We start from the raw sequence: 138,664 nt of genomic DNA on the forward strand, positions 1-138,664 counted from the left end.
AGGGGAAGCGGAGCCGGGCTGAGCCGAGCTGGGTCCACTTCTAGTTTGTCGAAGCACTCTTTAAAAAGAATGCTGACTGACGCTCCTGTATCCACAAACACCCTGTGGATCAGTTTGTTTGCCACTCCGGCTTGGATGACAATGGCGTCTTGGTGAGGAGAGATGGCCGGGACGGGATCAGCATCCGAGAACGTAATCACTTCGTCCTGCTTCAGCCTTTTATGCGTTGGCTCCTCTCGATTAGAGCCTCTGCGCTCTGACTTCAGGGACGACTTGGTCTTCCCGGCAGGGAGAGCGTCAATAGTCAGGATTACTCCATCATATTGCGGCTCGTCATCGTCTTCGGGATCCGGCTGCTTTTTCGGATCCTGAGGGGCGCAGTTCGCTCCTCTCTGCTTCTTATTCTTCTTTGACTGCTTGCTTTGGTATTTTTTCAATGTCCCTGCCCTCACAAGAACATCGATACCTGCAGCCAAGTTTCTGCACTCCTCGGTATCGTGACCGTGGTCTTGATGGTAGGAGCAGTAGTTATCCTGGGGTCGGCGCGCGGCTGATTTCGTCATCCGCTTTGGCTTTTCGAACAGGTCAGAGTGCAGTTCGAAAATTTCCGCTCTCGGCTTGTTCAGCGGTACGAACTGAGCGGACGGCTTCTCGGGATTGAGACGGGGTCCCAATCTGTCTTGCACCGGAGTCCTTTGAATCCTTTCAAAAGGAGTTCGGCGAGGATGTCCCTGATCGCCAAAAGGAGTTCGGCGAGGATGTCCCTGATCGCTATGATCGGGCTTCCTCCTGTCTCCTCGGGACGATGAGCTGTCTAACGACCGTTTGCGACGGTCTGCCTCATCGGCCCGGGAGTACTGGTCCGCAATGTCCCACATTTCCTGAGCTGTCTGCGGACCGCACTCAACGAGCTTCCTGTAGAGAGCTCCGGGCAGGATTCCATTTTGGAATGCCGAGATGACAAGCAGATCGTTGAGATCGTCTACTTGCAAGCATTCCTTGTGGAATCTTGTCATAAAGTCGCTGATTTTTTCGTCGCGACCTTGACGAATGGAAAGCAGCTGAGCCGAAGTGATTCGGGCTTCCGCTTTCTGAAAGAACCTCCTGTGGAAGGCATCCATTAGATCTCGGTAAGATCTGATGCTGCCCTGGGGGAGGCTATCGAACCACCTTCTCGCGTTCCCGATGAGCAGCTCGGGAAACAGCTTGCACATGTGGACCTCGTTGAGACCCTGGTTCGCCATGTTATATTGATAGCGCCCCAAGAAATCGTGAGGGTCCACGAGCCCGTCGTAAGTCATCGACGGAGTTCGGTAGTTCTGTGGTAGGGGAGTTCGGGTGATGTCGTCCGAGAACGGAGTCTTCAGTGCTCCGTACACGGCGAATCCGATATCTCGTCGGTATGGAGGAGATTGAGTTCTCCTGTGATTCCGGTACCGAGGAGGAACAGGAATATGTCGGGGTTGAGGATTCTTCTTCCTGGAAGACACGGCACTACTACTGCGGTAGTGACTTTCATGTCTGGATGAGGAAGGAGAATCCTCCGTTTTCGTCTTCGGCTCTTGGCTCTTTTGCAGGAAGGCTAAGAACTCATCCTGCTTCTCAGCCAAGAACAGCTTGACAGCCTCATTCAAATCAGGCTGCTGGGAAGACTCAGTGGGACGATTTTTGGAGCGGCCTGTTCCTTCGCCATGAGAACTGGTGGTGGATTTATCCCTAGGCTGTTTTCCAGACCTATGGGATGGATTGGCTTCCTCCTGGTTCTCACGGGCAGGAATGCGGGTACTCTGCGATCTGGTATGCATTTTTTGGGTGGAAAAAAAGGATCAAAAATTCGCTTTATCACAAATTTTGTTCTCGGGTTCCCACAGACGGCGCCAGTGATGGATCCGCGAATTTCTGATGTTAGCAAATGCTGGTAGAGAATGAAAATGCAGACACAAAGAATTTACGTGGTTCGATTTACTGAAGTAAATCTACGTCCACGGGAAGAAGGGAGGGCAAGATTGTATTGCTTGATCTGGGATTACAGCTTACAACACAGACTTGCTATATGGTATTTTATCTCTAGAGAGCTTAACCCTTTTCTATCTGATCTAAGTTCTATTTATACATTGAACCAAGATCGTGGCTTGCATCACCACTAAGTCGTGGATGTCGTGTAGGTCATGGCCTAAGATCGTGGATGTAGTGTAGGTCATGGCCTACGATCGTGGCCTGAATTGACACCACGTGGTAGTGGGTGTGTTGGAAGTTGTGGAAATCCAGTATGGGTCCAATAACTCCTTGTTCGGTCGAATGCTGAGACCGAACTGCTTTGGTTGCCGATCTGAGAGTAGAGCTTGATGCCGACCTGAGAGCAGAGCTTGATTGGTTGGCTTTTACCGAGCTGTAGGCTGAGGCCGAACTCCTTATTCGGTCGAATACTGAGACCGAACTGCTTTGGTAGCCGATCTGAGAGTAGAGCTTGATGCCGACCTGAGAGCAGGAGCCAACCGAGCTGTAGGCTGAACTCTTTGGTAATGCCGAACTCATACTCTTCCTTGGGCTTTGGGCTGATGGGCCGTCATTGCTGTTGGGCTTATTTAGTACGCACCCCATCAGAATACTACTACAAAAATAGGGAATTATGTCAGCGGAGAGCCGTAGCTTTGCAGAGGGGGCAGAAATTCTGGCCACGGCAGAGCCACCTCCCTATGCAGTCCCCGTGAAACTCGTGGCGGCAATGCAGAGTTGCAACGAGTCCACGATACAGAGGCTCGAGACATACGCAGCAGTTATCCGTTTCTTCTCCATCGTCATCTTCTTCATCATCATCAACACAACAACGTGTCTTAAATTGAGAGAGAATGTCTTCATCTACGACGTAAGTGTGATCATCATTGTCGCTCCCTAACATCCTCTCCAATTCAACCAGAGTTTCTTCTGTTATCCTCTGCATTTCAACGTCACTTTCTTCGATTAGCTCTTCAAAAGTGTAGCGTAGGATACTTGTTTCCATCGCCATGAGAGAGTTTAGAGTTTAGTGATATGAGAAGTAAAGAGTTGGGTTTTTGGCTTTATATAAGGCGAGGGGGAAAGTTTCGATATGTATGTTTGGAGAAGGAAAGTTTCCATATTATAAAAAATAAACAAGCAAAGTTTCCATATCATAAAATGGAGAGAGTTTGACCGTTATTTATAAGTGTTTGATTTCAGAAAAAGAAATATGGGCTGAAATATATTACTCTATTTATTCAAATTCGAAAATTGTTATAAATTAGAAATCATTTTTACAAAACCATACTATATTAAAAGAGTAATTTTTTAAAATATTAGTAGTAATTTTTCTATAAATTTGGAAATTTATAATGAACTTTGATCAAGTTCCTAATATCACACCAATTTCTAAATTATTAATGTTTGCTCTTTAGATATTTATTGTTATTGAATACATGGAGTATAGGGCTTTGCTTTCGTTGCTACCTACGGTAGGATTATTAATGTTTACTCTATATATTAAATATAGGAATTGTAAGTACATATTCTAAAATTGTTTCTCTACACCACGACATGTTTTGTCTCATTTCTTAATTTAAATACTACATCGGATTATGTACACAATAAACTAATAGGAGCCCTGCCCACCACCATCATTTTGAGCCATCTTCCCATGCTTCAACATAAAGTACGAAAAAATCATAGCCAAATTCTTAAATTATACCCTAATTAAGTAGTATTAATTAATGTTTCTTATTGTAATTGAGATTAATTAAATCGAAGGTGGCGGACCAGAGTTTCGGCAAATTGCATCCCAATTTCTCATCTCAATTTACACCAATTAGCCAAAATATATTTATTCAACTTTAGTAAGGCAAAGGATTATGGTTTCTTCTTAGAGAAAAAGAACACTGTTTTCAATTTTCTCATTCTGGATAAGAGAATATTATACAAAACAATATTGTTGGACCAAGGAATTCTTTAAGTGAATGATTTTATGTTGATAAAGCCTAAAGTTGCAGCCCAAATTGAAGAATATAAGCCCACTTTTAAGTGAAATTTTTCATTGGATTATGTGATTTGCTTGCAGTGATGAGTGAGTCTAGGGACGGTAGGCTTGAATCTTGATCCATAGTAGACTATAACATCTCTAAAATTAATATTGCTGGCATCCAAAATTTTTACCAATATTGAGAATTTATATAATTAATAATATATTAATTTAGAGATGTTTTAACATACATACATAAATTATCTTAAAATTTTTGAGATAGTATAATTTTCTTATAATATGCACATTATATAGTTATTGAATTTATATATTATGATTCTTTTACAATGTAAATAGTATGTGATGACAAATAAATTAAATGTGTATTTGTTTGTAAATTTTTGAACTTTTGTTAAATTTTAATTTTGCTTATCAACTTTAAAGTCTGTATGTAAATTATGAAACTATTAACTTATTTTTATTTTATAACCGATCAAGATTTCAATGACAACGTGCTTCGTACCTTATTTTTGTGGTGTTATCGAGCATCAATTAAAATGATGTCACGTTATAAGTAGCAAACTAACATCCCATTAAACAAAATTAAATCTGTCTCATTGTTTTTTGATACTCTATATGTCCCGTCTAATGTGAAACACTTTAAATGGGTTGGATGGATTATATCAAATGAAATTATTTAACTAATTAACTTGGTATAATGTGACGTCGTTTTGTTGCCTACAATGTGATATCGTTTTGGTCGACGTCCGATAGTGCAACGTAAGTAAGTCATTATGCTAATTGATTGCAAATTCAGGAAAAATAGTAATTTGGTTGTAAATCAAAACAAATCAATAGTTCGGCAATTTACAAGCAAATTTTAAACCCGGTGTTCAAATCATAATTTGACGAAATTTAGATATTCTAAAACAAATTATACCCTAAATTAAACATAAATTGTAAGTATCATTCAAAGAATGCATACTCATATATAGTCATGTTAATTGAAGTTTGAATAGTCTCATTCATTATTTTTCGTAGTCAAAGTAAAAGAATGGTTTATTCACTTACAAATCTATGTACATTATGTAGTCATTGTATTGTTTCTAAACCATACACAGCAATGGTTTCTCACCTAACAATTATTCAAAAATCAACCATGACCAAATAAAATTAATGTTATGTGAAGATAAGAGAGATCAACCCAAACCCAATTGCACTTAGAAAGGCTTGTCAGAATGAGTTGAAAGTTTCAATCTTAAAGTTAGTTAGATAAGAATGCCAATCACTCTAGCAATCAATGGAGAATCAATTTTCTAGATACTATCAATATGACATTTTCAGCTTGGACAACAAATGTTCAACTAGAGAAGCAATAAATTACTTATAACAATGCAATCATGATCACCACTAGTCTGCATTATCAAAATAAAATGGATATAAATCGCTTGCTAGAATTTTTAGGTAAAAAGTTGTTATGAAATGTTATGAAGTTAATATTTAAGGAGAATTAAGCAGTGGCTGATGCATTCAAAATCCTATGAAATCGATGATGATTTAATAGGTTTTCAATCGGTCACTCGAAAAGAAGCATTGCAGTTACAACTCATCATAACCTTTTCTTGCAATATGAGACACTACCAAAAAAAAATAATAAAAAAAAATTAAGAACACAAAAATTGAAATGCAATTATTTGCATTAGAAATTTTGAAAAAATAATACTAATAATTTAAGACGCAAAAAGCGGTTTTAATTAAGGACAAATTAACTTAAATTTTTGCTATTTTTAGGACGCTTCCATTTGCGTCCTCTAATTTTAGTTGGGACACTGATGACGCTTTTGAAGCGGTGGTGATATATTTAAAAATATAAATTAATGTCTTTAATTGCATTAAAGATGTCTTTTAACGATATTTTTGTTGTAGTGAGAAGACAATGACATACCTCTTAAATATCAATGTAAATTTGATATTAATGAAAAAATAACTAAAATATAGATTATATGATGTGAGAACTGAGAAGCAGTGTAAGTGAAGAATTCCTAAAAAATTATTTTTTTCACAAATGAATTAATTTGAGTGTTAGAAATTCAAGTTTTGAATCCCAATTCAATGGAGGATGCAAGGAGAGAGGGTGGAAGAACCCCTTTTTTTTATAAATTAAAGGTTCAAATTAAAAGATGTGAGCAAGGGTTTAACAACAACGTCCTAAGAAAAGTACAAACCAACCAAGACCAACGAAAAAGCCGAGTATCAACGCTAAACTAAAAGCAAAAATAGGAATACAACCACGCCCAAAGCTCACACCACAAACAACTAACCACCAAACAAGCAAGACTAACAAAGCTTTACAACAAAACGAGGGCACAACAAAACTCTTTAGTGGTCTTTTATTATAATCTTAGCCTTATGCTTGCTGTCATTCCATCTTCTAACCCGGCTCAACTCCTCATATATTTGCTCCGGTACAAATAGAAACTCTGTAAACCATCCTTTAGCCCACAAACTTAACCTCCAAGGGGGTGGAAGAAGAGTAAATAGAGCGAACGAAGGTGGAGGCGGCGATGGGGCGGACCGGTTCACAGCCGAAGGGACAGAGGGCTCTAAACGAGGTGCATGCGTATTATATTAGTACAGTGTATAATTATATCTGTTTAGTATAATCAAAATTCAAATATTTTTATGATATCAAGTTGTAGTAAATTCAATATTAAATGCTTTAATATTTAATTTCATACTAGTATCAAGTTTAATTCATGAGCGATCAAAGTGGAAATGTGCTTTAATTAAAATTTGTGGTTTATATTAAGAATTTTCAGCTGAATGATCAGTTACAACTTACAAACTTACATTAGTCTGATCGTAATTCGAGTACACTATATTGACGTAAAACTTTCTACCTCCTCCCTTCAATTGTTTATTTGGTAGCACAATAGAATGGTGGATATATTTAATATGAAAACTGACCATTATCCTTGTCAAAACTGTGGACAAAAACCGACAGAAGCTTCGTCGAAATTTACAAAGATAGAGAATTGCCATCAATCCGTTGAAATCCAAAATGGTACTACTATAATTTTTGAATATTCTGTAACAGAAAGAAAACGGATAGTTTCTTTAATAAATTAATTAAAATATTTGGATTGTTTTGCCACATCACATCCACTAATCTTTTTCCCCAAGTTAAGTTTCCGGTGATTAAAAATCTATTGAAAATTATACGAATATAAAAATGAAAGAAAAATATAAATATATAGTACTTATCAAACACCTTCTAATTAAGAGTTAATTATTCTCACTGGACCAATAACAAAGTTCACACTGTTATACTTGTTTACTTTTTATGTAAAAAAATTATCTATGCTGCCACTCGTGAAAGCTTATTATTAATTATAGTTTTCCTCATCTTATTTTCTGAAAAATTGGTTATAAAAACTCTAATTTCATTGAGTAGTAATTAATTACTCCATCTGAAAGCTTTTAAACCAACACGTGTACCAATTAGTAAAAAACAACGGTTTATTGGTAAAATAATTAAGTTTATGAAATTAATAACGGCGTTATATTTATCGTGAAAGTCGAAATTCAACGCTATGAATTGAAGCTAAAACCGCGTTCTCTTTCTTCTTCTCCACCCAAACAAAATTTCTCTCACTTCACACACCGCAAAAAGGGAAGAAAATTCTCAATTCTCCTCTGCACCTATTCTCCATCCAATCACCGCGAAGCCCGTTGTTCTCACTCTAATTTCTTGCCGATTTAATCATCATCCTCTTTTGAGGGCGCCGATTACCTCGGCTCTTGCTCTCCGGCAAAGAACCCCCTTTTCTGCTGCAATTTTTATTCGGTGAAATCAGAGGCGCTGTTTTGATTCGATTCCTCGAGCTTCGATTCTGAAAAGTTTTATTTTTTTTAGCTTTTCTGTTCTTCAATTTGCATGCTTTGATTTTATGGCCAATCACGAATCCTATTAGGGTTTGTGTGGTGTTTCTGGAATTCGGGGTAGTTTTAGGTTCCTGCATTTGGGTATAGTTTTTTTGTGTGAAGGTGAACGCCATGTGTATGATCAATTATTAATTATTTTATTCTTTAAGGTTTGGTAGTGTAGTTTCTTGTAGGGTTTGGGGATTCTGAGGTGAGCTTCAGAAGAATACAGAAAAATGTCTTCAGCAGGATTGGTTTCCATTGTCCCAGTTCGTGAGGAGAGTATGACATTTTTACCTCCTGAACATAGTCAAGAGTCGATTTTGCTATTTGTGGCAATGCCAGGCTCCAAGGTCCCAATACGGGTTTTGGAGTCCGATTCGATTGAATCTGTGAAGGTCCGAATCCAGTCCTGTAAAGGGATTTTCCGCAGGAACCAAAAGTTGGTCTGTGGTGGTAAAGAATTGGCTCGGAGCAAATCCCTCGTGCGGGACTATGGTTTGAGTGATGGGAACGTTGTGCATTTGCTCCTTCGCCTCAAGGACCTTCAGGTTATTAAAGTCAGGACGTGTTGTGGGAAAGAGTTCGAGTTTCAGGTGGAAAAGTGCCGGGATGTTGGCTATGTCAAGCGTCAGATTGCGGAAAGAGAATCGGAGCTCATTGAGGATCATGAGGTGTTGCTGAATGGCAAGCCGATTGAGGATCAGAGGTTGATAAATGACATCTCTAAGGACGATACAGATGCTGTGATACATTTGTTTGTAAAGAAATCTGCCAAAATTAGGGGGTCTCCAGTGGGGAAGAACTTTGAGTTGTCAATTGTTGCACGACAGCAGAATGATGTGGTTAGTGAACGTAAGGCCAATCACTATGTGCCAAGGAAGGCCCCTGAAAGAGTATCTGTATTGGAGCCTGTAATTATCAACCCAAAGACTGAGTTGCCTCTGGAGATTAGCCAAATGATAGATTCTACTAGGACAGGATTGGAGCAAGGTAATTATCCAATCAGGTCTGTGGAGGGCACAGGAGGTGCATATTTTATGCTTGATCCATCAGGTACTAGATATCTATCTGTTTTTAAGCCAGCAGATGAGGAGCCTTTGGCTGAGAATAACCCTCGAGGGCTACCCTTATCGGAGGATGGAGAAGGGCTGAAGAAGGGAACAAGAGTTGGGGAGGGGGCACTGAGGGAGTGTGCTGTCTTTTTACTTGATCATCCAAAGAGTGGTAACCGTTCTTTCTCTGGTGAGATTAGGGGCTTCGCTGGTGTTCCGCCTACTGTATATGTGAAATGCCTGCACGAAGGTTTTAATCATCCTGGTGGCGTTTCTGTCAAGACTGGTTCGCTGCAAATGTTCATGGAGAACAATGGAAGTTGTGAAGACATGGGGCCGGGTGCATTCCCGGTAGACGAAGTTCATAAGATTGCAGTGTTGGATATGAGGATGGCCAATGCAGATAGACATGCTGGAAACATATTAGTAAGCAAAGGTGAAGATGGTCAAACTGTCCTCATCCCGATTGATCATGGATATTGCTTGCCATATACAGTAAGTCTCATCTACCTTCCTATTACCATTTTTATACACTGCTGTGACTTGTTTTCATCAACTATAAATTCATGCTGTATGTGGAGTATTATACTACAATGTTGTATATTGTGATTCTGTTAAAATGTCATAATATTTTGTGTTTCATGCTTTTAATCTGGTTGGGATATTATGGGGTAAAATTCATAACCACAGCATGTTTGTGCTAGAAATATGTCGCACTTGTATTGAGAGAGTTTCATTTCATCATGATATGTTGATAAATGCAAAACTGATTAGTTTGCCATTCAATCCTATCAATCACACACTCTGATCTCTCTTTCATCATTGTAGTTTCAAGATTGCACGTTCGATTGGCTGTACTGGCCTCAAGCTCGCCAGCCTTTCGGACTGGACACCCTTGAATATATAAGGTCGATGGATGCAGAGAAGGACATTGCCTTGCTCAAGTTCTATGGATGGGAGCTACCGAATGAATGTGCTCGTGTACTACGCATCTCCACTATGCTTCTGAAGAAAGGTGCGGAAAAAGGGCTCACCCCATTTGACATAGGCAACATGATGTGCAGAGAAACAGTGAGGAAGATCTCTGTCATTGAAGAGATCGTGGAAGAAGCTCTCGATTCTGTCCTCCCCGGATCGAGTGAAGGTACCTTCCTCGACTGTGTTTCGAGCATCGTGGATCGCCGCCTTGAGGAATACAAATAACCCTCGTCCACTAGGAAAGTTCGGTACATATGCACACTATGTTGGTTGTGAATGTCAATTCCTTGAAATTCCCAAGTCAGGGCTACTCTTTACCTGATTATTTTATTACTTCTCCATTCGTTCCAGTATTCACTGGATCCTGTTTTAAGGGCTTTTGTAATTTGGGGATTCTTTTGCCCTTGAAGCATAATGAATAAGAATCTCTTTTTTACCATTCATCTCTTTGAGCTTTTCACAAAGGATTTCGATACAAACACTTACTCTAGCCGTTCTGCTATAGGCAAGACATCTCTTTTTGAGCGTGAGATTTAAGAAATTGATAGTATTTAAAAAGTTAAAACTGGAGATATTAAAGTATGAATTATGATAGAGAAAAATTAATTTTGAGCGTGAGATTTAAGAAATTGATAGTATTTAAAAAGTTAAAACTGGAGATATTAAAGTATGAATTATGATAGAGAAAAATTAAGAAAATAAAGTAAGTGAGAAAATAGTTTTATTATTTTTTGTTATAAAGAAGAATGATTCGCTTATGGAGGGTCATCTAAAAAAAGTGAGAAGCTTATGGAAGGTCATTTCAAAAAGAATAATGAAAGTGAGTCTCGTTTATAGTGGGACGAAGGGATAGTATTTATTATAAATAGGGAAAATTGGTAGATAAATTGTAAAGGAAAGTTTTCTGATTATGTTATGTCCCGTGTGGTGTAACTCATTATCACGAATTTTAATAAATATAAAGAAAGATAAAGTAAAAAAAGTGAAATGGGCTATTTTAACAGTAACCATATGAAAATGGCAAAGATCCTTATAATAACACATCTATCTTAATTTAATTAATTTTAATACATCTAATTGTTTGTGTGTTATTATATGGATAAATTATCATTAAAAAAATAATATTATTATATTAGTACATTACTTTACTCAAAATATTTGTGTATTATTATATGGATTAATAATTGAATCTGAAATCAAGGCTGTGCATAATTTGATAGGATTATTGGTATACGACTACTGGATAGGGCCCAAAAGTAAAAAATGTTTACCGAATTCATAAGAGCATCTCCAGTAAGACTGGACGTCAAATAGCTCTCACATAGCCTTCACACTGCCACATCATCAGCACTACAATTCTCCTGCCACATCAGCTTGCCACATCAACTGGACATCAAATAGCCCTCACATAGCCTTCACACTACATATCCACATCACTAATAACAATTATATAATTTAATTTACAATCGTATCAACATACGGAATTTAATTTACGAGACAAATACATTTAAATTGAATAATACTATTAAAATTTCAAAAAGTACAATAATTTAAAAAAAATACATTTAAAAAAATTACATAACTTTACATAAAAACTAACGCCTTGCAATCCTCCGCGCCCACAACTCTTCAACTAAATCATTTTGGAGTCTAATATGAGCCTCCGTCTGACGCATGTCGGCATGTGCTTGGAGGAGGGCTTCTTCATCGTGAGGTACCCCACCTCGTACGTTGGCGGTGGCGACGCCGTGGCTTGGACCGACCTCATTATCGTCGTTGGCCCAATCAGTCAGTTGTACACCTTCATCTTCGACAATCATGTTGTGCATGATAATACAGGCGTACAGTATATCAGCAATGCAGTCGACAATCCACAAACGCGTTGGTCCCTTAACTGCAGCCCATCGAGCCTGAAGCACACCAAATGTGCGCTCCACGTCCTTTCGCGCCGACTCCTGCCGCGTCGCAAAGTAGGCCTTCTTCGCATCTGATGCGCACCGGATCGTTCAAAGCGCGTATATATAGTGTTTTCAAAAGAAAAAAATAATAATAAAATCTGACGCCGGTTTGACGCCGATCCGGGACCCACAATGGCGCCGTGAGGATCAGCGTCGGAACCGGCGTCATCGCGCGAATTGGCATGGCCACGCCGATTTCGCCGACGCCGGTTCCAATGGTTCGGCGTCAGAACCGGCGTCGGCGAAAAATCGGCGTCGCGATTTTGACGCCGGCATTGGAGATGCTCTAAAGTCGAACCACCTCTAGAGGGACATTTGCGTAAATTCCTCCTTAGTTTTTAAAATCTTTCCGTCACTATGCTTAGAGTCAGAGTAAAAATAACTACAAGCATACGTAGAATATTTAACAGAAAAATATTTTGGCCAGAGTCTTTTTCCTAGTGGCAAGTAGTTTAGACATTATTGTATAAGGTATTGTATAAGTATTGAGTGAATTGAAAACTATGTAGTCTATTTTTAAAAAAAAATTAAACTTAAATTGTACATATAATGATTGAGCTTGAGGCGTATATATATTAACAAAATCAAAATGTCCATACATAATTTGCTATTTTAGTCAATTCTTCAAATTATTCAATTAGTTACTATTTTCGTATATTGTTGCAATTTGTTGGCTTATATTACCAATTTGATCAAAATCAAGTAACAATTACACGTAACATATAGTATATTACTACTACTTTATATGCATATGTTGACTTACCAACCGAGTAGTTATACCCGAGGTCAAAGGTTGCAAATTTTTATAACACAATGATACGATCTTTTTAATTTTGTATTCATAAAAAACACGCATGCAGTCACGCACAATTGGGCTTAATTCCCAAATAAATAGAAATATCAATGTTCTCACAATAATCCGCCTCAAATAAGCTAAACTTACTATTTATATGTAATAGTATCAATTTTTCAAGCCAGACCCCAAACTTCCAATTTGACAACAAATTTAGGTCAAACATATAGTCTCATCATTTATTTTATTATATACAATTTCACATATTTTTAAATTATAATATTTATAAAATAAAATAAAAACTAAAAATTACATAATCCTAATTAAAAAACTACGTAATCACTTGTGATCTACGTAGGTGATCCATGCCTACAATTATAGTTGCCTGAGTCTTGTATAACACCATTTTCTGAACCGCACCTTAAGTTCGACCAAATAAAATGCTACGTTTTTTAGTCCTGTAAAATACCATTCTCTGAAACGCACCTTAAATTTGACCTAATAAAGTGTCACATTTGAGTGCTTTAATAGTAACATAATAACGCAAAAAATATAGGCAAATAATATGTAGTAGTACAACATAAAGGCGTAAAAATGAATAAATATTTTTTTAATAGTTCATTCATCCATAATGAATAATTTTTTGTTTTTATTATTTTCCATTCATGAATATTAGTCCTTTTAAATTTATGGTAAATTTCTCTTAATATAGTAGACCATATTCTCTATTAAAAATAATTTATTCTTTTTCTTTCTATCTTTATTCAAACTTTATAAATTTTTATATTGAAAATTGCACTGTGCACTACTAAGGGATCGGTCGATTATCATTTTATTCGTAAATTAAAGGTCATATATCCTATTTTGTGTTGGGTTATTTTTTTTAAAAAAACCGGCTTCCGTTTTCACGATACCAAGAATACATGTATTTTATGATTATTCATATTCCGCTACTACGTCTAATTTAATAAGCAATAATTCACTTTGATTTACTTTTTATTATATCTCATTATTGTTTTGTCTAACAAATCAAGCACCTCCTAAAACTCAAAATGTGTGGTTCAGTTGCTATAATTCATTATCATACTATTATCTATTTAAGATGAAGTTGTGAGATTATTTTAGTTGTATGCAATGAGTGTAAGTTATATGATTCAATCTTATTAATCATACATATTAAATTATAAATCATGAAATATAATTTTTTTAATTGAACGAATTGAAAACATATTTTATAAATTTTATAATCCACAATTATATTGGTTGTCATGATTTCCGGCATTCAGAAAAACCTAAACGAGTTTCAGGATCAGGATTTTAAGGTTTTAACAGTCCTCGCTTTCATAATTTGATTGAATTTCTTTTTAACGTATCTATTTTGCATCTATATAAGTGTGGAGAGAGAGAGAGAGAGAAGCTGTAACAAATTAGTTTTTGCTTATTTCAGCATCCTCTCCCGACGCTGGTACCCTTCCTTTCTCTCTCTTCAACTTGTAAATTGCCTGACTGTTACCATTTATATTACTTTATCTTCTTCTATTGCTTGATTCGTATCTTATTTTTCCTGAGAAAGGAGGACCAGCTCGCTGGTCGATTTTATTCGGAATTATCGGTAAATTATTTTTCTCTCTGTCTATTCACTTTAATTCATATCGAAGATGGGGTTACGTTGTGAATTCATTTTTTTTTATAAAATCGTTTCTGCTTATTGATTATGATTGTTTTTCGATTGGAATTCGAACAAATTACTGAAGGGTGAGGATTTTCTGATTCGATGTGATCTAGGTTTTTTTTGGGGATTTATCAAATTCGAGGTGAATCAGATCGGTTTGGTTAGGTCGAAGGATTGTTCGCGCTTTGGGGAACTTGATAGCTTATCATAGTTTGGGACTTAATTGATATTGTTGTGATTTGATTCGCCTCTTTTGTTGAGTTATTGTAGAAATTAAATGGGATCGATCTTCTGGATTGTTTTATTTGGTGATTTGATGTAAATTCATGGACTGGGAATTCTTAAAACAGTGATCTTTCTGTTTGATTAACTGATTTATGCTTTCGTATATAGAAATTTGGATTTGTATGTATTAGCTTATAAGATAAAGACATGAAGTGTGGGTTCTGGATGTTAATACCTCAATTATGTTTATTTTGGTATATGCGATGTTATATGATTCAATTTTGAATCATACTATCATTTAACAGTGGGTGCCTGAACAGATGGCTAGGGGAGGCAAGGTTAGTTACAAACGCAACCCGAGAAACAAAGCCCGATTGGAGAAACAAGGTTCAGATGAGTCTGATGAAGATTATAGGGTGGACGAAGATGAAGAGATTCATTTGTCTGAAGATGACTATTGTTCTTCTCTTGCCGAGGATGAATCGGATGGGAGTTTTGGGAAATCTGATGATGAGGAAGAAGAGTGGATAGAAAAGAAGGATAAGACTAAAAAGACTGCCATGCCAAGAAGGCAAAAAAAGTTTCAGACAAGAAAGAAAAATATGGTTGTGAAGTCTAGAAAGAAACAGGTAACCGACAGTGAAGAGGAAGAGGAATATGACGATTATTGTGTTTCTGGGTTGAGGCAACAAAACAAAAATAAAGTCTCTCATGAAGAAGAGGATTACGATGATGATAGTGAAGTTTTTTGTCGACAAGATGAGGATGTCTTTGTTGATGAGAACCCAAGAAAGAAATCCCGAGTTTCTAAAACTGAGATACATGAGGATCCTAAAGAAAAAGATAAACTTGCATTTACCGAAGAAGAAGATGATGATGATGATGATGATGATGAAGATTATAATGAGTCTGATGATACTGAGGATGAGGAATGTACTCCAGGTGAGGTTTTGAAAAGTAACAGTAGGAAGCCAGTAAGAAAACGAGTTTTAAGGCCAAAAAATAGGTCTAAGCTTTCAAAGGAATTCAAAGATGAAAAACACGCTTCAAAAAAAAGGAAAACAATAAAGAAGTGGGTTTGGGGCAGGAGGAAGAAAGCAACTGTAACTGTGAATTCTGACTCTGATTTTGTGAGCTCAGAATCATCTGATTATGAATACACGATATCAGAAGAAGAGAGAGAGCAGATTAAAGAAGGTACTCGGTTCTGTAAAAGGTTGAAAACTGATTTAAGAGGCTCTGGTTCTTTGAAAATGATGGAAGAGGAAAAGTTAGGGTCTTTAAAGGGAAAGTGCCCAGGAAGGAAGGGTAAACAAAAGGTGGTGGATTTGAACATTGAGATCGGGAAGCAAGTTTGTGGGATTTGTTTATCTGAAGAGGGTAAAAGAACAGTCAAAGGAGTTTTAAATTGTTGCAGTCACTACTTTTGTTTTGCTTGCATCATGGAGTGGTCGAAAGTTGAATCTCGGTGCCCTCTCTGCAAGCAAAGGTTCACAACCATCAGTAGAACTGCACGAACGGATGGTGGGCATGATCTAAGGGATGCAGTTTTTCCAGTTCCTGAGCGTGATCAGGTATCAGGATAAACATTTATAAATTTATATGATCAAGAAACAATATCTTCTTCCTATCTCTTAGATACTCTTTATCTTATTCTTAATAAACATTGTCAGGTTTATCAGCCATCTGAAGAAGAGCTTAGGGGCTATCTTGATCCATACGAAAATGTTCTTTGTACCGAGTGTTTACACGGTGGGGATGATGCGTTTATGCTGCTTTGCGACCTCTGCGACTCACCTGCACATACTTACTGTGTTGGTCTCGGGCGTGAGGTACCAGATGGAAATTGGTACTGTGATGGCTGTAGACCAACAGTCCTTGCTTCCTCAAATGCCCAAGGTCTGAATTCTACTCCTGATCATGGACCAATTAACAATTTATCAGTTGGCTCATCACCTGGTTGTGCTGTCCGTGAAACTTTCGATCTCAATGAGGCATATGTACCTGACACCCCATTGAGTCAAGTAAGTGGACACTCTCAATCACCAAGATATTCAGTTGGGCATCTTCAAACCACTTCGCCTGCCTCTGGGTCTGGGGCATTCACTTTGCATGACAGACGACGCATACAGCGAGTGATACACCGATTTATTAATAGCAGAAGTCAACAGTCTGAAGGGAATAATGCTGCGGCCTCGGCCTCAGCCTCAGCCTCAGCAATCAACCTTTTTGGTTCGCCAGTCGGTCATGGAGTCATAGCTACTCAAAACCCGATTATGCCAAGGATGGCTCCACAAAATATCTTTCGTGGACGACTGGCTGACTATACCACGTCTTCATTGTACAATAGGGATGCATTTTCTCCAAGATTGAGCAATTTGAGGGGCAATGTACTTCAAAGTCTACCTTCTACGTCGAACATTCACCCCTTTGGTGGACTATCACAAAGTGAATATGCTGGGATTAGTGCAAGAATAAGCGGGGATTTGGTTCAGCAGCAACTGCACCCTTGCAGTGCCACATCAAACACTGGGGCTAATGCTAGCACATCGCCGTTTCAATTTACAGAGGTGAGCACTGTGCCATTCTTTTTAGTTGAAAACAAGGGTTATGATGACTCCAAAACATTTTAAGAACATAACGTGTTATTCCAGAAGCACACCATATAGCTTAAACACAATGGTTTTACTCATCCCAATCGATGTTTTTCTACAGCTGTATACCTACCGTCTGTTTTTGAATGTATTATGTCGAGTTTGCAAAGAGTGTAGAAGCTTTACCTACTCTTCCAAAATTGCTTTATGCAGAAAATTCTTGCCTAGATTTGATATTTAAATTCTCTTAGACTTTAACCACTCTACAGTGCTAGGGTATATTCTCAGCTCGCACCATTAAGTCATAACTTGAACCTTTTTGTATTGAACATGAGTAATATTCCATTGGAATATTTACCGCACATACACATTTTTTAGTGAGGGGCAAACAATCAGAGAAAATGCAGACACGTTGGATTAAAGGTAGATCCTTATCTTGGTCTCATTGCTCTTTCAGGACTCGTCTCAAAATTCTTAGATGGGTGACTTGGCCTCCCTTATTAGTAGGGATTTACTTGATTTTGTCCACACAATATTTACTGTGACTCAGGTAGAATAGATTGTTGCTCACATTTGTAATTTGTATATGTATCCAAGAACAGGCCTTTGTACACTCCGCTATTCATTGACTTGTATTTTTTCAAGCAGTTTTCTGAATTTGATCAACATTTGAATTGAATGATATTTGCCCCTAATCCTATTTTGGTTTTGCCTTAATTATAATAATTCAACACAGTAATGTTTTATGGATAAAAACTCTAAAAAGTACTCCTTATTTTATAAATTATTAGTATTGACCTAAAACTGCCACAATAAATCTTAATTATGGGTTGCCATCTTTTACTAATAAGTCTGACCCTCGTAAAAACAAAAGCAAAATCAATAATAATGCAAATCATCATATAATAATGCGAGAAGTACATCATCTCCTTTACCAAAGCATGAACCAGAAACCACAAGAAAAATACATGATAAATCTTCAAGACCTACAACCTAACCTCTACATAACATGGTATTACATTTATTGCTACAAACTTATTTCACTTTCCATTTTCCATTTTCCATTTTCCATTTTCCATGCCAATGCATTTATGGTCGCCACAAATTGGCGGCCCTGTCTTCCAGCCAACTCCAACACAACTGCAGTCGCCTATGACTTAGGAATTATCATCGAACATCACCGACAGCAGCAGCCCTTGGACGAAGTCGCTTCTCTTCGTTTTCTCCTCCTGATCTTTGACTGACATTGGAGGTTTTCTGCATAACAGTAGAGATTAAGAACCACACAGACTCGAACATGCAACAAGACAAAGACGCAGTGATTTCCCAAGCCCAAAAGCGGTTTGTAGAAAAGCAAGACTATGTTTGAAATTTAAGGGCATATAAACAAACACAAAAGAGCAGTCTCGGGGAATCCAAGTCCTTGTTTTTGTTCATCTTTTTCATGAAACTCAATCTTTTACTTCTCGCTTTCCATGTTCCTGACAGGTTATAGTAAAACGTGAACCCTGCCTCTCAATGTATGACTCATGTCCTTGAACTTTTCAATATAAGTTTAATCCAATGGTCATTTTGGTCCATAGAAATATATGTTACTGCCACTAATCCGGCACCTCTTAGATTCCAGAACAGCTCCAGCCCATAGAATCTCCAGTACTGAAAGGCCTAACTTCATTAGTTTTGTCAGAATTTGCTTGTTGCTAATTAGGTTGTTCTGGTTCCTGATATTTTCACCCACTAGGTTCCTGCATTGAGTACGTACTAGGTATAGATTAAGTAATCTATGGAAATCTAATTGCTTGACCCTCTGAGACCCTCCCTCCCTCCAAGCCCCCATATGTACAATTTATCTTAATAAATTATCAGTTAGCAACAGAATGGAGGCAGCAACAGGGAATAAAGAAAAAGTAGAGGTTAGCTTATCAAACAACGGGAAACAGTTTCTTTTCACAGTTCTAGTTCATGATCTCCAAAACAACTAATACAATGTAAACATTAAGTCATTCTTTAGGTTTCTACAAAACCTCATAAACACTTGAAAGATCCAGAGGGGCCTCAAAATTATAAATAGTGCATCATACAAACTCATATGCTTAACAGGAAGACCCTACAGGGCTTTCATATTATCATACACACTCAATAATCTAGGCTTATAGGCCTAAAGCACCTGAGAAAATATTATCATCTAAGGATGAAATTGAAAACCATGATCTGACATTATTTTTAGTAAGAAATCCATCAAGAATATTTATATATTCAATCATAGAGATAGATGACTTCAAAAAAAGCATCTGAATCATATTCAAAACTAATCATAACCTTCCCAGAATTCTAGTTTTGCAGTAATATTTAAACAGGTCCATTCTATAGGTAATCAGATTTTCTTGCAAATTCTCAGTCACGGGCCAAAAATGCACATATTGATGAGTGTTACTTTAATCCTTCTTTTGGGTCCACATACTTAGCAACAAAATACTAATGCGATGCAAGTATCAGAAACAAGGGTATAGCCCTATAGGGGATCTTTTGCAATGCTAACCAGAGCAAACACTGCTATGACTTAAAAACAACTAACCTCTCCGAAGTGCTTTCAGTTGTGCTTTTCTTGGCTGTTGTCGTCTCAGCTGAAGAGTGTGATGGCACACTTTCATAATCTTCAACCATTGGCAAAATAAATGAGGACAAAAGCGGGTCAGGGGCTGCATTGCTTGAAGAAACTATGCAGGAAGATCCTCCAAAAAGGGACTGCAAGTTCCCTTCTCTTAGCTCTCGCCTCAACAAAGAAAGAGTAGAATGTGAACCAGATTTTCGGGATTTTCTTTTGCGCTGCATGTAATATATAGTCAAGGAATTCAAAGTCGTTGGACACTTAAGGAATATAGCATGCAATCATATCTGTTATAGGAAGAAATAAAACAGCCATTTGACTATTTTAGCAATAACATCTGCACAATGCTACTTTTATAGTATTACTTAAAAATCCAATTTTATGTCTTGCAGCATTAATGTCTCTTATAAAACGCATGCCTGATTATTAAGAATAAGGAAGGAGATTAGTAGATGTTGGACTAATAAACTGCAAGTAATGGCTTCACAAGATAATAAAATAATTGAAAATGATAACTATTCTGAGAAGGATATCTTAAAAATATTCCCGTGTTGCAGTGTTATATGAGCTACCATATCAACACCTACCCTCATCGTACAAATTGGACATACCTGCAAGAATAGAGTTCGCATTAATAATTTTTCTAACAGTGAAGAGAAAATGTGAATAGACATCATGAATATGCTTTGAAACAAAGAACCTACTAGTATACCAAACTCCTAAGAGAATATAATCAATGATAAATTCTTACTAGTTATAACCAGGAATTAGATCCGTCACAAGGACATAATTAGTGATGTGGAAAGAACTGAAAAGTTGTATATATAATCTCCTAAGCCATCTGGAGGATACTAAGTCCTGCCAAGATTACTGAATTCAAAATTCACTCATCCCACCAAATGCTATCCCAAAAGACATGTAGAGTATCAGTTTAAATACGTATAATATTGGTGTTCGCTAAAAAACGAATCAAATCATAAGAAAGTCATCAATGAACAGCTTAGCAAGTCTCAGGAGTTCTTGCAGAGAGGAACCACGCTATAGCAGACACGAAATAGATCTTCCGAATAACAAGGCCTTTTTCGAATAATGCCTAAGTTTTATCCGTAACTATACAATGATATGATTGGACTCACCCCATTCTTGGCTTCTATAGGATGCTCATCATCAATGTGGCAGCAGAGTCCTACAATATCAAAATAGTCCGAACAGAAAGGGCATGGATATTCCTCTCTTATATCATCATCCATGTCAATCTCCTCAAAGCCCATGAGCATTTCTGCATCAAAGCCATCCCATTTCAATCCTATAGATAATACAAAAGCAACCAGAAACCCCAAGAGTTAAATGCAGATGTGAGATTTTTAGCAAGTCATAAAAAAATCCACTTTACAAACACACACATAAATAAAACCATTCATCATTCAGCTTTAAATCGAAAACCCAAAGTAACTCATTCCTTGACAAATGCGACACCCACACATAAAACAAACACAGTTAGCATACGCATCTACAGTCAGATTCATAGCACCAACCTCAAATGAAATCTTTGGAGAAATTACAACAATTCAACAAACCCTACATTAAAAACGAAATCTTGGAAATGAAAATCACCCCCACCAACAATGATGAGGCCCATCACAATGCAAAATATGTAACCAAGACTACATCATGTCATGTCAGCATCTAACAAGAACCCCAGATGAAGATAATAAATTGTAAAGTTTTTTTTAAGAAGAAAAGCAAAAGGCAAACAAGACATGAAGGATTTACCAGATCGAGATTGAAGAGCAGATTGATAGCGCTTGGAGGCAGAAGACAAACGAGTAGCCCAAGAATTAGCATCCATGGCTTCTTTAATTTCTTATCAACCCCAAATTTCAAAAATTCTTTTTTGCAAATCCCGAGCTGTCTTCTTCTCAAGAGCCTGTGAAAGCAATCAAGGCTGCCCCTGATGAAATTATTGCCCAGAGAATTCCTTAATTTGTGAATTATTTTAGAGGAGTTGGGAGAGATGATGATGATGATGATGATGATGATGGAAGAGAGAGAAATGGATGAGAGTGGGTTGCCTTTGGATGGTGATATGAAAATCCACCAAAAGGGAGCCGAGAGTTGTCTTCCACACACCTTTTATATTCTTCTTTTTTCTATTTTTATTTTGTTTTGCGTCCTGACAGCTTGTCGTTGTCTGAATATAATTACTCTGAAATCGATGATCAGTTTTTGAGCATTACTTTGGACAGTGTTTGGGTGTAAATTAATGCCGATTACATCCTGCTTTGCCAAATGTCAACCGATCAAACATCTTTGCTTTAAAATTATTTACTTTTTCTTTCTAAAAATGATTTATATCCAGTTGTTTGATTTGATTAATTTAGTTAGAGCATTCACAATGGTTATAGCCCATCAATAGCCCAGCTATAGCCTAGCCACAAATTCCTCCTGCCACATCATCAATACTAAAAATCATCCTGTCACATCAGAAATAGCTCAGCCATAGCCTAGCCATATCATAAATAGCCCAGCCACATCAATAGCCACATCACTAATAACACAATATACGGAATTTAATTTACGAGACATATACGGGAAACATTAATAATACTATTTTAATTTTTTAAAAAAATTACAATAAATTAAAAAAAGTACAAAAATTTTAAAAAGTACATTAATAAAAAAAATTACATAATCGCAAAAAGTACATTACTTAAAAAAAATCACTCGCCGGCTCCCTCGCCTTCGTCGTCGCCACAGCCACCGCCGTCGCCACGGGTACATGTTGTAGTACCCGGGCATCTGATTCCATCCGCCTCCAACGGGGATTGGGGGAGTTTGAGAACCGCTCGTCCCTGAACTAGGCTCGTTGTTCAGATCCATTTCTCGGTGTTGATCTTGTACAGAAATTAAGATAGAGAGTACTCGAAAATTAAAAATAAAAAATAAAAAATCCGCTGGGCTATGCGCTGAGCGATCCGGGCGCTGCAATGGAGCCGAGCGGATCGCCCAGCGCATAGCCCAGCGGATTTTGACCGCCTAGCGCTAGGCGAAATTGATTTTCAGAAAACCGCTCGGCGGTTTTCGGCTCCTCCGATGGTTCGCCTAGCGACCGCCTAGCGCCGGCGCTCGGCTAGGCGGTGCGCTAGGCGCCATTGTGGATGCTCTTAAGACTTTAGAGTTTTCAATTAATATTACCCACCGTTTGTATAGATTGTTAACTTGCAGTTACGATTCAAATTATAACATTAGAGCATCCCCATCCGTGCTCTTGTCAACGAGCATGGATGTGGGCCCGAACCTACTTTTATTACTTTTTTACTCCTTGCTCTTAGGCAAGAGCACAACACCTACATCTGTGCTCTTCCGCAAGGACAAGCTTCAGGGTCCCACCATTCTATTATTCAATTTAAATAAAAACATTTCCACAAAATTGAAATGCATTAAAAACACCAAGAATAATATTACAAATTACAAAAAAAAATAAAAATTACATAATTAAAATTCTAAAAATTAAAAATTACATAATTAAACACCTAAAAAATAAAAATTACATAATTAAAATCTTAAAAAATAAAAATTACATAATTAACGGCTAAAATACCCCTGTGGAAGACTATTCATCCGGCTCTACCCCCAATGTTCTTTGGAGACCCCGTATCATTGCCACATGCGATCGAAGTTGCTCAGGGCTCATATTTGACCTATCAGCCAAATTGAGTTGGGCCAAAACCCCCCACAACGAGTTGGTGGGGGGTTGAGGTGGCATAAAGAGAGCGGGGACGGGAGCGGGGGCGGATGGAGTCACGGCGCGACAGCGATTGGCCGTCGACTTCTTCCTTCCTTGCGGCCGACGTTGGGAACTACGCTGGCCTGCGTCGGGGCTACCCAAGTTAGCTCCGGCGAACTGGGTAGACACCTCATCGGAGCCGGCGTCGGATAGGGATACCGACCTCGACCGTTTGCCGGAGGAGCTAGAGGATGATGCTACGCCTCCCCTATACTTTGGATGCCCACGCGCCTCCTGCCAAACATTGAGATACTTGAACGGTTTGTAGTGTTGGGATTGGTAGGTCGTCAACGCGGCACTGATGATGTCGACCTCGCTTCGGCCGCTCCCCGCCGACCGCTCTTCCTGGAGGTAATACCCCTGGAACTTTTGGATTTCTTCGTTTGCTCTGTATATGGCATTGCGCACCATACTCTCGTTGCGCTCGATTATTCCATCCGACCGATTTTCATTGTACCGGCGACAGATGCGCCACCAAAAATGGTCCCCCGGATTGGTTCGTGCCAATCTCCGGATCTTCGGAGATAGACAAAAACTCTTTGAATAATTGCTCCATCTCCCCCGGAGTGTACGGGGTGCGGACACCACGAGGAGGAAGAATAGGAGTTTGAGTGCCGCTGCTCCCTTCCGCTCTAAATACGGGTGGTTCGGGTGCCCACCCGTATTGCCCATCGGGGGCATCTTGGTCGTCGACCGGGTAAGGCCGGTAGCCACCCGTAGCTTGCGAACTTTGGGTTTGAGGATGGGCCGAAAATTCCATTTCCGGACTAGGAAATGGTTGTGAACCGAACCATTCGTGGTTCCAACCGTGGGAGCCGAAGCCGAACATTTTTTTGTTAAGAGTGAAAGAAAGATTGAGAATTGTAAGAATGGAAATGAGAGAATTTAGATGAGAATTGTGTAGTGTGGTGTGAAATTTTTTGTGTGGAAGTGGGGGTATTTATAGATGAAAATGTGTATTTTTGGGGAAAAATTTGAAAAATAAATTAAAAGTGGGGAGAAAACGGATATCATTTTTAATTAAAATCTGGTTTTAAAAAAAAATTCCAACGGATTTGCCGTTGGCCAATCAGGAGTCGCCATGTCAGCTGCTCGCTGGCACGGACGCGCTCTTAGCTAAGAGCAGCGCCGCCCCAGCGGCAAGAGCGCAGCGGCGAGCAGCGTTCGGCCGTGCCGCTGACACGGACGGACGGACACCGTCCTTCTACCGCTGCGGATGCTCTTAACAGGCTTATTTTATCGTTTTCTTTCTAAATTTTAAATTGTGATTTGAATATAAACATAAACAATAACAGAATATGTAAATTAAATTAAGGCTAGATGGGTAATGATAAGAAAGAGAACTTGCAATTATATTAATTTGATTTATTAGGGAGAATATTTACAAACTAAATAAACACTAAAACTAAAAGTCACAAACTTACAATTTATGATTTACATGTATGCATGGAGTAGTACTTATTTTACAATTAAGAAAAAAAAAATAAAAATGAAACAAAATGGTTTAAGTTCAACTTAAATTTTGAACTTAGTCATGTGTCATCTTATCTTAATCAAGGGTTTTTAGTCATTTATCACTTAATTTTGTTTGATCGTCTAAAATACGCACATACATCTCAATAGTTACTCTTACTCTGTTATTTCGACTTTTACTAATTAAATCTTCAAAATCAATAATTTAATGTTTGGACATGATACGGAATATGCACAGACAGATTTACATAAATAGTTACCTGATAAGATATCCATTGAGATAGGATGAATATATAAATTAAAAGAGGATAAAATATTACCAGTATTTTATTTCGTTAGCTTAGGTTTAATCCTAATTAACAATATATACGCTCATCATCATCATCATCATCATCATCATCATCATCATCATCATCATCATCATCATCATCATCATCATCATCATCATCAATCTATCTACATTACATTAATGGGGCGGCGTGATTTCTTCACAAATTTACAATCAGATATTACGATCGACATCCTCTCTCGACTCCCTCTCGAAAGTATTTCAATCAGCAAATGCGTTTGCAAATCATGGCTCACTCTTCTCAATTCCAACGATTTCAAAGTAAAAACCCCACCCGCCCTAGTTTGCTTGAAGTCGGTGGGGACAAACCAAACTCAGTGCACGATTTTTGAAATTTTAGACGAAGAAGAAGAAGAAGCCGATTTGGATAGCCACGAGTTTCACTACATTACGCGCACAGATTTCGATACCCCTCACACAATCAAAGCTAATGGATTGCTTCTTCTATACCCACACGCAGATGATCCTGAAATTTCTGTTTACATATGCAATCCGATCACTCGTGAATATATCAGCCTCTGCCCTCCTGAGGGATATAATTGCTTGTCGTGTTTTCAATTTTGTGCGAGCAGAGTAAGTAGACAATATAAGGTGGTCTATCTCGGTCTAACCCTTGAATCCGACTCTTTTCAAGTATACACCCTCGGAATAGGAATATGGAGGCCCATTGAAACCGGCGTTGCTTCTGGTTTCAGATTCAATTCCGATGAACATGTTGTATGCAATGGCAACCTCCATTGGATAGTAGATGGTTTGGATCAACCCTCCATTCGAATTTGTGGGTTTGATGCTGAAACAGAACGTTTTAGCATCTTCTCCGCCCCTCCAACTCTTCCTATGGATGGAGTTGTGGAATTGAATGTCAAGTTGACTGCTTTTAGGGACTGCCTGTGTATTTGTTACGCACAAAATTACTCTGAAATTGTCATTTGGTTGATGAAAGAATACCATGTTGAGGAATCTTGGACCATAGAATACAAGTTGAGTATTACTTTTGATGTGGATTGGTGGGTTAATATGTCTGTTTATCCTATCAAAGTTTTCAGAGATGGCGACGTTATGATGTTAATGAACAGACATCAACTCATCTACTACTTTAACAAGACGAGAACCAGTCAACAAGTAGGTATGTTTAGTGATGATGCGAGTGCAAGGTATTACTTTACCTTTGCCATGATTTTCACTCCTAGCCTTTTCTCACTAAGAGTTTCATATTTGAGAATGTGATCTCCTTCTAACTAATGCTAGTTTACATTTTGTGTTTTGTTGTTATCTGATTGTGTACGTGCAGAAGGTTCTTTATTGAGTAGTTTTTGGGGTTGCCTTTATTGTGTCGCCTCCCCCACACTATCTGCTAGACCTAGCTAGTATTATACATATATATGTGTATATATTAGCTAATTCTCTCTGTAATCTTTTGTGTGTATTGAAGATTTTTATTATATCTATTCTAATTTATCCTTATCATGTGGCAATGTTGTATGTATCTTGGAGTTTTCTCTCTATTAATAGAAATGACTTATATTTATAATAAGAAAAAAAATCCCAAGTAAAAATTGTAAATTCGCAATTCATGATTAAATAATCATATGGAGATTCTGATTAAATTGACTTTTTGCCCACAGTTTTGATTTAATGCTTCTTATTTGTATATTAATTTATATCTTATCTACAATACACAATTAAATACTTAAACTCAGATACTTTTTAAAATTAATTCATGTGTTCTAAGTGCAAAACTAGTAATTTAAACCAAAAATGACTACTTGTTTCTATAATTAGTTTTACAAAATAGTAGGAGTAACTATTGTTACGATCGTCGACTGCAACATTAGTTTGATATTGTCCGCTTTGGGTCAAGCCCGCACGGATTTATTTTTGGGAAACTCCGCGGACAAGCCCGCACAGATTTGTTTTTGGGTCACTCCCAAAAGGGCTCAAACTAATTGGGGTTGGACAGGAATTATATACACCTTCCAACTTCCCTCACCTATCCGATGTTGGATGGGTTTGTACCCCAACAAACCTCCCCTCAAACCGAGACCACATCAGAAACGCAGTCGACACAAACCTGGGTCGTTCCAGCCCTAGCCCCGGGGTCATCCTGGGCCCAGACTCTAACCCGAGTCTTGGGGTTGGACATGAATTATATACACCTTCCAACTTCCCCCACTCATCCGATGTGGGATGGGTTTGTACCCCCAACAAACCTCCCCTCAAACCAAGACCACATCGGGAACGCAGTCGATACAAACATGGGTCGTTCCAGCCCTGGCCCCTGGGTCATCCTGGGCCCAGACTCTATCTAACCCGAGTCTTTCAAGCCCGACCCAAAGCCACCTTGGCTTTGATACCACTTGTTAGGATCATCGACTGCAACATAAGTTTGATATTGTGCGCTTTGGGTCAAGCCCGCACGGATTTGTTTTGGGTCACTCCCAAAAGGCCTCAAACTAATTAGGGTTGGACGAGAATTATGTACACCTTCCAACTTCCCTCACTCATCCGATATGGGATGAGTTTGTACCCCAACGACTATTTAGATATTAACCCTTAGAAACAAAATGAATGCACCTAATTTTTAACCTTTCGCAATAAGAGTTAGTGATGCCATTTTAACAGGAATATATAGGCGATTGGTCTTTCAGTTCAGTAATATCGTTGAATACATTACCGAATCAAAACTGAAAAAATTAGGCGGTGTGTTGTTGAAGTAAAGTTTGCTCGTTTGCATGGAAGAAAGGATGAAGAGTTCGCATGCATGAAAGTAATGATGTATGAGACAAAATATCTCCATCATAGCTGGTAGGGGTGTCGAAACGGGTAGCGGGTAATGGGTAATCCCGAACCCGACCTGTTACCTATCGGGTATCGGGTACCCGTTACCCAACGGAATCGGGAAACGGGGCGGGGTCGGGTATAATAATTTTGGGTTTTGCGTGTATCGGGTATCCCGATACCCGACCGGGTAATCCCGATAGTCCAGAAAATACCCGATATACATATTGATATTTTATAAATTTTTATTTTTTATTTTAATACTTGCTCTTCATGATGTAATTTTTTAGAGATTTTAATATTTTAAAAATCATAATGTAATTTTTTATTAGTAATATATTATAAAATGTATTTTTTAAGTTTTGAAGAATGATTGGTGAAACCGTGTGAAACTTTTATTACTTTAGACTTTTGGTTGAAGTTATTTACTTATTTTATATTTAGACTTTTGATTAAAGTAAGACATTGTTGCTTACTTTGTTAATTGTTTTCATATTTAGATTTTTAAATGGTAATTTGGAGTTTTGATTTTTTGGCATTGTAATTGAATTTTGATTACATATTTACTTTGCAGGTGGTATTTGTGCAGCTCATATGATTATTTAAAGTAGATATTTCAAAGATTACATGGCTTGATCTCAATTCTCAATAAAATTAAATAATAATAAAAAGTTTCAAGTGAGACTATTACATTATTCAAGTAGTATTTTTTTTAAAAAGCATCTAAAATATACAAATAATATTTTAATAAAGAAGATTTCAAAAAAAATATTTCTGGTCGGGTTCCCCCGGTGTCGGGTGCGGGATACCCGACTCGGGTATCGGGTAATACCCGACTAAAGCGGGACGGGTATTGGGACTAACTTTTCGGCCAAAATCGGGTGCGGGTACCCGCGGGTACCCGTTTCGACACCCCTATTAGCTGGTGACAGCTGGATCCTCATCAGCTCCACGTTAGCAGAAGAATGAACACGTGGATAGTTAGTTACTAGCAGTTGGAAAAGTTTGTTACAAGCTCTTTTTTAACTTTGTATAAATAGTAGTTTGTAGCTTGTATCAGAGGTGATTTTGTGTGATAAATAAAATTCAGTTTTCTCCACATTTTGTGTGATAAGTTTGATTTTATCATCTTTAACATGGTATCAGTGAAAAATTCAATTCCGTTGTGTTTCTTCTGATCTTCTTCTTCTTCTCCAATGGCAACAGCTCGTCGCGGCGTTGGTCCTCAGATCCAACCACCGACTGAAGACTTCTCCAGCCCCTACTATCTCCATCCAAGTGATAATCCCGGTCTTCAATTGGTGTCTCAACCTCTCACTGGCTCCAATTACATCAATTGGAGCCGATCGATGTCCACTGCTCTTTTAGCTAAGAATAAAATTCTTTTTGTCAATGGAGTTTTACTGAAGCCTACTGAGGATGATCTGCTATATGCGGCGTGGATTAGATCCACAAGTGACAGAACAGTTCAAAGAATTTCTGGCAAAACACTTCAAGTTCAAAGACTTAGGAGCACCTAAATATTTCCTTGGAGTTGAGATTGCTAGGAGCAAGAAGGGAATACAAATTTCTCAAAGAAAATATGCTATGGATCTTGTCAACGATGCTGGACTCCTAGGCTGCAAACCTTCATCAACACCAATGGATTCCACAAAGAAACTTCAGTTGGATTCTGGAACTTTAATGGAGGATCCATCAAAGTACAGGAGGTTGATTGGAAGACTCTTGTACTTGTGCATTACTAGACCTGACATAACGTATGCAGTGCATAAATTGAGTCAATTTGTCTCAAAACCGTGTGTGGATCATTGGAATGCAGCTGAAAAGGTGCTGAGATACTTGAAGAAAACCCCAGGTCATGGACTTTTCTACTCAAGCAGTAGTAAACCTACAATAAGTATCTTCTCAGATGCAGATTGGGCAGCATACCCCGACACAAGAAAATCCATGACTGGTTATTGCTTATTCTTGGGAAACTCTCTGATTTCATGGAAGGCTAAGAAACAAAATACAATATCCAGATCTTCTGCGGAGGCTGAGTACCGAGCCATGGCTCAAGCTACTTGTGAGGTTGTATGGGCCAAAGCTTTGCTTGAAGATTTTGGTGTAAAGACAGAGAAAACGGTCCCTTTATATTGTGACAATCAATCGGCGATTCACATATGTTCTAACCCGGCCTTCCATGATAGAACAAAGCATATAGAGATCGATTGCCACACGGTTAGAGAAAGATATATGCAAGGGATTATCAAACCGTTGCACATCAAGAATAACTTGCAAATTGTTGATATTTTGACCAAGCCATTGGGAGAAACGGCCTTCCAATCCATACTTGACTAGATGAACTTCACAAGTCTATATAGTCCATCTTGAGGGGGCATGTTGAAGTAAAGTTTGCTCGTTTGCATGGAAGAAAGGATGAAGAGTTCGCATGCATGAAAGTGATGATGTATGAGGCAAAATATCTCCATCTTAGCTGGTGACAGCTGGATCCTCATCAGCTCCACGTTAGCAGAAGAATGAACACGTGGATAGTTAGTTACTAGCCGTTGGAAAAGTTTGTTACAAGCTCTTTTTTAACTTTGTATAAATACTAGTTCGTAGCTTGTATCAGAGGTGATTTTGTGTGATAAATAAAATTCAGTTTTCTCCACATTTTGTGTGATAGAGTTTGATTTTATCATCTTCGTGTTTTTGACATAAAATAAAATTGTGAACTGATTAATCTTCCAATTTCAGCTTTAAATATAATTTCTTTGAGTAACCATCGTCGCTTCTCTTCTCTCAATACCAACACCAAATAACATAATTTATGTTCATTACTAAATTCACAAAATTCTATCTAAAATTTAATGGATTCCCAAAATAAAATGACAATTCTAATTACGACGATGTTATTATTCAGTTGATATTGACAATTGACCGTGGTATGCTTATATCAATTGACCGTGGTATGCTTATCACATAGTAGTAGATTGTATATATTGAGAGTGTTGGAAGAATTTTCCTCTAGCATGGAGATGTGCATTAGTGGGGATGCAAGTGCATACATTGGATGTTGATTCTCAAAGTCGTTGTTGGCCGGCGTTTATGAATCCGACATGCCTACTTTTGTATGAGAGGGTTGAATGATGATATCAACGTCTTGAATCAATCAAATTTTTTCAATGAAATATGCACTAACAGCGTACGACTATGGAATTCACGACTAAATGCTGGAGATACAATATGAGATACTACTTGGTAGATGAAATCTATCTACAGTGATCGGTGTTTACGAAATGATTATGTGCTTGAGTGACGGAAGAGATGCAATTTGTTAATAAGAATATTTACAATTTCAAGTACAAGATAAATAAACTTTTAAGTTCTAATAATCTAATCTAACTTATACAGATTAAAAAAGTAACAAACTTACTTTCTCCGTTCCACTCAAGATGTCCACCATTTCATTTTAGTTTGTCTCATTCAAGATGTACACATTCTATATTTGAAAATAAATCTCTCTCTCCTAACTACATTTTTCTCTCTTCTTACTCCACCTAACAACTACTCTTAAATCCAGGGTCACTCAAAAATGTGGACAACTTGAGTGGGACGGAGGGAGTATAATTTATAATTTTCAAATTTATTACTATCTAATCTTTACTAAGTTGAGTCGTATTCCTTTTTGAAATGTCCCAACTAAGTTGAGTTATTTTGCATAACTCATACTCATTCAAAACTTGAATAATTAAAGAAGCAATTGCTTGTGCGGTGTGTGGGGAAGGAAATTGTCTAAAACCAATCAAACGTTTATTTGCCCCTTCATAGAAGATGTTGTATACCTCTGCTTCGCACATTCGGTTGTTAGGGCATGAATCGAGCAATCCCTTGAATCGTGACCAATACTGACTCAACGCCTCATCATAATCTTGTCGGCATGCCAGAATCTCCTTCTTGATGGCATTCGTTTTGTTCGATTACAAACTGGACTCGTTTATCCAATCAGAAACACCATGTCGGGCGTTTTTGTCGAGAATCGTGTTTTTTGTCCAGAAAGTTCGTGCGGGCGGCCATCGGGCACGGTCTAGCGAGCTATTGTTTCTTTCGGTGTTGATGTCTGATTTTACAAGTATTCTGTTTCTTAGGTCTAGCATTTAAATTTCGTGCCTAGGTCTAGTGGTACCGAGAGATGCTGATAAAGTATCCATTCTAAGAAGGAGAAATAGCGAAAAAAATAACTATAAATTTAAAATGATCAAATATAACCATTATTACTATTTTATTCCGTAATTCTGAACAATCTTAGGTCTTAATCCTAATTAACAAAATATACGCGCCGTTGCGCTTCTTCTTCTTCTCATCCCAAATCTGTCTAAATCAATGGGGCACAATTTCTTCACAAATTTACCATCAGAAATTACGACCGACATCCTCTCACGACTCCCTCTCCGGAGCATTTCAATCAGCAAATGCGTTTGCAAATCATGGCTCAATTTGCTAAAGTCCAACGATTTCGAATTAAAATCCCCACCCGCCCTAGTTTTTTTGAAATCGGTGGAGACGGAGCCAACTCGGTGCACGATTTTCGAAATCGAAGACGAAGAAGAAGCCGATTTGGAGAGCCACGATCTTCACTACATTCCGCTCCCGGATCTCAATACCCCTCAAGGAAGCAGCGGAATGGCAGGCATCGCTGCTAATGGATTGCTTTTACTATCTTCAAACGTATGTGATCCTGAAATTCCTGTTTACATATGCAATCCGATCACTCGTGAATATATCGTGCTCTGCCCTCCTAAGGAATGCCAAAATGTGTTAGGTTTTGAATTTTGTGTGAGCAAAATAAGTGGGCAATATAAGGTGGTTTGTATCAGTAAGACCCTTGAAATCGACTACGACTCTTTTCATGTATACACCCTCGGAACCGGAATATGGAGGCCTATTGAAACCTGGGCTGCTTCTTGTTACAATACCTATTTTGATGGTTACAGATACTATTTTGATGGACACCTTGAATGTAATGGCATAATGCATTGGACTTTAGATGATTTGGTTAAACCCTGCTTTCGGATTTTTGGTTTTGATATTGAAACAGAATGTTTTAGCATCTTCTCTGCCCCTTCAGCTCTTCCTCCAGGTGGAGTTGTGCAGTTGAAAATCCATTTGACTATTTTTAGGGACTGCTTGTGTATTTGTTACACACACGACTATGAAATTGTCATTTGGTTGATGAAGGAATACCGAGTCGAAGAATCTTGGACCATAAAGTACAAGTTTAGCACTATTGATTTTGATATTGATTTTAACGTGGATTGGGTTGGCTTGTCAGTTTTGCCTATAAAAGTTTTCAAAGATGGAGACGTTTTGATGTTGATAGACGAAGAACAACTCATCTACTATTCCAACAAGACAAGAACCACTCAAAAAGTAGGTGTGTTTAATGATACAGATGAAGAATATTACTTTACATCTACCATGATTTTCACTCCTAGTTTTTTCTCACTCAAGAGTTTCAATTTCGAGAATGTGATGTCGTTCTAAATCATAATATTATTCTACATATTTGTGTTTTGTTGCTATCGTGTTTGTGTAGACGGCTTTTTTATTGAGTGGCTTTTGGGGTTCGCCTTATTGTTTCGGCCCCACACATACTTATACTTCATATGTCCTATTAAAACTGAAATATTTTCTCTTTTGAGTTGTCTCATTAAGAATGAAACATTTCTTAAAATGATCATCTATACTTTTTCATTTCTCTCTATAATTTTGTATATATATCATCTGATGCTCTCTATAAATTTGTATTCGTGTTGAAGGTTTTCTTTTTTGTTATATCTTGTTCTAGTTTGTCCTTATCATATCGCACTGTTATATTATCATCAAGTTTATCTCTATTAATGGAAATAGACTTATTTTTATAGGAAACAAAATTCCTAATTTATTTTAAGTAAAAATTTTAAATTCGCAATTCATGACTAAACAATCATATGCATATTTTGTTTTAAATTGACTTTCTACCCACAATTTTGATTTAATGCTTGATGTGTATAAAGTGCAGACTAGGAGTAATTTAAATGACTACTTATTTCTCTAATTATTTTTACGAAATAACTATTTGGATATATTAACCCTTCTTAATAAAGTCAAAATGAATACTCTTTCCATGATTTTTACTCTTAAGCCTTTTTCACTCAAGAGTTTGGGATTAAGAACGTGATCTCATTCTATTTTTGTTAGTAAACCACACGTTCAATTAAATCATTTTACTTATATTTTATTATAATATTAATGCTGATTTATAAAAGCAAGACACATAAACCATTAACTTACTCCCTCTATCCCACCCCCTCTATCCCACCATAAGTGAGTCGCTTTCTTTAAGTAGTCATTATGGGAAAGATATTCAATAGTTAAAGTGGAAATAAATTAAAGTAAGAGATACTCCCTCCGTCCCGCTTAAGATGACATGTTTTCCTTTTTAGTTTGTCCCAACTAAGACATTTCCTTTTTTAGAAACTTTCTCTCTCCAATTAATACACCCAACAACTTTTTTTCACTCCTATTAAAATGTTCATCTTACTTTCTCTCTCTATTCTAATACTTTCATCTATCTTTCCTCTCTTCAATTAAACACTTTAACCAATAACTCATAAAATCCGTACCTGCCAAGGAATGTATCATCTTAGCCGAGACAGAGGAAGTACTACTGAAATTCTAACTTAAATTTTGAACTTAGAGGTTCAAACCAAAAAAATGTCGGTTAATTAGTGTTTTAGTTAGAAGTCAGTCAATTTCAATCGAATTTGCAGTTTTCCCCTTGCTCTAAACTCTTTTGAAACTAGGTCGAATCGACCGACTGTTCCAAATCGGCGATTAACTGCCGCTAACAGTTCTAATTATGCTCGACCTAGAATCAATCATTGCAATTGATATGCCAATTTGATTTAACCATAACACTACAAAAAAACAACGAATTTACCGACGGAAATTTTTATCGATAAAAAAATTAGCTACGGATTATGGACATTCCATCGGTAATCCGTCAAATTCGTTGGTAATCGGTAATCCAACTTTTTTGTAGTGCGAAGGTCTGGTTCCATATTGGAATCAATGATTTTGGATACGATTAAAATCACACATCCCTATATGTACCCATTTAGAGGATCCACAATGGAAGATGTCCCGCCGGACGTCGAACCGGCGTGTCGGACATCCGCGTGGGACGTCCGCCATTAGGCGAGGGAGGGGCGAACGCGGACGTTGGCTGCGGACACCGCACATCCGTGGCTTTCCGGGACGTCCGTCGTGACGTTCGCCATTGCGTTGCCACAACGGACGTCCCGGCGGATGTCCCGATTTTTTTTTTGGATGTCCGTCGGATGCCTGTCATTGTGCAGTGGGATGCTCTTATAACGTGGCAGTGCAGTGGGAGGTCCTTATGACATGGCAGAAGGAGTTTTTTGGAAGTCCACCGGGACATCCGTACCATTGCGGATGCTCTTAAGAGTTTTGGGTATAAATTCATGTGTCCTCTTGTCTTATTAAAAGGGGTTTTTTGGTCATTTAAAACTCAATATTTGTCTGACCTTCTAAAATATCGTACATTCAATAGTTACTATAGTAAGTTATTTCAACCTTTAATACTCAAATCTTCAAAATCAATTATTTAATGTTTGCAAATGCTGCTTTCATATGGAATAGATTGTGCACAAAAATTCCACATCAACAATAACCAAGATATCCACTCTATATATTAATAACGATTAAAAATTAGTAGCTAGACAAGCTAGTAATTCAAAATGCCCAAATATAGCCGTTGAACTATCTAAGGTATAATCAACAAAATATACGTGCCGCTGTTACTTCTTCTTCATCAGTGTGTTTGAGCGGTGATTCATCCCAAATCTATCAATGGGGCGGCGTGATTTCTTCAAAAAATTACCATCAGAAATTACGACCGACTCCCTCTCCGACGCATTTCATTCAGCAAATGCGTTTGCAAATTATGGCTCAATCTCCTCAATTCCGATGATTTCAAAATCAAAGCCCAACCCGCCCTAGTTTGCTTGAAGATGAAGAAGAAGCCGATTTGGAGAACCACGATCTTCACTACATCCCGCTCACGGCCTTCAATACCCCTCAAAGAAGCACAAAAATGGCAGGCATCGCTGCTAATGGATTGCTTTTTCTATACTCAAACAGAGGTGATCCTGTTTACATATGCAATCCCATCACTCGTGAATATATCGTACTCTACCGTCCTAAGGAATACGAATATTTAAAATTTGAATTTTGTGTGAGCAAAATATGTGGACAGTACAAGGTGGTGTGTATCTGTACACCCTTGATACCTTCTCTTTTCAAGTATACATCCTTGATGTTGGAACAGGAATATGGAGGCCCATTGACACGCGCTGCTGGACATGCCTTTTGTAATGGCAACCTCCATTGGGAAGTAGAGGATTTGGTTGCACCCTACTTTCGGATTTGTGGTTTTGATGTTGAAACATAATGTTTTACCATCTTCTCTGCTCCTCCATCTCTTCCTGTGGATGAACCTGTGGAGTTAACTGTTTTGAGAGACTGTTTGTGTCTTTCTTATACACACGATTATGATGTTGTCATGATCTGGATGACGAAGGAATACCAAGTTGAGGAATCTTGGACCATAGAGTACAAGATGAGTACTATTGCTCTTGGTTTTGATGAGTGGAATCACTTATCTTTTCGTCCTATCAAAGTTTTTAAAGATGGAGACATTTTGATGTTGATGGAAGGCGATCAACTTATCTACTACTCCAACAAGACAAGAACCACTCAAAAAATAGATTTGTTTAAAGATACAGCTATTGTCGAGTATTACTTTACCTCTGCCCTTATTTTCACTCCTAGCCTTTTCTCACTTTAAGGGTTTCGAATTCGAGAATGTGATCTCGTTCTAAATCCTAATGTTAGTCTACATTTGTGTTTTATCGCCTTATGGTTATGTTCGAGTACAAGGCTTCTTTATTGAGCGGTTTTCATGGTTGGCTTAGTGTGAGTATGTGTATTTTATATCATCAGATGCTCTTTATAATTTTGTATTTGTGTTAAAGATTTTTATTTTCTCGCACTGTTATAGTATATCATGGAGTTCTATCTATTAATGGAAATAGACTTATTTTTATAGGAAAAAAATCCTAATTGATATTTTTTAAGTAAAAAATGTAAATTTGCAATTCATGACTAAACAATCGTATGCATATTTTTATTTTGAATTGACATTCTACCCACATTTCTGATGTAATGCTTCTAAATTAATTATGTTTTATCTACAATTCACAACTAAAACCCTACTCGTGACTTAATTTTTTAAAAATTAATTCATGTAAATTAAGGGCAAGCTAGTAATTTAAACCAAAAATGACTACTTATATTTCTATAATTATTTTTAGAAAATAACTATTTGGATATAATAACCATTCTTGATAAAGTAAAAATTAATACACTTGCCTTTTAAAACATTTAACATTTCACCATATTTAACTGGAATTGGTGGTTCAGCCCAAATCTGACCGCTTGACCTTTTTACGATTCAGCAACATTGAAAATAGTTTCAGGAAAATCGAAATTGAAAAAATTAGACGGTCTGCTTTCGATTCCATACAACAAAATCTCCCTTTTGGGCTCACAGTTGCTCCAACTCACCACCACACAGCCTGATGTGACTAAACATTAACATCGTCAATCCTGAAACTAACCACTAGACAATAAAATCTAAATATTGGGGAATTTGTTGATTTTGGACCAAAATGTAAACCACCTAGAGCCTTTAGTGTTGGACTATAGCTGGTTTTGGATGACTCAAAGCAGCAGCCCATCTTCAAAGCTTCAAGCTTGGCAGGTAAAGCAGTTAATAATTTGGCTGGAGGGATTTAGTCGGTTGAGTCAGTTTTGTGAGCTGATTCAGTTGAAGCTGAGGAGTAAGCCATACACATTATTCAAGATTCCTCAAGACAAGTTGAGTTTCCTAATTGTCACGACCACAGCTCCCTAGTCAAAGAAAGTGTAGCTTTACCGCGACTAAAACATACTGAAACTGTCTCAACTCATCATAAGATGCTTAAATCAAAAGAAACATTGTCTGAAGTGTGTTGAGGGTACAAATCATGCTGGATCAGAGTAGTTATGAGAAATTGTCTTTGTTAAATGAATGTTCTGAATTTGCGCAACGGAAGAGTACCAAGACAGATGTAGTATGTATGAAGACACACTACACCCGCTACCTTCCTACTTATTTAGTCTTCTGTCCCAACACCTCCTCGGCTTCGACAACGAACAACCTGCACATTAAGAAAAACAATATGCAGGGCTGAGTACTTGATGCACTCAGTGGGCTTATGCCGAAAACTGTTTTCTTTTAGTTGTCAGCCAAGCTGAGTGAACGCGGGGTTTTACTGAAAATCTATCCCGGTCACTAAAATCTGTTATTTCTTTCTGAAAATAGACTGCAGTCTCTTAAACTTCTGATGATATGCCATATCAGCTGCGTGAATCGGGAATGTGGCCACATTCCACGACCACTGGGCCGGCCAACCTGGCGCTAGCTCACGACCCACGGACCGGCCAACCTAGCGCTAGCTCACGGTCCCTATGTGTACACTAGTCCGAGTAGGATTTACTGACCTACTGGGACCCGAATTCGATTTAACTGGGTTGGCATAGCCAACAGATAGGCAATCATAAAACAAAACATGGCATGACAACTCATTCAATAATCATATTTTCACATAAAGCATGCTTTAAAAGAAAGAAGAGAAAGAAAGCACACCTCAATTGCTTAAACTCTTGCAAAACGGGTGCTTTTCCTTTCCTGAGATTACGCGTCGAGAGACGACGTTCCTTTACAAAATTTAATATACTTAAATTAGGCTTTAAACAATTACTTGTCTTGCATGTATGCATGCCTAAGCGTGTGCTCTTTCATTTTATCTCTTTCTTTCAAAATTTAGAGATCTAAATTCTTCAATTAAATCGGTGATTTAATTTATTGTGAATCTGGCCGATCTGTCCGGGCATAATAAATTTCCGGATTATTTTACTAAGTATTTTGAAATACTTACTTGGCTAATAAAAGTTCTCATCTAAGTATTTACTGAATACCATGTCAACACGGCTTAATGAATTTCTTTTCTTCCGTGGCTTAGGGAAAACAAATTCTATGGACTAAATTCTGTTATGGCCGGTAGTCCACATCATTAAACGTGGTCCGAAAGTTTAATTTAGGAGTCCTTAAATTTTCCTGGCCCAGCTTAATAAAATGCAGCGGCCCAATCTAAATCCCTTCTTCTTTTCTCCTTTCTTTTTCCCTCTGCAGGCCCAACAGAAAAAAAATAAAGGAACTAGCCCATTGAAGAATAGTGGACTTGGCCCAATGGGGAATATATTCCCTCTCCATCGTCTGCCCCCTCCTTTTCTCTCTTCTTTTCCTAAATTCAATTTCACCAAACACCCCTATCCCCTCTCTTCTCCACAAATCGGCGGTGTCTCTCTCTTTTCCTCACGGCGAAAGCGCCGCTCCCGACGGGTTGCCGGAGATCCGTCGGAAATTACTCCCTCCTCAGTCTAGTTTCTCCTTTCTTCCTCACCGCTACGGTCAAGAAAGGAGAACCAGCGGCGTCTGCGCTCTACTCCGTTCCTCGGCGAAACCACCATCGACGGCTCGTCCTCAACCGGTTATCTCTGCCGGTAGCTCTTTCTCCGTCGATTTCCCTACTTCTCGAAGCTATCACTTCGGGAAGAAAACGAAAGGCGTCTCTTTTTCTTCCGTGAGTAGCCGTTCTTGGTAATGCACATACTTCGTCCGGCCCTCCTTCTACGTCGCACGAGGAAGCTCCGGGTCGCCGTAGTAGTCACACCATCAGCCTCGCGCCGGTGCTCGCTCTCTGCCGGGCAGTGCTGCCGCCGCAGCTGCTCTTGGGCCGCCACCGCCCTAGGAGCTTCCGCGTCTGCCTTCGCAGCCTTGCCGTCGCCGGTGGCCTCCGGGGCAGTTTCTTGTCCCTAAAGCTAAGTCTTTCTTACTTAGCTAATTTATGACCTCTTTTAGACGATTTAGCATTAGGCAGGTTATGGTGATTCGATTCTTGTTCTTGAGCATCTATGTTCCTAGGTTCTCATGTTCTAGCTATTTGCTTGTTCTATATGATGAAATGGTAAACAAAACGAGCTGGGACTGAGTGAGGTTACCTTCAACTCCCAACGCTTTGCTGTTTCTCCACTGCTAGCCTTGATCTCCCTCACTCGGCTCCTCTTCCTCCTTGGCTTCGATCCCTCTCTGCCTTGGTCCTTCTCACCCTTTACTTCACTATCTTGTGATCGATCTTTTTGTGCTGAGGGAAAGGAGAGGCTGAGGCCTTACTTATACTTGTGGCCTAACTGAAAGCCTGAAAAAGGCTGATCTCTGGCTAAAGAGGGTCGCTTTGCAGAGTGTATCTCTGAATTATTGGCTTCTTTCCCAACTGTTTCTGGTGTTTCTTGGTGGTGTCTTGTGAGATGAATGAGCATAGTGCTCCTTGCTGTGTTATGATTTTAACACTGAATTTCTGGTGTACAAACTCCTGCATTCCTTGCTCCACCTTTAACTGAATTTGGCTCTATCTGGGGTCTAGTACTTGGTGAATTAATGGCTGTTGTCTCTTATTGCAGGTGCACACAGGAGATAGCTTTTGTGGTTGATATCCATGACCATATCAGGTGTGAAAGGGGTGGTACAGGCTGTTATCTGCAGCCTCGCAGTACAGCGATTGGAGGGGAACTTGGCTGGCTGATCTTGCCCTTCTCGGCCCAACCTTCACTCACTTTTCTAAAAGGTACTGTCTCTCTTTCCCCTTTCAATACATGATGTTAGTTTGCATTCTATTCCATACATTTAACTCTCCTTTTTTGTGGTTTCTGGCAGGGGTTGCGGCTGGCCAACGAGGCTGTCTTTCCTCGTGGTCTCGCCCTCACGGCTCGTTTAAAAATCTGGGGCCGAGATGGCCCGATGACGAAGGCCAAAGTAGTTGTTAGGGATTTCTAGATGTAATGGTGTAGCTCGACTTTTATTTTTTTGTCGTCAAAGAATGAAATTCTTTTGTTTGAGATTCTGAAAAAAATTATAATTGTACCCTTTTTCAAGAAATAAAAATACTCATTCATACTTTAATTAAAGTTCTAGTATTTTATTTCGTAACTCCCGAGAATCTAAGTCTCGGCTATTACATTCTACCCCCCTTAACAAAAATTTCGTCCCGAAATTTTGTCTCGGTTAGGCAAAAAGCTGCGGGTACTTTTCTTTCATATGGTCCTCGAGCTCCCACGTCGCCTCCTCGCGTCCGTGGTGCTTCCATAGGACTTTCACTGTTACGATATTTTTATTTCTCAACTCTTTAACTTTTCTGTCCAGAATTGCTTCTGGCTTTTCTTCATAGCTCAAATCTGGTTCTAACACCATTTCTTCTTGGTGCACTATGTGTTTGGGGTCAAACACATACTTTCTCAACTGTGATACATGAAACACATTGTGAACATTCCCGAAGCTTGGCGGGAGCGCTAATCTGTACGCCACAGGGCCGACTATTTCTTGGATCTCGTAAGGTCCGATAAAACGCGGTTTCAGCTTGCCCTTGACGCCGAATCTGGTTATCCCTTTCGATGGGGATACTTTCAGAAAGACCTTGTCTTCTGCTTTGAACTGTAAATCCGTTCTGCGAGCATCTGCATAGGATTTCTGTCTATCTTGAGCTTCTTTGATTCTCCCTCGGATTTGTCAGACAATTTCTATCATTTCCTCTACCGAGTCTGGTCCGAGAATCCTTCTCTCACCAACTTCATCCCAGTAGAGTGGTGATCTACACTTTCTCCCATATAGTGCCTCATATGGGGCCATATCAATAGTTGCCTGGTGACTGTTGTTGTAGGCGAACTCTATAAGTGGAAGTACTGACTCCCAGCTTACTCCACGGTCGAGCACTACGGCTCTTAACATATCTTCTAATGTCTGAATCGTCCTTTCGGACTGTCCGTCTGTCTGTGGATGGAATGCTGTGCTGAAATTCAGCTGAGTGCCTATCTCTCGCTGTAGGCTTATCCAAAATCTAGAAGTAAATTTTGAATCTCGATCTGAGGTGATCGTTACTGGTACACCATGTAGGCGCACAATCTCTTGCACATAAATCTGTGCCAACTTGTCAGATCCGTATGTGATACGAATTGGTATGACGTGAGCACTTTTGGTGAGTCGATCTATAATCACCCAGATGGCAGTGTTTCCTTGCTGTGATTTTGGCAATCCTATCACAAAATCCATTGCTATATGCTCCCATTTCCATTCTGGAATCTCGAGAGGCTGTAACTTTCCATAGGGTCGTTGATGTAACGCCTTCACTTGCTGGCAAGCCAGGCATCTTTCTACAAACGATGCTATGCTTTTCTTCATGCCATCCCACCAAAATTGCTTCTTCAAGTCCTGATACATCTTTGTACTCCCAGGATGGGCAGTGTAGGGTGTCTCATGAGCTTCACTCATGACCTCGTTCCTAAGTGCCTCCTCTTAAGGTACGCATAGTCTCCCTTTGAAAGTGAGAGCATTATCCGCCTCTTCGCGGTAACAATCCCCTTTTCCGGTCCTCACTCTGAGACGAACCTTTTCTAGGGCTTCATCGTATCTCTGGGCGTCAATGATTCTAGCTCTTAAATCTGGTTCTAAGATCAAGGTGGATGTTCTGCTGTCCACTGTCTCCGGGGTTCTCACTATCTCCAGTCGCTTCTTGGCGAATTCCCGGATAAGCTCTTCCTCTAGGGTGAGGAAAGTAGCCACTTGAGGCGCAGTCTTTCTGCTCAAGGCATCTGCTACCACATTGGCTTTGCCTGGGTGGTAATTTATACCACAGTCGTAGTCTTTGACTAGTTCCAGCCATCTGCGCTGTCTCATATTCAGGTCCTTCTGCTCGAAGAAGTATTTGAGACTCTTATGATCTGTGAAGATCTCACATCGAACTCCATAGAGGTGATGTCCCCAAATCTTCAAAGCGTGTACCACTTCTGCTAGTTCCAGGTCGTGCGTCGGGTAGTTCAACTCGTGCGGCCTCAACTGGCGTGACGCATATGCTATCACCTTGCCTTTCTGCATCAGCACGCACCCGAGTCCGACCTTCGATGCATCTATATACACCACATAGTTGACTCCCGCTTCTGGCACAGCTAGAACTGGCGCTGTGGTCAACTTTTCCTTTAGCAACTGGAAGCTTGCTTCACATTCTGGGGTCCAATTGACTTTAACTCCTTTCTTGAGCTGTTGAGTCATCGGCCTCGCTATTTTAGAAAACCCCTCAATGAACCTTCGGTAGCATCATGCCAGTCCTAGGAAACTCCGAATTTCATTAGGCGTCGCTGGTGACTGCCAACGTTGCTCGGCTTCAACTTTAGCAGGGTCTACTCGGATCCCTTCTGCTGTCACTAAGTGTCCAAGAAAGTTCACTTTGTTAAGCCAGAACTCACACTTGCTAAACTTAGCATAGAACTTCTCGGCTCTTAACGTCTCTAACGTAGTTCTCAAGCGCTCCTCGTGTTTCTTCTCGTTCCTTGAGTACATGAGCACGTCGTCTTTAAAAGCTAGGACGACCTTGTCCAAATATGGGCGGAACACGCGGTTCATTAGGTTCATGAACACGGCTGGGGCGTTTGTAAGCCCAAAAAGGCATTACAGTAAACTCGTAATGGTCATATCTGGTGCAAAGTGCAGTCTTAGGTATACCGTCTTGTCGAACTCCCAGCTAGTGATAACCCGATCTCAAGCCCATCTTCGAGAATACGCTGGCTCCTCGCAGCTGGTCGAAGAGGTCGTTGATTCTCGGTAGAGGTACTTGTTCTTGAGGGTTAACTTATTTAGCTCTCGATAGTCGATACACATTCGCAAAGTCCCATCCTTCTTCTTCATGAAGAGTACTGATGCGCCCAAAAACGATACACTAGGTCTGATGAAACCCAGGTCTACTTATTCTTGTAACTGGATCTTAAGTTCTTCTTATTTCTTGAGCGCCATTCTATATGGTGACTGAGATAATATGACTGATTCAAGTCATTCCTTTAGTAATTCATTTCGTCTGGGTGATGAAGCTATTTCTAATCTTAGATTTCATCGCCAGGTATTGAGTTCTCTAACGCTTGCATCGATCGTAAAGGTAGTCATTGAGCTGCCATAATGATCTCGTAACCTCTCGCTCAGTTGAGGTAGTCTACTTTTACCGCTTTCAAGGTGCTTTTGAGCTTACTGCGACTCTTTCGTCATGATTTAGTACAGACTTGTTCTACTCGCGTCAATCCTTGAATATTAGTTTAGTGCATGTGGAGGTGTTGGCTTCTTTCTCCCAACGCTACTGTCTCCATGCCCTTTTTGGTTCGACTGAGCGATTCATGGTGAAATAATCTAGCATGACTTTCCAAAGTGATCTAGATCTCGTGTCCAGATTAACACAAAACTCTATCGACAGCTCCTTTCTGAGCTGCTTAATTGAGACGTGGCATATCGTAGAATAATTCGTCGCATTTTATTGCCAACGTTTGCCCTTGCTCTATATTATAGGGATCTAAATCCTGTTCCCTTGCGATAACTTCTTTTAAAAGGAAAAATTCAATTTCTCCCTTCATAGTAGGGACGGTGAGGGTAGCAGTGCTATCACGCGTTCCTCTTCCCGAATGTCTCTCCAGCTTTAGCTTTTTTTTCCTGGCCACCTCTTAGACGAATCCCTTTTGCTGATGGGATTTGTTCCGTCAAACACAAACTACGAATACACTCGTACTTTCTCCATGGCTTTCATTATATGCCCATGATTGAGTCTTTGTTCTTGTGGCTTACTTATCTTACTCGGAGTAAGCATTTTGATCGTTCAAACTACCATATAGGTCTTTTACGTCTTCGGACATCATTTAATCCACAAATATTCCTTGATATTTCTCTACTCAAGGCTAGTTGCTTCTCTATACAACAAAATATTCGATCTTCCACCTGCTGGTCACAAGCGGTACGTAGATTCGAAGTATTTAACGCTTTGCTGTCGGTTATGCGACGCTTCTGGTTGGTGCATCATTTCCTGCACGTGTCTCCATGGGGACGTATTTATTATGCGTATCTGAAAGAAACTGAGACCATGCCTTTTTCTGCTAGCCTCGTATCAATAACTCAATGATTAATCTAATAGTCTTAACTTGGATTATTATTCACACAAGAGAGTATGACTGAAAATCTGAAGGGCTCCTGAATACCCAACTGGACAAGAATAACATCCCTTGTTCAACTTTTATGAATTTTCGTCGATAATCGACCTTGAAGGTAAGTACTGAGTTCATTCAAAGAACTACGTAGCTCAACTGGTTTCCAGGTAAACTCATAGAAGCTGAGGCTCACCCCTGGTGGGAGCTAGAAATAATCATGAGATGGGTCATGAAAACTGGATGGAAATGAATTAACTGTAAATTCCCATAGTAAGCTGCAAAATAGGACAATACAGTTGTCCAATTAAACTGAAAGGATCTGAGCATCAAGGACAGTGGTTCAAACATGTCATCGCCTAAGATGATCAACCACGAAAATTTATAAACGTAGGCGATTGCAATGAAGGAACATTGATCATGTTTCAAAGGCATCTTGATATCAAAATCACATCAATGATTTCATAGGTTCATTAAGGCAACGCACTGAAATGAACTATTCAGAAAAATCAGCTAGGGCAAGCTCATTAGGGAAAGGTGCAATATGCTTGCCTTAACTTCGAGCTGCAGAAAAATTCCGAGACTAGGAATAATACATGTACTGGAATCGAGGTCAAAAAATTTCACCTTTGTAGGATCTCAAAATAGGGAGGTAAAAAGTTCCAGCACCACATGAAATTCCCTGAGGAGAATGTTTAACTGTCTTGATCACTCTGGGGATCACAACGTAAGCATCGTAAGAATGAAATTTCATTGCATAGGTCCAAGAAATCGAGATATAAATCTCCAATATTGTGGCTCAAAGGAGGCAACAACAAATAACGATGCCTGGAACATAAGAGTATCCCAAATTTGGGAACTGAAACTGAGTCACCGCTTTCCTGAAGAGAATGAAAGTGGCGTACTACTTGCAGAACGTGAGTCAATCAAAGGTCTTAATAGCCGACAGGACATCGTTGTCCCGGAGGTTCAAAGAATGTCTGAGGAATACGCTCAATCCGAAGATCATAGATATGAACAACTGTAGAATTTAGGGTTTACGACTGGAGCTTAAACAGTCAAAACTTTACTCTTTATGTACGATGAGTCAAAAGGACTGCAGTCCATAAGCTGGAAATGAGTCAAACCTCGCACAGAAAAAGGAACACTGACATGGTACTTGCGAGTCAAAACTAGAGTCTGAATAGACGAGGGTATCGTCCTTGGAAGGACTCTTAGAAGGGATTTCATTGGGAATCCAAGTAAGTACTATTGATTATAATCATTGGTTCTAGTTATGTGACACTCCCTTGTTTTTCTTGTGGAGCTCGCACATGATAAACGCGTTCTGGGAAACCATACATTCCAAGATGGGGTTCCTCGTGCTGTTAAACTGATAACCGCAGCTGGAGGTCATACTTTCATATCGTTCTCGATAACTTAGAACGCTGATTCTGGTAAAACATTACATTCTCCATCGTGCTTCGTAGCACGCTATAAGTATCGCTTCTGGATCACGTAGCCACTTGGGCTTGTTACGCCACATTAGATCACTTTACTAGATCGCGGGTACGATCTCTTTCCGTGTAGGGATGCATCTCCCGAACAGGCTGGAAAGTAAACTATTTTCGTTATAACTTGGTCTTTGTAAAGACATTGGGAACTTCTTGGTTCATCGTCTAGTATACATATATATATGTAAACTATCTGTGTGCTTAAAAGAATGGACTTCCTTTAATTGCTGTCTATAAGTAGTACAATAGTACTTTTTGGCTCGTCTTTTCTTTCTCATAATTCCTTGGAATTTGAAGCTTGCCCAAACTGATGGGTTTTAGTTGGTCTCGTCGCCCTGGAAGGCGGTAACAAATTCTCGTTCTGCTAGTACTTGATTCTGCATATCTCACCTAAGGTACTTTTCTAAAGCACTCTAGGTTCACATACATAGTCCCCATGACATCTATACATTCACGTCAAGCTCTTTAAACATAAATCACAGATACATTGAGCATATCTCATGCAAAGTATCAGCTAGCACGTTGCGTCTTGCAAACTTTTCAAATAAACATTTTCGTTCCCATTTAGGGCTATGAAATTTTTTTTTCTTTTTCTGAAAACTTAGAAAATTTCATTTTCCTTCTCAAAATGGAAAAATATTTTCTTTCTTTAAAATTCTCTTTTCTGGACGAGCGGGCGTCGACCCCTGTTTCTGGTGCAGTTGATCGTGTCGAGTTGAGGTGTTGGGATCTTGTACTGATCATTCTGTTCACTTCCTAGCCTAGTGCTACTGTTCTGGACTGAGGCTTAGAAGGAAGGTTCTTGGGTCAGAGCGAAAGAAAAGTGCTCTGATACTACTCTGTCACGACCACAGCTCCCTAGTCAAAGAAAGTGTAGCTTTACCGCGACTAAAACATACTGAAACTGTCTCAACTCATCATAAGATGCTTAAATCAAAAGAAACATTGTCTGAAGTGTGTTGAGGGTACAAATCATGCTGGATCAGAGTAGTTATGAGAAATTGTCTTTGTTAAATGAATGTTCTGAATTTGCGCAACGGAAGAGTACCAAGACAGATGTAGTATGTATGAAGACACACTACACCCGCTACCTTCCTACTTATTTAGTCTTCTGTCCCAACACCTCCTCGGCTTCGACAACGAACAACCTGCACATTAAGAAAAACAATATGCAGGGCTGAGTACTTGATGCACTCAGTGGGCTTATGCCGAAAACTGTTTTCTTTTAGTTGTCAGCCAAGCTGAGTGAACGCGGGGTTTTACTGAAAATCTATCCCGGTCACTAAAATCTGTTATTTCTTTCTGAAAATAGACTGCAGTCTCTTAAACTTCTGATGATATGCCATATCAGCTGCGTGAATCGGGAATGTGGCCACATTCCACGACCACTGGGCCGGCCAACCTGGCGCTAGCTCACGACCCACGGACCGGCCAACCTAGCGCTAGCTCACGGTCCCTATGTGTACACTAGTCCGAGTAGGATTTACTGACCTACTGGGACCCGAATTCGATTTAACTGGGTTGGCATAGCCAACAGATAGGCAATCATAAAACAAAACATGGCATGACAACTCATTCAATAATCATATTTTCACATAAAGCATGCTTTAAAAGAAAGAAGAGAAAGAAAGCCCACCTCAATTGCTTAAACTCTTGCAAAACGGGTGCTTTTCCTTTCCTGAGATTACGCGTCGAGAGACGACGTTCCTTTACAAAATTTAATATACTTAAATTAGGCTTTAAACAATTACTTGTCTTGCATGTATGCATGCCTAAGCGTGTGCTCTTTCATTTTATCTCTTTCTTTCAAAATTTAGAGATCTAAATTCTTCAATTAAATCGGTGATTTAATTTATTGTGAATCTGGCCGATCTGTCCGGGCATAATAAATTTCCGGATTATTTTACTAAGTATTTTGAAATACTTACTTGGCTAATAAAAGTTCTCATCTAAGTATTTACTGAATACCATGTCAACACGGCTTAATGAATTTCTTTTCTTCCGTGGCTTAGGGAAAACAAATTCTATGGACTAAATTCTGTTATGGCCGGTAGTCCACATCATTAAACGTGGTCCGAAAGTTTAATTTAGGAGTCCTTAAATTTTCCTGGCCCAGCTTAATAAAATGCAGCGGCCCAATCTAAATCCCTTCTTCTTTTCTCCTTTCTTTTTCCCTCTGCAGGCCCAACAGAAAAAAAATAAAGGAACTAGCCCATTGAAGAATAGTGGACTTGGCCCAATGGGGAATATATTCCCTCTCCATCGTCTGCCCCCTCCTTTTCTCTCTTCTTTTCCTAAATTCAATTTCACCAAACACCCCTATCCCCTCTCTTCTCCACAAATCGGCGGTGTCTCTCTCTTTTCCTCACGGCGAAAGCGCCGCTCCCGACGGGTTGCCGGAGATCCGTCGGAAATTACTCCCTCCTCAGTCTAGTTTCTCCTTTCTTCCTCACCGCTACGGTCAAGAAAGGAGAACCAGCGGCGTCTGCGCTCTACTCCGTTCCTCGGCGAAACCACCATCGACGGCTCGTCCTCAACCGGTTATCTCTGCCGGTAGCTCTTTCTCCGTCGATTTCCCTACTTCTCGAAGCTATCACTTCGGGAAGAAAACGAAAGGCGTCTCTTTTTCTTCCGTGAGTAGCCGTTCTTGGTAATGCACATACTTCGTCCGGCCCTCCTTCTACGTCGCACGAGGAAGCTCCGGGTCGCCGTAGTAGTCACACCATCAGCCTCGCGCCGGTGCTCGCTCTCTGCCGGGCAGTGCTGCCGCCGCAGCTGCTCTTGGGCCGCCACCGCCCTAGGAGCTTCCGCGTCTGCCTTCGCAGCCTTGCCGTCGCCGGTGGCCTCCGGGGCAGTTTCTTGTCCCTAAAGCTAAGTCTTTCTTACTTAGCTAATTTATGACCTCTTTTAGACGATTTAGCATTAGGCAGGTTATGGTGATTCGATTCTTGTTCTTGAGCATCTATGTTCCTAGGTTCTCATGTTCTAGCTATTTGCTTGTTCTATATGATGAAATGGTAAACAAAACGAGCTGGGACTGAGTGAGGTTACCTTCAACTCCCAACGCTTTGCTGTTTCTCCACTGCTAGCCTTGATCTCCCTCACTCGGCTCCTCTTCCTCCTTGGCTTCGATCCCTCTCTGCCTTGGTCCTTCTCACCCTTTACTTCACTATCTTGTGATCGATCTTTTTGTGCTGAGGGAAAGGAGAGGCTGAGGCCTTACTTATACTTGTGGCCTAACTGAAAGCCTGAAAAAGGCTGATCTCTGGCTAAAGAGGGTCGCTTTGCAGAGTGTATCTCTGAATTATTGGCTTCTTTCCCAACTGTTTCTGGTGTTTCTTGGTGGTGTCTTGTGAGATGAATGAGCATAGTGCTCCTTGCTGTGTTATGATTTTAACACTGAATTTCTGGTGTACAAACTCCTGCATTCCTTGCTCCACCTTTAACTGAATTTGGCTCTATCTGGGGTCTAGTACTTGGTGAATTAATGGCTGTTGTCTCTTATTGCAGGTGCACACAGGAGATAGCTTTTGTGGTTGATATCCATGACCATATCAGGTGTGAAAGGGGTGGTACAGGCTGTTATCTGCAGCCTCGCAGTACAGCGATTGGAGGGGAACTTGGCTGGCTGATCTTGCCCTTCTCGGCCCAACCTTCACTCACTTTTCTAAAAGGTACTGTCTCTCTTTCCCCTTTCAATACATGATGTTAGTTTGCATTCTATTCCATACATTTAACTCTCCTTTTTTGTGGTTTCTGGCAGGGGTTGCGGCTGGCCAACGAGGCTGTCTTTCCTCGTGGTCTCGCCCTCACGGCTCGTTTAAAAATCTGGGGCCGAGATGGCCCGATGACGAAGGCCAAAGTAGTTGTTAGGGATTTCTAGATGTAATGGTGTAGCTCGACTTTTATTTTTTTGTCGTCAAAGAATGAAATTCTTTTGTTTGAGATTCTGAAAAAAATTATAATTGTACCCTTTTTCAAGAAATAAAAATACTCATTCATACTTTAATTAAAGTTCTAGTATTTTATTTCGTAACTCCCGAGAATCTAAGTCTCGGCTATTACATTCTACCCCCCTTAACAAAAATTTCGTCCCGAAATTTTGTCTCGGTTAGGCAAAAAGCTGCGGGTACTTTTCTTTCATATGGTCCTCGAGCTCCCACGTCGCCTCCTCGCGTCCGTGGTGCTTCCATAGGACTTTCACTGTTACGATATTTTTATTTCTCAACTCTTTAACTTTTCTGTCCAGAATTGCTTCTGGCTTTTCTTCATAGCTCAAATCTGGTTCTAACACCATTTCTTCTTGGTGCACTATGTGTTTGGGGTCAAACACATACTTTCTCAACTGTGATACATGAAACACATTGTGAACATTCCCGAAGCTTGGCGGGAGCGCTAATCTGTACGCCACAGGGCCGACTATTTCTTGGATCTCGTAAGGTCCGATAAAACGCGGTTTCAGCTTGCCCTTGACGCCGAATCTGGTTATCCCTTTCGATGGGGATACTTTCAGAAAGACCTTGTCTTCTGCTTTGAACTGTAAATCCGTTCTGCGAGCATCTGCATAGGATTTCTGTCTATCTTGAGCTTCTTTGATTCTCCCTCGGATTTGTCAGACAATTTCTATCATTTCCTCTACCGAGTCTGGTCCGAGAATCCTTCTCTCACCAACTTCATCCCAGTAGAGTGGTGATCTACACTTTCTCCCATATAGTGCCTCATATGGGGCCATATCAATAGTTGCCTGGTGACTGTTGTTGTAGGCGAACTCTATAAGTGGAAGTACTGACTCCCAGCTTACTCCACGGTCGAGCACTACGGCTCTTAACATATCTTCTAATGTCTGAATCGTCCTTTCGGACTGTCCGTCTGTCTGTGGATGGAATGCTGTGCTGAAATTCAGCTGAGTGCCTATCTCTCGCTGTAGGCTTATCCAAAATCTAGAAGTAAATTTTGAATCTCGATCTGAGGTGATCGTTACTGGTACACCATGTAGGCGCACAATCTCTTGCACATAAATCTGTGCCAACTTGTCAGATCCGTATGTGATACGAATTGGTATGACGTGAGCACTTTTGGTGAGTCGATCTATAATCACCCAGATGGCAGTGTTTCCTTGCTGTGATTTTGGCAATCCTATCACAAAATCCATTGCTATATGCTCCCATTTCCATTCTGGAATCTCGAGAGGCTGTAACTTTCCATAGGGTCGTTGATGTAACGCCTTCACTTGCTGGCAAGCCAGGCATCTTTCTACAAACGATGCTATGCTTTTCTTCATGCCATCCCACCAAAATTGCTTCTTCAAGTCCTGATACATCTTTGTACTCCCAGGATGGGCAGTGTAGGGTGTCTCATGAGCTTCACTCATGACCTCGTTCCTAAGTGCCTCCTCTTAAGGTACGCATAGTCTCCCTTTGAAAGTGAGAGCATTATCCGCCTCTTCGCGGTAACAATCCCCTTTTCCGGTCCTCACTCTGAGACGAACCTTTTCTAGGGCTTCATCGTATCTCTGGGCGTCAATGATTCTAGCTCTTAAATCTGGTTCTAAGATCAAGGTGGATGTTCTGCTGTCCACTGTCTCCGGGGTTCTCACTATCTCCAGTCGCTTCTTGGCGAATTCCCGGATAAGCTCTTCCTCTAGGGTGAGGAAAGTAGCCACTTGAGGCGCAGTCTTTCTGCTCAAGGCATCTGCTACCACATTGGCTTTGCCTGGGTGGTAATTTATACCACAGTCGTAGTCTTTGACTAGTTCCAGCCATCTGCGCTGTCTCATATTCAGGTCCTTCTGCTCGAAGAAGTATTTGAGACTCTTATGATCTGTGAAGATCTCACATCGAACTCCATAGAGGTGATGTCCCCAAATCTTCAAAGCGTGTACCACTTCTGCTAGTTCCAGGTCGTGCGTCGGGTAGTTCAACTCGTGCGGCCTCAACTGGCGTGACGCATATGCTATCACCTTGCCTTTCTGCATCAGCACGCACCCGAGTCCGACCTTCGATGCATCTATATACACCACATAGTTGACTCCCGCTTCTGGCACAGCTAGAACTGGCGCTGTGGTCAACTTTTCCTTTAGCAACTGGAAACTTGCTTCACATTCTGGGGTCCAATTGACTTTAACTCCTTTCTTGAGCTGTTGAGTCATCGGCCTCGCTATTTTAGAAAACCCCTCAATGAACCTTCGGTAGCATCATGCCAGTCCTAGGAAACTCCGAATTTCATTAGGCGTCGCTGGTGACTGCCAACGTTGCTCGGCTTCAACTTTAGCAGGGTCTACTCGGATCCCTTCTGCTGTCACTAAGTGTCCAAGAAAGTTCACTTTGTTAAGCCAGAACTCACACTTGCTAAACTTAGCATAGAACTTCTCGGCTCTTAACGTCTCTAACGTAGTTCTCAAGCGCTCCTCGTGTTTCTTCTCGTTCCTTGAGTACATGAGCACGTCGTCTTTAAAAGCTAGGACGACCTTGTCCAAATATGGGCGGAACACGCGGTTCATTAGGTTCATGAACACGGCTGGGGCGTTTGTAAGCCCAAAAAGGCATTACAGTAAACTCGTAATGGTCATATCTGGTGCAAAGTGCAGTCTTAGGTATACCGTCTTGTCGAACTCCCAGCTAGTGATAACCCGATCTCAAGCCCATCTTCGAGAATACGCTGGCTCCTCGCAGCTGGTCGAAGAGGTCGTTGATTCTCGGTAGAGGTACTTGTTCTTGAGGGTTAACTTATTTAGCTCTCGATAGTCGATACACATTCGCAAAGTCCCATCCTTCTTCTTCATGAAGAGTACTGATGCGCCCAAAAACGATACACTAGGTCTGATGAAACCCAGGTCTACTTATTCTTGTAACTGGATCTTAAGTTCTTCTTATTTCTTGAGCGCCATTCTATATGGTGACTGAGATAATATGACTGATTCAAGTCATTCCTTTAGTAATTCATTTCGTCTGGGTGATGAAGCTATTTCTAATCTTAGATTTCATCGCCAGGTATTGAGTTCTCTAACGCTTGCATCGATCGTAAAGGTAGTCATTGAGCTGCCATAATGATCTCGTAACCTCTCGCTCAGTTGAGGTAGTCTACTTTTACCGCTTTCAAGGTGCTTTTGAGCTTACTGCGACTCTTTCGTCATGATTTAGTACAGACTTGTTCTACTCGCGTCAATCCTTGAATATTAGTTTAGTGCATGTGGAGGTGTTGGCTTCTTTCTCCCAACGCTACTGTCTCCATGCCCTTTTTGGTTCGACTGAGCGATTCATGGTGAAATAATCTAGCATGACTTTCCAAAGTGATCTAGATCTCGTGTCCAGATTAACACAAAACTCTATCGACAGCTCCTTTCTGAGCTGCTTAATTGAGACGTGGCATATCGTAGAATAATTCGTCGCATTTTATTGCCAACGTTTGCCCTTGCTCTATATTATAGGGATCTAAATCCTGTTCCCTTGCGATAACTTCTTTTAAAAGGAAAAATTCAATTTCTCCCTTCATAGTAGGGACGGTGAGGGTAGCGGTGCTATCACGCGTTCCTCTTCCCGAATGTCTCTCCAGCTTTAGCTTTTTTTTCCTGGCCACCTCTTAGACGAATCCCTTTTGCTGATGGGATTTGTTCCGTCAAACACAAACTACGAATACACTCGTACTTTCTCCATGGCTTTCATTATATGCCCATGATTGAGTCTTTGTTCTTGTGGCTTACTTATCTTACTCGGAGTAAGCATTTTGATCGTTCAAACTACCATATAGGTCTTTTACGTCTTCGGACATCATTTAATCCACAAATATTCCTTGATATTTCTCTACTCAAGGCTAGTTGCTTCTCTATACAACAAAATATTCGATCTTCCACCTGCTGGTCACAAGCGGTACGTAGATTCGAAGTATTTAACGCTTTGCTGTCGGTTATGCGACGCTTCTGGTTGGTGCATCATTTCCTGCACGTGTCTCCATGGGGACGTATTTATTATGCGTATCTGAAAGAAACTGAGACCATGCCTTTTTCTGCTAGCCTCGTATCAATAACTCAATGATTAATCTAATAGTCTTAACTTGGATTATTATTCACACAAGAGAGTATGACTGAAAATCTGAAGGGCTCCTGAATACCCAACTGGACAAGAATAACATCCCTTGTTCAACTTTTATGAATTTTCGTCGATAATCGACCTTGAAGGTAAGTACTGAGTTCATTCAAAGAACTACGTAGCTCAACTGGTTTCCAGGTAAACTCATAGAAGCTGAGGCTCACCCCTGGTGGGAGCTAGAAATAATCATGAGATGGGTCATGAAAACTGGATGGAAATGAATTAACTGTAAATTCCCATAGTAAGCTGCAAAATAGGACAATACAGTTGTCCAATTAAACTGAAAGGATCTGAGCATCAAGGACAGTGGTTCAAACATGTCATCGCCTAAGATGATCAACCACGAAAATTTATAAACGTAGGCGATTGCAATGAAGGAACATTGATCATGTTTCAAAGGCATCTTGATATCAAAATCACATCAATGATTTCATAGGTTCATTAAGGCAACGCACTGAAATGAACTATTCAGAAAAATCAGCTAGGGCAAGCTCATTAGGGAAAGGTGCAATATGCTTGCCTTAACTTCGAGCTGCAGAAAAATTCCGAGACTAGGAATAATACATGTACTGGAATCGAGGTCAAAAAATTTCACCTTTGTAGGATCTCAAAATAGGGAGGTAAAAAGTTCCAGCACCACATGAAATTCCCTGAGGAGAATGTTTAACTGTCTTGATCACTCTGGGGATCACAACGTAAGCATCGTAAGAATGAAATTTCATTGCATAGGTCCAAGAAATCGAGATATAAATCTCCAATATTGTGGCTCAAAGGAGGCAACAACAAATAACGATGCCTGGAACATAAGAGTATCCCAAATTTGGGAACTGAAACTGAGTCACCGCTTTCCTGAAGAGAATGAAAGTGGCGTACTACTTGCAGAACGTGAGTCAATCAAAGGTCTTAATAGCCGACAGGACATCGTTGTCCCGGAGGTTCAAAGAATGTCTGAGGAATACGCTCAATCCGAAGATCATAGATATGAACAACTGTAGAATTTAGGGTTTACGACTGGAGCTTAAACAGTCAAAACTTTACTCTTTATGTACGATGAGTCAAAAGGACTGCAGTCCATAAGCTGGAAATGAGTCAAACCTCGCACAGAAAAAGGAACACTGACATGGTACTTGCGAGTCAAAACTAGAGTCTGAATAGACGAGGGTATCGTCCTTGGAAGGACTCTTAGAAGGGATTTCATTGGGAATCCAAGTAAGTACTATTGATTATAATCATATATCGTTCTCGATAACTTAGAACGCTGATTCTGGTAAAACATTACATTCTCCATCGTGCTTCGTAGCACGCTATAAGTATCGCTTCTGGATCACGTAGCCACTTGGGCTTGTTACGCCACATTAGATCACTTTACTAGATCGCGGGTACGATCTCTTTCCGTGTAGGGATGCATCTCCCGAACAGGCTGGAAAGTAAACTATTTTCGTTATAACTTGGTCTTTGTAAAGACATTGGGAACTTCTTGGTTCATCGTCTAGTATACATATATATATGTAAACTATCTGTGTGCTTAAAAGAATGGACTTCCTTTAATTGCTGTCTATAAGTAGTACAATAGTACTTTTTGGCTCGTCTTTTCTTTCTCATAATTCCTTGGAATTTGAAGCTTGCCCAAACTGATGGGTTTTAGTTGGTCTCGTCGCCCTGGAAGGCGGTAACAAATTCTCGTTCTGCTAGTACTTGATTCTGCATATCTCACCTAAGGTACTTTTCTAAAGCACTCTAGGTTCACATACATAGTCCCCATGACATCTATACATTCACGTCAAGCTCTTTAAACATAAATCACAGATACATTGAGCATATCTCATGCAAAGTATCAGCTAGCACGTTGCGTCTTGCAAACTTTTCAAATAAACATTTTCGTTCCCATTTAGGGCTATGAAATTTTTTTTTCTTTTTCTGAAAACTTAGAAAATTTCATTTTCCTTCTCAAAATGGAAAAATATTTTCTTTCTTTAAAATTCTCTTTTCTGGACGAGCGGGCGTCGACCCCTGTTTCTGGTGCAGTTGATCGTGTCGAGTTGAGGTGTTGGGATCTTGTACTGATCATTCTGTTCACTTCCTAGCCTAGTGCTACTGTTCTGGACTGAGGCTTAGAAGGAAGGTTCTTGGGTCAGAGCGAAAGAAAAGTGCTCTGATACTACTCTGTCACGACCACAGCTCCCTAGTCAAAGAAAGTGTAGCTTTACCGCGACTAAAACATACTGAAACTGTCTCAACTCATCATAAGATGCTTAAATCAAAAGAAACATTGTCTGAAGTGTGTTGAGGGTACAAATCATGCTGGATCAGAGTAGTTATGAGAAATTGTCTTTGTTAAATGAATGTTCTGAATTTGCGCAACGGAAGAGTACCAAGACAGATGTAGTATGTATGAAGACACACTACACCCGCTACCTTCCTACTTATTTAGTCTTCTGTCCCAACACCTCCTCGGCTTCGACAACGAACAACCTGCACATTAAGAAAAACAATATGCAGGGCTGAGTACTTGATGCACTCAGTGGGCTTATGCCGAAAACTGTTTTCTTTTAGTTGTCAGCCAAGCTGAGTGAACGCGGGGTTTTACTGAAAATCTATCCCGGTCACTAAAATCTGTTATTTCTTTCTGAAAATAGACTGCAGTCTCTTAAACTTCTGATGATATGCCATATCAGCTGCGTGAATCGGGAATGTGGCCACATTCCACGACCACTGGGCCGGCCAACCTGGCGCTAGCTCACGACCCACGGACCGGCCAACCTAGCGCTAGCTCACGGTCCCTATGTGTACACTAGTCCGAGTAGGATTTACTGACCTACTGGGACCCGAATTCGATTTAACTGGGTTGGCATAGCCAACAGATAGGCAATCATAAAACAAAACATGGCATGACAACTCATTCAATAATCATATTTTCACATAAAGCATGCTTTAAAAGAAAGAAGAGAAAGAAAGCCCACCTCAATTGCTTAAACTCTTGCAAAACGGGTGCTTTTCCTTTCCTGAGATTACGCGTCGAGAGACGACGTTCCTTTACAAAATTTAATATACTTAAATTAGGCTTTAAACAATTACTTGTCTTGCATGTATGCATGCCTAAGCGTGTGCTCTTTCATTTTATCTCTTTCTTTCAAAATTTAGAGATCTAAATTCTTCAATTAAATCGGTGATTTAATTTATTGTGAATCTGGCCGATCTGTCCGGGCATAATAAATTTCCGGATTATTTTACTAAGTATTTTGAAATACTTACTTGGCTAATAAAAGTTCTCATCTAAGTATTTACTGAATACCATGTCAACACGGCTTAATGAATTTCTTTTCTTCCGTGGCTTAGGGAAAACAAATTCTATGGACTAAATTCTGTTATGGCCGGTAGTCCACATCATTAAACGTGGTCCGAAAGTTTAATTTAGGAGTCCTTAAATTTTCCTGGCCCAGCTTAATAAAATGCAGCGGCCCAATCTAAATCCCTTCTTCTTTTCTCCTTTCTTTTTCCCTCTGCAGGCCCAACAGAAAAAAAAATAAAGGAACTAGCCCATTGAAGAATAGTGGACTTGGCCCAATGGGGAATATATTCCCTCTCCATCGTCGGCCCCCTCCTTTTCTCTCTTCTTTTCCTAAATTCAATTTCACCAAACACCCCTATCCCCTCTCTTCTCCACAAATCGGCGGTGTCTCTCTCTTTTCCTCACGGCGAAACCGCCTCTCCCGACGGGTTGCCGGAGATCCGTCGGAAATTACTCCCTCCTCAGTCTAGTTTCTCCTTTCTTCCTCACCGCTACGGTCAAGAAAGGAGAACCAGCGCCGTCTGCGCTCTACTCCGTTCCTCGGCGAAACCACCATCGACGGCTCGTCCTCAACCGGTTATCTCTGCCGGTAGCTCTTTCTCCGTCGATTTCCCTACTTCGCGAAGCTATCACTTCGGGAAGAAAACGAAAGGCGTCTCTTTTTCTTCCGTGAGTAGCCGTTCTTGGTAATGCACATACTTCGTCCGGCCCTCCTTCTACGTCGCACGAGGAAGCTCCGGGTCGCCGTAGTAGTCACACCATCAGCCTCGCGCCGGTGCTCGCTCTCTGCCGGGCAGTGCTGCCGCCGCAGCTGCTCTTGGGCCGCCACCGCCCTAGGAGCTTCCGCGTCTGCCTTCGCAGCCTTGCCGTCGCCGGTGGCCTCCGGGGCAGTTTCTTGTCCCTAAAGCTAAGTCTTTCTTACTTAGCTAATTTATGACCTCTTTTAGACGATTTAGCATTAGGCAGGTTATGGTGATTCGATTCTTGTTCTTGAGCATCTATGTTCCTAGGTTCTCATGTTCTAGCTATTTGCTTGTTCTATATGATGAAATGGTAAACAAAACGAGCTGGGACTGAGTGAGGTTACCTTCAACTCCCAACGCTTTGCTGTTTCTCCACTGCTAGCCTTGATCTCCCTCACTCGGCTCCTCTTCCTCCTTGGCTTCGATCCCTCTCTGCCTTGGTCCTTCTCACCCTTTACTTCACTATCTTGTGATCGATCTTTTTGTGCTGAGGGAAAGGAGAGGCTGAGGCCTTACTTATACTTGTGGCCTAACTGAAAGCCTGAAAAAGGCTGATCTCTGGCTAAAGAGGGTCGCTTTGCAGAGTGTATCTCTGAATTATTGGCTTCTTTCCCAACTGTTTCTGGTGTTTCTTGGTGGTGTCTTGTGAGATGAATGAGCATAGTGCTCCTTGCTGTGTTATGATTTTAACACTGAATTTCTGGTGTACAAACTCCTGCATTCCTTGCTCCACCTTTAACTGAATTTGGCTCTATCTGGGGTCTAGTACTTGGTGAATTAATGGCTGTTGTCTCTTATTGCAGGTGCACACAGGAGATAGCTTTTGTGGTTGATATCCATGACCATATCAGGTGTGAAAGGGGTGGTACAGGCTGTTATCTGCAGCCTCGCAGTACAGCGATTGGAGGGGAACTTGGCTGGCTGATCTTGCCCTTCTCGGCCCAACCTTCACTCACTTTTCTAAAAGGTACTGTCTCTCTTTCCCCTTTCAATACATGATGTTAGTTTGCATTCTATTCCATACATTTAACTCTCCTTTTTTGTGGTTTCTGGCAGGGGTTGCGGCTGGCCAACGAGGCTGTCTTTCCTCGTGGTCTCGCCCTCACGGCTCGTTTGAAAATCTGGGGCCGAGATGGCCCGATGACGAAGGCCAAAGTAGTTGTTAGGGATTTCTAGATGTAATGGTGTAGCTCGACTTTTATTTTTTTGTCGTCAAAGAATGAAATTCTTTTGTTTGAGATTCTGAAAAAAATTATAATTGTACCCTTTTTCAAGAAATAAAAATACTCATTCATACTTTAATTAAAGTTCTAGTATTTTATTTCGTAACTCCCGAGAATCTAAGTCTCGACTATTACACTAATTGAGAGAAAGCTAGCTAGTTTTGTATCTTTCTTGATCGAGTTTTCATAGATAGGATACATGTGTGTTACTCGTTCGTGGTGCATGTGTATAGCTCTATGTTTTAGGGATGGAAATCTCCTTGTAACTCATCCATAGCCGTCATTAATAAAGCCATCCTCTTCTCCCGTGGAGGACGTAGGTTCTAATGAACTGAACCACGTATGTCTGGTGCCATTTACACTCTTGTTTGGTTTTGTATTTCGATCTTGTTTGTTTGTTAAGTTTGTGGATCGAGGCTCGTGTATTTGTGCTTCTTGCCGTAGTTCACATTTAGAGCATCCCCATCACACTACAATTTGGTATTATATCGCTAGATTTTGTGGTGTGGTATGGTACCGTGCATTGGTGCAAGAAACGAGGGGGACTAGGTTGAGTGCGGGACCGACCCTTGTGGTGCGATACCGAGCTTGAGGTGCGAGCCGAACAATGATATCCACGTCTTGAACCAATCAACTTTATTCAATGAAGCATGCACTGCCAAAACACTGACTGCCGAATTCACGACCAATTACTGGAGATGCAATATGAGCTATTACTTGGCGGATGAGATCTATCTACTGTGGTTGGTGCTCGTGAATTGATTATGTGCTCGAGTGACCAAAGAGGAAGATGACAAAAAAAGAATGTTGAGCGGCCTTTTGATGTACTTGAATAACGTTGGACGGTAGTGAAAGATCCAACATCTAGGTGATATCGGCCTTTTGATATACTTGAATAACGTTGGGCGGTAGTGAAAGATCCAACATCTAGGTGATACGATCTTGTAGCGCTAACGTCATGTATGCATATATCAACCTTTATTTCCGAATCAGAAAATTCAGGGTTGAATAACCAAATAGGCCCCTCAGAATTTATATCTTCATTTTCGTTCTTCGTCGTTTGTGCGAAAAATACTCGCGGCTCGTTCGTGTCAGAAAATTCGCCAACCAAATTAGGCCCGAATTTCAGCCCGAGCATTTCCATTCCAATCTACTCGAATCATTTAATGTGGCCCGTTTAGATGTCGGGCCGATCCAATTTACGGAGTGCTCGCTCCATCATACACAGATCTATCATAAACTAAAGCAATTTCGTGATTTGATTAAAATATGCGTTGGTAGATTCTGAGAAAATATTGATCCGTCCTTTTTGTTTCAATGGCGACGAGGAATCGGACGATTCTGTTTAGAAAGTATAGGGATGCGTTGAAGAGCGTCAGGGTTCCGGCGGGCTCGTCGAGCTCCGGCGGAAGAGCGGTGATCGAGCTCTCGACAACGTCGTTGCTTAACCCTAACCAATCTTACACTCCTCTTAGCACTGAAGATCCTGGAACCTCCAGGTGCTTTAATTTGACTGGCAATGTTCTCTCTACTCTGCTGTCTGCTTTTGGTAGTTGAATTTGTTTTTATTTTTATTTTTTGATATTTCAGATTTAGTTATGATTTTTTGAGATCAATGCAATATTGTATCAGTTGTTGAGTTATTGAACTGGTTGGCATTGATTTGCCTGATTGAAAAATGTATGCTATGAGATATGTTTTACCTCTATCGCATCCGTTACAGTTCACCGGAGATTATGATCCAGTTCGTTATGATGGTTCATCAATATGATTTGATGAATCGAAAAAAAAGAGGAAAATGTAATGTTAGCTTAATATTTTTACAGTTTATTGTTCCATCTGAAATTCCGAATCATTGCTAGACCTTGAAGTGAGAGAGGAGCCAAATAATTCAATTTTGAAATCCTAAGATTGTTCAGTGTCCTCTGAAAATTTTTGGTTATGGTGATATTCAAATAAAAAGGTACCTAGTCAAATAGAAGGTGAGCTACCCCGAAAACTCTTGGCTACAATGTCCTTATGAAATGGATGGGGTGAATGCACCACATAGTGGCCGTGGATGATTTTAATTATGAATTGTGAATATTATGGCTGTCTCTATATCAACTTACCAAAATTTATCCAAAATATTTTTGCTGCAATATCACCGTAATTCTGCTTCAGAAGTTTAGGGACCATCTCTATAGGTCCTTATAATGGGTTTAGACACTTTAATTGGGAAACGATGCTTTGAGAGGAGGATTCCAGCTGCACATAGCTCAGAGTTTTCGTTATATTCTATGATTTGATACTTTGATCAGAAATGAAAACTTACAAACTGAACTCTATCATTGTCCATATATGTGCATTGATACAAGCAAAGACCCGATACCATCTGGTCTGACTATTCCTTTCATAAAATATTATTACAGCAGGGGAACAGTTGCAGTAGGTTTACCTCCAGCTTGGGTGGATGTATCTGAAGAAATAGCGACTAACATACAACGTGTGAGAGGGAAGATGGCTGAGTTATCGAAGGCTCATGCCAAGGCTTTAATGCCTTCATTTGGGGATGGTAAAGAGGATCAACGCCAGATTGAGGCACTAACACAAGAGATTACTGATCTTTTGAAAAAATCAGAGAAAAGATTACAAAGACTCTCGGTTGGTGGGCCATCTGAGGATTCAAATATCAGGAAAAATGTCCAGGTATAATATATGCTGAAATGTATGTAATCATAATAACTTGTGATATTATTCTATTTCCTGAACTGTATGTGAACATAAGATGAGCCATTTTTGTAAATATTTTTCTTGTTGAACTCTACAGGATGATAAACTATGATATAAACTACATAAGTTGGTATACATGATAAAATTAGTTTCTGATGCAACTAGAAGAGCAGTATGTTCGGCCATTGTTTGATATGTACAAAGGAAGTTTTTGTAATATTTTACATTCTTAATGAGATTAATGAGTATTTTTATCCCCAATGTCTCTCTATATGGAACTGTCAATCATCTGGTGGTCTTTACTCTAAGATGCAGATTTCAAATAGAATAGAATAAAATTGTGGTCCCTGTGGCTCTCATTCGTCACATATATGATTACCATATCTTTGATTACCCTGTTGACCACATAATATGCTCATGTAGCATGTTGCATATTTTCCTACAAGAATATTATTCATCAGTTTTAGTTTTTATTATGCCTGTGTTATGAAAGCTTGTGCTCAGTGTAATGTGTATACAACCAAGATTGTGCTTGAAGTTAAAGTGCATTATTTCTTTCACAGCGGTCATTAGCTACCGACCTTCAGACCCTCTCAGTGGAGCTACGCAAGAAACAGTCAGTATATTTGAAACGGCTTCGGCAGCAGAAAGAGGTATGATTTCCTTTCCTGAACACTGCCATCCCGAATTAAAATGTGAATATCAGCCAACTCTGTTCCAGTGAAATAATACACTTCCTCCTTGTGATGGGAAATGTCTTGGCATTCTTGTATAGAACAAGGTCTAATTTCCTTCCACTATGTGCAGGGTTCTGATGGGGTTGACTTAGAAATGAATCTAAATGGCAGCAAGTCAACAAGGGATGATGATGATATTGATGACATAGTGAGTGAATTTCTCTTTTGGATAGTGTCTTGGTTAGAATAGTAGACAAAGATTCTTTACGCGGTAAACTGTGCAAAAAGCGGTTATGCATGTGCACACAGACGGACATGCATGTAGGGGTGTGATCAATTGCTAACTATTTAAGTTGCTAACTCTGCTAACTCATCAACGCAGTGTATTAAAAATGTCAACACGATGATATTAAAATGTCAACACATAATTTTGTTGAACTTCAATATACTGTGTTGATATTATGTGTTGTCATTTTAATGTCACCGTATTGACGTTTTTAATACACTGCATTGATGAGTTAGCAACTTAAATAGTTAGCAATATAACGCACCCCCATGCATGTATATATAGCTTATAGGTATTTCAAGTTTCGTGCTTACTGTAGCATCATTAAAGTCCTATCTACACTTCTAAAAGTCTTGATATTTTTTTGTACTATGATTTTCCTATTACATGAAGTGAGTAGTAAATTTGGTATCTTCAAATCTTGAACCAACAGCTCGTATAAATCGGTGCATTGTACTTGGATAGCAGCACCATTTAGAATCTCTGACCTCAAGCTTGGTTATTGATGCAACCATTGTCTACTGTAACCTACAAACATTTAAACACAAATTTTCTTTGATCAAGGTGGTATGCCTATATCATTTTCTGGTTGTTACATCAATAGGAAAATGAGTTTCCCCTGCTTGCGATTTCAAGTCCTGCTAGATGACTGCTTAAACCTGGGCTGAGTTTGGAAAATTATTAAACCTGTGACTGTTGGACCTAAACAAACGTTTCTCATTCAAAGTGAGGACGAGATCACCTTTTCTGGATTAATTTTTTTGTTATTTACCCAGAAATTCATTTTAGAGTCTTCGATCACCTTCTGACTGTTGTTTCTTTACCCCCCATACCTGAAATACAAATCTTCTAATTATGTCACGAATGCATCCTTAACCTCCAGTTGGTTGCCAACCTCACTTTGTTTTAGGGATTCAGTGAACATCAAATTGCCAGACTAAAGAAAAGTGAAGCATTCACTGCAGAAAGGGAGAGAGAAATTCAACAGGTGATAGAAATATTTACATTTTCTTCTATGCAAGAGCACTAGATGTTGGGTTTTTCTTATAACTTTTGTTGGTTTTAGGTGGTGCAATCAGTCAATGAACTTGCTCAAATTATGAAGGATTTGTCAGTTTTAGTCATTGATCAGGTTGGATGTTATATGCTTTTCTCAATAGCTACTAATACAGAATATGTCAATTTGATTTAGCTTTTGCCTCCAAACAGGGTACTATTGTTGACAGGATCGATTACAACATAACAAATGTTGCAGCCACAGTTGAAGACGGTTTGAAACAACTTCAGAAGGTCCAGTCACTTTTTCAGCAGCCTTTCGTGCAAACACTCCTTACTTTATTTTGATGGGTAACTTTGTGTTGCAATGAAACTAATTTGCAGGCTGAGAGAAATCAAAAACAAGGTGGCATGGTTATGTGTGCAACGATTCTTATCATCATGTGCTTTGTGATGCTAGTACTCTTAGTTTTGAAGGAGATCATCTTCTAACCTATGATAAAGCTGGGATAATTATGGTTACACTCTCAAGCCAATGACTCGGATTTCCAAGTTTTACCTTGTCCAGCGCCTACGTTAAATGTCGAAAAGAGTTGCCGTTTATTTCTCCTCCTGCTTTCTTTCTTCCCTGTAGAATTTCCGGCATCATGTATAGTCTCGAGGATTTCACACTCAATTCTTCCTTTTCTCTTTTTTCCTCTTTTTTGTCTAGGAAGATATTGTAGTTGTGTAGACGAATGAGCCTTATTTTAGCCCAAATATTACTCTGCTCTTGTAAGGATTCACTCTTCAATTGGAGAATACAAATATTTCACATGCTAAATCTAGTAGTCAATCTCACTGCATCTAATACATATTTTCGGGTGCTATACTTTGTTAGTTTGTCATGTTTTGGTTTATCGTTTATCGCACTTAATTATTATGGGTTGAACATAAGTCATACTACTATTATGTGTCTCCTACAAAGTGCAAACAATAGCAACAATAAATCTGATTTTATTCTTAAAGATCACAATTCTTTTCAAAATCAAATGTTCCGGTTCAAAATTCTGAATGAAACATGTGTAAGAAAGGGTACCAAAATGTGTGCACTGTGTTGGTTAGCCTAGCAGTAAAGTGTTTAATGCCTGGGGCAAGGCCATGGCTTCAAGTCAACCGAGGCGAGGCGAGGCGTGGCCTTTAAAAATTTATGTTTATTTGCCAATTAAAAAAAATCCCAGTATTCATCGTTTATCCATAAAAAATGTAGTACTATGACCTACTTTCCCCCCTTAAATATGCATTATCTCTGTAAAATAAAGACCAAAATTCGGAAATACAGACAACAATGAAGAGTGTATAACTTAGGTCTGATTGTAAATGTTGCATCACATCAATTTAGTTCAGCTAAGTTGAATAAATTTTCCATATAAAAAGGTCCGAAGCTACAAATACACTTGGCAACTTGTGCTTGCAGATATTTTGATGAGATTATACGCTAGCTGTACATTGGCACAATCTAATGGCCAAATATAACAAATCAGAAGAAGTTGGTAAGCAATTGTAGAATCTAGGCATTCCCTATCTAAAGGAAGCTTGAATGAGGCCAGATACCGGCAGTTTCAAGTCGTATGTCAGTCGTTGGAGAACCAATGCCAACGAATGTACGTCTGATAGGGCTCTATGAGCTGGCCCGATTGATGGAATACCATAGTGCTCGCGGAGGGCCTGCAATGAAACTCTTGAGGGAACCTTTGATCCTGATAACAGTAACGATAATACGGTTAGAAAATCACTTTGTACAGGTAGAAACTACATATAGAGGAAGACAGAAAGAAACGGATCAAGAACCTTTATTCTTCACCACTAAACGAGCCAGAGGCAGGGTATCGGCAAACAACCAATCTGGAGGAATCTCGTAAGAGCAGCGACTAAATTCACTTTTCAGGAAGGGGACATCAAAACTTTTCCCATTATGAGACACCAAGACCACAACTCCACCAGGCAGCTGACGGCTCCGGACATACTGAAGTAGGACGGGAATAAAATCCATCATCCTACACAAGGCTAGCTAGTATAAAGCGTGTGTATATGATATGTTTATTTTATGAAAGATTCAATATGGGTGGATCGAAGTAATGAATTTCCATAAATCAGGGTCCTAAACTGAGAATCATAGTCGATTTACGATATAATCAAACTCGCGGAAACATCAACATAGACATTTAAGATCAACTGCAAGGGAGAGGGAGGTTGATGGCAAGCTTATACATCCATACTGTGATAAGGAAGCAACAGAAGGAAAACAAACACCAAAAACAAATGCAATATAATGATTTCATATGTCAAATTAAAGAGATATATCTTCAAACTAGCATAAAATATTATTCAAAATGTAATGATTGTTGTTCATGATCCTTGTCAACCACAATATATATGAAGATATGTTGTTGAGGTCTGAACCTCAATGTCTAATTACCTGGGTATATCGTATCTGTTAACCATATGGGTTGAAATGCCATGAATTTGTTCATTTGGCACATCGCGTTCTGGATTGACTAGGCTCTGTAAGGTGCTGTTTTCACCCCCTCGAAGATCTTGGCATGCGAACTCAATGATTCGATCTCTTTCTCTGGAGAAACCAGTGGTTTCAATATCAAAACAAAGAATTGTTGCGAGTTTGGCCAAGTCTGCATAATACTGATCTGTTTCTACCTCTGCTCTTTCTACATTGTATGTATCTACTTCGGTGCTTGCATTTTTAGATAAAACATTGTTTCTAATACTTAATTTTCTGGTTCTCCGTGCCTTAGTCGTTTCCAATTTACCAGAATCATTGCCTGTTTCAGGAATGATATTATGGCTGATACTCTTATTGCTAGTTAGGCTCTCCTTATTTCCTCCGGTTTTTGAATTTATAGTTCGCCTTGTCCACCTCCTGCTGCTATATCCTCCTTCAAGCTCGTAGTTGTTTGCACACAGAATCTTGTTGCTGCAACTGCTTCCACTACTGCTACGAAATTTATACAAATTCTCCCACCAACAATTAGCTAATGAATGAATTCTGCATCGAGGAAATGGCAAGAGAGAGAAGCACATTGCAATTGTTTTCATTCAAACCAAAGGGCTACCAGCACCGGATTCAAAAGCTGGTAAAATGTTTTGACCTGCTGAGGGACACAAGGGATATATTATCATACAAGACAAACTTCAGAAAATGCTCAGTGATGTTTTGAAGTAGACGATATGAAAATGGAAAACACAAGCATAATATGACAAATAGAGTTGAGAATCTAATGCCACTTCCATCGATACATGATATCACCATAAAAATAAGGTGTAAGGTGCATCACAATACAAGAGGTATCACAGACTAGACAAATCCATGTGTGCTATTAGGTCTGCTACCTAAAATCATACATCAAACGCTAGCCTAAATGATAACAGAGTCCTTTTGTTTGTAAATAAACAAGAGTTTCATTACCATGCTTCAAATAGCAAAGATCTGGGATAAAAAAATCATGAGTCCTTGATTTCTTTAACATGAACCAAAGGGCAACATACATATATACATAAATGCCATACATTGCTATTTCCTTGTTTAACCATCTCATTGCTTTGAGACTCACTGTGACCTTAAGAAACAAGTGAAGGTCAGCTCTTAAGCACAGACAACCATATTTACCCTTCCATCACATCAAATAAACTACTGAATTCATTAAAATTCCCATCGATACTCCCTCATGTCATTTAATCATCACAAAATAATCACAAACAACAATATTTCAGTTACCAGAACTATAGCTGAAGGCCGACACTGATACTAGACTCATGAAACCCAAGTTAATAAATAACCTAGAGATATATATTAAAGCAACATTTCAAAAATTGATTAGTCAGGAAAAAAGTCAATAAAGTCGCAGACCTATCAATTGCATATAGTTAAACACCATCCCCTTGTGTGTACTGAAAACAGAAGTAACAGCCAAACCCATAAATTCAAGCCAAACCTATAAAAAATAATCAAGCAATAAATCTTCCGTTACAGACTAACACCAAATCAAACAAGAAAATTTCAGACCCCGAATCACAAAGGGAGATATCCACCCAACCAAAAAGGTTAAAACTTTGAAAGCGAGGGAGCAATCCAGTTAAGCCAATCCATAAATTATGCTCGAAAAACTCAAAAATGAAATAAAGAATGTCAACATTGAACCAAATAAAACACACATTAATATCGGATACTCATTTTCGGACGCAGAAAAGTGTAGATACGAATACGATTATACTAGTATTTAAAAAGAGGGGAAACGAGGCATGCCTGAGGAGAATTAGCGGAAATGCGAATTGTAAAGATCCAAACTTGAGATGATAGGATGAATAGACAGAGAGGAGAAAGAGATGAGTGTGGAGGGAGAAAACAAATAGTAGGGGGAAGGAAGAACATGCGAAATGAAAGAGCCTTATTGTTTTCTATTTTAAGATAAAAAAAATTGTCCTAAATAAAAAAATAGAAAATTGGTAGAAAAGCCCACCCGAAACGTGCGGATCGTGGCTCCGATCCATATTTCACGGCCACCTATCTTCCTTCAGTTTCCCAAATAAACAAATCAGTTTTGAATCTTTAAGAGCATCCGCACCGGCGGGCGTCCCGGCCGACGTCGAACAGGCGTGCTGGACGTCCGCCATTAGGCATAAACCCGGCGGACGAGGAGTTCCGCGACTTTCTGACGACGTCCGTCGGGGCGTCCTCCATTGCGGTGCCACGACGGATGTCCCGATTTTTAATTTATAAAAAAACTCTATATATACGGCTCGTTTAACTTCATTTCATTCGCACCACTGGTTTTAACGAGTTTCTCTCTCTACTTTAATTTCTTTTGAAGATAAATGGAGCACCATGATAATGATTCACCGCTACGAGCGAGTCACAAACGCCAACTTTTCCCGTTAGAGTTGGGGGAAATGCCGGCGGAAGTGCACCGATGTCCGGGATGATAGCCAATAATGCCCCAACCCCAAATGGCGGGGATGATGCCCGAGTACTACAATATGTACCCCCTTAGTGTGCAGGGATGGGTGGGATGATGCCCCAAATGCCCGGGATGATGATGCCCGAGAAGATGCAGGGCATGCCTGCCGCTGCGGGGGGAGCAGGCAGGGGGCCCCCAATCACCTGGGGACAATGTCTATCGCCCCTACATGGATTTATTGTCTATTGATTCCCCCAGAGTACTCCTCTAGAGACTCAGTTCACCGGCATTGAGACTTTCTCTTTTGAGGAGTTGGGGCTATCTTCGGTCATGGAGTCTCCCACTGAGATGCCACCGGCGGCAGGGAGGACGCGGAAGCAAGGGAGAGGGAAGGGCAAGGGCACTACCTCGTCCTCTCGTGCGGGGAACGAGGGTGGGGCGGGGGCTGAGGAGGAGGGAGAGGAAGCCGTTGGGAGAAAGAGGACCATCTGAAGCATAGGGGAGTGCGTCGCGCTGGCAAAGGCGTGGATCAATGTAGTCGATGATCCCTACGTCGGGGCTAACCAACATATCGACAGAATGTGGTAGCGCATTAGCTAAAGCTACCTCCAATTCAAACTGACGGGTGGGAAGCCTCACGATGGAGAGCAATGCCTAAAACAGTGGGAGCGGCTGAGGAGGCAGCTCAGCCGATTTGCCGGCATCTACCAAAACAACCTCCGCACGGCAACCAGCGGCATGTCCGCCGATTATGTGAAGTTTCTGTCTCACCAGCAGTTCCCCGACAGTGAATTGGATTTCGGGGAATTCAAATATTGAGAGGTCTATCTTGTGGTGCAAACTTCCGTCAAGTTTAGTTCGAGTGTTGAAGCTGGCTGACCGAAGCAGAGGCAGAGTTCCCGACCCCTCAATCGTCTTCCCGCCGCCGTCGCCCGATTGGGCAAAAGACCCCGATGCGGATGTCTAGGGGAAGCGCCAGCGGGTCCCCCGAGGTCCAATCGACAGCTCCTTCCCAGATCGATCCCGAGCTCCCCTCACTCGCCCGCATACAACAACATGAGATCCTGATACACACCATGGAGAAGTGGTATGCAACGACTGACCCCTTGTACAAGTTGATGCTGAAGGATGTCATCGACAGTATGCGGCGCGATTTGGTGATGACATCCTTCCCCGTGAGTGACGCCGGGGTCGGCCACGGGCACGACGGGACTGGCGGAGGGGACGACGAGGGCCGCATTTGTCAAAGCTTGAGGCTTTTTTTTCAACTATGTATTTTTTTAATAATTATGTATGTTTTTTATTTTAAATAAAGTGTCTATATTTTCTCTGTATTCGTGTCAAAATTTTAATTCCGTAAATTGTTTAATTTGGTGAATTTTTATTATTGTGGATGTCCAGTTGGATGTCCTTATGACGTGGCGGAAGATGTTTTTGGGAAGTCCGTCAAGATGTCCGCCGGGACATTTATCCCACCGTAAATGCTCTAAGACAGTGTATGGAATATGGATCATGGATATTCGGTTACCAACCAAAAAAAGAGACAGTTCTCTCTTTTCCCTCTTCATTTTGCTCCAGACTCTCCACCAGCTAAATCGTTTCAAAAAAAATTTAAATTTACCACAAAATTTTTAAAATAATAAGTACAGTATAACATAAATTATTGAAATACGCAAACTAATTATTTTTTTTAATATGCATAAATATGTATTTTCATGTACTACTACTGAAGGAATATAGTCTGCTTTTGGAATGAAAAATTGTATATACAAGTATCCTACAGTTCCTTTTGTAACAGTTATCTCTCTAACTTGCAATACAACTAATGTTTATTTTGGTAGATAAAGTATGGATATATTAATAAACGTCACATAATTTCGTGTAATATTATTGGTAAGACCCAAATAAATAATGTAACCAGAGCGCACATAGCGCGCATAACCAAGATATGCTGCAGCATACAACAAAAGCATCTCCAGTCATAAAAATACCAAATAAAAACTGCATGTGAGAAAATAAGCCCTCTTTTCACCAAGTCAGGGATCTAACTTACAAAAACTTGACATTATACTTGTCGAACGTAATAAATAAAAACATTACACGACGTCTAACAGACAAAATCGAATGTGCCATCTTCTCCCACAAGTCTCCTCAATGATCCAGACCGGCGTATGCGCTTTTTTTACTCATTTCATCAACTAGTTTGCCCGAGGAGCAGCCCATTCAACTCTTAGGATGAGATTGTCATATCCATACCCATTAAGCTTGTTGATGGCTCTCTCTGCATCTTCTCTGTTGACAAAATTGACAAAACCAAAACCTCTGCTTGTCCCAGTCTTCTGATCAATGGCAACATAAACTCGGCTAACTAAACCAAATGGCCGGAAAAGCTCAACCAAGTCGGGCTCTCTTGTGTCTTCAGAAAGGTTGGTAACCCTGACTGAGTTCTCCTCGTTCCTGCGCCGCATGTCAGTACCACTCCTCTCATGCTAGGGGGAACATAAGCTCCCTTTGTACCACCAGCTGCGGTATTAGTTTCAGTTGGCGGCTTATCAACAAAGGTCTCACTTGGTTGAGCGAGATCCTTGTATGGACATCTTGAGGTCCAATGGTCACCCTTCTTCCCGCAAGTTCTACATACCATGAGCACAGCTCCTCCTCTCCCCATTTGAGCTAACGGATCCCCTGCAGACTTAGCTTCATCTGCTTTTGTACCTATTAGCCAATTCATCAATTACATGAGCATGAGTAGACATATGAGAAGAACACAACATAAACCTTAAAAGAAAAAACAAACAACATAAGGTTACCATACACTGTATAAATGCCACAACTGTCACATTACATAAGAATTGGAAAAACTGCTGTCCACAGAAACAATTGCTTGAGCAATGTCACAATGAAGCACCTTGTAGATCGATTACATTGCAATTTAAGGTAGTCATCTCTAGTGTCAAAATATCACGATTTTTAGTGAGTCATAGTATGTCATTTAAAATAAGATTTGAAAAAGTAATGACGTTGGAAAAGCAAACAATGAAGTCAGACGAAAGCAAACAAATCCTCAAAAGTAAGACCACTTTGATGCATAACAGACCACTTTGATGCATATTGTTTGGAGCATCAATCAGAAAAATTCATCTATGAACAATCACATAACATGTGTGAGATTATGCAATCATGAGTTTAGACATATCTAAACTACTCCACCAACCAGACATAAATTTCAAAGAGATTCATCATAAGGAATCAGCCATCCTAGGATGGTGTAACGACATGGGAACAATAGTTGTGGCTTGCACATGGGCAGTGAAAACCAAAGAGCCCCTCAACAATAGCATACTTCAAGGCCATGCCTCCTCTGGTTAATTATCAAAGAGATTTAAAACAACAAATAGATCACATTAGAGGACCCTGGTTGAATTGTCCATAGAAGAACACTTTTTGTTTAAAAATACGGATTAGGATACTAACTTTCAAAATCAACAAAACACAATTATATTGGCTCCATCTCAACCTTGCAAGCACTACTGTACTAGTTAGACACACAGGAGGTATTGCAGGAAAGAAATTAAACCTCACCGCAGCTCACTTCTATTTACTAACAATTGATCCTCAAACAAGTATAGGAAAACAAGATTAAAACACATGGAGCTGATATGTCACCAATCCTCTAAACATTGGAAGTCAAAAACTTTACCGAGTGAATTGTGCCAATTCATTTAAGGAAACAGAACAGAACTCCCAAGTCTGGCTATTATCGCCCAGTGGACAATGGCATAGATCTCAAAATTAACAAGTGAATAAAATGAGAAAGAAAAAAGAGGCATGTTACAGAAATTGCAATCAGGATATATGAAATCACGACCTTTTCTTCCCCAAATAAAACACCTAAACCAAACAATTATGAACAGAAACGTATATGCAGTTTAACAGCACATGAATGATAGAAACGGCAGAGCCACAAATGAAATAGCGATCATATACGGAAAGATGGTAGTACCAGGGGCGCGGGGGCTTTCAAGAGCGACGCTCGACAGCGCGCTTGCTGAGGCGGGCATTGGCGAGCTTGCGGATGCGCGTGGTGGTGGTTATTTTGGCCTTGTTTCCATCATCTTTGAACTTGTATTCGATAACCTTCTTAATCCCGCTCTCGTCGGGGCCGATAACCTGCTTCGGCGGCAGCAGGGAATCCAAGTCCTCGCTGTCGTCCTCGTCCAGCTCCCCCCATCGCAGCTTGTTGGGCTCCTCCCACCATTTTCGAGGTCGCTTAAAACTAGGGTTTTTGAGTGAACAATGAATTCTGGTTTGAGGGTATGCCGTATGCGGTTTATTTTTCTAATCTGCTTCTGTACAGTAATTTTTTGTGCTATTGAGAAAATTACTGACTTTTTAACCGTGCACAGTAATTAAAATAAGTTTTATTCTCTACCGTCCTAATACAGATGTCATGCTTAGAGCATCCACTACGCGTCCCGCGCGCGGCTCGCGTTCCGTCCCGGAGAGACGGTTCCGCCGCGGGACGCGTTGCAATGTTCGTCTCGTACCGAGCCCGTCCCCAGCCCGTGCCGCGAGACAAGGGACGCGTCGTCCCGACACGCGCCCGGGCGACGTGTCGCGCCCCCGATGCATGCGTGACGCCCACTCGCTGGCCCGCGAGTGGGCGTCGTCACGGATGACGTAATAATTCGTTTTTTTAAAAAAATTCGAATTTTAATAAAAAAAAATTATTTTTCAAACGGTAATGTTACCGTTAATTTTTTATTTTCTTTTTTTTATTATTTTTTTTATTTATTTACTCTATAAATAATCTTATTTCATACTCATTTCACACACAAACACACATCTATTCCTCTCAAATCTTCTCTATAACCACTCCAATTTCATCTTAAATCAACTCAAACAAATGGATCCTTTTGAGCAAATGCGTGTCCATTTTAATTATGTTCATTTTCTATTTTTTTGAATTTTAATGTTGTTTTAATTTTAATGAAGTGTGTTTTAATTGAATTGTGTTGGAAAAAAAATAAAAAAATGAAATTGAATGAATAGTAATTTAAGGGACGGAATAAGAGACGGTTAAGAGACAGAGCGTTGCAGGTTCCGTCCCTCAGTTAAGGGATGGAGGAATAAAGTATAGTGGGGCCCTCAAATAGTGATTTAAGGGGCGGTGGGGGGACAGCGTAGTGGATGCTCTTAGATTGGTCGATAAAATAGAGAAGAATTTTAGTCGGTAGAACAAGTGGTGTGAATACAATAAATGGTAACGAGCCATATATATGGAGTTAAAATAATAAATAAAACAAAAAAAATAATGTTCGCCGGTCGCTAGGCGCTGGGCGACCGGCCAGCAGTTCTCGGCGACAACCGTGAGCTCGGGCGTTTCTCTCTCCCCCTCTAGGTTAGGCGCTCGCAATACGCGCCCAGCTGCCCGGTGACCACCTAGCCGCACTGTGGTTGCTAGGGCGTGTATTGCGAATGCTCTAATGAGGAGAAAAAAATAATTAAAATAATGTGACATTTGTCTTAAAATAAATAAATATATTGGATTTACCTAAAAAAACTTTGTTTTTAGCTAAGATAAATATAAGTTGAGGCCTAAATAAGTCCAGAGCCTTTGTCCTAGCGGCAACGAGCTTAAACATTATTATATGAGGTGCCGAGTTCGATATTCACTATCAAATGGAGTTCATTTATCCATTAAAATTGTAGGGTTTATTCATTGCTTGGATGAGCTCATCCTATTGTCATCGTCGTTCGCACCTATGGCCGCCACCATCCACAAGTAGGCGGCAGTGGCAACGTACCCTGATCGTTTACTTTCCACCTAGCACCCCTCAATATTCACCCTTTCCTACATTTGGCCACCCCCATCACGTGTGGGTCATGGCGCATATGGAACATAAGTACAGCTGAATAAGAGGAACATTGAAGATGTGAGAAAGAAATAATTATTTAAATATTAATAATAATGGTTGATTGGTTGATCTGTTTGCTTGCTGAGATGATTGGTGAAAAACATGGTCTAAGATTACCCAAGTAAAATTACGGAAAATTTTTCATTGCTAATTTCCCTTTTGTTTACTCTTGAGCTTTAAGCGTTCTATTGTTCTTTTTTTCTTTATTCCTGGCTATTTCTTTAGCAATACTTCTTCAGTTACAGATATTAGATTTGTTTCCTCCAACAATTCTTGTTATTTTTCCTATGTTTGGCAAATCCAGAAATTGATAATCGTGGGATCGGAATAACTGAGATAACTAATAATCCCTCTATTCTGCTCTAGTAGAGTCATATTCTTTTGAATCGAAGATTAAGAAAAAACAACTTTATTATAGTGGAACATTCTAAAATGAAAAAATAACTCAATTATTTGGAACCTAGAAAATATATATTTAAATAATAATTTTTAGTAAAAAATATTAAAATTTAAATAGCACTATGTTATGCGTTATGCTGTGCATGATAATTGGCTTCAATGAGTATTCAAAATCAATCTGAAAACAACTAAATATTATTTTATTATAAAAATTATCATGCGATAGTTTGGATATATTTAATAAAATTACCAAAAGTCAAAAAATATATTCAACTAATAATCCTTTATGATATACTACATCACTTTAATATAGTCTCATTAAGATAAGCAAAGTAATTAAATCAATAACCAGTGTATTAATTATTATGTTTATATAAAATAGGATAAAAATGAATTTAAGCATTAGAGAAAAGAATATACCAATTATTGATTAGTACTCCTACTACAAAGTTGAACAAAGAAAATGATAAAAATCTCCTTATAGAGAGTCAAAATAGCATATTAATGTTGAAACTTATGCTAAAGTTTTCGTATTAATATTATGAAGAATTAATTTAATATTGGAACTTATATTAAAATATAAGGTAAAAATGAATTGGGCTTTAATTAATTTGTAGTAATAATTGAAGAAGGTCCAATCAATATAAAACTAATACTATAAGAAACAGAACCTTTCTTCTCTAGCCGCAGAGATGTAGAGACTGGGTGGCTAATTGCGGGCGTTTCCAGGCGATTTACCGGAGCCGGCGGTGGGGTCGGCCGACACCACCTAGATCCGCCGGTACAGTGATCAGCCTCAGCGCCTTTTCTCTTGTATTACAAAATTGTAAGACCTAGAAGGGTAAGGCTGTTAAATAGATTTATATTCTAAAATTCAGTTCTGTATTTAGTCAGCAACTCGTGATTTTCTAATTTATAGATATTTTTTAAAAAAAAGGTGGTGGCAGGGATAATAAGAGAAGAGATGAGGGACCTTTGCATGCATGGTGACACGTGGGATGATACCCACCTTTTCCTTCTCAACACTTATTTGTCGGGGACTTCATCCCTACCTACAATTCAGGCCCTTTTTCGTCATTTAGCTTCTCCAATTAGGGTTCGATTTTTCTCGGCGCCCGTGCCTCTCTCTCTCTTCTTTCTCTCTCTCTCTATGATCCTTCTGCTCAGTTCGCCATTTCCCCCCTTTGCCTGCCTGCCTTCTGGGTTTTCTCCGTCTCTCCCTCTCTCCCAGAATTAAACTACTTCTCCTTGTGATTAACAAGATCATGTGACCATTCTGCGAAATTCTGCTTCCCAACATTCATTCATCTTTAGTCGCGAAACAATCTTTTTCCTTCCCCGCTTTCAAAGAGTAAACAACGATCAAAAAAAGGAAGCCATGGAATCTAGCCAAATGGTAAAAAGGAAGTAGAATTAGTTTATTGAGAGATGGGATCAGTCTTCCGTTGCAATTCACAACTATTTCAAGTGATCGACCGTACTATCTTTTTTACTTGTATTTTCAAAATCCCCCCTTTCGCTGATGTACTTACTTATCTGGTCTTTTAGGAAGAGGGTTTGTCGACGATCGGAGCGGGGATCGAGAAATGCTGCTCCGACTGCAGAACCACCACCACGCCGCTGTGGAGGAGCGGCCCTTCAGGTCCTAAGGTCTCAATTTCTCATCAATCGATCCATAAAAAAGTTCAATTTTTGCCATTTCGGGTCGGATCTCCTCTTGTGAAGCTAATTCTGTTGCTGTGTGTGTGTTTTTCCCCTCAGTCTCTGTGTAATGCTTGCGGGATCAGACACAGAAAGAAGCGGGCGGTGGCGAAGAACGATGTGAAGAAGGGGAAAATAGGGAAAACGAGGAACTTGATACCTCTGGGGAAGGAAGTAGAGGTGGCGGTGGGGCGGAGGTCGGCGCCGAAGAGGCTGAGGAGGCCGAAAGAGTGGGGTGAAGTTGAGAGGGCTGCCCTGCTTTTGATGGCTCTGTCTTTTGGTGCTGTTTTTGCCTAGATTGGTGTGAGAAAAGTGTAGCTATTTTGTTCATGGTTTTACCAGGGTTGTAGACTTGTAGTCTTGTAGATTGAAGAAAGGGGTTAGGAGTTGGGACTAGTGGTTTCATTTTCCTTTGTTTTGTTGGGCTTGGGGTGGAATTAAAAAAAAAAGCTAGTGTAAATATCGTATGGAAATCATCAATGAAGTGCTCTTCTGTTCAAGTCTTTATTCTTGGCATTAAACAAATTATTTGCCTAGTTGACTAGCTAAGCTACCTTCGCTCTATTCGTGCAAACTTATACTTTTTGACCTTGTTCAAGGTTAACTAGTGAGGGATTGGTTCAGTCATTTGTTTATAATTTCAACAAATTAAGGCACGTCAAAGATGTCCGTTGACAATTAGGCCTGCTCATCACCTAGTTTTAATCATCTAATCAATATGTTAAGACCAACTATTTAAAAAGATAAAGTGAACTTACAATACCCATTTCAACCCAAGTAAGTCCAACCCAAAAATATACTCCCATTTAAATAGGAATAACTTTCTTTATGAATTGAACAAGATCCATGAGAAAAGCATCACTATTGTGATAGTAAAAGTGATTCTTTCCAAGTATGCAAAGAGGGTTTGGTGGAGTGGTATGTGGTGTATTTACCACTCCACCAAACCCAAACTTCCATTCTATGCTATAAGATAGCACTTGATACTACATAACAGGACAACCACTACATTTTACTAAATGAAGATGGTCAATGAGAGCTGACTGTTTGAAAATAGGAAGTGTACCATTAAAGCTTTATTTCACCAAATCTGTTTTCCAATATGCAGCTATATTCCTATCATTCCAATCATGATACCAGGATTAAACTCCTGATTTTAGCAACAACTCACCTAATTCAAGAGAATTGAAGCTCATGCTTAACTCTTCAGGGAGAATCTACTCTGTTATTATAAGCCTAACTTTGACTAAAGGAGGAGAGTTTGCACATACGATTCTCACAAGCATACACAATTGCCTTGTAATGACCATTGAAAGAGGATTCACATATTTCAACAACTAACAAATGCCGATAAAAGATAAATAGACAATCTAACATAGTTAGTTAGAAATGGAAGCAATACATAATAAAGTATGAATCTGGTAGCTAAATATGGATTTCAGCAGACAAGTGACCTTAAAACCGGACAAAATAAGATGTACTAATGATCCTCAACATCAACTCATATGGCAACAGAGTACCATCTATAACTAGTTAACTTAAAACATGGCCAAACTTAGATAGTAAATGATGGAGATGATCATAGACATACCACAGTATAAACTCCTAGGAAATTCTTGGGTGAGTGAGTGACCAAAAGTATCGTAAAAGTATCTTCGGGGTCATATAGGCTTGACCGACCGTTAAATCAAATAATTGGTGTTGCACAGCTAATGACAAAATAAGATCTACTGATGATACTCATAAGCCAAAAAGAGTCTAATCTATAACTAGCTAAATTAAAACATGGCCGAACTAAGATAGTAAATGATGGAGAGGATCATAAGTCATAGACATTCCATATATACAAAATTCCAGGAAATTCTTGTGTGAGTGAGTAACCTATAGACTGTAATCAAATAAGAGGTGTTCTCCCAGCAGCTAATAACAAAATGAACACAAATACCCTAGAAAGTTTACCAGAGATACCTTTTTCTTCATCCTTATCAGTTTTGATATCATTCTTACTGTCCATTTGCTTGGACTCACACTGGTTAGGAGCAGTCCGAACCCCTCCAGTGACTGACTGCTGATAGAAAACCCCTCCAACACTAGTCAAGAGCAAACACACCAAACCAAAAGGTGTGGCATGCTTATCCCATATCAACACATTGATAGCAACAGTCAAAAACTTGTTCACAACCCCTGTAACCGTAAATGCAGTAGCGGATATAGCCTTTCTAGCTGCGAAGCCGAAAAAGCTAATGAGCAACCCAAACACACAAGACAAAGAAACTGCAGAAAACGCAACGGGTTCAACCAAATCAGCTCCACTCGAGGATCCCAGAGCTGCAAAGACATCAGCATACTCCCCTGTCAAAACCCAAAACAGGGGCGCTATCATCAACGACAAAAGATTATTATACAGCACAAATCCCCAAGTGTTCAACCCAAGATTAGTCACAATGTGCTTGATGTAAACCATCTCTGTCGTGATAGTCACCAAATAGGCGAAAGCCCACGAATAAGTAGTCAGCGTAAATCCATCATCGGTCGCTACATACCCAACCGCACCCCCCAAAATGATCACCAGTGAAAGGAAGGTCAGTTTAGAAGGACAAGGCTGCCTCCTAAACGTTGTGTCAGCTATGGCCACAAGAAGTGGAGTCAAAGATCTGAACACTATGAAGTTATCAACATTGGCATGACGAAGGAGGTTCGTATTCGTGAAAATAGCCAGATAAAACACCAATGCGGCAGGCAGGAACTTCTTTGCTGTCTCTAGGGTTCGTTTGTTTGTCATGTTAAGGGGTAGATAGTCCCCTTATCTACCTTAATATCCTCGTTTGTTTGACATGTTACGTATACACACGACCCGGCATTCAATCTCAAAACCCGTCACTGCAGTTGCTTGGTAATTCAAAATTTGTGATAACTCTATACCTGCTTTCAGCTGTGATTGTGCAAATCCTCAAAACAATGATAGACCCTCTCACCAACAAATTACACTAATACCCCCATCATTTATTCCTCTTCCTTCCAATACACCGACTCCCTCCAACCCCAAAGCACAAAATCAATATCTCAAAACACCCTTCTTCTCCATTCACCATTCAATCCCTCCGAGACTAACCCTTCACCGAACGGCGGATGGGGCGCTTCCCTCGCCGAAGGCGGCAATCCATCCGACCTCCTCTTCCTCGCCGGCGGCGGTTGCTAGTTCTTTCTGCTCTTCTGTAAATTCACTTTTAAAAAAACAAAAACAAAAACAAAAACAAAAACAAAAACGTAATATTTCAAGATGATGCTGAGAATCTAGCGCGTTCCTACTGTCGTCTCTAACTACCAGAAGGAGGATTCCAATGAAGGCTACGGCCGCAATTGCCTCAGAAGCTGTTTCCTACCAAGTGTTTGATCTTTTGTTCAATTGAATTTTAATTTTGATTTTGTGGAATTCACTGATTTGGTTTGTGGAATTAGGGGCAAAATTACCTCTCTGTGCTTTTAAGAAGGAGAGTAGCAATGTTGTTGTGGAAAAGAATTCTGTTGCCATTGATGAGAAGGAGCTTCAACCAGATTTCTTGGATCCAAGAAATTAGTATGGATCATGTATATTATACTCCTACTAATTGTTTGTTTTGCCACCTTCGGAGTAGGCGCCACAGGTACAGATGTGCTCTCGTCAACCATCTCCGGTAGCACATCAGCATGAAAAACTTCGTCGGGGAAGAGTTCCTCTAAAGTCGGTGGAGAGGACATCTCTGAATCTTCATTCAAATCAGCCTTAGATCCATAAATTTTGTGAACCGCATCCCTTGTGTCCACTGACCGAACTCCCTCCGCACGGTCCTTGCCGAAGATCTCTTTCCAGTCATTCAACATTAACTTCAGGCAAAGATCTTCGTTTGATTTGGTAACCTCCGGTATCGCAGGTTGCAGCGTCCTCACAAGGGGCTAAATTTGGGGATGAAGTATGTATTTGAGGAGAAGTTGAAATTGGGGGCGCGAACGAATTTGGTTTCAACGCCATATAGAGTTACGAGGATATTTCGGGAATTATAAAATTTTATGAGGCTATTTTTGTCAATAGAATTTTGTATCTACCGTTTTGATGTATCATACCAAACAGATGTATGGCAAACATATGATACGTATATTGCCAAACAAACTGCTGAAGGTGATTACTATGCAAAAATGAAAACATAAAAATAGTGTTAAATATATGCTAACATATGTTAGACCAACATGGCAAACAAACGTGCCCCTAGATTAAAAGGATCGTGGTGCAAGAACCCAAGTTTACCAAGAATCCAAACACCTGCGGCTGAAGTTAAATACTGGAGAGCAGTGAGTAAACCAGGGTAATTAAACTTGGTAATCGCTAATTTGTTGATCAGAGAAAGCAAGCTGGAGCAAAGAGCATAACCGATCACCAAGCTGCTAGTTGCACAGTATTGCTTCTGCGCCTCCAACCGCATCAACGCAGGGCTTTTAAATTGGAGAAATTTAGCAGAGTTAAGCTAAATCCTGATGGAATCGAATGGATCGATATGAATTCATCAGTTCGTTAGCAGAATAGACGATCTGTCCGTGATAAAAAAAAATGGGGTGAAGAGAAACCCTAAAAATTGATGGGGGGAATGAGAAGGAAAAAATTGTGGCAAAATTGACAAGAAATGTGGTTCGTGTAAAGCTAAAAAAAAAAAAATGCGTGGAATGGAAAATCATGGGTTTTTTCTTCTTTTGTACTAGACAAAAGATATCATTCCTTGTTTGTACTACACTTTTTTTTTGTTCCGGATTTAGGAGAGACGCATGACCCTCATGCGTCTCTTTTTAATGAGACGCATGACTCTCATGCGTCTTTTATAGAGACGCATGAAAGTCATGCGTCTCTCTTTTTTTTCCGTTTTATTTTAACGACGCATGAGCGTCATGCGTCTCTATAAAAGACGCATGAGGCTCATGCGTCTTTTATTTTTTTTAAATTCCACCGACGACGCATGAGCGTCATGCGTCTTATAGAGAGACGCATGAGGCTCATGCGTCTCTAACTTCGAATTAAAACACCAGCGAAGGCAGTAGCTCATTCACGACGCAGAGAGGCAAAACTTGGTGGCAATTTTTTCTTTCTGATTCGGCGAAGAAGACGATTTCCACTCGTGTTCCGGTAAGTTTCGTTCAATCCTTCTACCTTCCTTCCTTATTTGTTGTTAATTTGAATAGATTGATTAGATTTCCCCTAATATTTGTAAATTAGGGTTTATAACAAATAGCTCCAATTTGGTTGATTTTTTTGTTGTTTAGTTAATTGTAATGGATTTTAGTGGCTAAATTCATGCTATTGTATAATATTGGTATGTTTTAGATGATTGATGTTGTGATTTTGGTTGTAAATTAGGGTTTATAACAAATAACCTAACTCATTACACTTGCAACCCTATCACTCGTTGTTCTCTTGTTATATTATGTTATTTGTACATGCCATTGTGAGTTTGTAATTGTTGTTTTGTGAATATGTACTTATACTAGATGGCGACTTCAAGTTCAACCGGACATTTATTGTATGGACCCGAAGACCCGCCCGTCTTAAATATGCAAAAAAATCACATTTCAAATAAACTCATGAAAGAGGGAACAACCCAAGTATTTAAAGTCAGAAGGACTGAAAGTAAGACTTGGGACGTCGACATTCATGAGAATGTAAGATATTGGCTTGACGTCTTTGGTTTCAAAGGCGTGATCGATTGTGGGAAGCCAATGAAGGTCGACAATGAGTTGATCACGGCGTTGATTGAGCGTTGGAGGCCGGAGACACACACATTCCATCTACCGATCGGTGAGACGACGATCACCTTGGAAGATGTGCAAGCCATCTGGGGCTTGAGGGCGGATGGTCTCGTTTTCACAGGGCGTGACTATCATGACAACTTTCCAGATTGGACCAGCAAGTGCCGCGATCTGCTGGGATGGATACCAGATTCATCCACAGAGACAAAGCAAGGCGGTTTGCTGATGACCGCGCTCATCAACCAGACTAGGATGCCACTGGGTGATGACCTACCTACGTACGTTTACATCCAAAGGGCACGTATCCATGCCCTAGTTTTATTAGGAGGTCTCATTCTACCGGACACCACGGGCTGTAAGGTGCCATTTATGTGGTTGAATGGGCTTGGGGATCCGGAACAGGTGAAGAATATTAGTTGGGGAAGTGCGGCATTGGCCTACCTTTATCATTATCTGTGCGAGGCTTCCATGGATAAGAGAAAAGAGTTGGGCTGGCCTATGATCCTTCTGCAGCTATGGGCGTGGGAAAGAATGCCCACATTGAGGCCTGCGTTCATAGGAGCAGTTGTGCACGAGCCATATACACCATGTGGCGCCAGGTATATACCTAAGTATTTATTTATTAATGCATATTGGGTTATTTTCTTACATCAATTTATGTATAGGTGGAAAGGAACAACACAGATAGGAAATGCTCCTAGATACTCGGTTGAGCATTACCGTGACCAAATATCTCTGATTAGACCTGACCAGGTGAATATTCTTTCGGTTTAGACTTCATTTATGAACTTATTGTGAAATTAATTTGGCATTTGCATTGTTGTTTTGTAGTTTATCTGGACGCCATACGCACATTGCATACTGCCTGACTACTGCAATGATGTGAATGGATACTCTTTGTGCGAAACCTACTTGGTATGTTGGGCCTATGTCGAGGCCCATGAGCCTGGAAGAGTGCGCCGACAGTTCAATCGGTATCAGGATATACCGCATTACGTAGATAGGATGCTAAGGAACGCCGATCATTTGGGCAAAAATGATCGGCGTGGCAGGAAGGGCAACAACTGGGCAAACACGCATCAGTTCTACATTGGGGAGTGGGACATGAGGTATGAGAGGTTCCAAGCTGCCGAATACGCCGTACCGATGTCCATGAATATTCCCATGAACCCGGGGTATATGGCGTGGTATAACAGGATTACCGTGACGTACATGACTCAGCCTGGGACACGGGCCACTGGTGGGATGAACGAGTCGGCTGCTTCGATGAGACTATTTGTAAGTTTGTTATATTAAACTATATGCTTTCATGTGATATAGATTGTTTAGTATTGATACGTGTATCATTTTTTTGTCTAGGTTGAGGGTTTTCAGCAGGTTTTCCATTTAACTACGGAAGACGAAATGGACCCACGAGTGCGCCAGATTCGAGAAATTGTGAAGAATGTCCTCGAATCTACGAACAACGCTAATGTCATGGAGTACCCCGCTTCGCAACATCAGAATGTGGTCATGCCTTATGAACCAGAAGTAGTGCCACGGCGTCGTGGAGTGCCTGGTGTTCGGACTGGGGGACACGGCTACACAAAGCAGTTTAGGATGTCCCAGCCGTTGCCCGATTATGCCGCACCAGAGCCGCAGTATCAAGAGCCTGACCCACCCCAGTGGTATGCATACCCGGAGCATGAGTCCCAGTCATAGTGGGAGCGTCCCCAGTATTCTCCTAGCCAGCCGGAGCCCGATTGGACTCGTCGCCCATATTCACAAAGCCAAGACGTGCAGCAATGGAGTGGAGCCCGAGCGTCGGTCGATTCATTCTTCCAGAATTACCAGATCGTGCCTCCCGTACAATCTGCCGAAGAGGATGATGCAGGAGAAGAAGAAACTGGCAACATAGAGGAGGAAAACGAGGAGGAACAGGTATTATTTTCAACTTATTGCTCGATCACTCTTATTTTCATTGGATTGATGTGCTTAATCTTGTTTATTTTTCAAATGGTTCAGAGCATCCATGTCGACCCTCGACCTTCTATGGAGGGTTCATTCCGCGGCGGGGTTGGGAAGCTCATGAGTAAAGTGTACAAGAGACTGTCAACGAGGAAGAATAAGGGGACTGGACCGTCTAAATACACTCCGTCGCCGTATAAGTAGAAACTGTAATCCGGAATAATTTATTTTGATTAGATGATTTGTTGGAGATTGCAATATGTTGGGTGATTTTGACTGAAAACTCAATCACTAGATTGTTGTGTTTTATCCGTAATAATTTATTTTGATTGCAAACTCAATCACTACATTGTGTTTTTTATAATTTATTTGGATTGCAAACTCAAATCGAAACATGTTGTTGTGATAGCAATTAATTGAAACAAACTAGTGAATTAGCAAACAATTGCAATAGCCGCCTAGTTTCTCAAACGTTACAACATTCAGTTAATACAAAATGGAACAAATCTTCAATTCATTCCAAAGTCTTCAAAGAGACCAGTTCTCTTTTTTGGCTTTGTTGAGCTCGTGTATCGCAATAAGACTTTCCTCCCGTAGTGCACGTCGCCTTCTCACGTACTTGCGTACTTGAGTTGTGACACCCAATGCCCATATCATGCCTTTCGCTTTACCTCCCTTACCCTTAAGTTTTGACAAGATATTTTTCCTCGCATGGATCAAACAAAATTTGTGGTGACATATCGGCGGCTTTTTCCATTCATCAGAACGCATAGCCTTGAGGATTCCTTTGTGCCTATCCGAAATGATGCATACCTCCCTTTCGTACTTCACCACATGAATTCTGACATGATCCAAAAACCACTCCCAGCTGTCGCCAGTTTCTTCATCAACAATAGCATATGCAATAGGCAGACATTTCTTGTTAGCATCAACACCACAAGCAACAAGCAGCTTACCTTTAAATCTTCCTCGGAGGTGAGTTCCGTCTATTGTCAAAACTGGTTGGCACTCCTGGAAAGCATGTATAGCAGGCCCAAGTGCCCAGAACACGTAATAGAAGACTTTAGTACGGCCCTGGCTCAACAACTCGTTATGCCTCCACTCAACAATGGTGCCTGGATTCCTATACTGCAGTTCAAGCATGTAGCTTGGTAAATCCCTAAATGACTCCTCCCATCCACCAAATACAATCTCTAAAGCTCTTCTCCGTGCATACCATGCCTTCTTATAACTGACTACCACATGAAATTTGTCATGAACAAAATTTCTTACGGCGGCGACACTAAACTCGGCATTTTTTAGCAACTGATGGCGAATACACAAAGCAATCATTGGTGATGAAAAGTTAGCATGTCCTCTATCATTACGATGACCTTCACAACTATGGCGTCCCCGCCACTTCCTAATCTCCCACATATCATCATGGGCCATGTGTGTAACAGAAACTTCCCACCGACATTCATTCGCTTTGTCAGCGTCGGTCTCGCTGATAATAGATGTCCCATCTTCTGTCCTCCCATTAGGAAATTTGCACACGGCATGCCACCTTCTTAATTTACTCTCAACCACCCTAAATTGCCGGTGTTGCCTCAGACTCCACATAATAATAGCAGTCTTCACATGCAGCTTGCTATCAAATTTTGTTCCAGCATTAATCCGATATGGGTGTTCTTCATCCCAGTACATGGTACTGCGTTCATTACCAACTTCAGGTACCTCAGTAGGACCACTTGGCAGTTTGCGAAAATATTTCAACCCAGTGTGAACATATTCTGGAAGTGGTTGTTCACCTTGTACGACGGGTTTATACACTACCTCATCATCACTAGAGTCAGCACCGGAATCATCACTTAAAATATCATCAGACGATGAGGACGACAATTCTGGATCTGCAAGGTCTCCTCGTACAACATCAACATCAGCATGCTCTTGTACATTCTCTTGAGTATTCAATCCAACATCTGCAAAATCTGCAGCATCTTTTTGCTCATTCATACCGCAATCGATGCTCATAGGTTCAAACCTCGTAGATGATCCAACACCATGATCAACAATTGGTAGGATGTAGGCATTTCCAACAGACGAATACTCAACAAATAATTCAATATGCCGAGTAGAATTTAGAGCTGCATTGAACATATAAAACACACTTTGATCACTGTCAACCGCAGTACATACATAACTCGTACCGGTACCCAAGAAACAATGCCTCCAAGATATTTCGATGAAGTGTTGGTTGGAATCTATTCTTATCTTAGCACATATCATTGCAACTAATTCAGATAATGAAACACATGAATCTAATACGATGGAAGCTCTCGCACGAGGAGGATCATAACAAATGCCCACATGAGGAAGTTGATATATTCTTCCACCCCAATATAAACTCACGAATACTTGCATGATTTCTGCAAAAATATACATACAACAATTAAAGACAATTTTTTTCAATAAACCCTAATATAGTAAGTTTACAATAAATTTATCAAAGACCCTAATAATATGCATATAAACAACAAATAAGGGAGCAATGTTGAAAGATTGAAGGAAACTTACCGAAATACGACGGGAATCGCCAAGAAATCGCCAAGGAAATCGCCAATTTTTCCCTTCCTCCCTTTCTCTCGTGTAGTCTGCCTATTCTGGCTGGATTTGCAGATTTAAGTAAGTTAGAGACGCATGAGCCTCATGCGTCTCTCCATAAGACGCACGACGCTCATGCGTCGTCGGTGGAATTTAAAAAAAAATAAAAGACGTATGAGTCTCATGCGTCTTTTCTAGAGACGCATGACGCTCATGCGTCGTTAAAATAAAACGGAAAAAAAGAGAGACGCATGACTTTCATGCGTCTCTATAAAAGACGCATGAGAGTCATGCGTCTCATTAAAAAGAGACGCATGAGGGTCATGCGTCTCTCCTAAATCCGAAACAAAAAAAAAGTGCAGTACAAACAAGGAATGATATCTTTTGTCCAGTACAAACGAAGAAAAAACCCGGAAAACCATATGAACGAAATCAGTGAATTCAATGTAGAAAGGACAAGGAAGCATGGATTGAATCAATCACCAAAGAAAAAATCAATGGAGCTCTGTAAAAAAAATGTAAAAGAAATTAAAATGGACAAAATATACGAAGAAATTCAAAATAGAATGTTGAATTATTAAATTTCAATTTTTTATTGCCAAAGATATATCAGTGATCAGACTGATCAGAACTTAACCAAATTAATTTTAAATTAGTATTATCCTTATTAATTAAAGAGTAAAGGTCAAATATGTTCTTAAATATATGACCTTTTTACGATTTTGGTCATAGACATTACGTTTTAAATTATTTCGTTCAACACATTTGAAATCGGGCCGGATTCAGTCCAAAATTGACTGTGGCGTGAAAAATAACGGCCAACGGCCGTTTTAACCAATTTTGACACATTTATGCATTTTAAGTACGAAATTTATTTAGTTTTAAATAAAAAATTAGTATTATTCTAAAAAAATTAAATACAAAGAACCCTTCTTCTCTGTCTTTCGTATTCAATTTCATGCTTTAATTATAATCTTAATTTAATTAATTACCATCTAATAAAATTTTAAAATATGGTTGAAGAAGAAACGAAATTAACAGGTCATCGGAATCGTAATTCAAGGTGGAGATATCGGCGCCTATGTCCTCCATTTCATCATCAAAGCTCCTCTTCATTCCCAATTCTATTTCCCCTGCATCATCAATGCTTGTCAAGCCCTCGTCGCTCTTCGAGCTCATAGCCCCCAAATTCTGCAGCCCCGAGCTCTGCCGCAGCGCCGCCCTCTTCTAAAACATAGTCGGTTGTGCTCCCACCGGCGGCTAAGCCTAGAGAGGTCTCAGGAGCTTAGTCCTGTTGGGATTCAATCCCACTCCACCGCTAGGGTCGAAACCCTCGAAATGGATTGTGTTTGAAGCACCTCTAGTAGCGGCGTTATTGTCAGAAAAGGGAAGCATCTATGACGAGAACTCGGCGTTGGATTGAAATTGAGGATTAAATCCGTTAAAACCTATCATCATAGGCGCGGAAACTGCGTCTGGAGCGCGGAAGTAGCTTTGGTCTCGCAGCTCAAATCGAAGCCGCCATTATCAAAATTAGCTGTGAAGAGAGAAGGGCATTACAGATTTAGGGGGTAAAATGTGGACATCTGTTGTGAGGAATTGAGGTAGAAGGGCTGGGAAAGAGAGCGGGAGGAAGAGGAATCCAAAGGATTGAAAGAAAGGGAGCTGAATTCAAGGAGGTTGAACGGATTGGGGGGGGGGAGATGGCATTGTTGAAGAAGCAATCAGAGTCGAGCATGGACTTGAAGGAAGTGAGAGAGGCATTGTTGATTTCGTGTTCTCGAGTGGAGGCGGCAGCGTCGTTGTGGGGATGAACCAACCATGAGATGGCCTCATCTTCTTCGTCGGCAATCCAGGCAGTGTCGTTGGCCGTATTGGGATGTGTTAAGAATAATAATTTATTTTTCAAATAAGAAATTAAATTTCATAATTAAAATGTATAAATGGGTCAAAATCAGCTAAACAGCCGTTGACCGTTTATTTTTCACGGTGCCGTCCATTTTGGACTGAATCTGGCCGATTTCAAATGTCCAGGACCAAATAATTCAAAACATAATGTTTAAAACCAAAATCATAAAAACGTTATATGTTTAGGACCCTCTTAATTAAATTGAAATGTAATTAGATCGGATGCTCTTTGTATTTTGGTTTTTTTGCGTGATTAGATTTCGACTTGATTCCAACAAAATAACAAAATCAGTTGAGTCAATGTCAATTTTCACAAAATGAGCACCAATTATCCAGCTCCGATGACCACCACGTCAACGGCCAACAACAACCTCTTCGCCGCCGTGGACATGGGCACCAACTCATTCAAACTCACACTTGTCAAGGTCGATCCATTTTCCGGCCGATTCCTCACGCTCAGCCGCCTCAAAGAACCAGTCGTCCTCGGCCTCGACACCACAGCCTCCTCCTCCGCCATCTCCGCCGACTCTCTCGACCGCTCAATCTCTGCCCTCCGCACTTTCCAGAACTACCTCCACTCCCACCGCCTTCCCCCCTCCCATCTCCGCCTCGTCGCCACGTCAGCCGTCCGCGAAGCTTCCAACAAATCCCAATTCATCCAAACCATCAGCGAAACCCTAGGCCTCGACGTAGAAATCATCTCCGGCGCGGAAGAGGCGCGCCTCATTTACCTCGGAGTTCTACAGTTCTTCCCGGTTTACAGCTCCACGGTGCTTACAATTGACATCGGCGGCGGCTCTACTGAATTCACCGTAGCGGAAAGGGGAAAAGTTCTGTATTCGAAATCATTGAGATTAGGGCATGTCACATTAACTCGGAGATATCCCGATGTTGAGCAAATGCGGGAACATATTCGTAATGAAATAGAAGCTTCTGGATTGATCGGGAAAATCGGGGAGTTCAAACTCGATATGGTGATAGGCTCCTCGGGTACGATTAATGCTATCGAGAAGGCCGTGTGCACAGGCTATGCAGTTAAGGCAGAGGAGGAGACCGTTGGTGTGCCTGAGGAATTTGGGAAAAGGGAGTGGAGGTTTACTAGGCACGAGCTGAGTTGTTTACTGCAGAGTTTGTATGAGGAAGACAAGGGAATGGAGGGGAGGCTTAGAAGAATGGAGTTTTTCAAGAGGCGAGGTGCGTTCATCTTGGCAGGAACTGTTTTACTTGATGAGATATTTGGGAGGCTGGGGATTGAGGAAATGGAGGTTTCAGGGTATGCATTAGGGGAGGGGGTGCTTGCAGAGATGTCAGGGCGCATTTTTGAGGGGTTTGATTTGAATGCTAATGCACGGTGGAGGTCCGTTTTCAGGCTTGCTTTGAGGTTTAGTAATAAGAAAAGGATGAAAGTTGCTACTACGTGTGCAGCAATCGCAAGGGTATAGAGGAACATTTATTTAATAGATCATTCATTCTGTGTGCAATCTCCTTTCCTGTTGCTTATTAACTTGGGTTTTGCAGGATATTTGTGAAGGTTTGAGGAAATTGAATGACAATCATGACAATAAGCTCTCAGTGTCCTTGGATCACAGGGATCTTGAATGCCTGGATGCTGCTTGTTTGCTTCATAATATTGGCCTATATACTGGCAAAAAGGGTTATCACAAGCAGTCTTATCGCGTGATAATGGTAAGTGCATTTTGTGCTGTATTCTTCGTTTTATCTTATGGTCGGAGGTACTACTTACAACTTGCGACCTTGTTGGCTGTAACTTTATAAGTCTTGTCGATTGTATTGGACAAGGGATTTATAATCTTATGGTATGAGAGTTCACTATTTATCTATGTTTTAGGAAAAAATTACCATAGTATTTGTTCCATGATCAGCTAGATCGCCTATATCTTTTCATAACCATGGCGTTCTGGCTTTGTATTTTCAGAGTGGGGATCACCTCTGTGGATATAGTGAGGAAGAGATTAAGGTATACACTTTTTCTATGTGATGTAATTAAACTTTCAAGGGCTTTGCTTTAACTCTCTATTCAAAGCTTTCAGCTGACTGCACTGCTTGTGAGATATCATAGGAAAAAATATCCCAAAAAAGATGCTTTTGAGGGATCTGCTAAACAGGTACTTAACTATCTGTACAATACATATATGCATTTGATTTTGTGATTTAGGTTCTTGTTAGTTTATCTTTGTGTTTGGTAAAGCAGAAATTCAGAGTTCTCTGTACGATTATGCGGTTAGCTTATGCAGTGCAGCAATGTCTCCCTGGGGATATTCAAGTCGCAGAATTTGCATATTCTCCAGAAGGTTACAAATTGGTATGTTCAGTTTATATTTATATGTATAACTTCTCCCATCCTTTCTAGCTGTTAATATCCTGGCGTGGGATTGAATTGAATTCATTCCATCAAGCAACGCACTGATGTAAGTACATTCAGGTACTCAATGCAGGTGAGGCAAGAAATCAGTCTACCGAGGATGCCCAAGCATTAGCTGACATCTTCCAGCCATTAGATCAGGATAACAATGTGTTGATGGAGAAAGAATTGGAACATTTTAGGATGGTATCATTTATTTCCTTTGAAATTCTAGCTTTCTATTATTCCGGCAAGGCGACAACCATATCCTTCTGAATTACCATCAAACTCTTGTACGCTTTTGCAGGTTTTCAGGGAAAATTTGTCTATTTTAGTAACTGGAACCGTTCCTGGCGGCTAGGCTGTGAACTGAAGCCCTTAATCAGTTTGGTTGTTCACTATCCGGGTAGAGTCTTAAGAGGCTAAAGAATATGAATTCCTCAGCATCTCCATGCTATGATCAAGAAGCTTGTTAGGTTGATAGGTTCCTGTATTGTTTACATGTATAGCCATTATAAGAAATAGAAGTTCAATATCTTGTGTGAGTGAATGTAGCAGAAAATAATAAGTTGGGAGTATAAAATTAATGCAGCGAAGCTGGTGTGTAGAGCTTGCACTAGAATGTGTTCACTGCAGAGGCTTTGATAAATGTTTTTTTAAAGAACAATAATGGTATTCATATGGTTGGAGGATAAACGTCTTACCAATTGAGTTGCACTTTATCGTCGCTTTGATATATGTTTTCTTTATGGTAACTATTGTCTATGTTATATGTAACACATATGTAGAGTGTAGTCAATACTTGTTGAACTAAGATCGATCAATTGAGTACAATATGTTTAAGTTTGCTCATCTACACCACTTGAGCAATTCATCTATTTACAATTTACAAATTACAATTCAAGTGACGTTTCTTCTTTTACTTATTTTTGTAACTTAAAAATCTCTTAGATACGGGATCTAGTTTATGCATGCCGGTCATATTAACGAAATACTACTACTATCATTTTATGAAATAAATAAGATTATTGCTATTATATGAAATAGGTCGCGTTATTGATTGGAATTCTTTTTCATGTTAGTAAATAAAATAAATTATAATTATGACGATACGGTTTCCTGTATATATTATTTTCTTATTTTATAACCTTTTCCTTACAGTAATGTCAGCAGTAACCATTTGTGTTGCTTTATGTGGATAAATATAACTACTTACAATATCCTTTAAAGCAGCTTATTATACCAGGGATGAAATAGTAGAATTATGAATAGGCATGCATATGAATCTTTAACCTGCCTTTGTGTTGCTTCAAAGCCCATCAGTTTTCCTCTACACAAAAGGAGTAGTAAGATAGACAAAAGTGTTTAACATTCTCTGCTTCCAAGTAATGATGTGCAATTATTTTTGCAGGCCCATCGAAATGATCCTACTCGAAGTTCAGATTCATCAGTTTCCCATGAAACATGGAACTCCAATTTATGTGAGAATAGGCATGGATCTCTCACATATGACGAGCTGCAAAAACTAGATGATTTTGAATTGGCAAACAATGTTGTCTTTGGTAACAGAAGTTTTCGACAGTTGCAGCATCAAGCCTGTAAAGCATTTGTTGCTAATCGCGATTGTTTTGTTCTTATGCCCAGGTGAGTGCCAAGATACTAGGCCTTCCTCTATGAAATTTATTGGACTATCATACCTGCCTGCAAAACTACTAAAAGATATAACCCAATACGATACCCATTTTGTAGATAACTTGCATGACATAATTATGAGAAATTGCCTAATTTTCTCATGACTTGATCATTCTTTGCTTGTGCTAAGGATGCAGGCTCTGTTGTTTTCTTTCAACTTTCTAGGTACAAACCATCTTCATTGTATAAGTATTATTATCTGAGTTTTCCATCTTCATTGCCTCCTTATAGTTACACATTTAGTTAGTCTGTTTCTTGACCAAACAGTTTATTTTGTAAATTTTATTGACCTTATTTTGATCATGGATCATTCCGTTATTGTTGGAGAAGTTCATAAGCAGTAGTCAGCCACCCACCCTAGTGTCTATACCGTTGAGGACCACAGTTTTCCAAGTTCCCAACTAGTGATGTTAATTGTTAGTATGTTCTAAGCTATTGTAAAGTTGTGTTTCACAAATAAAACATACTATGTTTTATAAAATATGAAGTGATGATAACAATTTTACTATCTAAAAAATAGTTCAATCAAAAAGAGGTAAAAGTCATTTTTTTGACAAAAGGCCAACTAGGCATAATGCAGGTGTAGCTGAAGCTTTGTATAGGAAACCTTCTGCAGTACTGCATTTAGTGACTATATTAGACTTGAAACTGTGCATGTAGTTTGAAGTAAGGTGTTTATCAAAGTCCTTATACTATTAGTGAGTGGAGTGCCATAAACCTGTAAAGCGTATATTAGCTGAAGTTGAACACACTAGAGCTGCATCCCTCTTTTTGTTTCGATGAGTATTATTTTAAATTCAAACAGCAGGATATTTCAGGCCACTAGGACTAAGAATGGCTTCATCTAATTGACAGGTAAATTATGCAGAAAATAATTCTTCTTTGGTGATAATGCTTGTTCTATATCACAATTATGCTTTCTTTCATAACAACCGCAGATAATGCAAACATCAATGATCACTGATCCGGATTGGTTCCTAAACTGTATAGTGGGAAACATTCTCATAAGACGCACTTCCTAATTCCTTACACACAGGAATTTATATTTGTTTTCTTACTTGGTCATACCATATAGTGCAGCTTCCAGCCATTTTGCAGCCAGGTGTTACAATTGTTATATCTCCACTTCTCTCACTCATTCAAGATCAGATTGTTGCACTGAATTTCAAATATGGTATACCAGCGACTTTCTTAAATTCTCAACAGAAGCCGTCACAAGCAGCAGTCGTGCTACAAGAATTAAGGTAAACGTCAGTATATTCTCCATGTGTATGCTCAGGATGAGCAAGCAGTTCAGGTTGGTGCTCAGGATGAGCATGCAGTTCAGGCTGATGTGGAACATCAGGCTCTTCATCATCAAGGAGAGCAGATGGATGCCGAGGCGGAGGCCGATGTAGTAGGGACCGAAGGTGTTGGACTAGCTGATGTAGACGGAAGAGATGCCCCATCCAGAAAACTCACGATATCCAGATTACTAGGTGAAGAAGAGCTCGACTCACTGGAGAAAGGAAATAAAGTTTCATCAAATTGAGCATGCCAAGTAATAAAAACCTGATGGGAGGTCGGATCCAGACAGCGAAAACCTTTATACATGCTGCTATAACCCAAGAAAATGCAAGGGCGGCTCCGAGGGGAAAGCTTATCAGCTGCATAATCACGTAAATATGGGAAGACACGACAACCAAAAGGTCGAAAGAGTGCATAATTTGGAGCAGAGCAGAACAAAACTTCAAATGGTGATTGGTTTTGTAGCACAGATGATGGGAGCCTGTTAATAATGTATACAACTGTAGCAAATGCATCGAACCAGAAAGATGCAGGAACATAAGAGTGAAACATCATAGAGAGCCTGTCTCAGTGACATGTCGATGTTTACGTTCTGCGCGGCCGTTCTATTGTGGCGTATATGGACAAGACAAACAATGATGAATTCTGTTTGCAGACATAAACTCACGAACTCGGGCATTAACAAATTCAGTGCCTCCATCACTCTGAAACACTTTGACAGTCCGAGAAAACTGATTGCAGACAAATTTATGGAAATGTAGTAATATGTCAAAAAAGTCTGATTTGGCTCGTAACGGATAAATCCAAGAAAATCTCGAGAAATCATCGACAAAAAGAACATAATACTTATAACCATCAGAAGTAGCAATGGGTGCAGGACCCCACAAATCACAATGAATTAGTTCAAGCATAGCAGTAACACGTTTTTCATTGAGAGCAAAAGGTAAACGTTTACTCTTAGCCAACTGGCATGGCGAACAAACACTAGGATCCGACAATAACGAAGAAATTGATAAATGCCCTAATTTATGCAACAAAGAAATGATATGAAATGGGACATGCCCCAGGCGCAAGTGCCATAAAGAAAAACTAGCTTTTAAAGTTGTGCTACGGCGAGTTGCAACTAAAGCTGGAACACCACGATCAAGTAAATATAACCCCATGTCATGTCTACCTTGAGCCAAGATGCTCTTGGTTACTCGATTCTGAATGACAAAAGACTGATCAGAAAATAGAACATCAACAAGATAGTCAGAGGTCAATTTACAGATAGATAACAAATTTTTCGTAATATGGGGCACAACAAGCACATCGAATAATTGTACGTCATTGGTTAATTTACTCGAGCCAATATGTGAAATAGATAAAGAATTTCCATTACCAACAATAACGGACCCATTACCAGAGTAAGGTGCACAAGAGTCAATGACAGATTGTTGATTTGTCATATGAGCAGAGCCACCCGAGTCAAGATACCAATCAGAGGTCGGCCGGAGGAGCCACACTACAAGATGCTTTGAACGCCTCAGCCAAATGTGCAGAAGGAATAGCATTACGAGCATTGAGGAATTGAGGACACTTGTCTGCATAGTGATCCCCACGGCATATTTGGCAACGTGGTGTGTAAGGACGACGACCCGAACGACCATCTGACTGCGAAGTCTGGCTGGAATGTCCATTATTTAGACGTGGATTTGAGTTCCCACGACCTTGGCCATGATAATGTCCACGGCCGCAACCAAAGCGCTGACTCGAGTTGGAATTCTGACCGCCACCAGGGTGTTGCTCGTTGATCGTCCGACCCCGTTCTGTTGAAAAAGCAGCAGGCGAAGTAGGTGGGACTTCCATGGCACTAAGCATGGACTCGAATTGCTTCGCTTGATGCAGGAGATGGCGAAACATAGGTATGGGAGTAAGAACGAGTCGTGTGTCAGCAAAAGATGTGTATTGATTGCCTAATCCACACAAGAACCAATGCCCTTTGTCAGAATCGTCGACAGGACGATTAATCGCCTATAATTGATCACGCAAGCCTTTGAATTTTCGGCCATATTCTTCGACGGATTGAGCACCACGGTGAAGGGAGAGAAGTTCCTCACGCAATTGATGCGTGCGAGAGGCAGAGGAATCCGAGAAAGCAACCTGTAATGTTGACCCTAGCAGAGTGCGACGAGGAGCACCCAATGACCTCAAGCATGGCTTCTGTAGAGAGAGAAGTCCAGATAACAGAAAGCAACTTCTGATCTTTCATGCGCCATGAGTTATAGGCGGGGTTAGGAGAAGAGACGCCAGCATCCAGACGTCAAAGAAGATTGAGGAGCGACGACCGATCCATCAAGAAAGCCTTGGAGATCAAAGCACTCGGCCATATGCAGCATCTGACGATGCCAAATAAGATAGGTGGTGGAATCGAGCTTCACCGGAGTCATATTGATCATAGTATTGACAGGTAGAGGGTTTGGAGTTTGTGTTGCCATGGCAAGTGGGGAGAGAGAGACTGAAGGAGACAAGTTCAGTCTGCCGAAGGGGTCAAGTCCGATCAGGAAGAAGAGTATGACGGCAGAAGAATATGGTTTAGAGGATCAAGATGGCTGATACCATGTGAGAAATGATATGGGAATCACCGTAAATTGGTGATTGGAGAAACTTGTATTAATAGGTGTAAAATACATGATTTACATTAACTTCCCATGATTAAAGGGAAGATAATTATAGGAAGGATCAAATCAAATACTAATTACACTGATTGATTAGAGATTAGTCAACTATTTTCCTTATTACCTTTATTATTGAGTTTTTTCAATATGAAAGTATATAGGAGTAATTTTAGTGACCGAGATGGTGGTTGAAAATGAAGAATAGTGCCAAATAATAGATTGAACAGAATCGTTGGCCCCCAATAACCCCATTGATGTAGGCACAGTTTGAATTTTTGCCTATAAATTATGGTTGGAAGGGGGGCCGTAGTCCATTATATCCAACATCAATATGCCTTAAATATGCGACATGATGCAATTTCATTCAAACAAAAGTGTATACTCACAGTCAATTTTAAGTTAAAGTAATCCGCACAAAGAGAACATCTGATCGAGTGATGGGAGTATAAACTTTTGCACATACCTCTATTAAAAGAATCTTTTATTTCGGAGTAATCATTTATTGTCCTATTTATCATTGCAAAATTTATAAAATATTCGATAAAATAAAATAACTTTATTTATTTATTTCGGTGTATAACTTTATTTATACCATCATATTCGATAAAATAAAACTCACTCTGAGGTTAATTAAACTCTAATAAATTCAAAAGTAAAAGAACAAAAGAATCATCCAAATTTCCAAGACAACATGATATTTGTGCATTTATCGAAAAGAGTAGAATGCCCATATTCTGTCTGCTTGAGAAAAATTATTGTAAAAGTTCCAAATAAATTCCTGAGACCAAGCATGTGAAGAAATTATTATCCCCTGGATTTTCAATGAATTTATTTCCATTTTTTGAGCCTTAATTTAAACCAATAGAATAAATGCAAATAAATGTGGCGGTGGGCCATAGCTTACAATATACAGTCATATTAAAATAACCAATAATCAATTTTATATCTGACTGTTGTGTTTTTATGTTTGCGACACACTCTTTGCTATCACTCTTTTTCACTTTTTATATATTTTCAAACAAATCTCTCTCTCTGTAAGATCGAAATTCAAAATCCATATCCACTTCTCATTTAACGTCCCCAGATCTTTACCTCTGCTCTCTTCCTGTACTCGTAATTTAATGCTGCAGTTTCTGACAAGAAAGATTCAAACTTTTTACGGAGACTTGTTCACACTAGTGATGTGAGAATTTAGGATATGAGCTTTGCAGGTTTGTTTCTGCAACCTCGTCTATTTGTTTGAAATAATGAAAAATTGAATGTTGCTATGTTTTATGTACATGGATGGAATTGAATGAGATCGGACCCTTTGTTTTTGCGCGTCTAATGTGTGTTTGTAGGAAGTGAGGTCTCCATCTTTTTCTTGAATCCTGGGTTTGTGTGTGCGCTAATGGTTTTGTCATTGAATTTGGGGATTTTTGAAAATGGCGGTTCGGCTTGATTTTTGTAGGGTGATTCGCATAGCATATTATTATCCCCTTCATGGATACTTAGAGGAGCAAAATGAACACGAATTTGTGATAATCTCTGCAAATTTGATTTGTGAAGGGTTTCGCCGATCTTAATTTGGGGTCTATTTTTGTTAGCTTAGCTATCACTGGAGTTATAATGATTTTATTTGTTTCCGTCCAATTTTTGATCACTTCGCATTCCTAAGAGTAAAGATTTGAAACATTTGTTTCACTCTAGCAGATGGGTGTCACTTGATTTATCTAGTGTCTATCTAGAGAATTTCACGTTCGAGTAAAGAACTAAAATGGAGGTTGAGAAGCAAGGAAAGGGAGGCTTTCTTCAGTTGTTTGATTGGAATGGTAAATCTCGCAAGAAGCTCTTCACTAGCAAACCTGATCTACCTGGTATTCTTCTTCTTACTGTAACAGTCATATAGTTTTAATGTAGTTTTGACTGTTTCGGTGTTTGAATGTCGTTTTGGGTATTGCGTGCAGAGAGTTCCGACCATGGAAAAGATAATTGTCATGGTTCAGTCATTGCACGGCGTCAGCTGGTAAATCTCTTGAATTTTCTTCACTCGCAGTGGGCTCAAAGTAACTATGTAAGGTTGTGGTACTGACTTAATTAGTTTTGTCGTGTGCTTGTATGAAGGTGCTTGATCAAGGCTTCCCTCTTAATGCCACTTGTGACAATGATTATCCTTATGCTTCTTCAGCCAGTGGCGACTCAGAACAGGGAACAAAAGCACCTGGGGTTGTTGCACGTCTTATGGGACTGGATTCCTTGCCAACATCAAACGTTAATGAACCTTGTTCTAATCCGCTTTCTGACTCCTACTCATTCAGAGATTCTAGTTACTCAATGGCTGTTCCTGCATTTCATGGCGAACATGATATCGTAATCTTTGAGAGTGTGCGGAATAAATTGGATGGATATAGTCGGAATCCTTTAGACCTGAGGTTGCAGAAGGTGCAGAATCGACACATAGAGAGGTTTCAAAGAGAGGTATTGCCTCCCAAATCCGCTAAGCCCATGCCTGTTACTCATAACCGGATCATGTCTCCTATCAAAAGTCCTGGGTTCATTCCACCTAAAAATGCGGCTTACATAATTGAGGCTGCTTCCAAGATAATTGACCAGAGTCCAAGGTCAACCACTAAAGGCAATTTTTCGTCACTTGGATTGCCTTCTGGTCCATTTAGAGTTCGGGGTTTGAAGGAGAAACTCGAGTCTGCTCAGCGGTCTTCTCAAGCAGCTAATGCATCCCAAAAGGTGAAAGAGGAGAATTCAAAAAATATCAAGAAACAACTTAATGCCCGGGGTAAAGGCCGATTAGAAGACAATTATCAGTATAAGGGATCTGAAGAATCCAAAAGGGCTAGTTCTCAAAGATCAAAGAGTAATGAGAAACTAGTTTCTCTTGCAGTTCAGACAAAACCCAGCATCCATAAAAGAGATGGGTCAACTTCTTCTGGTAGCAGAAGTTCTCAGAAGCAAAAAGAACACAATGGGTGTGTAACTAGGGATCTTACACATGCACAAAAAAAAGTGGAAAAGCAAAGTTCATCAAGAAAGCCTTCTGAGGCGCTCAGGTTGAATAATCAGAAGCAAAATCGTGCCTCAGGCAACGATGAAGAAAAGTTGGAATCTTCTTGTTCCAAGCCGAAGGAGAGACAAGAATCAAACTTGTCCTCCAATTACATTAATGGGCGTACTACTAATAGGACTGTCAATAAAATTGTTTTCAATACCGTGGCGACATCAAGAAAGACAAATTTTGTGGCTGCTGATCCAGGCAAAGACGCTTCTTCGGTCAGAGCAAAGACAACTTCAAAGAAAAGATTACCTATCAACCAGAATGTTCAGTCTAGTGGAGGTGTTGCTTTAGAAGCTATGGCCATTAAAGATGAAAAATCTGTAAAATGTAATGTTTCCTTTGAAGGTGATTCCAATTGGGATGGAATTGACAGGAAAAGTAGTTTTGATGTCGTGTCATTCACATTCACATCTCCAATCAAGAAGTCTGTTGGATCTAATTCAAGTGCTGCAGTCTTGGAAGAAACTAGCTTGCTTTCTCCCAGTTACGATCCTTGTGTACGCGAATCTGATTTAAGATCTTCTGCAACATCCTCTTCAGGGTTCAATGTTATAGGTGGAGATGCTTTAAGTGTACTTCTGGAAGAAAAACTTAAAGAATTGACTTCTAGGGTCGAGCTTTCGCAGAAAGACGTGTCAGGATCATCTTCTTTGTCCGTTAATAACTATGCAAACATGGGCCCTGCAGTTAACTTGGTGGAACGAGAAGCTCTGGATGCATCGGATTGTGCTTCTGTTGACAAACCTTGGCTCCAAGCTGATCAAGGAAGCAAGGTACTGCACCTTCCTTTCGTATCTTCTTTGCTAGTTTATACTATATCGATAACCTATGTCCTTGTAAACAGTGTTTTCTTTTCTGTTCTGGTAGCATCATACTGTAAAGAAATGAAAATTAGATAACTACTTTATGGCCATGAACTTCAGTTGAAAATTTATGGGAGAGTTTAATAAATGGAGAATCAGTATTCTGAGTTCAAAGGAAGTTGATTCCTGAGAAGTGATGGGATGCTTATCTCTAGTAACAGATTTCATCCTTCTGAGACGTTCCTCTCTAATTATTGATTTAATCTTCTTTTTTCTCGTGGCAATTCCGTAACATCTTTTTACCTGCCAATTTCTTGCAATAGTTAATCTTTAAATGTAATTTCTCAGGTCTTTAATCAAGCTCTTTCCTGCTGCTTTATGTTTAGCAAAGGTGTGATAATTGACTAACCCTTTCCATGAAAACATTAGATATGACTACCATAGATATCTGACTGGCCTACAATTTCAGCAACAAAGACATCTCACTAGAGAACAATGTCATTAGTGAAATTTTCTCTATTCACTTTGAATCACTTTGCCCGGAACACTGTTTCATATTGTTGCATGCTGTTTAATTCTAGTGTTATAACTCAAGGAAAAGCGACAGCAAATGTTGTTCCCTATATCTCGCCATCTCGGGTAGTCAGCTATCTTCTACTACTATGCAGCATTGATTGTCAAAAGAAAAGGAAATCATAATGTACACCTTTTGGCCAATTTTTTATGTCGCTCTTTCTAATACATTGTGTTGGGGCATGGAAGATTATATGGAGCCCATATTTATTTACCTTCGTCCTTGGCACTACGCTGTCTTTACTGTGATCTTGGCTAATTCATGTACTTCTGCATCAAGTAGTGAAAGTGAAACAAATTAAACCATAAGCTTGAAATCTGTAACACATGGATTAGAATGGTCTCAGAAATGGCCCAACTTGAGGCTTTATGTGGTCAAGTGGAAATGGTGAGAGTATGCTGGCAAATAGAAAAAGTAGTATCATCTGAACATTAGTGAATATATCGTGCTATAACATCAGACAGGGATAACTGTCACAATTATTTGCACACAGAACTATGTGCATAATGGGGTGTGCAGGTTTCTTCTCCTATATTATTCTTTACTACTAGTAAAGTCGACACCTTTATTTCTGTCATTTGCCAGGGACTAGAATACTTTGCAGGAGCTGGTGATAGTAAAAACTTTCAGAGACACCTGTATTTGCAAGGGTCCCCATCACTCTCAAGTCAGCCTTCTCTGTCAGGAGCTAGTTGTGACTCATTTGATGTTGGCAGAAGCTCAAGTGATAAAGGTATGATATCAAATCTTTTTGATTAACTTGGTTCTCATGAAGAACGAGAATATGCAATACCTAATCAAATTTCAGAATATGATCCGGTTTAACCTTGTTCTGGGAGTTTTAAGATTTTGACTCAGCGAAAGGGTTTATCTATACCCCTTGTTTTTTCATATTCAGATAAAATTGATACTCTGATGATTTAGGTCAAACGTAGTGCTCATCGCTTGTCTTTTGTGAAGGAATGAATTGGAGATCTACTAGGAAGCCTCACATAGCTGAAGTTGATCCAGAGATATCAGATACAGCCTCCTCACTGTCTGTTTGGTCTATGTCCGAAACTGCTTCTTCCAGCTTACATGTGGTAGAATCGAAAGATTCTTCAAACTGGGAATTAAAATACATAGAAGATATTCTCAGCCATGCAGAATTGTCGGTGGAGGAGTTCTCTCTGGGACAAGCTCACAAAATCGTAGCTCCCGACCTCTTTATGCAGCTGGAGAATCAAACAATGGAATCGTACAAAGGCATGGAAGAAAATGCGGTAGAACGTAAGGTATTGTTTGACTGTGTGTGTGAATGCCTAGAACAGAGATGCGGGCGGATTCTTGATGGAGGCCCAGAGTTCTGGGGCAAGCAGGTGGCAGTGTTACATAGAAGGCAATGGTTGGCCGATGATTTGTACAGAGAGATATGGAGGTGGACGAACTCGGAGGAGCTGATGGTGGATGAGCTCGTGGACAAAGATATGAGCTCGAAGAGCGGGAAATGGGTGGACTTTGAAGTTGAGGCATTTGAAGAAGGTGTAGAAATAGGAAATAGGATACTAACTTGTTTGGTAGATGAATTGATTGATGATTTCTTGTTGTAATTGCTTACTCATGTTTGCTGCCAATTTCTTGATTCTTTCTAGCTTTTTGGTTTGTGTCAAGAATCATGCAAAAATCATTGTAAGCCTAATTCGGGAAACTTGAAAAAATCCGTTTATACTAAAGTGGCTGTTTATTTATGATTCTTTTGCTTGATTTTCATTGTATTTGATGAAATTTACAATACGAGTTGATAGTGTTTAATCATCTCTAATATATTAAGTAAAATATAAAAAACACTAGGCAGATCTAAATTCAAAGAATGTTTAAGTGTGGAAGTAATTTATTGCTAGGCTAAGTGTTGAATCTAAATTGCACGTGACTCTAAAGGTTGGCACCTAAATTGCAAATAATCTTAAAATAGGGGCTAGTGAGGTGATGTAAAAAAGAGGGTAGGTTGACAATTAATTAAATTAATCCACGTTTTAATAGAAGGCTGTTAGAGCATCCACAATGGGGCGCCCTAAAGCCCGTCCTATGCACCGTTATGTCAGCATTTTATCCTCCTCCACTTTCACTTGCAGTGGGACTCCCTAAGCATTTTACTATTGTTTTGTTAATTAATTTAAATGTTTTCAAATATATAAATGCAAACTTAGAAAAAACACAACGATTAACTAAGAACGGTAAAAAATTCATTGATTATAAAAAGTTACACGGATTAGAAATAAACAAAATTGACTATCCTACAAAAGCCTCAACTTCCGGCTCAACTCATCGATCAACCTCTGGAGGAATTCGGCTCTGGGGTATATATAAAACAAAATTTTCAAATTTAAAAAAAAAAACTAAAACGTGTTGCATCGTCCGCGCTTCGTCCGCGGACTAAGACGCATTGTCCGTCGTCCGCGGAGCCACAGTAGCGGACGATAGCCCGCCCGACGCATCGGGCGCGCTAGCGTCCGCCCCACTGTGGATGGCTTCATTGCTTATAAAGAAATGGTACTATGATTTACTTTTAGTAAACTATCGGGTGCGCTATCGTACGACCCACTGTGGACCAAAGGGCTTCATTGTTTATAAAGCAATGATACTATGGTTTACTTTTAGTAAACCAATGATTAAATAATTATGAATAAGTTTCTATTGTCCTCGCATCCCAATAGCTAGAATCCTATGTTTGATGTATCCTGTCTTAAAAAATCGATTGGTGCAAAAAAAAAGGATTGATGTTCCTACTTCTAGTGCATTACCACTCTATAAAGTAAACTACTTTCAAATTCTGAAAAAATAAATAAATTATACTCTACTTTGAAATCATATGAATGAACTCTGTATTTCTTTTTCTGATAGGCGGATATCAACATTTGATAGATATAAAATTTATTTACACGGTAATATGGAATCAAACATTTAGGTTGAAACTTCCCTGAAGAAATTACAAAGGAAGTAGATTAAATAAATTTATTTAATCCTTTTGAAAGGAAAATAAAAAAGATTAATAAACAAGTGCAGGAAGGAAATGGGGTATAATCCCCTATAATAAATTATTTACTCAAAGTCAATATTTCCATCTGCTCTTCGTCTTTTCACGCCAAATGTTGGATGGTTTCATAATATAATCAATACTGTCAGACTCACGGTATATATCAAATGGCTGAAACTAGAATTATTAATATAATAATAGTATTACTTAACAATTTTTATATTATAAAAATATTACTATCACGTAACAAATTCTTAACATTCTTATGATTTTAATAATAAAATAACATTGTTTTGTTATTATTAATTATTTTTGAACATTTTATAGATAGTACGACAAAACTATTTATTTAGAAAATAAACATGTATGGATTACCTTAATCATAAAATATATATATAATATGGATCACATACAGATTGCTTTTATAAATAAAATACACACAAGAAAAAAAAATTTAATCATTGAAACTATATGTGTATAGTATGAGTTAATAAAATTACATCTACTGTAGTAGTGGAGTAATATTTATGCAGAGATTGATGATAGCATATTCACAACAAAACTTTTGGAGGAAAACTATTAGAAACAGAGAGAAAGAGAATAGATCAAATTAAACTTAATCTTTTATAATGACTAAACACACTATAAATATTTAGTACTATATCGTTTATAGGGATAATAGTCAATCTTGGAGCCAGATCAAAATACCGACATCCTCCATGATCTTTGACATAATTATTTGTCAGTAATGATAAATTTATTTTAACTAAATGAAAGTTTCTGAATTATCCACAAATTAGTGTATGTCGATATTGATTGATGTTTTTTAGTTTCAATTTTAAATAACCTCATTTACACCAAAACTTCTTTCCATCTCTCATTCATTCTGTCTCACGCATGCTTCGTTTTTGCCCTCGATCCAACGGTTTTAGCCTCTACCGTCATTGTCATTCTAGTGATGTCACTACCTTCACCACATCATTTGACGTGCTTTACATAAAGCGTCAATTCTTGTAGAAGCTTATCAACTAATATACTCTTTCCGTTCTCAAGTTTGTTTTTTCATTTTAGTTAGTATACTAAAACCAAATATTTTAACTTTTTGAATATTTTTTTTACCACGTATTACATTACAAATGATACATGTCTCTTTATTCATTAATACTTTAACTATTTTTATCACGTATATATTGCCCCAAGTTTTTATTTTTAGATGAAAAAGTGAATAGGAGTATAATTTAAAAACGGAAGGGAACCAAGTTTTCGTAATATTTATGGTAACGGCAAGTTATATTTTATATAGGGATCTGAAACCTGGCAAGAGAAATAATCGCGGTCTTTTTTTAGATTCGCCGTTTTAATTGTATATAGTGTGCTATATAAAATATGGTAAATAGAAACTATACTAATTTGCAATAGAGTGATGCTAAATGGTCATAATGTGGCCGGCCATAAAAAGTTAATTTAGTCTATTTACATGTATAAAAAATTAGAATTATCGATATAAACTTATATGTGTGTGAATGGACTTGTGAGTTGATACTTATCTTTGAATTCCATTACGTAAAACACATTAATATCACGAATTAGTGTATACGTTGAGAAATAATCAAGAAATGACAGTAGTAATAAGTTGAGCAAAAACTACGAAAGAGTAACACTAACATGTTGAACAACAAATAATGAAGATAATATAAAAGTAAAACCAAGTTGTATTAAACCAAAAATTCAAAAAAAATCAATTTTTTATGTTATTTAATTAATTTATGGCCGGCCATAATGTGTGGCCACATAGCTTTATTCTTTGCAATAATGCATGAAGGTTCGGATGAGTAATGCATTTATGTTTGAAACGGTCAGAACGTTCTGATTGGTGACCCAGGTTTGGCTGGCGTATTAAATGAATAATAAAATAATTTACAAAACAAATGATTTACTCATAAATGAAAAACTTATTTTGGGTTTGCAGAATAAATTGACAGCGAAGCTTGTATTTATATTTGATACCCATCACTCCGTTTATATATCTCCTCCCCACGCGCACACACACACACACACACACCCCACCCCTCCTTCTTCTCCCCCGTCAACGTTCCTAAATCATGGAACACGAGATCGAAAACCCTAACGCCGTCGACGACATCGATAGCTGCTGCTCCACTCCCTACGTCAGCGCTCCTTCTAGTCCCGGCCGCGGCGCTCCCCTCTCTGGATTCTACTACAGCGCCCCCGCCAGCCCCATGCACTTCGTCCTCTCCACCACCGCTCTCAAATCCTACCCCTCCGCTGCTGCCGCCGCTGCTGATTCCAGCTGCTTCGACTTCGATTTCTCCGCCACGCTCCCCTCCACCGCCGCCGCCTCACCGGAACACATGACCTCCGCCGACGAGCTCTTCTTCAACGGCCAGATCCGCCCGATGAAGCTCTCCACGCACCTCCAGCGCTCTCAGATCCTCGATCCGCTCATCGAATCGGACGACGCCTTCGACGACGACCAGATTTTCCCCCGCGGCAGGGATCTGAAGCTCCGCACTGGATCCCTGCGGCGCCGCACCAGATCCATGTCGCCAATGCGGAGCCAAACGACGCCGTTCGATTCCGCCAGATCCAACGCCGACGACGACAAATCCGGCGAAATCCGCGCAATCGCCGCCGAGGAGGAGAAAGGAGCCGACGGAGCGCCGTGCGCGTCGAGGTCGTCGTCGGCGGGGAGGAGCTCAAAGCGGTGGATTTTCCTGAAAGAGTTTCTGTACAGGAGCAAGAGCGAAGGGCGAAACGAAGGGCACAAGTTTTGGGGATCTCTGTCGTTTTCGCCGGTGAACAAGGAGAAGAAAATGGCGCCGTTGGCGAGCAATGCGAAGGCGAAGGAGGTGAAAAAGAAGGCGGTGAACAGAAATGAAGGAGGTAAGAGGAGGTTGATCTCTCCGTCGGCGCATTACGCGGAGAAGAGAGCGCAGGCGGAGGAGATGAAGAAGAAGACGTTCCTTCCGTACAGGCAAGGGCTGCTGGGGTGTTTGGGGTTCAGCTCCAAGAGCTATGGCGCCATGAATGGGTTTGCTAGAGCATTCACTACTGTTTCTTCTAGGTAACAAGCTCAGTCAGTTGTTTCCAGTCACTATTTTACTGGTATCTCTTATTCTAAAATCATATACACTACATGTATTTCACGCCATGGAGTAGCGATTGCGATACAAGATCTTGCTTGAAAATTAGTATTTGTGATTATATATTTAGCCTACCGATCGACACTTTATATAGTGTTTATATGTTATAGAGAGACTACTCCATAATTTTTCTCTTGTTTTTCAATGCTTTGTACTAAGTTGTAATAGCAATCGTTCATCCCTGCTGTGGAGGAATAAATCAATGGTGATGGAAACAGTCGATATTTTGTTGTCTTGACCTACCACATCTATAATTGTCACATGGGATGTAATTAAATGCATCATACATAATTTAAACCAACATCAATAATTCAGACTGAGTTTTTCATATTATGAAGCAAAACTTTAGATATGACTAATCTTATCTCTTGTTCACTTATGTATTTCTCAAAAGCTTGGCTTAGACAATTTAAGTAGAAAAGCTCTAAATTCATGAAAGTCATAGAAATTGTGTTTTAGACTTACAAGCTTATCAAACATACCTTTATAATGTCAAATTATGTTGTACTTTATCAATCTCATCTTCACAATTATGACTATTTAAATTATAGATAGATTCTACCTTATCCCATATTATACTTATCTCACTATTATAAAGCCATCTATATCTAAAATAAATCATAGGGGTTAAAAATAATCTAACATGTACATGTGCATGTGCTTTTAGATTTTTGACACATGAATATAGGTGCTTTTTAGTGATTTAGTTGCATTTCCGGTTGTATTAAAAGTGGCAAATTTAAAGGATCTTATAATTCTTACCACTTTACATGACAAATCAATCAATTGTAGAACATATTGAGCAACACGTTATATCCAAGATAATTAGACACATCACATATGTTTGTGTCGCTTGGTTGAGGTCATTGAAAGGAAGTAGTAACTTCACCCATCACATACATAGGATTTTTCCTATAATAGAGGGTGCGGATTTTCTAAATCATTTTTAAGAAATACTCCTAATAAGTGATTTTCTCATTGTTTTAATTGAATTTAACCTCACTTGCCATCCATTAATTTCACATCCTTTTTTTAGTAAAATCATTCAAAAATCTGATTAATTAGATCAATTATTTATGTAAATCTTTTAATACTCTATTATTCACTTACATGATAATGTCAGATCTAAAGTTCTAAACAAGTATAGAAATTAGTGGACTTTTTCAAAATTAAAAAACAAACTAATTCGTGTTGTCCGGAAAAAAAGTTACATATATCTTGAGTTTTCTAGAACACATGAGAGTATTCAGGATGCTTAATTTATTTTTCTGATAGATTACTGATGATACATTCCACGCACTTTACATATCAATAATATATTTTACATCCTTTATTATCAATTTTGATTAGTCCATATTAACATTATTAATTTATTTTATTTTTATTCTAATGTTATAAAATATCAATGTTATTAATTTTATAAATTACATAAATTTTAATTTTTATTTGTTCAATTTTTATAACTTAAAATAAATTAATAAAACAACAACCTGAAATTTAATTTTTAGATAATTTATATTTGAATATCAATTTTAAGGTATTGAAATGAAAACTGAATAAATAAATCAAAATAAATAAATTGTATATTCAATGAGAACAATGCTCACTTAAGATATGTAATTAACAATATAACATTAATGTCTCTCAATAAAGATAAACTCGCCGTGAGTAATTATTTATCAAATGTAATACTTGTATTAAACCAATTAAATTAAGTTCAAAAGCAATAAAAAGTACTAATACACTATACATTTCATAAATATATGTAAAAATAGATTAATTTCGGTAATTGCAAGTTTGATAGAATCATAAAAGTGAAATGAAAATACATAATTTAGTTGTAGAATATTTGGTAAGTGAATTATTTTGGTTTTTGGAAGTACACTCACATGCGTCTAGGACGACTCTAAATTTTATTAATTGATAGGCCAACTGTGTTTCCCAATAAAGTCATGGACCTACAATTTATGTAATCGGAGAATAGTAATTTAGGCCATACACTACGATTTCTCTATACCGTCTCTTAAACCGTCCCTTAACTACTATTTGAGCACTATTTGAGGGTCCCACTGTCCTTTTTTCATCCATCCCTTAACTAAGGGACGGAACCTGCAACGCTCCGTCCCTTAACCGTCTCTATACCGTCCCTTAATTACTATTCATTCAATTTCATTTATAAATTTTTTTTCAACCCAATTCAATTTAAACAAACACACTTTATTAAAATTAAAACAACATTACAACTTAAAATTAAAAAAAAAAACGAAGACATAATTAAAATTCTAAAAAAATAAAAATGACATAATTTAATCTGCTCCGCCAAAGTTTTCCCAAATGTGCTCAATTAGATCCTCTTGGAGTTGGGTGTTTACCCGAATAGCCAACCGTTCTTGTATAGACGGATGCGCTCCACTTCGCGGCGGACTACTTGCGGTTGAGCTTCCGGGGGATTCGGGGTCGAACCAATTTCCCGCATCGGGTCCTTCGTCTCGGACAATCATGTTGTGCAAGATTATGCACGTATACATGATGTCGACCATGCTCTCCATGAACCACGAACGAGCCGGGGCTTTGATGATGTTGAAGCGCGCTTGGAGAACCCCGAACGCCCTCTCCACATCCTTGCGCGCAGCCTCCTGCTTCTGCACAAAAAGAGCCTGCTTTGGGTTCGCAGGCCTGCCGCACGTCTTCACGAAGGTCGGCCACTTCACGAAGGAACTGACAATCCTCCGTGGTTGGCCTCCGGAGAAATTCGTCACTGAAGGCTGCCCGGACGCCTCTGCAGAAGTTGAGCAAGCACATGCGCCCAGTGGTGTCTCCGATGTGCAGGTATTCGTTGAATATGTCGGTCGTTTGTCCAGTCGCAAGCTGCCGGATGGATGCAGTACATTTCTGCAGCGTCGTATGGCTGGGACGGCCGACCCCGTCGAACCCTTCTCGGAAGAACTCTTCCATGGCCGCCAAAGTATTCGCTCTGTGGAGAAATAGCAGTTTCCGCATGCGAAAACGGCGACGGAAGTAGATATCTCCCCAAATCGGGTTATCGCAGAAGTAGTCGCGTACTAACCGTGCGGCGGCTTCCTCCCGGTTCCGATTGATGTACTTCCGGGAGCGTCGTGGGGGTGGCGCGGCTTCCTCCGCCTCTCATCGTCGATCTTCTTCGAGTGATTGTTCCATTAATTGACGCATTTGCTCAAAAGGATCCATTTGTTTGAGTTGATTGAAGATGAAAATTGGAGTGATAGAGAGGATTTGAGAGGAATAGATGTGTGTTTGTGTTTGAAATGAGTATGAAATAGGATTATTTATAGAGTAAAATATATAAAAAAAAATTTAAAAAACGAAAATAAAAATTTAACGGTAATATTACCGTTTGAATTTTTTTTTATTAAAAGTCGATTTTTTTTAAAAAAATGAATTATTGCGTTATCAGTGACGACGCCCACTCGCGGGCCAGCGAGTGGGCGTCACGCACGCATGGGGACGAGACACGTGTCGCTGGCGCGTGGCGGGACAGCGCGTCCCGTGTCTCGACGAGACGGGCTACGGGACGAGACGGGCGCGGGCTAGGGACGGGATGGTCGCTGCAACGCGTCCCGCGGAGGACCCGTCCCTCAGGGACGAGACGCGAGCCCGGCGCGGGACGCGTAGCGGATGGTCTTACACACTATAGTAAAGCGAAATTTACCTCAATAAACTACTCACAATGGACAAAAAGAGCTGAACAAATGCATTCAGTAACATCTAACTGTTTAGTTTATTTTATATGCCACTATTCATCCTTAAATAATTCATTCTCTTTACTACTACTTATATATCTCAGGACACTTTTTATTGTATTCTTTACTTTAAAATTAAAATCCATAATCCAATCGGGTTCTGTATTCATCGATCCTATTATTTTATTTTTTATTCATTTATTATTTTAATTTACTTATTATATATATATATAATTAAATTACATAATAAATTAAAGTTAAATAATTAAAATCATATTAAAGCCAAAAATTACATAATTAATAGCACAATTTTTTTAAAAAAAATTACATAATTAAAATCCTGAAAAAATTGATAAAATACATAATAAAACTAGATACTCAAATATTTTTAGAGTATAGTAATCATCATCAAGTGTGCTTATAGTACTTGCAGCCTCATGTTGCTCGTGTCGGCATTTATGGCTTTATGGAAAAGACTATACACAAGGCTTCTACCCGCTTCACGAACCTCTCTGGGTATCGAGTGCCCACTGTTCGAAGCACTGTCTTGTCCATTGCCTTGACCCTTTGTTATATTCGTTCCAATCTGACATTGTCGCGGTTCTTAGCTCATCCCTCGAAGATTCTCCTACTTTCCTCGTGAGAGTAGGCAACATGCACGAATGTTGAATCTGTCGTTGGAGAGTTGAAATTCGTCAAAAGATGTGTGGGTGCTTCTGGCATGTTGGACATATGGGAGATGTAGTCATCTTGGAGTGTCAATGCATGGGGCGTCGAAGATTCATGGGTGCCAATTGTCACTGGAAACATGGTGACATCGGACTTGTTGCCATTGGTCGTCGTCGCTGGACATAGTGCAAGAATTAAGAGTGAAAATTAAGGGTAAGAGAGATCTTTTGAGTGCGAAAAAAAAATTTATGGGCTAAATGTGGTATTTGTAGATGATAATAGAAGATATTTGGAGATAAATATTAAAAAGATAAATATATGTATGTTATGTGTGTAAAATGCATTTGATTTTGCATATTAATTAAGAAGTGAATTAAGCACAATTGTCTTTTCATGTGCCTTAGTCTACTGAGGTTGTAATGTACAATCACATGGTATTGATTGTAATCTGTCCATTGTTTGTAGACCTAATTGTCTTTTAATTATTGCTAAATGCTAATAGACATCTACCACTTTCGTAAGCATTTTTGTTTTTGTCCCATTAGCCTTTTGCTACACATATTCGCACAGTGTGTGTTCAGTTTAGAAAAACAGATAGACGAGATATATCACATTAATATTTGAAGAAAAGGGATATGAGGGATATTAAATATGAAAAAGAAAGGTAATTTTCGATCAAGACGTATTGTCTCTTTGATATACATCACATTAACAAGTTGTATACAATAATAACACAACAAATCATATACATATTGTTTTCGGAGATGTTGACATTTACATAGTGCAAAGAAAATGAAATGATCATTTTCGTAAGTAATAAGAAAATGTGAGTATAATATCTTTATCTTTTCTAAAGGTGGTATAATTCTAAATATATACTCCAATAGATTCAAATATGAGATGTTTGCAAATATAAGTAGTGCCTTTTATTAGATCCAAAGCCCACTTGAGGGTTGAGAAGTTATTTTGGATGAATGATGGTACATATATTTTGTTATGAGATGGATAGCCACAAGCTTTTAGGATGATGATTGATTGTAACATTTCAACCCCCACAAACTTGCAATTATAACTATGCAACAAATAGAGTGTTATGATTCTGTTTTTGTGTGACTGGACAGGGTAAGAGATGCAATAACTTTGTCCATTACCATAACTTCTGTAGTAGTCCTTTATAAATTTGAGACCATGGAGTATAACTCTCTCTCTACCTTTTCTTTTCATCTTATCCGCACATCTCATTTCACATTTTTTTTCATAATAAGCAAAATGCTTAAACCATTAAAATAAGAAACCAATAAACTAAATAAGTAAAATGACGACAAAAAGAAGCCATAAGGGAGATATCTCCAATATCAAACTAAGACCACAAGCAAGGTCCACAACATAAACCTCAACACCAACCTTATAGTTGATGACTTACTTGGATATTTCTCTCAAATATTAGGACGTACATTTTTCATGAAACGGATATAATTTGAGGTTTAATATTATATTATTCCTATAAGTTTTTGTTGTATTTTGTTCTTGAAAAAATAGTCCATGCCAAGGAGTTATACTGCCTAAATTCAAATGAAGATGATCCATTTCTCGAATAACACAAGATTTTATGTAGTGTTGTTTTATACACATATAGTAGTATTATATTATGGACAAAATAAAAGTAGATACTTAGTAGTAGTATTTTTTTTATAAATGATCGACAAAAAAAGACAAATATATAGGTCATCTTCATTGGTATAGATAATATACCATGCATTGTATTTTCAATATATTATGCGTTATAATATACTTCATTTGGTGTATGCAAAATCTCACGAAAGTGAACTAAATAGTATTGTCAGTTGTGCAATAGGGGTGCTGGATAACTAACAAATTTGTGATCTTGTTAACACCAAACATTTTTTGGAATTTTTAACTTTAATTGATGTTGATGTTGATGTTGATGTTATGTAATAAATGTACAGATTTTTTTCACCAACTTAGGTTTTTTTTAAATCTCATTAACTTAGGGTTCTTTTCTAAAGAATATAATGCATGAGCATGGATTGGTTAAAATAGAAACACTTCTTACTCAAGGATTGGTTAAAATAGAAACACTTCTTACCTTGTGAACGTGACAACATTGCACTAAACATATAAAGATTACTGCATTCGCACTACTGGTTTTAATTGCATTAAAAAGAAAATTTTATTGCACCTGAGATTCAAACTCGTGAACGATTTTCATTCATTTACAAGATGTAAACACGGGTGATGTTTGAGATCCAAGAATTAAAAATGGTTTTCGTGATTAAAAAAAGGTAGTATTTTTTAACAACATGAGTTTACTTAAACATGTGGAATAGTTTTAACTAATGTTATTAATACACTTTATATAGTTTAAGTACGATGTAAAGGTCTAATAATTATAAATACTCATATAAATTAACTAGTAGTATTTGTTTAGTAAAAATGAGTGGGGATCATGTATTGTGTTTGGAGAGTGGTCACGGAAGTCCTTATGCAGCATTGGCCCATTATTGTGAATTAGATCGGCCCAATTTGTTCTAAGTTGTATTCAATTAATTAATTTGAATATCGGTTTTCTCTATTTTTTTTTCTATTTTCATCAGATTCTTGTCAATTTAATCTTCTTTAGACACCCAGCGTAGAAAGGGGAAAGAAACTTGATCGCTTATTACCAGTTTTCCATTCTTCAGTAAAAGAGAAGGAGAATATGCCTCTCCCAACTCAACAATTCCCTTTTTTCATTTCTTATTACTAAACTTTCTATTATGTTATCAAGAATATCAACAAATAATTGTGTTAAATGAACATGGTATTATATTTTTGAAATCAATCCCTAGCCATGCTTTTCTGCATTGGACCCATTCTATAATCTAAATGTTTGATGAGCTTTTCTTCTACCTTTTCCCATCCCACATGATTTTGTAAGTGTTTGCTTATTGTGATAAATCTCTTAGGCAATTGACCACATCATAGGCAAGTTTAAGGGACTCCTAACCATATCATATTTTATAATATGGTCATTATCCTTGAAGATAATTAAATGAATGTGGCCTTTGCTTTTGAAATAAACTAGATTTAAACCCCTAGCTAACTCTAGATTCATTGTTCCATAAAAGAAGATTGGACATAAATAAACTTTGGTTTGATAAACTAAAAACTGTATGACTAGACATGGATTGATGACTTTGGAGTTCAATCTCATGTCCTTGGAATTGTTTGGAACACTTCAATAAGAGTTAGTTTTTTTTTCTATTTAAAAGATGAATCAGTTTTGGGGTTATCATGAGTTTGGTTGGCATAGGATTATTTGGCTTTCGAGAATAAACTAAAATTGATACTAATATATTAGTGGATAAAAAAATTACACATAAAAGTGGCACTTATATGAGTACATGAAATAGCATGCATGAGAGCATATGTTACTTTATGTTCGTTCCCACATTTGATGTTTAGTTTTGCTAAAGTATATATGAAAATAAAAATGACTTTTTTAGTTGGGGCATCTAATTTATTTTCCACAATTAATTTTGGTAATGTATGAAACTTATAGGTATTTAATAATTAATTTACTGGCTGTTGATAATTATGGTTAAATTTTCTAAAGACCGAATAAGCTTCATCTAACCAGGTAGTAATATTTAGTGCTCTCCTTTCCCAATGTTTATAAACATTCATATAATTATCAATATATTAGTAGTTGTTGTATCAATGTATCTGTTGTGGGATAACGATAAAGTCATGATTCCTAGTGGTGGGATCATTAAGAAGCTTACTTATATAATAAGATGGATAATTCATACTCCCTCCGTCCCGCACTACTCGCACTTATTTCCTTTTTGGGCGTCCCAAGTTACTTGCACTCTTTCCATTTTTAGTAAAAAATTTCACCTACAGCCGTCATTTTTTACTTTCCTATACACTCATTCCTTAATCTCCGGGCCGAAAAGTAAATGAGCGAGTAGCCCGGGACGGAGGGAGTATTTTTAATTCTGCAGTATGTGGGGCTTAAAAAGTAGGCCCTGGAATCTTGGGGCTTTAAACCAGCTTTGTTAAATTGTCGTGACATGATTTCTGTAGTATTAGATAAACAATATTGGGCCAGGATTTGGCAGCAGCTTTGCCACTTTCCAATTGTTAATCTTTATATAATTAATACCAAGATTATAGCATCACTACAACATCTTATACTTAACCTGTTTTACTTTGAAATAACTTTTGTCTCAGCATTCTATTATAGAGATGAACTAGCATATAATTATTGGATTCTTTTCACCATTTTTGATAAAACAGGGACAAGGTCTAGTGCTCGCGCCATAACGCCAGGCGAGCGAAACAACGAGCAAGACACAAAAAAAAGTTTCACCTACTCTATTAAAAGTTATAACCAAAAGATACCCATAAAACAAAACTGAGCAAAAATAAGTCGTAAAACCACACATTTTGAAGACACCGCTAAGCACAACAAGGCAACAAACCAAACCAGCAAGAGGACCTCAAGCAGCTAGCTAAGAGATCAGGTGGAGCAAAGTAACATAACAAGGTATCAACTTGGCTAGTGGTGGTGAAAATGAGATTTGGGGTGTTGAAAATGAGAAGGAGTACTAGTTATTTTTCAATCTATGTATGAATTAATGATCCAGTTAGATATTGGTGGTGAAAATGACAAACTAAATAATTTAGATAGCTAGAAAAAGATAGTGTCCCCTATCTAACATGGAATAAGGAATCAGGAATTAGGGAGCTATGAGTTGAGTTGATATAATAGAATTGTAAACGGATGGAGCCCTTCTACACATGACATGACATGACATGAGTTGCAAAGGGGCATCTAAGTCCAAAAGCATCTGCTTTTCAAACATTATAATTTATCTTAATTAATTATAGTATATCACTAATTAACTACTTATATATCTTCCCCTACTTTTCAATAATTATTAGTTGGGCATTATTTGGATTAGGAAGTTAGTCATCTACAATGGAATATTATGACTTCACCTGAGTAAATTAAGCTTTGAACCTTCGTTTAATCAACTATTTATATAAATAGTTTGGTACAAATAACTAGCATATGTTTGTTCTGTCACTGTCATTTCTATTTTGTATTTTGTATTTCTAATATCCAAAAAATAAATTCTTTATGTTTCGTTTACATGCAGATTCAGTATATCCTATTATTTGAAAGCCAACTTGGGAGCATGTAAAAGTGTTGAGATATTCCATGTCATTGAATATAGGTATTTAGCAAGTTAGGCGAATCACACAAAGCTTCAGTATTACTTTTGAAATTCTGTAAATATCCAAATTAACAATGCTGATTAAGTAGTTGCATGTCAATTAACCCCATAATGTATCTAGAGTGCTTTATTCGTTATAAACTTGCTCTTATTGTGACAATGATAAATTATATAATTAGGCATAAATATTATCTAAATCAGAAGTCAGAACCATCAAGATACCGAACATTTCGATCCGGAAAGAGATTGTTGAAAAAAGAAATAAATTTAAACAACAAAATTGACTAAAAAGGAAAGCGAGGGAAATCAAATAAATTATCATCAAATAAAAAAAAACAAAGATATTTTGGATTATTGATATTTTTAAGTTGCATTTTTTTTTCCTGGCGGTTTCTATTCTTCTTTCAATCTTCTCTCGCTATAACTTCCCCGCCGATTCTCTCCTTCTCTGCTCCCATCTTCAACCAAGATTGTTCTCTGCAATCTCTCCTCACATGTTAACAATCCAGCACTTAATGGTGGAAAGAATTGGGAATCTCGTGAATACATGTACAGAACAGCATGCATTGCATTCTAATTTTTGAAAGTTGAAGAAACACACTCTTTTTAATGGCGGATGGAATGTTGCGAATCAACGCTGCAGCGGCAGAGGAGGACGCGCTAGGCATGAGTCCCAACGACATGGATTTGGCCTCAAGAAAAGCAGAAGAAGCTTGTATGATGATAAGCCCTTTCCACCATTCTTAATCATGTTAATTAATTGTTTGTAATCGGCCATTTCAATACTGATGTTGATCCATGTATTGTGCATTGATGATCGTTAACAATTCTGTTTTTGGTTGTTGATTGAATGTCAATTTCAATTGCTGCCCTCATTGTTGATTGAGAGACATTGTGTTGCAGCATTGAGAAGATATGATGCGGCCGCCTGGTTGAGGAAGATGGTAGGTGTGCTCACAGCAAGGGATTTGTCTGGTCAGCCATCCGAGGAAGATTTTCGACTTGCTTTGCGAAGTGGTATTATACTTTGCAATGCATTAAACATGATTCAGCCAGGCGCCGTGCCTAAAGTAGGTCTTATCTTGATCTTTCTTGTTGTATTGTATTATTGGATGTTGCAATTTGATTGCTGGGATTGCATCTAGGTAGCCGAGGCACCTTCAGGTAGTGCGATTGTTCCGGATGGGGCTGTTTCGGCCTTTCAATATTTCGAGAATGTTAGGAACTTTCTTAATTCTGCAGAGGAAATAGGGATCCCAGTTTTTGAAGCTTCTGATCTGGAACAGGTGTTTAGTTGTTTTACTTTTCAGTTAGTTTTTTCACCAATAGAAAGGTCCATATGTAGATAACAATGATCTGATTGAACTTCTGCAATGTGTGACAATTATATTAGGGAGGGAAGAGTTCTAGAATTGTGAATTGTGTGCTGGCCCTCAAGTCTTACTGTGAATGGAAGGAAGGAGGTGGCAAAGGAGTGTGGAAATTTACTGGAACTTGGAAGCCTCATTCAGCATCCAAGAAATTTGTCAAAAAGAGTTCTGCTCAATTTGCGAATTCACTCTCGAGGACCTCATCCATTGTTGAGCAGAACAGTCAGGACTTCAATGAAATGGTTTGTATGCTTACTGCTCGAAATATGTATCACCTTAGCTTTTTTTAATGGAGCAGAAGTGATACCGTGCATTGATTTTCAGGGTACACCTGATGCCTTGCACTTATTTGTCCGCGAGCTTCTTTCTGGTAAGAAGCAAGAAGATGTCCCTCTGGTAAATGCTACTGAAAACTTTTTGATCAAAATGTTTATCACTCATTGCAAAATGTATTGTCTTTCCATTCTTTCTGTCATCAGCATTTGCTTTCTGGTATTGTAGATAGCATTTTTCTACTTCTGAGAAACTCAAGGAGTTTGTTTTTGCAGATTGTTGGGAGTATGCTAAGCAAAGTTATGGAACAATTTGAACAGCAGTTAGCAAGACAAAATGAGCAGGTGGGACTGATGATTGTATTCAATCAAAGCTTACTCCTGCTGGTTACTGTTTGATAGATTCACAATGCTTATGCACAGGCAATAGAGTAACTCGACTTAGTTAAAATGATTTCTATAAAAGGGATGAACTAAGTTCTAAGTAATCTGCATTTGTTGGTACAATAGGCTGGAGCAAGTTTGAGATGTGTGGATGTCCCAAGTTCTGACGAGCATCAAGTTGTCGAGGTCTGATGGATTGTTTCATCTCTATGTTTTTTAACTTATCTTAAGCTCAATTCAGTATCTTGGTACAACAGATTGGAACAAATTCAAGAGACACAGATGTTCCAAGTTCCTACGCGACTTGTGAGGTAAAGGTCTAATTAGATTCTGCATCTCGGTGATTTGTGTATTACAAACCTCAAACTAAAAGGGCTAATTTTTCTTGATTTTACGCAAGGTGTCAAACATTATGAAAGATAAAAGTTGGTCCAAGAATGATTTGCGTGATGGCAATCCAAAACGACATGGTTCCAAGCGTCATGACTTGGTTGAATACTATCAAAAAAGCGTACAGGTCCTTCAAACAAGAGATTGGATGCTGTAAACAACTCCCACTCTCCACTTTGACCCTTTTAAAAACATATATTTCATTTTATAGGAACTCAAAAGTACACTTCACTCGACAAAGGAAGACCTGCATTTTCTACACATGAAGTATCAAGAAGAAATCCAATATTTAGGTATCTATTTGTTACTATATGCTAAACCAAACCCTCCATTAGAGAAAACAGAAAGTGAGAAGTTAATCTTATTTGATGATAGGTAAACACTTGAATGGTCTTGCTGGTGCGGCTTCTCGATACCAGAAGGTTCTTGAGGAGAATTGCAAACTTTATAATCAAGTGCAGGACCTCAAAGGTAAGCTTCTATTGGTTTCAATATTACTGGAGCAGTGTCCATGCAATGTGATGGTGGAATTTTGACAGGAAATATAAGGGTATATTGCCGAATACGACCTTTTTTGCCGGGACAGCTACCTGGTTTGAGCACTGCAGAAGCTCTGGATAGCCAGACTATCTCAATAATCACTCCTGCAAAAAATGGCAAGGGAAAGAAGTTATTCACTTTCAACAAAGTTTTCGGTCCATCTGCCAGCCAAGGTATGTGATTAATCTCTGATTCATATACTTCTTCTCATAAGTACTAATTTTACTTGATTCTGCAGAAGGAATATTTTCGGATACACAGCCGCTGATTCGTTCTGTGCTTGACGGGTATAATGTTTGCATATTTGCTTATGGCCAAACTGGTTCTGGAAAAACATATACTATGGTAAGAGATAAATTATGTTGGTTAAAAATCTTTCAGAAGGTGATTCTGTTTAATTCATATTTTACTTTAATCTGCAGACTGGCCCTAAGGAACTTACACCCGAAAGCTTAGGTGTAAATTACCGAGCTCTGAGTGATTTGTTTGCCATCTCTAAGCAGAGAAAAGACAGCATGTCGTATGATGTCTCTGTTCAGATGATAGAAATCTACAATGAGCAAGTTCGAGACCTCCTCGTCTCTGATGGTGTCAAAGAAAAATATCCTTGGAGAAAGTGCTTCTTTTCATAGCTTTGTGATGATATTATTGCATACTTTGTGAGCTCATGTTTTTGTCTTTAACTCCGTTAGTACATTAGAAATCCGCAACAGCTCCCAGAATGGTATCAACCTACCAAATACAAATATTGTGCCTGTTTCATCGATATCTGATGTCATCGAGCTGATGAACATTGGGCTTAAAAATCGCGCAGTTGGTTCCACTCCAATGAATGACCGAAGTAGTCGCTCTCACAGGCACAATTTCTTACTCTCTTTTCTTGATTCTGTTTTCCATTATTTTGATAATGTGTTAAACTTACCTTCAATCTATGCATGCGTCTGCAGTTGCATGACTGTTCATGTTCAAGGAAGAAATCTGACATCTGGCTCGATTACTCGTGGTAGTATGCATCTGGTTGACCTGGCAGGAAGCGAACGAGCTGATAAAACTGGTGTGGCTGGTGACAGGTTGACGGAGGCTCAACATATTAATCATTCCCTATCTGCTTTAGGTGACGTGATAGCCTCTCTTGCCCAAAAGCAATCGCATGTACCTTACAGAAACAGTAAGCTCACGCAACTGCTTCAAGATTCCCTAGGTAAGACTAAGACAGCATCCGTGGCCAGTCTACATTGTTACTCTCTCATAGCTCTTATTGATATCTGAATCATTCATGTTTCTGTAGGGGGTCAGTCAAAAACTCTAATGTTCATTCACATCAGCCCTGAACCCGACGCTCTCGGAGAAACAGTTAGCACATTAAAGTTTGCTGAACGTGTGTCTACTGTCGAGCTTGGTGCTGCTCGAGCAAACAAAGATAGTCCGGATGTCAGAGAACTAAAAGAACAGGTTTGACACCTTTCCTTTTCCACTTGTTACGTGCTTTGATGACATAACGCCTTAATCCATCATTAGTGTCCAACTACATTCAGATAGCTAATCTTGAAGCGGCCTTGTTTCGGAAAGAGAGTGGATCCATGAATGGATCTGTTACGTCTTCTCCAGCGCCATCTTTGCAAAGTATAGGAGATGTTAGTAAGGGAGAGGTAGGAAATTCAGACCATGAAACAATCTTTGGAAGCTTTTCTTAGCAGTTGTTTTACGTTTCTGCATTGTCCACAGCAGGGACAGACCGAGTCCCTAGCAGTATCCAGAAGGCAAAGCTTTGATGGTGTGGACTTTATGGCTTCTCCCATCAGTGTGGTGTCAACAGAAGATGAAAGAAGCATCACTGGGGATTGGGTTGATAAGGTTATGGTGAAGAGGCACCTAGGTGAAGATGGCGGTCATTCACCAGATATAGTGTATCAGATTAGTAGATGTGATACTTCCAAGGTATATCCGGAACAGTCTTTCAGTAAAATTGCAACTCTAAGACGAGACGACCGTTCAGGTAGGATTCAATTTGGGGGTGCAGAGGCCAGTGATGAATTAGAATACAAAGAAGTAGAAGCTAGTGATGAATCAGATTACCAATGCCAAACAAATGGTGCTAAGCAAAAAGGAGGGGGAGGAACAAAAGCCAAGAAACCTACTCCAAATCAAAGGCAGATGAAAAGCCCAGAAATAAGGTAAATGTGGATACTGATCAACTTAAAATGCTCAAGTTTAAGATACAGCACAGCAAGTTGATATCAAAGCATGGACGCTTATGTTTTTACTCTTTGTAACTTGTAGGAGCCTGATTCCCCAACCACCAACGAGGAAAGTCGGGAATGGATCTCATTCACCATTGAATAAAAATGGAAAGAAACCAGCTACGGTTGATGGGAGGCGAAAGCCGACCTCCACGGGTGGGAAGTGATATCTTGCACAGGATGCATCTGTGTTTTTCTCTTTAGATATGCATTCATGGATTGGAGTGTGTTCACAGAAATGGCAATGCCAATGCCAATGCTTCTCATTATCATATGTTCTTGTTTTCCATTTTGCAGTGGTGATTCTTAGGCTTTCTGTTTTGTTTACTTTTTTAAAATCCCACAGATGTGTGTTGGCGTTGTATACAAGGGTTTGATTTTTGTTCTCTTTGTATATTTTTTTCTTTCTTTTTTGTAAATGTAATTCTTTCACTGTACAAGAAGAGAGAAGCATGGCATATTGAAAGAAGTATATATACACTTATTTGCAGTGCCTTTCTCCAATTATTACATTCATTCCAATCTTAGGTGCACTGATAAGATTAAACATTTTTATCAACTGTGGAATCTATATGTGACGACGAAAATTGGACAAGAATTGAGGGAAGATGAAATGTTGTTGCTTTGTTTCACATTTGCTGCAAATGTTATTTGAGTTAGTGTTGAAGAAAATAAATGTTAAACTGATTACCTGTAAGATATTAGCTATAAAAACTTTAATTATCACTTGAAAGATTTTGGCTTTACAACTCAATGTTTCTCCTATTTAATCATTCTTTTTCAAGATAAAACGGTATATTTTGCTCTAAGTTTTTCAGTTGGATGGAAATGATTGGAAATGCGTTATCTTGCCAATTAAACTGCACTTTATCTTTAGTTTCCTACCCATGAATATCAGTGGTTGAAAAAGAATAATCAACATTCAACAATATAGTGACGCAGATTGAGTAAAAGGAGAGATACTTCTAAAAACAAAAAGGAGATTTTTATATGGGCAGAAGGAATATTAATTGGTGAATAGATTACCGCATTTAGTTAGCAACATTATTTTTAGGTGTATTTGGTTTTGAATAGGTCACATATATGAGTAGATGCAATTTAATATGGGTAACAGCTAGGGATGTCAATCGGGTCGGCCCTACTCGGGTTGCGGGTCAATCAGGTTGTGAATTCTTTCGGGTTGTAAAAGTTCAACCCTAACCCTAAAAGCTCGGGTTTCAGGCTAGCCCAGCGGGTTAATCGGGTTGCTACGGATAAAATTGAAATGTGATCAATCCAATAAATAATTATTAAAATTAGTTATATTCATAAAATGTAAAATATTTAATTATGATAAATTTGAGATATATGGTCAAACTCAATCATAAACATAATCAAATACTAATATTTGAGATATTTCGTGAAATTTTAATGCATGTTTTAAAAATGTAAATATTTTTTAAGTGAATTTCAAGTTTTTAATTTATTTATCAATTATTATATTAATAAAAATTCAATATATAATTTGTATATTTAATATATTTTTGAAAGTTATTTTTTAGTTATCTATATTATAAAATTAATCAATGAAGTGTCGAATTAGGAGTAAAAAATAGAATAATAGAAATTTTATCGGGTTTTCGGGCCAGCCAATCGGGTTTTCGGGTCTAGCCCTAACGGGTCGCAGGTTAATCGGGTGCGGGCTAATAAGGTTTTAATTTTATCATGTTAGAAATTTCCAACCCTAACCTTGTAAATTTGGCGGACTATTCGGTTCAGCCCACGAGTTGCGGGCTACATTGACATCCCTAGTAACAGCGGTTCTTCCTTCCATAAAAGAACAATAATTTATTTTTGAAATAATTGTTTTGTAAAGGGATTTTTTGTTATAAGCAAATTGTCTTTTTTTTCTTATACAAAATCTGCTAAATTTGCGTTCGTATTGTTGAAATTACTTTTTCAAAGGCATTGTTTTTTTGAGTATAAGAAATAAAATAAAATAAAATAAAATAAAATAAAATAAAATAAAATAAAATAAAATAAAATAAAAAGGCTATTAATCGGCTTTTGTAAATCAATCGGGATCCCGGTCGTTGCCCGAAGCGCGCTCCTCTCTCTCTCTAGATTTTGATATTCCGATCAAATTAATTCCTGTAAATCATAGAGTTAAAATTCCTTGATGATGAATCCGCGAAATTCTGATGATGATAAATGCAAGTAAAAATACGGATCACGACACAGAGATTTTACGTGGTTCGATTTACTGAGGTAAATCTACGTCCACGGGAAGAAAAGAGGGCAGAGTTGTATTGCTTGATCTGTTTTCTACAGCTTACAAATACAGACTTGCTATTTGATATTTTTATCTCTAGAGAGCGAGAGAGAGAGAGAGTCTCTCCAATCTATTTGATCTAAGTTCTATTTATACATCGAACTAAGATCGTGGCTTGCATCACCACTAATGATGGTTGTGGATGTCGTGGAGGTCATGCGATCCTGCATGGGCCCACTATCCTGCATGAGTTAATGACTGCTTGACACCACTAAATAGATCGTGGGTGTAGTGGAGATCGTGGAGGTTCTGACATGAGTTGACTATCTCCCAGTTCGGTCAAATACTGAGACCGAACTGCTAAACTATTGTCGAGCAGCTTTTGCCGGTCTGAGAGTAGAGCTTGATTGGTCGGCTTTTACCGAGCTGTAGGCTGGGGCCGAACTCTTTGGTAATGCCGAACTGATTGGTTGGCTTTTACCGAGCTGTAGGCTGGGGCCGAACTCTTTGGTAATGCCGATCTGATACTCTTCCTTGGGCTTTGGGCTGATGGGCCGTCACTGCTGTTGGGCTTGTTTAGTCCGTACTCCATCACTACCCCCCCCGAAAAGCGAAGTGAATTACTTCGGCGAAGCGAGTCACTTCGGCATTCTGGATAAAGGTACGGGGTAAGTTGATGTTTGTCTTTGGTCTGATGAAATAAACATCTTTGACCGGACTCGTCTTTGGTCTGATGAAATAAACATCTTTGACCAGACTCTTCTTTGGTCTGATGAAATAAACATCTTTGACCGGACTCGTCTTTGGTCTGATGAAATAAACATCTTTGACCGGACTCGTCTTTGGTCTGATGAAATAAACATCTTTGACCGGACTCGTCTTTGGTCTGATGAAATAAACATCTTTGACCGGACTCGTCTTTGGTCTGATGAAATAAACATCTTTGACCGGACTCGTCTTTGGTCTGATGAAATAAACATCTTTGACCGGACTCGTCTTTGGTCGGATGAAATAAACATCTTTGACCGGACTCGTCTTTGGTCGGATGAAATAAACATCTTTGACCGGACTCGTCTTTGGTCTGATGAAATAAACATCTTTGACCGGACTCGTCTTTGGTCGGATGAAATAAACATCTTTGACCGGACTCGTCTTTGGTCGGATGAAATAAACATCTTTGACCGGACTCGTCTTTGGTCTGATGAAATAAACATCTTTGACCGGACTCGTCTTTGGTCTGATGAAATAAACATCTTTGACCGGACTCGTCTTTGGTCTGATGAAATAAACATCTTTGACCGGACTAAGCTTGTGTCCTAATTTGGCGAGTTTTATCGCTTGGATCGGACTTTCCCTTGTCCTAATTCGGGGATCGGACTTTCCCTTGTCCTAATTCGGCGAATTTTATCGCGTGGATCGGACTTTCCCTTGTCCTAATTCAGGCAAGTTTTATCGCGTGAATCGGACTTTTGTTGCAGTTCGTTTCAGACGACGTGCTTGATTCTTAAGCTGAATTGTGGTCTTGTATCCTCTTTAGAAGCTTGGACTTCACAATCGTTGACTTATTGCAGTTCGTTTTAGACGAACTGCTTGTTTAAGCTGAATTGTGGTCTTGTATCCTCTTTAGAAGCTTGGACTTCACAATCGTTGGCTTATTGCAGTTCGTTTCAGACGAACTGACATCTCTTCGGTACGGAGGAGATGGAGTTCTCCTGTGGTTCCGGTACCGAGGAGGAACAGGAACATGTCGGGGTTGAGGATTCTTCTTTCCGGAAGACACGGCACTACTGCGGTAGTGACTTTCATGTCTGGAGGAGGAAGGAGAATCCACCCTTTTCGTCTTCGGCTCTTGGCTCTTTTGCAGGAAGGCTAAGAACTCATCCTGCTTCTCAGCCAAGAACAGCTTGACAGCCTCATTCAAATCAGGCTGCTGGGAAGACTCGGTGTGTGGACCTTTTGAGCGGCTTGTTCCTTCTCCGTGAGAACTGGAAGTAGATTTTTCACGAGGCTGCTTTCCAGGCCTATGGGCTGCTGGATTAGCTTCCTCATGGTTATCACGGACGGAGGCACGGGTGTTATGTGATCTGGTATGCATTTTTTGGTAGAAGAGGATCAAAAACTCGCTTTATCACAAATTTGGTTCTCTGTTTCCCACAGACGGCGCCAGTGATGAATCCGCGAAATTCTGATGATGATAAATGCAAGTAAAAATACGGATCACGACACAGAGATTTTACGTGGTTCGATTTACTGAGGTAAATCTACGTCCACGGGAAGAAAAGAGGGCAGAGTTGTATTGCTTGATCTGTTTTCTACAGCTTACAAATACAGACTTGCTATTTGATATTTTTATCTCTAGAGAGCGAGAGAGAGAGAGAGTCTCTCCAATCTATTTGATCTAAGTTCTATTTATACATCGAACTAAGATCGTGGCTTGCATCACCACTAATGATGGTTGTGGATGTCGTGGAGGTCATGCGATCCTGCATGGGCCCACTATCCTGCATGAGTTAATGACTGCTTGACACCACTAAATAGATCGTGGGTGTAGTGGAGATCGTGGAGGTTCTGACATGAGTTGACTATCTCCCAGTTCGGTCAAATACTGAGACCGAACTGCTGAACTATTGTCGAGCAGCTTTTGCCGGTCTGAGAGTAGAGCTTGATTGGTCGGCTTTTACCGAGCTGTAGGCTGGGGCCGAACTCTTTGGTAATGCCGAACTGATTGGTTGGCTTTTACCGAGCTGTAGGCTGGGGCCGAACTCTTTGGTAATGCCGATCTGATACTCTTCCTTGGGCTTTGGGCTGATGGGCCGTCACTGCTGTTGGGCTTGTTTAGTCCGTACTCCATCACTTGATTTCTCTCTCCGTGGCTTTCAGCACTACACCTGCGGCGATCTACTGCAGTTTACCTCATCGCCCTCTGCGCTGTAAGCTTCTCGATTTGATTCCTTTTTTTCTTTTCTTTTTTTGTTAAATAATGCTCTTTTTCAGTTCTGTACAGCTCTTAAGCTGCATTTCTGTTTAATGCTGGTAAATGTATGTGAAAACATAAAAATCTATGCAATTTGGGGCCACATGCACGCTAGTTGCTCCCTTTTTCCGGAAATTCTTCGCATTTTTGGGGTTTATTTTTTAAATAAAATCAATTTTAGTAATGGGCAATCTGCATCCTTTTGGTAGTCGGAGCTAAATGCGGATTACCGAACACGTTGTTTACTTTTTTCATTTTATTTTGTTACTTGTTTTCTAGTGAAATTGTTTATTTGTTTTAGTATTTGTGTGATTTAAAACTCTCTCTCTTTTTCTCTCTCACGTTGCTTATGATAAACTTCAGGCGTGGTCATTATTTTTCTGGTTGCAGATTACGTGGATAAAATTGGGTTTCTGTTCAATCGATTTTCCTGAACTTTATGTGAATGAACTGGAGAATGTCCTCTAATTTAGGCTGTGGTTGGGGTTCGAGCCTTGGAGAATGAGAACTGCAATGTGTTGAAAACCTGATATATGCCACATTGAAGTATTACCAAAATGAGGCACAAACAACAGCTGGTTCCACTTGGGACTTTGATTGGTCGCGAGTTGAGAAATGACAAGTTGGAGAATCCGGCAGTGAAGTATGGTCAGGCTGCTCTGGCTAAGAAAGGAGAGGACTATTTTCTCATTAAGCTTGATTGTCAAAGAGTTCCGGGGGATACAGCAACTTCTTTTTCAGTATTTGCAGTATGTGTTAACTTTCAGCTGTTTGAAATTGATATCTGGTTTATAACAGTTCCGTTGATGTATTTTCTGAATTTCTATTTCTTTGTAGATTTTTGATGGGCATAACGGAATATCAGCTGCTATTTTCACCAAAGAGAATTTACTGAACAATGTATTATGCGCTATTCCCCCAGCACTTGGGAGGGAAGAGTGGCTCCAAGCCCTTCCCAGGGCATTGGTGGCGGGATTTGTGAAAACAGACATAGAGTTTCAGCAGCGAGGCACGTATATATCATGGTCTCAGAATTGATTTTATTGTGACAGACACTTTACTTTTGTTTAATGTGTCTTCTGGGATCACTACAACTGGCAGGTGAGACATCTGGAACTACTGTGACATTTGTCGTTATTGATGGTTGGACTGTGACTGTTGCATCTGTTGGAGATTCTCGGTGCATATTGGACACCCAAGGAGGGGTCGTATCTCTTTTGACGGTTGACCATCGACTAGAAGAGAATGTTGAGGAACGGGAGCGTATAACTGCAAGTGGGGCTGCTGTAGCAAGGCTCAATATTTTTGGAGGAAATGAGGTAGTTTGCTTAGTCCCATCTTAGTTTTCTCCTCTCAAATTCAAGTTGTAAGAATATAGTATTAGTGAGGGATTCTTTCTCTTGATCTGGGAAGATTTTGTGATTGGGTATAGGTTGGTCCATTACGTTGCTGGCCTGGCGGATTATGTCTTTCAAGGTCTATTGGTGATACAGACGTTGGGGAGTTTATCATCCCAATTCCTCATGTTAAGCAAGTCAAGGTTCTTATACTGTCATCCTTAACAATGATTGGAAGTCCTACCTCTGTTATACCAAAATGATTTATTTCATAACTATTCTGCGGCTATCAGCTTTCAAATGCTGGAGGGAGACTTATAATTGCCTCTGATGGAATATGGGATGCTTTATCTTCTGATATTGCTGCTCAGTCTTGCCGGGGTTTACCGGCAGAGCTTGCTGCAAAGTTGGTTGTTAAGGTATTTTATCATTTTGTAAACCAGGTATTTGCAAATTGGTCTCTTAGTGTTCTGGTTGAAAATTTTATTTCGTTGCATTTTTTATTTTAGGAAGCCCTCAGGTCAAGAGGCTTGAAGGATGATACAACCTGCTTGGTTGTTGATATTATTCCTTTTGACCCCCCTGTCATGGCCCTACCGCCTAAAAAGAAGCAAAATTTGCTTTATTCACTTATATTTGGGAAAAGATTTCAAAATTCTAGTAAAGGAGCTAACAAGCTATCTGCAGTTGGAGTTGTTGAGGAATTATTTGAGGAGGGTTCTGCAATGCTTGCTGAGAGGTACTTTTAGGTTTATATTCATTTTGAATTTTGCTCCTTTTATGGAGTAATTAAAACTCTTGGTGCTTCCTTTAAACAAGGGTCCTCTTAAACTCCAATCAACTACATGCAGGCTGGGCAAGGACTTTCCTCTGGAGTCGAATACTGGGCTCTTCAGATGTGCGATCTGCCAGGTTGATCAGCTCCCCAGTGAGGGCTTATCCGTTAATTCAGGCCCATTTTTCTCACCTGGATCCAAGCCTTGGGAAGGTCCCTTTCTCTGTGTAAGTTGCCGCAGGAAGAAAGATGCCATGGAAGGGAAGAGGCCTACATCGCCTGCAGTGACTGCATAAATCTGGTAACCTAGCAAATTATTCGTAAATATTTTTCGGTGATACTGTTAACGTGCTCCATTTTCCCTCTGGGAGGATCATTATGTGTGTGTGTGTGTGTGTAAGAAGTGATCTAGTGGTTTGTCCATTATAGGGAGCGCTCCTTTTTTTTGCTGTGGTTCCTATCTGTGTCTGAGCTCGGCTATCTCACTGATGCTCGACCCTAACAGACACAGTAATTCATGAGTATGTAACAACTACCAGTTCTGAGTATGTAAGAGAAATGATGTTTGCAAACGGAAATTATTCATTGGATGTGTTTGCTGTCTCTCGTCTTTCAAAATTTTTAATGTTTTATGTCTTTTTAAGCTTGACAGATATGAACTCATCTTTCTCCTTAATGTATCTTGCTCATATGCTGTCTAAATTAGCAGATATCTGTAAATGTATATTTGGGACTATTTCAAGTTTCATTACATGACATTTTTTAATTAACTTCTCTTTGTGTTTGTGTTTGTGTTTGTTCACGTAGTATCTTAAACCTCAAATGTCAATGTCGGCGAATAAGTTGATGTACAAGCATTCTCTTCAGCTTGCGTCTAGATCAAACTATTTGAGTCATGATCTTAAAACTTAATACTAATAGTTAAAGGAAATATCTTTCGATTTATTCATTTTACTTAATTGTCTTCATTCTTTTAGGTCTTTTGATTCAGATTTTACTAGTAATAGTATTGCTTTGATTTGCACGTATCTTGAGTCTTGACTTGTTAGCTAGAAAATTTTGATTCGGTATTATTTACTTTAATGATAACTATATCCGAAAAAAACTCAATTTTGAAAAAGAACGACTAGGTGAAAATTTGTGTTTATATTAACGACCATATGTATTTCCCTCGTATGCCGTGAGATTTAAATGAGACTAGCATGCTATCCAATGTGACAAAAAAATAGATGCTTGTTATTTGACTCATTACCAATGCACCATATTGCAAGACATAGTTTAAAGCTCAGACTACCACCCTATGTCAAGATTGGAATAATAAAACGTATATTTGATGTAACAATCATTAGTATATATACTATGTAGCTAGACTCGATCAGATCAATGCACCAAGTGTTGCGTGGAGATGCTGAGATTCGTGTTGTGACCTCAAGGCCATCACAAAGTGGAACTTGAGTGCGTTTTGGCTCTGACCAACTCTCCCATCTCTGCCTCCGACCGAACCCATGCTCCAGGGGTCACTCGAGAGAGGGATGATGACAAGATTGCTATCATGGCAAAAGTTTCTTATGATTTATGAACCTCCTAACAGTACTGATAAGCAAAGGGTCAAGTAATATGCATTCTACAGCAGGGTCAATCATTAAAATTCAAATTTGACACCAGCATGATCTGTCAAATATGAATTATATCTATTCTAAGTTATAACCGTTACACGCTAAAAATTTAAGAAAAATATCAATAGAAAGGAGAAACGTATTCAAGGCTGAGTTATTTTGAGATCTTCATCAGCCCCACATGCTTTACTGGATATCACTAAAATAATTCTTCACCTGCAGGCAAATAAATATCCCCCAATAAGAGAAATGGATAACAAATCGAAAAATTGGAAGAAATTTGATCGCAACTGAACAAGTATATAAGTTGACTTACGTAGCTCATCAATGGAAATACTGTCCATGCTTTCCCCTGCCTTTATAAGCCGAACCCTTCCTGCAAAATTAGGTAATCACACCACAATGGGGTTAACATGAAAAGAAATGAACAGTAACATAATACGTACATGCAAAATATACGTACAAAATGAACACTAGTTTTGTAAGTACGTTGTAAACAATAGCTCAAACTATTTGAATCCCCCAATTGACAACTTCAAAATTTACAACGATTATCAACCTATCTTAGTTATAAAAGAACTTAAATCGTGTGATCCATAAGCTGGAGGCTTTAAAGATATTAATTTTGATAGTAGTATATTATTAGTCCAGAGTGTCTAATCATTGATGCTTTAGGTGTCAACATGAAGTATAAACTCCTGAAGAGAGACACAATGGTGAGATGGTGTGAACTAAAATGCAACATATGCTCCTATAAGAGCAGATACATTTTACAAAAAATAAGTACTTAATCGCACTAGAAAATGTTATGGCTGATAATGTTTGAATAAATTCAGATTCAACACTTCTATGGAATGGAAATGCTGGTCTAGATCAACGAGAAAACTCTAGGTAGCCCCTATCTTTCTGGGGACAAGTTGGTCATACAAGCCAAATGCATGCCCAGTTAGAGGTCACAATGCTTGCAGATAAGTCCACACGTTCTGACTGATACACTATGATAAACTACAAGTAGGACAAATCAATCTTCACTCCCCAAGGCATATATGTTTGTAGCATTTTTTCAGCAGCTTCACTGTTTAATTAGTTACTACTTTGCAACAACAGCATATATTTGATCTTCAGTCAGTAAGCAATAGAGATTCAAATTCACATACCATCACGGCGCACACAAATTTCTGGTATGCTTTTTATGTCTCCATTGATGCTGTCATTGTAGACTCTTGTTTCAATATCACCCTCAACGTAAACTGAAGAACTGGATTGAGCTCCATTTATCAGTTGGTACTCCAAGAAAAAGACAGGAATGTAAAATTTTAATTTTATAAATAACAAAAAAGAAGACAACTTCCTACTTTTTCACAACTTGTTGCACTGCATAGGCTGCAAGCATAGGGTTATGAACTGCAATACGATGCCACTGAACTGGTTTTGGCAAGTCATGAGAACCTACGGTTCTCTGATCAAACATACCTCCAGTTCCTACAGTGAATGTGGTTACAGTTTTACCATTCCTCAAGATCTTCTGGATGGGGGCTTGACCAACTTTTCCGCATATAGTAGCCTGGCGAAAACAGATGTCCTAGTGATTAGTGAATAAGCAGATCTTCATACATAATATTTGATAAATCAAGCAAATAAACCACACAATTGACTAGGATCCTATGCAAGATAAGAAATTCCACGAATGTATTCCAAACTTGATAGTTCTCGATTAATGATGCAGTTCTCCGATAAAGCTCCAGGATCACATGATAACATCTCAAATGAACAATGAAAGACTCAAACAATAGAAAGCTAAACCTAGGAAATTAGAGTAGTCTCAATTTGACCAAAATGTATCTGAAATTCTGAATATAATAAAGTATTATAACTAATGATACTCCTATAAATCAGCTGAGGCGATCATTGAATAGAATCAGAAGCATAAACGGTGCACGCCGCGGAAATTCCAGCCTTTCCTGGGATCAACGCCCTGGAGCTGTAACTCCGGCCTCTCTGAATGAATCAGTCGAGAAGAAAACCTTCGAGCTCCTCTGCAGACACGCCGCTGTTTTACAATCCCCAAAACTATAATCTGTCAATCCCCAATTTTGGTGTAAGGATCAAAGTCACAGGCTTTATTAATACCATAAAATCATTGAAAATAAATCCAAAAGCAGATATGCAAGTGGCTAGGTGAAAATCTAACCTAACATTGTGAAAATCAAACTGAGAGAATGCAGAGCTAAAAGTTACCGGTGGAGAAATTAGGAAGATTGCGGAATTTAGGGGCGAGAGGATGAAGTGAGTTGACAAGGGTTTAAGACAGGAAAATAGGCACCCACATCAAAAGGGTTTATGTATAAACACAATTACTATATCAATGTCTTTTTTAAGATTTACCCTTTTCTTTTTTTCATCTTTCTTAGGAGTATTTATTCTCTCTCCATTAACACTTTAAATATTATTTTCGTGAATTAAGAGTACATCACAGTACTTAGTGTTTTTGAATTATAGTTTGCAATATATTCTGACCCATCCGCATCCATACTAGTATTTATTCAAGATGACTATATTTTCTTTGCTTTTCTTAGTCGCAATCAAAATTATTATTTTTCTTTTTTTTTTCAATCAAAATGATCACTCTCTATTCTTGAAATAAACTCTCTCTCTCTTCTCATTAAACAACTCCATCTAAAATCTCTAGTCACTTAAGAATGTAGTATTCTTAAATGGTACGGAGGGGGTGGTGTAATTGCGATACACATTTGTGCTACTCTTATACATTGTATTTATATTTCAATCTTTTGCACGATACAACTCAGTTCTCATTAGCACTTTTATTTTGTGAGACTGCATATATAAACGCACACATTCGATTTATATTTGTTTCTCGTTCTTTTTTTTTTATCATAAATTTCTTTTGATGGTGGTAGACTGGTAGTGAAGCATTATCCAAGTAGGCCGTATCCACTAAAGTATAACAAACTCATAGCTCGAGATATAGGAAACATGTGAACTATTTCCAATAATTATAGTTCGATATCCTTCCTTTCCTTGTAACCAATATCTACAATATAAGACGATACTGATTATATACGATAGGATATAAAGGTAATTAATGTTCATCAATATACGTTAGTGATCATATTTTTGGAGTAAATTGCAACATCAAATTTGTGAAGTAAATTGCAACTCTTAATTATAAGGTAGGAACATAAGCAAATAAAAATAGACAGCCTATCAACATCCACTTCCACCACCCACAGTCACAATTCACAAATATGTCATGTGCATTTCAAAAGCAACCACTTCTTTCTATGTAGAAGAAGAAGAAGAAGCAATCAAGTGTTGAGTACAAGGCAAGCAGATGCTTCAACTAAATGATGGAAGCAGCAAGACTCAGAACTCACAAAATTGGTGCCATCTCCATTGCCTGTGGCATCGTCAGATCACCAAACATGCCTTTTGGGTTCGGCATTGCTACTGCCGATGATGAAAGCAAGACTCAACAAATCACAAACCGTGTCGTGCTGCCATGCCAACGACGACGTCCCATCGCGGTTGCCTCCGCCATCCTCACCAGCAAGTGGAAAATCAGTTTTAAAAAGGTCAAGCTTAGGCTCAAAAGAACAAAGACGGCGACCAACACCGAGGCTATGGAGCTCTGCAAGAAGAGGATACTCATGGGAGACAAGTGCAGAGCCTTGAATCTATCAGGTGTTCTTCAATATGATAAACATGGAATACTCCTACCTGAACATTGATTTTCATGTATTTGAGAATTCACCCATCTAATCAATGTATTTCTAATTTTACCATTTCCATGAAAAACTTGTGTACTGATGAACAAACTGAAGCATCATATCAATACAAATTTAAGATTCATCAATCTTTATTACAAGCATTAATTGATGTTTCAGACCCTCAAAGGCTTCAATCCTAGAGACAAACGGAGCCTGTTCTGCTCTGCAATCTCAGGATCTGGATGATCTGTTCCGTCGTCTTTCTTTGCTGCCTTTTTCTCTTTCTTCTTCTTTTGTGGCTCATCCTCAGGTGCCTCTCCTCGTCTTTTGGGGCTCGTGCTGGAGTGGTGCCGTCTGCGACGCTCATCACGATCCTTGCGATCCCTACTTCTACTGCGGCTCCTTGAATGGCTCATCCTCCTCCCGCGGTCCCTCTCTCGTCTTTCACGGTCTCTACCTTCTCTATCTCGCTCTCTATCACGCCCATAATCTTTCTCGTCTCTTAGGCGATATCTGTCCCTGTCTCGATCTCTGTCTCGTCTTCCACGGTCTCTATCATAATCTCTTTCGTAGTCCCTATCTCTATCTCTGTCGTAGTCCCGATCCCTGTCATAGTCACGGTCCCTGAAATTTTTTAAAGATAGACCGTCTGTCAGTTCTTGTCAATACAGCTTTAACTTTATCCTTCTGTACTTCACCAGATAATATCACAAAAAAAAAATTAATTGAAGGTAAACCGAAGGGTAATAATGCAACTGGTTAGCACAATAACCCTCCCTTATAACTGAGAATTTTAACGGACCAAATAGGAAAAGATACTCTTAAGTCATAAAAATCAATCAATATTCGAAAATTACTAGGTAGAAATGGTTGATCCTCGTATCTTGATTTCTTGAACAGTAGAGGAGCATTTCCTTAAAACCAATGCAAACGGACACAAAATACCACAATGACATACATAAGACGCATACAGTAGGATATTGTGCACTAAGGAAAAATTGGATAACGAACAAAATAAACACACATGCAAATTCTTCGCAATGTCACAACCTCCAATTTTTTGTTACCTCAAAAGTGAGATTATGTATATGTAGGTACAGCACCAATACAACCGGAGATGGAGTGCAACAAAAAAAGTTTAAGGGGAAATATTGTGCTTAACACTTTCTGTTTTACAGAGAACAATTGTACGATACATCATACTTCTCAGCTGCACACTGCCAGTGCAGAGAAACCTGGCAGGACCGCGATGTTTTAATATAGGATGCTGTTATAAGCCACCAGAGGCTTGAAATGCCATGTTGCTCAGGCAATCACAGTATTGTGACATGTACGATCAAGTACATTCATGATTCAAACAACAGCATCCAACTCACTCAGAACTCCCATTCAAAACAGAGAAGAAGTTAAACACCACAAAAAGCAAAATTTCTTGCTTCACTATGGTTGCGGAAAATGAAACATGAGTAACACACTAGACCCGAATCACCAAACAAATTGCTGATGACAAGCAATATTTGAATGTACAAAAGAAGTACTTGGTCGTACCTATATCTGTGACTATCACGTTTTCTATCTCGATCTTTATCCCTAGTTGGACTTCGTGCCCGGTAGTAATCCTGGTGTAAAATAATCAAATAAGAGAAGGTCTCCAAACAAGAAATAATCAGGCAAATTAAAATCATATGCTGTGTATAGTGTATTGACCTTGTCATCGGCAGCAGAATCTAATCCATCAGCAAGTTGGTCATCTTCATCCTTTTCCTCTTCCTCTTCAAAATCATCTTCAAGAGCACTTCTTCGAGGCTCAAGCGAACCAAGTCCTTCAAGAGTCCATCTGCAAGCAGAAAATATTGCTGATATTGAGACCTTCAAACAAGAGAAACAACCAATGAAAGAATAAGAGTTTTCAAACATGGAATAGTTATTTTTTATATGCTCAAAGAAATGGGTTACTTTGTTTAACAAATCTACAGATGCAAGTATGAATTGTTCACATAAAAGGATCACATAATAGAAGTCAGAACTCAGATATGCTCAAAGTAGTGGGTCAGGCATGAATTGTTCACATTATAGAGTAACATTTGTACCAGTTCATATGATACCTGATCGTAACTTTAAAATGAAAAATAAAGCATTACATTATGTTCATTAAAATATTAAAGTTATTATGTAGTAATCATAAGATAATACTACCTCCGTACCTTAAAAATAGAAACTTTCTAAACTTTCTATTTTAGGAAGTGGCCCCCACAATCCACTACCACTACTTTTTCTCTATAACTTAAAAATATAAACTTTCTAAACTTTCTATTTTAGGAAGTGGCCCCCACAATCCACTACCACTACTTCCACTACTTTTTCTCTTCATCTCTCTGACTTTACCCATTTTCCTCCCCATCTCTCTTACTTTACCAATTGTGCATTAACACCCGTGCCGTTTCAAAAAGATTCTATTTTTCAAAGATGGAGGTAGTAAGAAACTACTTCCTCCATC

The 138,664-nt window shown here is 39.2% G+C and overlaps 16 protein-coding genes, 1 long non-coding RNA gene and 1 pseudogene across 43 annotated transcripts in view; 11 read left to right on the forward strand and 7 right to left on the reverse strand.

The window, feature by feature from the left end:
* Positions 1–7,580: 7,580 nt before the first annotated feature.
* On the forward strand, positions 7,581–10,370 carry LOC121792400 (phosphatidylinositol 4-kinase gamma 4-like). Its single transcript, XM_042190322.1, has 2 exons — positions 7,581–9,444; positions 9,778–10,370. Exons 1-2 carry the CDS (start codon positions 8,131–8,133, stop codon positions 10,150–10,152), a joined length of 1,689 nt encoding a protein of 562 aa, XP_042046256.1. The 5' UTR covers positions 7,581–8,130; the 3' UTR covers positions 10,153–10,370.
* Positions 10,371–14,124: 3,754 nt separating this feature from the next.
* LOC121792401 lies at positions 14,125–17,848 on the forward strand. Its single transcript, XM_042190323.1, has 4 exons — positions 14,125–14,143; positions 14,252–14,290; positions 14,896–16,149; positions 16,249–17,848. The coding sequence occupies exons 3-4, from the start codon at positions 14,896–14,898 to the stop codon at positions 17,206–17,208; spliced, it is 2,214 nt and encodes a 737-aa protein (XP_042046257.1). The 5' UTR covers positions 14,125–14,143; positions 14,252–14,290; the 3' UTR covers positions 17,209–17,848.
* Positions 17,849–18,048: 200 nt separating this feature from the next.
* LOC121792403 (protein DEHYDRATION-INDUCED 19 homolog 3-like) lies at positions 18,049–21,888 on the reverse strand. 2 transcript variants are annotated; one of them, XM_042190325.1, is made up of 5 exons: positions 21,551–21,888; positions 20,914–21,056; positions 20,311–20,388; positions 19,745–20,001; positions 18,049–18,426 (listed from the first exon to the last, which is right to left on the reverse strand). In XM_042190325.1, exons 1-5 carry the CDS (start codon positions 21,624–21,626, stop codon positions 18,327–18,329), a joined length of 654 nt encoding a protein of 217 aa, XP_042046259.1. In that variant the 5' UTR covers positions 21,627–21,888; the 3' UTR covers positions 18,049–18,326. The 2 variants fall into 2 exon arrangements, with proteins under 2 accessions (XP_042046259.1, XP_042046258.1); XM_042190324.1 differs by having other exon boundaries at positions 20,914–21,083; positions 21,551–21,887.
* A 3,618-nt stretch (positions 21,889–25,506) lies between these two features.
* Positions 25,507–26,613, forward strand: LOC121779028 (F-box protein At3g07870-like). The gene has a single exon (XM_042176381.1). It carries the CDS (start codon positions 25,507–25,509, stop codon positions 26,611–26,613), a length of 1,107 nt encoding a protein of 368 aa, XP_042032315.1.
* Positions 26,614–32,529: 5,916 nt separating this feature from the next.
* LOC121779036 (putative F-box protein At1g32420) lies at positions 32,530–33,690 on the forward strand. Its single transcript, XM_042176389.1, has one exon. It carries the CDS (start codon positions 32,530–32,532, stop codon positions 33,688–33,690), a length of 1,161 nt encoding a protein of 386 aa, XP_042032323.1.
* Positions 33,691–61,226: 27,536 nt separating this feature from the next.
* LOC121765357 (syntaxin-43-like) lies at positions 61,227–65,701 on the forward strand. Of its 2 annotated transcripts, none has more exons than XM_042161477.1 (8): positions 61,227–61,706; positions 62,619–62,895; positions 63,483–63,572; positions 63,727–63,804; positions 64,793–64,870; positions 64,949–65,014; positions 65,092–65,172; positions 65,263–65,701. In XM_042161477.1, exons 1-8 carry the CDS (start codon positions 61,525–61,527, stop codon positions 65,368–65,370), a joined length of 960 nt encoding a protein of 319 aa, XP_042017411.1. In that variant the 5' UTR covers positions 61,227–61,524; the 3' UTR covers positions 65,371–65,701. The 2 variants fall into 2 exon arrangements, with proteins under 2 accessions (XP_042017411.1, XP_042017420.1); XM_042161486.1 differs by having other exon boundaries at positions 62,622–62,895.
* A 553-nt stretch (positions 65,702–66,254) lies between these two features.
* Positions 66,255–69,306, reverse strand: LOC121765369 (exonuclease DPD1, chloroplastic/mitochondrial-like). Of its 2 annotated transcripts, none has more exons than XM_042161506.1 (4): positions 69,179–69,306; positions 67,337–68,024; positions 66,709–66,914; positions 66,255–66,617 (listed from the first exon to the last, which is right to left on the reverse strand). In XM_042161506.1, exons 2-4 carry the CDS (start codon positions 67,969–67,971, stop codon positions 66,439–66,441), a joined length of 1,020 nt encoding a protein of 339 aa, XP_042017440.1. In that variant the 5' UTR covers positions 67,972–68,024; positions 69,179–69,306; the 3' UTR covers positions 66,255–66,438. The 2 variants fall into 2 exon arrangements, with proteins under 2 accessions (XP_042017440.1, XP_042017432.1); XM_042161498.1 differs by having other exon boundaries at positions 67,337–68,027; positions 69,179–69,293.
* Positions 69,307–71,838: 2,532 nt separating this feature from the next.
* Positions 71,839–74,028, reverse strand: LOC121792405 (annotated as a pseudogene).
* An 886-nt stretch (positions 74,029–74,914) lies between these two features.
* On the reverse strand, positions 74,915–77,257 carry LOC121792407. 2 transcript variants are annotated; one of them, XR_006048876.1, is made up of 3 exons: positions 77,121–77,257; positions 76,819–76,980; positions 74,915–75,742 (listed from the first exon to the last, which is right to left on the reverse strand). It is a non-coding gene; the product is annotated as an uncharacterized LOC121792407 (long non-coding RNA). The 2 variants fall into 2 exon arrangements; XR_006048875.1 differs by lacking the exon at positions 74,915–75,742 and having other exon boundaries at positions 76,720–76,980.
* Positions 77,142–78,355, forward strand: LOC121792406 (GATA transcription factor 16-like). 3 transcript variants are annotated; one of them, XM_042190328.1, is made up of 3 exons: positions 77,142–77,614; positions 77,696–77,797; positions 77,909–78,355. In XM_042190328.1, the coding sequence occupies exons 1-3, from the start codon at positions 77,576–77,578 to the stop codon at positions 78,143–78,145; spliced, it is 378 nt and encodes a 125-aa protein (XP_042046262.1). In that variant the 5' UTR covers positions 77,142–77,575; the 3' UTR covers positions 78,146–78,355. The 3 variants fall into 3 exon arrangements, with proteins under 3 accessions (XP_042046262.1, XP_042046263.1, XP_042046264.1); XM_042190329.1 differs by having other exon boundaries at positions 77,182–77,543; XM_042190330.1 differs by lacking the exon at positions 77,142–77,614 and having other exon boundaries at positions 77,670–77,789.
* Positions 78,356–78,561: 206 nt separating this feature from the next.
* LOC121792404 (GDP-fucose transporter 1-like) lies at positions 78,562–82,474 on the reverse strand. 2 transcript variants are annotated; one of them, XM_042190327.1, is made up of 2 exons: positions 82,090–82,474; positions 78,562–80,606 (listed from the first exon to the last, which is right to left on the reverse strand). In XM_042190327.1, the coding sequence occupies exons 1-2, from the start codon at positions 82,303–82,305 to the stop codon at positions 79,743–79,745; spliced, it is 1,080 nt and encodes a 359-aa protein (XP_042046261.1). In that variant the 5' UTR covers positions 82,306–82,474; the 3' UTR covers positions 78,562–79,742. The 2 variants fall into 2 exon arrangements, with proteins under 2 accessions (XP_042046261.1, XP_042046260.1); XM_042190326.1 differs by having other exon boundaries at positions 78,562–81,227; positions 81,320–82,474.
* Positions 82,475–90,295: 7,821 nt separating this feature from the next.
* LOC121792408 (exopolyphosphatase-like) lies at positions 90,296–93,124 on the forward strand. Of its 9 annotated transcripts, none has more exons than XR_006048877.1 (7): positions 90,296–91,491; positions 91,574–91,741; positions 91,992–92,033; positions 92,107–92,181; positions 92,302–92,378; positions 92,499–92,624; positions 92,725–93,124. XR_006048877.1 is itself a non-coding variant. In XM_042190331.1 (7 exons), exons 1-7 carry the CDS (start codon positions 90,373–90,375, stop codon positions 92,776–92,778), a joined length of 1,695 nt encoding a protein of 564 aa, XP_042046265.1. In that variant the 5' UTR covers positions 90,298–90,372; the 3' UTR covers positions 92,779–93,124. The 9 variants fall into 9 exon arrangements, 4 of the variants coding, with proteins under 4 accessions (XP_042046267.1, XP_042046266.1, XP_042046268.1 ...); XR_006048878.1 differs by having other exon boundaries at positions 92,311–92,378; XM_042190331.1 differs by having other exon boundaries at positions 90,298–91,491; positions 92,268–92,378.
* Positions 93,125–99,019: 5,895 nt separating this feature from the next.
* On the forward strand, positions 99,020–104,209 carry LOC121792410. Its single transcript, XM_042190336.1, has 6 exons — positions 99,020–99,264; positions 99,746–99,909; positions 100,000–100,058; positions 100,157–101,875; positions 103,065–103,212; positions 103,440–104,209. The coding sequence occupies exons 2-6, from the start codon at positions 99,810–99,812 to the stop codon at positions 104,066–104,068; spliced, it is 2,655 nt and encodes an 884-aa protein (XP_042046270.1). The 5' UTR covers positions 99,020–99,264; positions 99,746–99,809; the 3' UTR covers positions 104,069–104,209.
* Positions 104,210–107,594: 3,385 nt separating this feature from the next.
* LOC121779045 lies at positions 107,595–108,581 on the forward strand. Its single transcript, XM_042176398.1, has one exon. It carries the CDS (start codon positions 107,595–107,597, stop codon positions 108,579–108,581), a length of 987 nt encoding a protein of 328 aa, XP_042032332.1.
* Positions 108,582–118,697: 10,116 nt separating this feature from the next.
* LOC121792411 (kinesin-like protein KIN-14I) lies at positions 118,698–123,970 on the forward strand. Of its 2 annotated transcripts, none has more exons than XM_042190337.1 (20): positions 118,698–119,005; positions 119,194–119,360; positions 119,436–119,576; positions 119,684–119,902; positions 119,985–120,056; positions 120,209–120,277; positions 120,443–120,502; positions 120,574–120,627; positions 120,717–120,833; positions 120,918–120,999; positions 121,082–121,177; positions 121,246–121,419; positions 121,485–121,591; positions 121,669–121,847; positions 121,942–122,103; positions 122,194–122,447; positions 122,535–122,698; positions 122,782–122,895; positions 122,972–123,420; positions 123,527–123,970. In XM_042190337.1, the coding sequence occupies exons 1-20, from the start codon at positions 118,900–118,902 to the stop codon at positions 123,651–123,653; spliced, it is 2,913 nt and encodes a 970-aa protein (XP_042046271.1). In that variant the 5' UTR covers positions 118,698–118,899; the 3' UTR covers positions 123,654–123,970. The 2 variants fall into 2 exon arrangements, with proteins under 2 accessions (XP_042046271.1, XP_042046272.1); XM_042190338.1 differs by having other exon boundaries at positions 122,975–123,420.
* Positions 123,971–128,590: 4,620 nt separating this feature from the next.
* On the forward strand, positions 128,591–131,426 carry LOC121765398 (probable protein phosphatase 2C 5). Of its 4 annotated transcripts, none has more exons than XM_042161550.1 (8): positions 128,591–128,667; positions 129,102–129,460; positions 129,549–129,720; positions 129,813–130,030; positions 130,144–130,251; positions 130,342–130,467; positions 130,558–130,787; positions 130,900–131,426. In XM_042161550.1, the coding sequence occupies exons 2-8, from the start codon at positions 129,269–129,271 to the stop codon at positions 131,117–131,119; spliced, it is 1,266 nt and encodes a 421-aa protein (XP_042017484.1). In that variant the 5' UTR covers positions 128,591–128,667; positions 129,102–129,268; the 3' UTR covers positions 131,120–131,426. The 4 variants fall into 4 exon arrangements, with proteins under 4 accessions (XP_042017484.1, XP_042017491.1, XP_042017500.1 ...); XM_042161557.1 differs by having other exon boundaries at positions 128,653–128,667; positions 129,075–129,460; XM_042161566.1 differs by lacking the exon at positions 128,591–128,667 and adding an exon at positions 128,727–128,948.
* Positions 131,427–132,356: 930 nt separating this feature from the next.
* On the reverse strand, positions 132,357–134,823 carry LOC121792413 (single-stranded DNA-binding protein, mitochondrial-like). Of its 8 annotated transcripts, none has more exons than XM_042190346.1 (6): positions 134,631–134,780; positions 134,401–134,516; positions 133,795–134,003; positions 133,597–133,697; positions 132,756–132,815; positions 132,357–132,655 (listed from the first exon to the last, which is right to left on the reverse strand). In XM_042190346.1, exons 3-6 carry the CDS (start codon positions 133,908–133,910, stop codon positions 132,639–132,641), a joined length of 294 nt encoding a protein of 97 aa, XP_042046280.1. In that variant the 5' UTR covers positions 133,911–134,003; positions 134,401–134,516; positions 134,631–134,780; the 3' UTR covers positions 132,357–132,638. The 8 variants fall into 8 exon arrangements, with proteins under 8 accessions (XP_042046280.1, XP_042046279.1, XP_042046278.1 ...); XM_042190345.1 differs by having other exon boundaries at positions 134,323–134,516; XM_042190344.1 differs by having other exon boundaries at positions 134,314–134,516.
* Positions 134,824–136,216: 1,393 nt separating this feature from the next.
* LOC121792412 (pre-mRNA-splicing factor 38-like) overlaps positions 136,217–138,664 on the reverse strand; it is a 4,223-nt gene continuing 1,775 nt past the window's right edge. Inside the window, exons 4-6 of the mRNA XM_042190339.1 lie at positions 137,875–138,004; positions 137,716–137,786; positions 136,217–136,791 (exon numbers count right to left, since the gene is read on the reverse strand). Of these exons, the coding sequence (XP_042046273.1) occupies positions 136,341–136,791; positions 137,716–137,786; positions 137,875–138,004 (652 nt within the window). The 3' untranslated portion in view covers positions 136,217–136,340. The remainder of the gene's footprint in view (positions 136,792–137,715; positions 137,787–137,874; positions 138,005–138,664) is intronic.

The sequence above is a fragment of the Salvia splendens genome, chromosome 2 (assembly GCF_004379255.2).
Source record: "Salvia splendens isolate huo1 chromosome 2, SspV2, whole genome shotgun sequence".
NCBI lineage: Eukaryota > Viridiplantae > Streptophyta > Magnoliopsida > Lamiales > Lamiaceae > Salvia > Salvia splendens.

What these genes read in the sequence shown, in the direction of transcription:
- LOC121792400 (XM_042190322.1), top strand. Translation starts at nt 8,131, where the DNA reads ATGTCTTCAGCAGGATTGGTTTCCATTGTCCCAGTTCGTGAGGAGAGT. An exon ending in GATATTGCTTGCCATATACA is followed by an intron (nt 9,445 to 9,777) that starts GTAAGTCTCATC and finishes TCATCATTGTAG; the next exon opens with TTTCAAGATTGCACGTTCGA.
- LOC121792401 (XM_042190323.1), top strand. Translation starts at nt 14,896, where the DNA reads ATGGCTAGGGGAGGCAAGGTTAGTTACAAACGCAACCCGAGAAACAAA. An exon ending in CAGTTCCTGAGCGTGATCAG is followed by an intron (nt 16,150 to 16,248) that starts GTATCAGGATAA and finishes AAACATTGTCAG; the next exon opens with GTTTATCAGCCATCTGAAGA.
- LOC121792403 (XM_042190324.1), bottom strand. Translation starts at nt 21,626, where the DNA reads ATGGATGCTAATTCTTGGGCTACTCGTTTGTCTTCTGCCTCCAAGCGC. An exon ending in AACACGGGAATATTTTTAAG is followed by an intron (nt 20,002 to 20,310) that starts ATATCCTTCTCA and finishes ACTATATATTAC; the next exon opens with ATGCAGCGCAAAAGAAAATC. An exon ending in ACTGAAAGCACTTCGGAGAG is followed by an intron (nt 18,427 to 19,744) that starts GTTAGTTGTTTT and finishes ACTGTTATGCAG; the next exon opens with AAAACCTCCAATGTCAGTCA.
- LOC121779028 (XM_042176381.1), top strand. Translation starts at nt 25,507, where the DNA reads ATGGGGCGGCGTGATTTCTTCACAAATTTACAATCAGATATTACGATC.
- LOC121779036 (XM_042176389.1), top strand. Translation starts at nt 32,530, where the DNA reads ATGGGGCACAATTTCTTCACAAATTTACCATCAGAAATTACGACCGAC.
- LOC121765357 (XM_042161477.1), top strand. Translation starts at nt 61,525, where the DNA reads ATGGCGACGAGGAATCGGACGATTCTGTTTAGAAAGTATAGGGATGCG. An exon ending in GGCTTCGGCAGCAGAAAGAG is followed by an intron (nt 63,573 to 63,726) that starts GTATGATTTCCT and finishes CACTATGTGCAG; the next exon opens with GGTTCTGATGGGGTTGACTT. An exon ending in ATGATGATATTGATGACATA is followed by an intron (nt 63,805 to 64,792) that starts GTGAGTGAATTT and finishes ACTTTGTTTTAG; the next exon opens with GGATTCAGTGAACATCAAAT.
- LOC121765369 (XM_042161506.1), bottom strand. Translation starts at nt 67,971, where the DNA reads ATGAAAACAATTGCAATGTGCTTCTCTCTCTTGCCATTTCCTCGATGC. An exon ending in AACAGATACGATATACCCAG is followed by an intron (nt 66,915 to 67,336) that starts GTAATTAGACAT and finishes AGCCTTGTGTAG; the next exon opens with GATGATGGATTTTATTCCCG. An exon ending in TTTAGTGGTGAAGAATAAAG is followed by an intron (nt 66,618 to 66,708) that starts GTTCTTGATCCG and finishes TACTGTTATCAG; the next exon opens with GATCAAAGGTTCCCTCAAGA.
- LOC121792406 (XM_042190328.1), top strand. Translation starts at nt 77,576, where the DNA reads ATGGGATCAGTCTTCCGTTGCAATTCACAACTATTTCAA. An exon ending in GCAATTCACAACTATTTCAA is followed by an intron (nt 77,615 to 77,695) that starts GTGATCGACCGT and finishes CTGGTCTTTTAG; the next exon opens with GAAGAGGGTTTGTCGACGAT. An exon ending in GCGGCCCTTCAGGTCCTAAG is followed by an intron (nt 77,798 to 77,908) that starts GTCTCAATTTCT and finishes TTTTCCCCTCAG; the next exon opens with TCTCTGTGTAATGCTTGCGG.
- LOC121792404 (XM_042190327.1), bottom strand. Translation starts at nt 82,305, where the DNA reads ATGCGGTTGGAGGCGCAGAAGCAATACTGTGCAACTAGCAGCTTGGTG. An exon ending in ACGATCCTTTTAATCTAGGG is followed by an intron (nt 80,607 to 82,089) that starts GCACGTTTGTTT and finishes CGAACCCTAGAG; the next exon opens with ACAGCAAAGAAGTTCCTGCC.
- LOC121792408 (XM_042190331.1), top strand. Translation starts at nt 90,373, where the DNA reads ATGAGCACCAATTATCCAGCTCCGATGACCACCACGTCAACGGCCAAC. An exon ending in CGTGTGCAGCAATCGCAAGG is followed by an intron (nt 91,492 to 91,573) that starts GTATAGAGGAAC and finishes TGGGTTTTGCAG; the next exon opens with GATATTTGTGAAGGTTTGAG. An exon ending in AATTGGAACATTTTAGGATG is followed by an intron (nt 92,625 to 92,724) that starts GTATCATTTATT and finishes ACGCTTTTGCAG; the next exon opens with GTTTTCAGGGAAAATTTGTC.
- LOC121792410 (XM_042190336.1), top strand. Translation starts at nt 99,810, where the DNA reads ATGGAGGTTGAGAAGCAAGGAAAGGGAGGCTTTCTTCAGTTGTTTGAT. An exon ending in AAGCTGATCAAGGAAGCAAG is followed by an intron (nt 101,876 to 103,064) that starts GTACTGCACCTT and finishes GTCATTTGCCAG; the next exon opens with GGACTAGAATACTTTGCAGG. An exon ending in CAGAAGCTCAAGTGATAAAG is followed by an intron (nt 103,213 to 103,439) that starts GTATGATATCAA and finishes TCTTTTGTGAAG; the next exon opens with GAATGAATTGGAGATCTACT.
- LOC121779045 (XM_042176398.1), top strand. Translation starts at nt 107,595, where the DNA reads ATGGAACACGAGATCGAAAACCCTAACGCCGTCGACGACATCGATAGC.
- LOC121792411 (XM_042190337.1), top strand. Translation starts at nt 118,900, where the DNA reads ATGGCGGATGGAATGTTGCGAATCAACGCTGCAGCGGCAGAGGAGGAC. An exon ending in AGCAAGAAGATGTCCCTCTG is followed by an intron (nt 120,057 to 120,208) that starts GTAAATGCTACT and finishes TTGTTTTTGCAG; the next exon opens with ATTGTTGGGAGTATGCTAAG. An exon ending in GTTCCTACGCGACTTGTGAG is followed by an intron (nt 120,628 to 120,716) that starts GTAAAGGTCTAA and finishes ATTTTACGCAAG; the next exon opens with GTGTCAAACATTATGAAAGA.
- LOC121765398 (XM_042161550.1), top strand. Translation starts at nt 129,269, where the DNA reads ATGAGGCACAAACAACAGCTGGTTCCACTTGGGACTTTGATTGGTCGC. An exon ending in ATATTTTTGGAGGAAATGAG is followed by an intron (nt 130,031 to 130,143) that starts GTAGTTTGCTTA and finishes GATTGGGTATAG; the next exon opens with GTTGGTCCATTACGTTGCTG. An exon ending in CTGCAAAGTTGGTTGTTAAG is followed by an intron (nt 130,468 to 130,557) that starts GTATTTTATCAT and finishes TTTTTATTTTAG; the next exon opens with GAAGCCCTCAGGTCAAGAGG.
- LOC121792413 (XM_042190347.1), bottom strand. Translation starts at nt 133,910, where the DNA reads ATGTTTGATCAGAGAACCGTAGGTTCTCATGACTTGCCAAAACCAGTT. An exon ending in GTGCAACAAGTTGTGAAAAA is followed by an intron (nt 133,698 to 133,794) that starts GTAGGAAGTTGT and finishes AGCTCAATCCAG; the next exon opens with TTCTTCAGTTTACGTTGAGG. An exon ending in AATTTGTGTGCGCCGTGATG is followed by an intron (nt 132,816 to 133,596) that starts GTATGTGAATTT and finishes CTAATTTTGCAG; the next exon opens with GAAGGGTTCGGCTTATAAAG.